Source organism: Cetorhinus maximus, chromosome 12, assembly GCF_964194155.1.
Source record: "Cetorhinus maximus chromosome 12, sCetMax3.hap1.1, whole genome shotgun sequence".
In the NCBI taxonomy this organism is placed as follows: domain Eukaryota; kingdom Metazoa; phylum Chordata; class Chondrichthyes; order Lamniformes; family Cetorhinidae; genus Cetorhinus; species Cetorhinus maximus.
This window is the reverse complement of record NC_135890.1, coordinates 83,788,112-83,912,379: the sequence shown is the minus strand read 5'-3', so window position 1 is coordinate 83,912,379 and position 124,268 is coordinate 83,788,112. Positions and strand designations below refer to the sequence as shown.

The 124,268-nt window shown below is 44.2% G+C and overlaps 1 protein-coding gene across 1 annotated transcript; it reads left to right on the top strand.

Moving 5' to 3' along the window:
• The first annotated feature begins 2,627 nt into the window (after window positions 1–2,627).
• On the top strand, window positions 2,628–82,760 carry suds3 (SDS3 homolog, SIN3A corepressor complex component). The gene is made up of 12 exons (XM_078554016.1): window positions 2,628–2,786; window positions 16,905–16,977; window positions 27,601–27,656; window positions 35,500–35,571; window positions 36,791–36,810; window positions 41,451–41,607; window positions 41,951–42,037; window positions 49,745–49,815; window positions 59,593–59,614; window positions 59,766–59,871; window positions 74,004–74,088; window positions 81,034–82,760. Exons 1-12 carry the CDS (start codon window positions 2,675–2,677, stop codon window positions 81,130–81,132), a joined length of 960 nt encoding a protein of 319 aa, XP_078410142.1. The 5' UTR covers window positions 2,628–2,674; the 3' UTR covers window positions 81,133–82,760.
• The last annotated feature ends 41,508 nt before the right edge of the window (window positions 82,761–124,268 follow it).

Here is a 124,268-nt window from a genome sequence, read left to right as displayed (position 1 = left end):
GCAGCCAAGTTGCACATAGTAAACTCCCACAAATACCAATATAATAATGACCAGATAATTTGTTTTTGTGATGTTGATTGAGAGATAAATCCCAAATGCTTCTTTGAAATAGTGCCATGGGATTTTTTACATTCGCTTGAGGGAAGACAGGGCCCCAGTTTGACATCTCATTTGAAAGACAGCATCTTGAACAATGCAACATATGCATGAAGCGTCAGCCATGACTGAGATTTGAACCCACAACCTTCTGACTCAGAGGCAAGTGCGCCACCAAGTCATGGATGACACACAGATCAGTGGGAGTAATTTTAACTTTGATCAATATGGAATCAGCTGCCCATTGTAAAATCACCCAATTATCATTGACTTTGGGAGAAATGTGTAAGGGGCAGCTGTTCCAATATTACTCATTTTATACTATAGCCAAAGTCAAAATTATCCTCTCACCATCTCTTCAGAGGAGGAAAATGAGCAGAAAAATTCTAGTGAAAATAAATATAAATAATAGAAGACTTGAATGTTGGTGTCAAACTAAATTTGCCTAGGTCAGTTCCAGTCGATAAATGTGATTGCAGATGTAGGAAAAAACCTCCCCTGCCACCCAAGCCCAATAAGAGAATCATGAGAAAAGAGAGGAAGACAGATTCACTTCAGGGGAATGAGATTGTGAAGGTAATTTATAACAGGAAGTTTGGCTGAGCAAATAGTTACCCCTCAGAATTTCTGGTCCACTTCAGAAACTGAACATTTAGAAGCACAAGTAACAAGGTATTTGGCACAAAAACAAAAACAGAATTACCTGGAAAAACTCAGCAGGTCTGGCAGCATCGGTGGAGAAGAAAAGAGTTGATGTTTCGAGTCCAATGACCCTTCAACAGAGCAGTTCCGTTGAAGGGTCATTGGACTCGAAACGTCAACTCTTTTCTTCTCCACCGATGCTGCCAGACCTGTTGAGTTTTTCCAGGTAATTCTGTTTTTGTTTTTGTTTTGGATTTCCAGCATCCGCAGTAGTTTTTTGTTTTTATAAGGTATTTGGCACACCGCTTGGAGACAAGAAAGCCGTTTTATATCAAACTGCATATACGTCATGGCTTTACTTGAATAAAGTATCATGACTAAAATCATATATTGCTTTTTTTTCCCCCCAAGCTAAAAGTTCCTATAATTTAAAATTGATTTATTTTTACATAAACATGCACCATAGGAATTGCAAGCATTGTAATTCCGTTAATTGATTTTAAAAGAATTTAACAGGTGTTGCATTATTCGTAAATATTTAAGAGCTAAATTGTTATTTGCACGTACATCCAGGATGCTTCATCACTCACTACTGCAGTAGAGTCAAATGATGAGCATAGCACATGGTGATATCTATGAAATACATTCGCAGAAAACTCCAGCATTTTGTGTTAAAAGCACGATTATTTTGAACTTCTGGGAACCACAATGGGTCAATCACTCATTCCATCGGGATGGGGTCATCATTATTATCATCTTCACTGTGGATGCATCAATCACAGGCCAAAGAACAGATGATCTTTTAAATTCATATGTTATATTATTTTCAAAGCATTTTAAATTAAGCAAACTAATTAATTAGTATTGCATTAGGATTTGTTTGCGAGGATACAATTTTATTTTAGCAAATAGAATTCAAGTTGGAACATGGCTAAGAGAGATTCTATCAATAAGCAGTCAATTATCCTTGAGCCTTCCAAAGGGGAAGATAACAAATTCCAATATACTGGGGACACGTTGCACTGAATTAATCCCCCAAAATAATCTGAAATATTATACTGTGGAAGCTAGGAACCTGAAAAAAATATTAAAACTCAGATCAGGCAAGATATGTGAAGAGAGGAACATAATTAATGTTTCAAATCTATGACTTTTTATGAGAAGAGCAATCTTATATTCCTTGTGTTATAAAATCTATTTATCTTTAAAAATGTTGGTTAGATGGCTGAAGTGTGCTGCACCATAATGGTGCTGGTTCAATCCACCACAGTGAAGGGCTTCCTACTTGTCTTGCCCCATGCGTGATGTGGAATGGAGCCCCCAATGGCCCTGTCTAATCATCTTATATAGCAAACAAGTCATGCAAACTGAGCTTCAAGGATCAAAATATTAATGTGCAGAATTTAGCTGTGGCAATTGGAGACGGTCGCAAAGATTGTAGAAAGAAGGAAAAAAGTTGGAAATGATCGACTGGTACTGGTCCGAACTGGAGTTCCATTTTAAGGTATAGAAGACCAGTTCGGACCAGCACTAGTCATTTCCAAGTTTTAGTGATAATTGAGATGATTGCAAACATGAATGATGGAGGTGCAGCACAGTACATGCAACACCAGCCAACAGCAACAATGATTGACAGCGGCTCGCGCTGCCCGGGCCCCGCTCCTTGCAGCCCCACATGGTTATGGCCCCCTTTGTTTAGGTGTCCATTTCACTGCCTGACAGCCAGAACCCAACTAAGGTGACGGGGACACTCTCTTATCAGCGGGGTGAGAGTCGCCGTGGTGTCGTTGCTGTTGCGAAGCCGCTGCCGGTGGCCGTCGCCGCCGCCGTGTTTGTTGTGCGAGGCCCCGGCAGGCAGGCGGTGGCGCGCCCGGGGCTGGGGCTGGGGCTGCGGTTGCTGTGGGGGAGGGGGCGGGCGGGCGGCTTGGCGGGGAAGATGTCCGCCACTCTCCTCTCGCCCATCGTGGATTATTACAACGATGAGGAGGAGCTGGACAGTGTGGACGACGAGGACGACCGCAGCATCCGGGGCCGCGACTCGGATGAAGGTGAGTTTCGGTGCAAACCGGATTGTGAAACGGGAGGCGGGCGGTTGTCGCCGCCTGATGGTGGGGCCTCATGGAGAGAGAGTGGGACCGGCGGAGGGAGAGAGGCTGTTAACTGGAAGCCGGTGTCAGTGAGAGAGACCCGTAAGAACTGCTTAGAAAATGGATGACTTGTTTACATCTTGTTTTGAGGATAAGAGGGTGAAGAGGGAGAGAGCCTGCACAAACTTTCAGAATGCCAGTCGGGAACAGACTGCCAGCCACACTCTTTGCTCTTTCATGAAATTTTGGATGTACTTTCAAACTCCTCATAATCATAAAATATTTCATAAACCCATGTTTTCCCCATAAATTAGGCGTGTGTTTTATATATTTTTTGCAAGCATCAGTCAAGTTGAGAGCTGGTTTAGCTCAGGATACATTACAAAACTGCTGTTGAGAGAATGAAGTGCCCTAGGTATTTTTTTTTCCCACTTCCCACTCCAACCAAAGTTTAGGGCAGAATTACATGAGCACTTTGTTATCCTCCAGGTCCTTGGCCAAGTAGCTGTGAGCCTAGATATTGATCATTGGTGGACAGTGAAGCAAATTGCAGTGCAGCTCAGCTTGGTGCCTGGGCGGACCACTGTGCAGCAAAGTTTCCTGGATCATAATCAGGATTCAACTGGGATTCTGGTTGAATTTCTCCCTTTCTGACACTGCCTTTTGTATTCATGTAGCATCTTTTGTCTTTTAGAAATATCCAAAATAATTTTATATACAGTGAATTACTTTGAAATTGCAGATGTAGGCAAATATAACCCAGTGTGCTGACAGCAAGATCCCACAAACTGTGATTGGATGGATGGTCAGTTAGTTTGTTTTAGTGCTATTTGTCAAGGGGGTAACGTTGGCTTGCATTTTTACTACTGACTTTCCTACTTTTAAAAAAATGCTGCGGCACTTTTAATGTCCAGCTGAACTGTGGGAGCAGGCAAATATGACTGCTGTTCAATACAGAGGGGTCAGCACTCTGATACTGTACCACTCCTTCAGTACCTAACTTGTATACCAGACGAGATGATGGTGGAAAGGTGGACATCGAGTAGAAAAAGGAGCAAAAGCTTAGAGACGATCAAAGGCACCTGTATTCATAGTAGAGGAAGTACTCCAAATACCAGCTGTACAAGGGGAACCTAAAACTCAGTCATGGGGAAGAGCCTGCTGGATTTGATAAGTGTTTTTTAAAAAACAGAAAGACAAATACCCAGGACATGAGATTGCCACCCTAAGGTATGCATTAGTAATAATCTTCCAAAGCTCTCTTAATTCTGAAATTGTGCCATTGGGTTGGAAAATTGCAAGTATCTCTTCATTATTTAAGAAGAGAGTGTGAAAGAAACTATGTAAATATGGACCTGTCAGTCTAATGTGATTTCTGAAGGAAGTACTAGAATCTGTCTTTAGTGACAGAGTGACTGAGCACTTGAATAAATTTCAGCTGATCTGAAAGGTCAGTGTGGATTTGTAAAGGGTGGGTCATGTCTAACCAATGTAGTTGAATTTTTTGATTAGGTTATTAAAGTTGTAAATAAGGGGAGTATCTATGGATGTTATTTATATGGACTGCTAGAAGGCATTTGATAAGATTCCACACAAGACTGGTAGCAAAATTGAAAGTGCAGAAAGTTGGATGCAGCCTATTGATATGGATAATAAATTGGTTTGAGACAGGAGACAGCAGAGACAATGGGTATGTACTGTACTCTGATTGGCAGAATGTGACAAATGGTGTACCACCAGGGTCTGTACTCGGGCCTCGACTTTTCATCATATTTATCAATGATTTGGATGAAAGAATGGAAAGCTGAATATCAAAGTTTGCAGATGCTACCAAGTTGGGAGGTACAGTAAGCATTGTAGATGGGAACAGGAAGTGACAACGGGACAGAGATTACTTGAATGGACAAAACTGGCAAATTTAGTTCAACATGGAAAAGTGGGAAATCATCCACTCTTGATCCAAGAAAGACAAATCGTAGCTTCTCACCATTCAGAAAATCCTGAGAACTGTGGTGAAGCAAAGAAATTTGGGTGTCCATAGATGCAAATCATTAAAAAATAGGCAGGTTCAAATAGCTATCAAAATGTCAAGTGGAATGTTGGCTTTTATCTCCTGTTGGGTGAAATACAAAAGAGAGGAAGTAAGCCGTCAGTTGTACAGAGCCTTGGCCTGGCACTGTCTGGAATAATGTTTTCACTTTTGAGTATTAAACTTCAGGAAGGATACATTGGCCTTCAAGGTGGGTAGAGCGCAGGTTCACCAGAATAATACCAGAGCCTAAAGGGCCAAATCATAAGGGTGGGGTGCATAAACTTTGCTTGTATTCCCTTGAGTATAAAAGATTGAGGAGTGATCTAATTGTGGTGTTTAAACTGTGAAAAGAATTCATAGATGCAGAGAAACTATTTCATCTGATTGGGGAATCCACAACAAGGGGGAAAAATCTTAAACTTAGAGCTAGGCCATTCAGTGAAATTAGGAAGCACTTCTTCATACAGAGGGTAGTAGAAGTGTAGAGCTCTCAACCGCAAAAAACTTTGGATGCAAGGTCAATTAAAGCATTCAAATGTGATAGACTTATGTTAGGTAAGGGTATCGAGGGATATATAGGGCAAAAAGGAGAAAGTGAGGTTCAGGAACAGATGATCCTGATATGGTTGTTGCTAATTGAGATTACTCAAGTACGAAGTGAGGAACAAAGTCAAACAGCTAACTTATGTGCATTGGGAACGTTCATGGAAGCAAGGAGGATTGAGAAATCAGAGGATGTAGGACATGTAACTCTTTACAATTTGTATAAATGATTTGGATGAAAGGGCCATAGGTATGGTTTCTAAATTTGCTGATGACACAAAGATAGGCAGGAAAGTAAATTGCGAAGAGGACATGTAGCTACAAAAGTATACAGATAAGTTAGGTGAATGGGCAAAGATCGCGCAAGTAGTGTATAATGTGGGAAAATGTGAAATTGTCCAATTTGGCAGGAAGAATAAAAAAGAAGCATACTATTTAAAAAATGAGAGATTGCAGAGCTCTCAGAGGCAGAGGGACCTGGGTGTCCTAGTGCAAGAATCACAAAAGGTTAGTATGCACGTACAGCAAGTAAGCAGGAAAGCAAATAGAATGTTATCATTTATTGTGAGGGGAATTGAATGCAAGAGTAGGGAGGTTATTCTTCAGTTATACAGGGCAATGGTGAGACTACATCTGGAGTACTGTGTACAGTATTGGTCTCTTTATTTAAGGAAGGATGTAAATGCTTTGGAAGCAGCTCAGAGAAGGTTTACTAGACTAATACCTGGAATGGGTGGGTTGTCTTATGAGGAAAGGCTGGACAGGCTGGCTTGGATCCACTGGAGTTTAGAAAAGAGGCGACTTGATCGAAGCATACAAGATCCTTAGGGGACTTGGCAGAGTGGATGTGGAAAGGATGTTTCCTCTTCTGGGGGGCACGAGAACTAGGGGTCACTGTTTAAAAATAAGGGGTTGCACATTTAAGATAAGAGATGAGGAGAATTTTTTTCTCTGAGGGTCATTAGCCTTTGGAACTCTCTTCCTCAAAAGGCAGTGGAGGCAGAATCTTTGAATATTTTTAAGGCAGAGATAGATAAATTCTTGATAAGCAAGGGGGTGAAAGATTACTGCCTACCCCCAATAATGTGGAGTTGAGGTTACAATCAGATCAGCCATGATCTTTTTGAATGGCGGAGCAGGCTTGAGGGGCTGCTATTGCTGCTCCTAATTCGGATGTATGTAAACTGAGTTTAGATGCAGATTAACGGCATCAAGCAGAGAAGAATTACTCAGTACTGAGATTTCAGTAAAAAAAACTTAATGGCCCTTGGGGACAGTAAGCAGTGGCATTTTAATCAGAGGTGGGAAGGATGTGCTGGGGGACAAAGGCCAAGATGAATGTTACAATGCCTCTAAATTGGTTTGGTGAGGGCGTGTGGTGATTGCACAACTGGAGGCGCAACTTAAATGGGAGGAAAGGGGAAGGAGTCATAAAAAATTGAGCTTTGGTCAGAACAGTGAAGTTATGTGATCTTGCAGGGTGTGGATGGGCACCTTATTCATAACAAATGGAATGGAGTGGAGGAGATGGGTAGTTCAGAACTTGCTGGGAGGCATCAGAGAAGGCATGAGAATATTCTTTATGGGAGGGGAATTGGGGACATCATGGGAATAAAGAAGTTGTTAGTGTGTCATCAATAAGTAAGAAGAACAGTGAGTACAAGGCAAATGAGGTGCTCTGACAGCTGCTGGGAGAGATTCAGATTTGTGTGGATGCTATGGAGGATGACCAGATTATACCTGCCCAGGAGCGATGAAAGCCTGGGACAGCAGCATAATCGGAGGTTAGCAGTGGAGTGGATAAGTTAGGAGATTGACAAGGGGATGGTGCTGTTGAGTTAGGGGAGTGAATTGGGGCGAAAGGCTAGAGAAGTTTTGATGTAGAGCAGCATCCGTGGAGCACATCTGAGTTTACTGCTGAATATTGGTCAAACAAGGAGGAAGGGAATGCTTTTAAGATTCTTTGCGGGGTTCTCTGCTTAAACCCACATATATCTCATCCTGTCTTAATGCCCTGTGCCCAAGTGACTGTTGAGTGAGCGAGGATACTGAATGTTGTCTATTTGGTTTCAGAGGCTATCATAAATGCTTCTGTTCTTTTCTCATCAGGCATCTACATAATTGGATTTTGTGACAGGGGTTACAGATTGGTGATCAGTATGGACTTTATCTGTTTGCTCTCCTTCCCACTAACCCTGCTTCCTAACCTGGGGGTTGCTAGAACCAATTATCCCCTTACTATTGCTGAAATTAATTCCTAAGTGTATTTTGTTTCAATTCACTTAATATCAAGTTTCTTAGTTAACTTCTAAAATGTTATTATATGTGATTGTGCTTTAAATACTTACTTTACTTCTGACTCTTTGTAAAATATGGTGCCAAAATTGACTGCACAGATTCCCAGATGGAATAACTTTCAGCACTGTGAAGATGTATTTTAATGTTATATTTGCACTAACAATTGCTACTGTAAAATACAAATTTCAGTTCAACAAACACACCGGGTCTTAGTGATCTGCTTGAGCGTCCAATATTTGCTATTCCAATAAACACTAACTGGTGTTTATTTTTCATCCCTGGTTAAGTAATTGGAAGCTTTTTGACCATTATCCTTTTTAATCAGAGTCCACCTCCCCAAAACAGCATTGCCACCTGTAGACTTGATCTCTTTGTACTGAAAATGCATGAAGTAACAGACTGTCAGTAGAAAGTAGATATGAGATTGAATGGAATTAAAATAATAATGTTCCTTGTGGTATTGTGAACTAAGATACAATTAATTTTGAAGCTTTGATGAGCATTTTATCTTAGTGAACATACAAATCAGGAGGAGGAGTGGGCCATTCGGCCCCTTGAACCTGCTCTGCCATTTGATAAGATGGTTGTTCTGATCGTGGCCTCAACTCTACTTTCCTGTTTACCCCCTATATCCTTAGATTCTTGATTGACAAGGGAATCAATCTAACTCAGCCTTAAAAATATTCAATTGCCCTGCCTCCACTGTTCTCTGGGGAAGAGAATTCCACAGACTAATGACCCTCTGAGAGAAAATAATTTCTCACCTCTGTGAGGAGACCCCTTATTTTTAAACCCTGTCCCCTAGTTCTGGTCTCTCCCATAAGGGGAATCATCCTATCAGCCTCCACCTTGTCAATTCCACTAAGGATCTTGTATGTTACAATAAGATCCTCTCTTATTCTCCTGAACTCCAGTGGATACAGGCTCAACCTGTCCAACCTTTCCTCATAAGATAACTCCCTCATCCCAGGAATTAGTTGAGTGAACTGTCTCTGCACTGCTCCTGGTTAACTATGTAAATTGTATTGTACCATTTAATATGCATACAAAATGAACATCATTGTTTATTCAGTGACCTAAAGGATGCATAATGGTAAGAGGACCTAGTGTTTTTGAAATTTAACTATTTTCTTGATATAAACTTTAGTTGCTTTTGATTGACGTTTTTACTTTATGCCTTCAGTCTCTCTTCAGAACTCGAACTAAACTTTATGTTTGTGTTTTGAACTATGCCACTGTTAGATAAAAAGGAGCTTGCGCAATATGAACATGAACACTGTATAGAATACATCAGAAGGAATTTTGTGAGTCCAATTGAAAGAATATTTATTTTCGGGCCACAGTAATATGTTAATTTGTTTGTTTTCCAAAACAACTGAGGCAACTGCCTTGTAAAAACAGAGTGTGCGAAATATTCAGCAACTCAGTTGGCATTTGTGAAGAAATACTCAGTAGAGTTCTGATGAAAGGTCATTGACCTGAAACGTTAACTCTGATTCTCTTTCCATAGATCCTGCCTGATCTGCTAAAAAGTTCCAGCGTTTTCTGTTTCTTTCAGATTTCCACAATCTGCAGTATTTTATTTTTGCCTTGTAAACTGTTGTTTGACAGTTAATGCAGGATAATTTTTCAGTAAAAACTTTTATTTTGAATATAGGAAATGTGGCAATTCCCATTAGCATATTTGCCTTTGCACAAGAGATAGTTAACCCTTGAGCTGATTGTAGTCCATACGGTGAATGTGCTTGCTGAATGGTGTTAGCTAGTGAGTTCCAGCATTTTGGCCCAGCGATGTTGGAAGAGTGGTAATATGTGTCCAAGCTAGGATGGCTATGACTTGGAGGTGATGGTATTCTCATGCCTCTGCCCACATCCTTCTAGGCGGTGGAGGTGGCATGTTTGGGAGGTACAGCTGAAATATGCTGTAATTGAGTCCTTGATGTTTTCAATTTTTGATCACAGCTTTCCCATCAAGAAGTGGTGTTTTTGCCTACAAAGGAAGAAAGTGGTAAAATTAAGTACCTGGATTGCACTTGTGCATATCCTTAGGGCCAGTATTCACAGAGACTTGGGGGCAGATAAACACTCTTACTGCTTCCTCAGCTGGGGCATGTTTTGTTTCTTATTCAAGAAAATAAACTTAGAGGGAGAAATATTTTCTTACAGACAAATTATGCTGTGAGAATGGATGTTATTTTAAAAATATTTTTGAGCAATATTGTGTTATTCTGTGAAGAAGGCTCTGTGTTTGTGTATTTGATTTGATTAAGCTAGAGAAAAGTTACTAGAGACAGATTGTTTCGGAGGTTTCAGACATGAAACGATAGAGGTGTTAGGTATGCATTTGCAGTGAGATATTATGGTGGGCTTGAGGTACAAGTAAATAGGTTGGTACTAACATTTGCATTTTTAGATAAGTTGAGAGTTCATTTGAATATCAAAAGGAAGTCAGAGGTGAAAAGAAACATTTTTGCATCTTACATGAGTTCCGTGGGTAAATTGCAGAAGGTATATTACATTTTATTGACTCGAAAGCAGAGACAAAATAGAAACATGAGAGATTTTATATTTGGAAGGATTTGAGTTTCAAAGAGGTGCAAGAACAATGTAACCTGAGATGAAAGGGGGAAAAAGGTATATTAGAGTTACTGTGGAGAGTTTCGTGGTTGATTGTTGGCTGTGGGCTGTTGGCTATGTGAGGAAGATCTCCTGGAAACAGCTCTAGGCTGGGAGAAGATGCAGTTTGAATGAGCCATCCAGTCAAGCCAGGAAGATCTTGGACTGCAAAAAGCAAACTTGTTCTGAAGACTTGGATCTCCACAGCAGAGTGGAAGAGAGTTTAAGAGGTCATGTGGCATGTCTTTATTAAAGCTGCAGCAGTTTGCCTTGGGTAATATTAGTGGAGTTTTATAGTTAAACATCTATAAGGGAGTGTGGCCTAGAGGGTGTTTATTTGTGGGTCTGACCAAGTAGGGAGTCTTTTGGGGAATGTTTTGTAAGACTAATTTTAACTGTGTAACTGTAATCTTGTGTGCCTAAGTTTTCTTTTCTTTTTGTTAATAAAACTTTTACTTTTAACTTCTAAAATCCCAAAAGTGTTACTGGATTTCTTGCTGCTGAGATCAATACACTTTCTTCTTGTTTTCAGAATACGAAAAAAGGGTATCCCTCTGGGATTTGGTTTGCTCAGCAGTTAACATCTGCTGGGGTCATAACAATGAATTAATTAAATTAATGAATTAAATTTTCAGTTCATGGAATGCAAGTGAATAGATTTTTTTAAAGCATCTCAAATTTAGATGTGTGTACAGCAAATTGTTTAATTTTTTAAAAGGGTTAAACATTGGATTATTTGAGCTCATTGGAGGCACTTGCATTTAGATTTGCTTTTCCTGGCTAAAAGTTTGGTGGGTGGGGGGGTGGGGGTTGGTGGTGGGGGTTTGTTCCTTGGGTACTGTTGGTGAAAAGGTATTTTCATTTGATGGCCTAGATTTTTGAGGTCAGCGGCGAAGTGACTGTGCTCACCACTTACTTTGAAGAAAGCTGCCTCGATAGATCTAGTAATCTATTTGGTGTGGGCTTCACCTTTCCTGCTGCTAGTTTGAATCTAGCATCAGGCCAAGGGGATCTCCAGGTATCCAGCAAAGTGATATTATCAAGGCGGGTAAGCAGCCAATCACTTTGAAGTATTCTCACAGAAAACAAACCAGGAAGTAAGATGCAATGATTATCCTTTACTTTTTATTAAATTGTGGAGAATGAAACAAATGTTTGGAACATATGTATTGGATGCTGAAATACCATAAACTTAAAAAAAAATACCAAACTTAAAAGTTTTTATCAGAATGGAAAAAGACTAATGTTGCACAAATATAAAATTAGTTTTCCAGGACGACAGAGGTTGTTCAGCATTAGTCTTGACATAGTACGTCATTAAAAACTCAGTTATACCTCTTGAACAAGATGAGAATTTTTTGGGGCTTTTTGACAGTGATATTAATGTACAAAAGGGCAAGCTCTTTTCAGTGTTTTCTAATTGATGCAGTCTGGGGGTACTTTGACAGTGTGTCTTATTAAGAAGCATAATATCACTGGCAGAAATTTCTGGATTTTCATATTTAATTACATGCAAAGTTGCTGTCAGTTTTGGAAGACTGATGACAGCCAACTCAGCCTGCTTCATTGTTATTATAACTGCAAAATCCAGGCCATAATTCTCAAATCAATAATCTTATTTCTATTCAGTCCATGCACCTATGTTACAACAGTGACTTAATTGGCTGTAAAATGCAGGGACGTCTGGTGGTTGTGAAAGGCGCAATATAAATGCAAGTCTTTTTTCTTTTCCCTTCCCCTTCTTTTAACATTGAATATCAGAAAATCCAGATTTATTAAGCTCACAATATGTATCATGCTACTTAAACACTTGAAAGACAGTACAGTGAAACCTGTAAGTTTATGGCCTCATTTGGGACTTTTTGGAGATATCCTTATATTCATAATGTTAACTGTATGTTGGAAATTGCGCCAAAAAGAAGACCAACATGCAATAGACCCTCAAGAAAGCTAGCTGTGCAGAAACTGGCATCCGCAAAGTGCTGTGAATCATTCATGCTCAGACTTCAGAAACAGCTGTCCTCCAAGTGATGTTGTTGAATTGTCATGATCAGCCTTCAGATCAACAGCTCTGGAAGCTGCCAGTGATGTCCGGGGAACACAAAAGAAAGCACCGAGATTGGCTCAATGAAAATGTTCAAATTAAGGAACTGCTATAGGAGAAAAATGCAGATATCCAGAATGGCTGGGAAATAAAGATACATGTGCTGCTAAGAAATCAGGAACCTACAACAGATGCTACTTGGGATGAAAGAAGCATGATGGGTCAAACAAGTCAGAGAGCTCCAAACTGTGATCACGACATGAGGAATTTCCATAAAGCCCTTAGGACTGTGTATAGTCCTCCCTTATGCGGCTACTCACCTGTTCTCAGCACTGACAGGGAATCTCTCTTTGCCGGACAGGACAGTTATCAAAGAGTGCCGGGCTGAGCACTTTAGGAATGTGCTTAACTGCCCGCCCAATGTAAATACGATAGCTTTTAGAGAAGCTTCTAGACTGCCAAAATGTGAAAACCAGGACAGCAGTCCCTCTGCTGTGGAGGTTGACAAAACCATCAGATCCCTACCCTGAAGGAAAGCTCCAGGCTCAGATGTGATCCCAGGAGAAATTTTCAAATCTAGGGGACACCATCTAGCCATCAGATTCTCTCAATTATATGACAAGTTATGGATCAACAAACCATTCCTCGGGAATTCAAGGATGCCATTCTTGTTCACTTGTTTAAAGGAAGAGGATGAAAATCCGTGTGTGACAACCACAGAGGATTCTTGCAACTTGTGATAGCTGGTAAAATTCTGGCGAAAGTTTTACTCAACAGACTGACAAGCCACAGAGCAGAACGTGTGCTACCAGAAAGTCAAAGTGGGTTCAGGAAAGGTGGAGGCACTTGTGACATGATTTTCACCCTTCGACAAATACACGGGAAATGTTGCAAACAATAGGTGGAACTCTAGTGTGCATTTGTTGACCTGACAAAAGCTTTTGACACAGCCAACAGAGAGGCCTTGTGAAAAGTCTTAGCCCAACTTGGTTGCCCTGAGCGAGTTGTAAATCTGTTACAGCAGTTTCACGATGAAATGAGGGCCAGAGTGTTTGAATGTGATAAAAACACTGACACCATAAGACGTAGGGGCATAAGTATGCCATTCGGCCCTTGATTCCCTTACTGTTTAAAAATCTGTCTGCCCCAGCCTTAAATATACTTAACGACCCAGCCTCTAAAGCCCTCTGAAGAATTCCACAGATTCAGTATTCCTCCTGATCTCTGTCTTAAATGGGCGACCCCTTACTTTGAGTTTATGCCCTTTGTCCTGGACTCTCCCACAAGAAAAACAACCTCTCTTGACATAACAAGTGGTGTGAAGCAGAGTGTGTCATGGCCCTTTTGCTCTTCAGTATATTCTTTGCTGCCATGCATTCTGGGGCATTTGATGGAATATACATCCAATTCAGAGCAGATAGCAATCTCTTCAACCTGACAAGACTGAAATCTTCAACTAATGTATCAGGGAAGATGACATGGGAATTGCTGTTTGATGATGACTGTGCCCTTGTGTCACACTCTGAGAATTGCCTTCAAAGGATCATGGACTGTTTTCAAAAGCGGCTGATGACTATGGGTTAAGTCAGTTTAAGGAAGTCAGAGATACTTCAACCACTGGTGAGTCTGCAAGGAGACTGACTCAAGCCTGCCCATCATTGAGAGCAGCAGGGACACCTGGGTAACCATACACCTTTACTCCCCAAAGCCCCTCAAAGAAGCAGATCTACTATTAGAAAACAGTTAAAAAGACAATGGCAGAGTGGGGAGAGAGCAGTTGCCTGAGGTAGTGCATGGTTGCAGGGCTGGGGCAGAAAATGGTTACAGTCGGCATGCAGTTTCCTTGATTTGGGATGCTGATGAAGTCATTGCATGCAGCTGTGGTGGCAGTGGATCATAAGAAACAGCTTTGTTAAATGGTGCACACTTTACCCAGCATACATAGTAGCAAAGAAACTGCTCTATCCTTGAGATGGAGCAGTGCAAGCATTCAACTCCATCCCACAAAAGCCATTTTTTTCATATCCATTGCCACCTCGTGTTGACCTGCCTGTCGTGTGCTTTAAGTTATTCAAGGCTGTCAATTGTTCATAATTTGTAAGTGCCCACTAATACAGTTTCACTGCATTTACAACAGAACCTTCCTGATTTAGTTGATGGATGTAAACACGGCACAGTTCCTAATACAGTATTGTCTTTTATATCTACAAAAACCCAAATTCAAAAGGTGATGCATACTCAAGAGATTTTCCTTTGCAGAACTGCTTTTCTTGTATTTGTTATTAACTCATTAAAGTTCCCTGAAATATATGAATTAAATTTCACTGGTATGTCTTTTAAATACGTTTACCAAACTGACTAAACTGCTCGTGCTATAAGGTCAGTCTTAGTTCAACAGTACAGTGGTCACTGTTTCTAAAGTGGCTTCTACTTTCCTACTTAACAGATGAAGTCAAAAGATTACTTTTACTACAGTATAAGGAGTAATCAATAGTAATATAACATTAGCAGACCTCAGGATAGCCTCATTAACCCTTTCCTTAAAGATGCAATCCAGAAGCTGTACCTGAAATTGCATCTGAAGCTGCACCTTCTTGCCAATCTCAAGTTGCACCCAAGTATCCCCCCACCCCCAATCTCAATAGAATGCATCCAAACTTAAAATGGGCATAAATCAGCATGAACAACCAGAACTGTGGGAAATTGCTGAACCTACATACCTGCAGTATGTTGACATTGAGTTAAAATTAAAGGTTTCAATTCATTTCATAACAGTTTAGGCACATCAGGCACAGGATTTGTATGTGAGGCTCACTAAGTCACAAGGTGGTTTCATATCCCATTCCAGGACTTGAGGACAAAACTCAAGGCTGACAGTCCAGTTTATTACTGAGGGAATGCTGAGCTTTTGGATGAGACTTTAAACTGAAGCCTCAACTGCCCTTTCAGATGGATATTAAAGACCCCATTTCGAAGAAGAGTTAGCCCCTGTGATGTAGCCAATATTTATCCTTCAATCAACATTACAAAAAAATTGTCTTGTTATCATGTTGCCATGAAAGTTTGCAGTGCAAAAGATAACTGTGTGTTTCCTACATTACAATAGTGACTACACTTCAAAAGTACTTTATTGGTTGTAAAGCAATTTGGGATGTCCAGTGGCCATGAAAGGCGCTATATAAATGCAAGTCTTTTCAATTTTTAGTGTGATATACTTTTCAATAAAAATGCGTTCAAGGAAATGAATAATACAGTTCAGACCTAAGCAAGGATAAGTTTAAAAAATCTCTTTTAAAAAAGGGCAGCTACAAGACTGGGAAAATAACTGTTCCCTGCTGCGTCTGAAAATCTAGATGGAGCTTGAGACCCCCAAAAAGCAATTGGAGAATACTTGCATTTAGGAGTTGGGAATGTAGGCGGTTTTCAGGGTAGAAATTAGTTTGAACAGAGGCTTTAATGGATGGATGTGAAAAAAACATCAAGGAGATTCAAACTTATTATAGTTAGTCATTAGGCCCAAAATTCTGTCATCTTTTAAACTTCGTAATTTCTTTGCATTCAGATTTTGTGTGTGTGTTTGTGTGTATCTGGGCACAGAAATAGAGGAAACTCCAGGCTCTTGAATTCTTGTTTCTAACTGCTACTCCCTACCAGAAACTGGAAATGGAGGGGAAGGCAGTCATTTGGGGAAAAAATAATTGCACTACTCTATTTTGTTATGGTTTTTGTCAACCAAGTTTGATAGGAAGAATGTGGAGAGACAATATAAAATAAATGGTACAATTCTAAAGGGGGTGCAGGACCAGTGGAACTTGGGTGTATGGTGCATAAATCATTGAAGGTGGCAGGACAGGTTGAGAGAGCAGTGAGTAAAGCATATGTCATCCTGAGCTTTATCAATAGGGGCATAGAGTACAAAAACAAGGAAGCTATGTTAACCTTGTATAAAACACTGCATGGCTTCAACTGGAGTATTGCATCCAGCAAACCATACTTTAGGAAGGATGGGAAGGCATTAGAGGGGGTGTAGAAAAGATTCACAATAATTGTTCCAAGGATGAGGAACTTCAGTTGGGTAGATTGGAGAAGTTGGGACTGTTTTACTTGGAGAAAAGAAGGTTGAAAGGAGATTTGATAGAGGCAATCAAAATCATGAGGGTATGGACAATGTAGATAGGGAGAAGCTATTCCCGTTGCTAGGAGGATCAAGAACCAGAAGGCACAGATTTAAGGTGGTTGGCAAAAGAAGCAATGGTGTCATGAGGAAATGCACTGTCTGAGAGTGTGATGGAGGCAGGTTCAATCGAGGCATTCAAGAGGGAATTGGATTATTACCTGAAAAGGAAGAATATGCAGGATGACGGGGAGAGGGCAAGGAGTGGCAGTAGGTGAATTGCCCCTTCAGAGAGCCAGCACAGACAGGACAGCCAAATGGCCTCCTGTGTTGTAACTATTCTATATGATTCTAAGTGTTAGTGCTGTGTAAGGTTCTTCTATTTTTTTCCAAAGTGATTTAATGGCATTCTGTTTCCTTTATATTTGACAGATACAGAGGATGCAAGTGAGACAGATATTGCTAATAAGCAAGATGATGAAGACTACCTGGAGGTGAAAGAGCAGTGAGTATTGTTGCCATGTGATGCAGTTGCCTTGTGCAATACAGTCCACAGAGTAAGAAATTGCTATATTAAAAATCCCTATTGTAGCAAATAATTACATTGCATGAGCCATTTTGAATAATTTGCATGCCTCAATGAAGCATTGCTGTCTTGACTGAACAATGCAGGGTATCAAGGGCTTTAAAACAGTGGAGATTTGAATTGTCTTTGTTGTCAAGTCATAGTTAAAGCTAATGATACTTTCTGGATTGTGCAATACAGACCACAGTGTAAAAAGTCCTTTTGTAGTAAATAGTTGTATATCTTAGGAGCTATTTTGAGCAATTTGCTCGACAGATTTTGAGATTTTTTTCTTTCTAACTTGCTGTAACCAGCATGATCAATATTGGTTTTACAAATGTCAATATTTGATACAATTTCATTCTTTTTAGGTTTAGATTGTAAAAAGCAAAATCCTTAATACAGTGCTGTTGATTATTGTAAATTGTCTTCAATTTGCACAGCTGTTTATCTGGCAGTCAGGCAATAAATAATTAACAGTCAGCTTTTTAAAAAAAATGTTCCCAGTAAAGCCATTTCCATCTTTGTCTCCAATAACCCTATTTCTTGTAACCAATTGCTGGCTTTAATCATTGACTTTTTCGCCTTAGCCTATTTAATTTGGAATTTTTGTTTGTGTTCCATTGAATTGGTGGGGTCTCGACAAAACACTCATGTGTAATGTGAAACAACTGAAGTGCATGTACAGAATAAAGCCTGTTTTGCAGATTCGGGAGATGTAAGTGTTTCGGGACTATGTGACCCATTAGCAGTTACTACATAAAACTCTTGCATGGAGTTTCTTATTTAGCCGACTGCTTATTCATTGGTATGTGGGGTTTGATCAGTATTTAGAGAATGAGGAAGACCGTATCTACACTCTGGAATGTAGTCTGCATTATACTGATCAGTAGATATTAATCAGGATTTTTGTCAATGGTTTGAAGTATATGTATTTTGAAAGATGTTTCTGTATTGATAAGGTCACTGTGTTAAAAGGCTGTTAGAACTAATTATCATAAGGATTGTAGAAAATTGCAGCACAGAAGGAGGCCATTCGGCCCTTTTTTTACGCTGGCCGACAAAGAGATGTCCAGCCTAATCTCATGTCCCAGCATTTGGTCCTTAGCCTTGTAGGTTACAGCACTTCAAGTACATAGCTAAGTACTTTTTAAATATTATGAGGGTTTCTGCTTCAAACGCCCTTTCAGGCAGTAACTTCCAGATTCTTAACCTTAATTGATACAATTAACACTAAGAACATACAGGTGGAGGGCACCGATTGGATGGTTATTTGAGCACATATAATGAGGCAATTACTGAGTAGAATGGAGTCAGGAGATATATGCCTGTAATGTTTCACCCTATGAATAAATATATTCCAGTAAAGGCTGGCTCTGGTTTCTTCCTTCGCCAACATGTTGGAAATATATAAAGCACTGGTTAGGTCACACCTGGGGTACTGCGTGCAGGTCAGTATAAGAAAGATGTGAATGCAGTCGAGAGATATGGAGGAGATTTATTAGGATGTTGCCAGGACTGGAGAATTTTAATTGAGGAAGGATTGTGTAGGTTAGGATTTTTTTTTATTTTGGACCAGAGGAGCTTGAGGGTAGACTTAATTGAAGTGTATAATATTCTGAAGGGTCTAGATAGAGTGCACAGGAAGTTTTTCCTTAGTTGAAAGGTCCATAACTAGGGGGCATAGATTTTAGGGCAAGAGGCAGGTGGTTTAGAGGGATTAGAGGGGAAATCATTTCCCCCAGAGAGTGGTAGAGATATGAAATGGTGGTAGAGGCAGAAAGCCTCATAACATTTAAAAGGTATTCGGATTTGCACCTGAGATACTGTAACCACAGGGCTACAGATCAAGAGCTAGAAAGTGGGATTATTCTGGATGATTCCCTGTCAAATGAATTAGACATGATGGGCCAGATGGCTACCTTACATGCTATAAGTCTCTCTGATAATTAGTTCTAACAGCCTTTCACCACAGTAATCTTTTCTATGCAGGAAAACGTCTTTCAAATTGCATGCATTTCTTCAAACCATCAACAAAAATGATCCTGATTAATATTTACAGATTAGAATAATGCAGGTTACATTCTATAGTGTAGGTCTGAGCTTCCTCATTCTCTAAATACTGTTCAATCACCACATACTGATGAAAAGATAGTCATCCAAGTAATACACTCCATTTCAGAGTTTTGCACAATAATTGCCCAATCATTCATGTAATCTCTAACTACTTACTCTCCTAAATCCCTAAAATTGAGCCTGTTGGTGACTTCTGCTTTTGTTTCCAATTACTCCTCCTGAGTTTTTTTTGACCTTGCCATTTCAATTCCAACAAAGCTGCTGCTGTGGTACTTTTTTATTTGTTCATGGGATGTGACCGCGGTAGGCAAGGCCAGTATTTATTGCCTATCTAAAATTGCCCTTGAGAAGGTGATTGTGAGCAGCTTTCTTGAATCATTGTCATCCAAGTGGTATAAGTATACCCACAGTGCTGTTAGGGAGGGAGTTCCAGGATTTTGACCCAGAAAATGGCAATATACTTCTACGTCAGGATGGTGTGGGGCTTGGAGGGTAACTTACAGGTGTTGGTGTTCCCATGTATTGGCTGCCCTTGTCTTTCTAGATGGTGGAGGTCGGAAGTTTGAAAGGTGCTGTTGAAGGAGGCTTGGTGAATTGATGCAGTGCATCTTGTTGATGGTACTGCCACTGTGCCAGAGGTTGAAGGAGTGAATGTTTAAGGTGGCGAATTGGGTGCCAATCAAGCAGGCTGCTATGCCCTGGATGTGTTGAGCTTCTTGAGCGTAATTGGTGCTGCACTCAAACCAGGAAAGCGAGGAGTATTCCGTCACACTCCTGAGGTTGTGCATTGTAGATGCTGGACAGACTTTGGGAGGCAGGAGGAGAATTTACAGCATATGACCTGCCCTTGAAGTCCCAATATTTAGTTGGCTGATCCAGTTGTATGCCTGGTCAATGGCAACTCCCAGGGTTTTGGTGGGGGATTCAACAATGGTTGTGCTGTTGAATGTCAAGGAGAGATGGTGAGATTCTCTCTTGTCAGAGATGGTTATTGCTTAGGACTTATGTGGTGCGAATGTTTCTTGCCACTTATCAGCCCAAGCCTGAATGTTGGTCATGTCTTGCTACCTGCAGGCACAGACTACTTTATCTGAGAAGTTACGAATGGTAGTGAACACTGTGCAATTATCAGTGACCATCCGCACTTCCGATCTTATGGAGTAAAGATCATTGATGGAATAGCTGGAGATGGCTGGGTCTAGGACACTGCCCTAAAGAACTCCTGCAGTGATGTGCTGGTTTGAGATGATTGGTGGAGAGTTTTCCCTGATTCCCATTGATTTCAGTTTTGCTAGGGCCCTTTGCCACACTCAGTCAAATGCTGCCTTGATATCAAAGGAAGTCATCTTACCTCACCTCTGGACTTTATCTCTGTTATACATATTTGGACCAAGGCTGTAATGAGGTCTAGAATCGAGTGGTCCTAGTGGAACCCAAACTGAGCAATGGTGATCAGGTTATTGTTGAGTAAATGCTTCTTGCATTGTCAATGACACCTTCCATTATTTTGCTGGTGATTGAGAGTAGACTGATGGAGGTGATATTTGGCTGGAGTGAATTTGTCCTGCTTTTTGTGGACAGGACATAATTGGGCAGCAGATACTTGGAAATGCCACCACCTGGAAATGAAGAACCCTCTAAGCCACTCACTATCCTGACTTGAAATATATCGGCATTCCTTCACTGTCACTGGGTCAAAGTCCTGGAATCCCCTCCCTAACCGCACTGTGGATGTACCAACACCACGTGGACTGCAGCGGTTCAAGAAGGCACCTCACCACCACCTTCTCAAGGGCAATTAGGGATGGGCAATAAATGCTGGCCTAGCCAGCAAAGTCCGCATCCCGTAAATTAATTAAAAAAAGAATTTTCAGTAGATGTTAGTGTGGTTCGGGTCTGGAATGCACTGCCTGGAAGTGTAGTGGAGGCAGACTCAATCGAGGCAGTCAAGAGGGCATTAGATGATCATTTGAAAAGAAACAATATGCAAGGGTACAGGAGAAATGGCAGGGCAATGGCACAAGGTCATTATGTTCATTTGGAGAGCCAGTGTAGACACAATGGGCGGAAGGCTTCCTTCTGTGCCATTAGAATTCTGTGATCGTGTTGTAGCTGTACTGGAACAGTTTGACTTGGGGCATGGCTGGTTCTGGAGCACATGCTTTCAGCACTACTGTTGGAGCCCATGATTTTTGCTGTGTCCAATGCACTCAGCCATTTCTTGATATCACATGGAGTGAGTCAAATTGACTGAAGAATGGCACCTGTGATGCTGAGGACCTCAGGAGGAGGCTGAATTGGATTGTCTACTTGGCACTTCTTGTTGAAGTTTATTGCATATGCTTCAGCCTTGTCTTTTGCACTCATATGCTGGACTCTGCCATCATTCAGGTTGAGAATGTTAATTGAGTCACCTCCTCCCATTAGTTTTTTTGTCAGCTGTCATTCACAACTGGATGTGGCATGATTGCAGAATTTTGATCTATTCGTAGGTTTTAGGATTGATTAGCTCTGTCTGTGGTGTACTGCTTCTATTTAGCTTGTTAGTAGTCCTGTGTAGCTTCACCAGGTGGTACCTCATTTTCAGGCTTAGCTGGTGCTGCTCTTGGCATTCTCTTCTATACTCCTCATCGAACCATGGTTGGTCTTTTGGCTGGATGTAATAGTGGAATGAAGGGTTTGTTGGTCCAAGAAGTTACAGATTCTGGTGGAGTACAATTCTGCTGCTTCTGATGGCTCAAAGCACCTCTGTTATGGATCTGACCTGAATCTATCCCATTTAACACTGTGGTAATGCCACACATCACAAAAGAGGGTGTCCTCATAATGATGATGGGACTTCATCTCCACAGGGGCTCTGTGGTGGTCACTCCTACTGATTTGTCATGGGTATGTGCATCAGTGGTGGATAGGTTGGTGAGGACAAGGTCAAGTAGGTTTTCCCTTCTGTTGCTTCTCTCATCATCTACTGCAGACTCATTCCGGCAGCTGTGTCCTTCAGTCTGCAAGCTCAGTCAGTAATGGTGTTACTGAACGACTCTTGGTTTTGGACATTGAAGCCCCCCCACCCACATTACATAATCATACTCATGGAATTATACCTTACAGGTAATGTCCCAGGTGTCACCATCACCATCCCTAGGTATTTCCTGTCCCACCAGCAGGACAGACCCAGCAGAGGTGGGGGCACAGAGGTATACAGTCAGGAGGGAGTTGCCCTGGGAGTCCTCAATATCGACTCTGGAGCCTATGAAATCTCATGGCACCAGGTCAAACACTGGAAAGGAAACCTGCTGATTACCATGTAGCCCCCCCACCCCTGTCAGCTGATTTATCAGCACTCCTCCATGTTGAATAGCACTTGAAGGAACTGTGGGTGCAAGGGTGCGGAATGTACTCTGGGTGGGGGACTTCAACGTCCAACACCAAGATTGGCTTGGTAGCAACACTACAGGCTGAGCTGGCGGAGTCCTAAAGATATAGCTGGTAAACTGGGTCTGTGGCACTTGGTGAGGGAACTGACAAGAGGGAAAAACATACTAGACCTCATCCTCACCAACCTGCCTACCGCAGATGCATCTGTCCATGACACTATCGGTAGGAGTGATCATCTCACAGTCCTTGTGTGGACAAAGTCCTGTCTTCACATTGAGTTGTGTGGAGTACCCTCCATTGTGTTGTGTGGCACTATCGCCGTGTTAAATGGGATAGATTTCGAACAGATCTGGCAAATCAAGACTGGGCAACCATGAGGCACTGTGGGCCATCAGCAGCAGAGTTGTACTCAACCGTAATTTGTGACTTCATGGCCTGGCATATCAGCCACTCTACGATTACCACCAAGCAAGTGGATCAACCCTGGTGCACTGAAGAGTGCAAGAAGGTATGCCAGGAGCAGCACCATGGGTACCTAAAAATGAGGTGTCAAAATGGTGAAGCTACAACACAGGGCTACTTGCATTGCCAAACAGTATAAGCAGCAAGTGATAGGGCTAAGTGATTCCACAACAAACGCATCCTATCTAAGCTCTGTGCTCCTGCCACATCCAGTCATGAATGGCGGTGGATAATTGAACAATCCACTGGAGGAGGAGAAGGCTCCACAAATGTCCCCATCCTCAATGATGGGGGAGCCCAGTACATCAGTGCAAAAGATAAGGCTGAAGCATTTGGAACGATCTGCAGCCAGAAGTGCTGAGTGGATGGCCCACCTTGGCCTCCTCCGGAGCTCCATAGCACCACAGATGCCAGTCTTCAGCCAATTTGATTAATTCCACTTGATAGCAAGAAATGGCTGAAGGCACTGGATAGTGCAAAGGCTATGGGCCTTGAGAATATTCCGACAATAGTACTGAAAACTTGTGCTCAGAACTTTCTGCGCCCCTAGCCAAGCTGTTCCAGTACAGCTAAAACACTGGCATTTGCGCGGCAATGTGCAAAATTGCCCAGGTGTGTCCTGTACACAAAAAGCAGGGCAAATCCAACCCGGCCAATTACCGCCCCCATCAGTCTACTCTCGATCATCAGTAAAGTTATGGAAGGGGGTCATCAACAGTGCTATCAAGTGGCATTTGCTTAACAGTAACCTGCTCACTAACACTCAGTTTGGGTTCCGCCAAGGTCACTCAGCTCCTGACTTCATTACAGCCTTGGTTCAAACAGGGATAAAAGAGCTAAACTCCAGAGGTGAGGCGAGAGTGACTGCTCTTGGCATCAAGGCAACATTTGATCGAGTGCAGCATCAAGGAATCCTAGCAAAACTGGAGTCCATGAGAATCAGGAGCAAAACTCTCTGCTGGTTGGAGTCATACCTAGAAGAAAGGAAGATGGTTGTTGCTGTTGGAGGTCAGTCATCCCAGTTCCAGGTCAGCAGTGCAGGAATTCCTCAGGGTAGTGTCCTCGGCCCAACCATCTTCAGCTGCTTCATCAATGACCTTTCTTCCATCATAAGGTCAGAAGTGGGAATGCTTGCTGATGATTGCACAATGTTCAGCACCATTTGCGACGACTCCACTACTGAAGCAGTCCATGTCCACATGCAGCAAGACCTGGACAATATCCAGGCTTGTGCTGAGAAGTGGCAATAAACATGTACACCATGGAAGTGCCAGGCAATGACCAACATAAGAGAATCTTACCAATGCCCCATGAATTTCAATGGCATTATCGTTGCTGAATCCCCCACTATCAACATCCTGGGAGTTATCATTGACGAGAAACTGAGCTGGACTAGTCATATAAATTCTGTGGCTACAAGATCAGGTCAGAGACTAGGAATCCTGTGGCGAGTAACTCGCCTCCTGACTCCACAGAGCTTCTCCACCATCTCTAGCATTTCCAAGGCACAAGTCAGGAATGTGATGGAATATTCTCCACTTGCCTGGATGAGTGCTGCTCCAACAACACTCAAGAAACTTGACGCCTTTCAGGACAAAGCAACCCACTTGATTGGCACCCCTTCCACAAACATTCACTCCCTCCTCCATCGATGCACAGTGGCAGTAGTGTGTACCATCCACAAGATGCACTTTAGCAACTCACCAAGGCTGCTTAGACAGCACCTTCTAAACCCATAACCGGGCAGCAGACACATGGGAACACTACCACTTGGAAGTTCCCCTGCAAGCCACACACCATCCTGACTTGGAAATATATCGCTGTTCCTTCACTGTTGCTGGGTCAAAATCTTGGAACTCCCTCCCTAACCACTGTGGGAGTACCTACACTACATGGACTGCAGTGGTTCAAGAAGGAAGCTTCTCAAGGTCAGTTAGAGATGGGCAATAAATGCTGGCCTATCCATGAATAAACATGAAAAAAAAACAAAACTGCACTCTTGCTGCCCTTAGTGCCTCTTCCAGTTGATGTTCAATATGGAGGAGTACTGATTCACCGGTCGAGGGAGGCATAATGTTATGACGTGGCAGATGATGTGTGCCAGATGGACCAAATCCACAAGGGAAATTTGGTTACGCTATCACAAAGGTTTTGCAATCTGTATTTATTACGAGATGTGCGCACTGAATTCAGAAGTAATAATTTTACCAAGACCTTTTGAGATTTAAAAAATTAAATTAAAATATTTATTAGCATACATGTAAGACTACAATTACTGCTATAATAACTCCTAAATTTCTTAATTAACCTGATCCCAGTTACACTACCTTTAAGGCAACATTCCAAAATAGATTTTAGATTTAAAAGAGAACCAGCAAGTTAACACAAAACCCACTTGACAATGGAATTCCAAATGGCTTTTCCCCAACTTCAGTTTTGTTACATAGCAGAGTTATGTACAAATGGCTGGAGGTTTCATTAAGGCTATTTTACACACTCCTGTTAGATCTTACATGGCATTCTGACAAATAGCCTTTCACTCTCGTTTATATATGTTTCTCTCTTTTTAACATGTAAATTCTATGGTTCCAAATGTCTTTGAAACTGTATCTTCCTCATAATATAGAAACTTTCATGTTGGCAATATATATTGTCAGGAAACATAACCACACTCCTTAGCCCTGCTTATCTGGCGAGTTATAAACAGACTAAGATCCTTTTGAAATCCAACTCCCTTTATTTATCTAAAAATGCAAATTCCCTTCACACTTTACATGCTAAGCCAACATCCATGTTTACTCATTAGCATGTCAAGCACCCAGCTTCTTCTGATGATTTCAAACTTGCAGTCTACTTGACTCCAGATGTAATTAAATCACACAAGTATAGTTACCCCCATAAACCTACTTCTTCATAAACCAGAAAAATATTATGAAAATTATTATACTTTTGTCATACTTCCATCCTTATGGGAAAATGAACTGTCATAATTTTAAAAGATGGCTTCACTTTCTTAACCCATCTTACACCACCTACTATACTTATCTATATACCCAAACTATTACATTACCAGATGCACATAACAATATATACACAAATCCTTGATATTAACAGAGGTAATTTCAGTCCAGTGTCCAGGTTTTGAATGTCCAATTTCCCTTTAAGCTTTAAACTCTCAACAGTGTATCTGCAATTAGATTTTCTCGTCCAGCCACGTGTATAATTTGTAATTTAAATGGTTGCAGTAATAAACTCCAACTGAACAGCTTTGCACTTCAGTCTCGGAATCTGTCCAGAAATTTTAAAGGCCTGTGGTCTGTATAAACAATCGTTTCTGACGAATTGTTTGCAACATAAACCTCAATATTGCAACGCTAACACCAGACCCAGAGACTCCTTTTCAGTTGTTGAATATTTTCTCTGTTGTACATTCAATTTTCATGAAAAATGCCCTATGGGTTTCTCAATTCCAGTTTCTTCATCTTGCAACAGTGCAGCACCAGTCATAGTACAGTTTTTAAACTGTCAAATGCCATCTGACACTCCTGTGTCCATTGAAACTTATTGTTTTTTTCAATAGTTCAGTCAATAGAGCAACCACATTGCTAAAATTTGGTACAAATTTCCGGTAAAACCCACTCATGCCTAGAAACCTCAAAACTTCTCATTTTGTTATAGGCTCGGGAAATCCACGATAGCTTTGATTTTCTCATATCTTGGAGCCACCTTACCATGTCCAATGGCATGGCCTAGATCTGTAACTTGCGTTTTTGCAAATTCACTTTTAGCCAAATCCATCGTTAAGTTAGCCTCTTGCAGTCGGTTAAATCATTCTTCCAGATGTTGTGAATGTTCCTCCCACGTTTGACTGAAAGCTATCAGGCCGTCAATATAAACAGCACAATTCCTCAGTCCTGCAATTATTTTGCTTGTCAGTCTTTGAAATGTTGCTGGTACATTTTTCATACCAAATGGCATGACTTTAAACTGATACAGTCCATCTGGCGTCACAAAAGCCGATATCTCCTTTGCTCTCTCTCATAATGTTATTTACCAATATCTTCACAGCAAGTCAATCTTTGTGATAAACTTTGATTGTCCTACTTTCTCAATGCTTTCTTCCAATCGTGGTGGGAATTAAGTTCACACCTTCAGAACAACAATCCAGGCCTCTGGATTACTCATCGAGCAACATTACAGTTATGCTTCTGTGAGTGTACAAAGCTACAGTAGTCTGATTGTTACTGTACGAGTAATCAAGTGTCTTGGAATAATCTAGAGAATGTGATTTCAAATTCCACAGTGGAATTTTAATTCAATTTTCAAAATCTGGAAGTAAAAGTGACCTTCTGAAGTGGCCTTGCCAGCCACTCCATTGTATCCATTCAACAGGATGGCCCATTAAATGCCAGCCTTGCCAGCATCACACTCACATCAAGAACGAATAGGTAAATTAATTATTTTGAAATACTTTTGAAGTTTGAACATTGGCCACGGGGATTTGTAAAGGAATGTGCTTACCAAATACCCTGTAATAAACTAGTAATATTAGGTGTTAAATTAGAAAAAGCTGAGGTACTGTATTTTTGTACAGTGTGTAAGTTTGGCTTTCATTCTATCTAAATTCCATCTTTTTTATCTTGTTCATAGGATGTACCAGGAAAAATTAACATCTCTTAAGAGGCAGCTACAGCAGTTGCAAGAAGGTGAGTACCTTTATCTTGTACTTTGGCAAATGGCGTGCATACACTGGATAGTTGTGGATTATGGAAAATAAGCCATTTGGTAACCAGGAAGTTTGAAAGCATATTATACTGGTAGCTTTAGTAGTGGTTTATTTTTAATAATATACCATTGATGACTAACCTGGCTCTGTGGTAGCCTGCACTGTTAGAAGGTTATGTGTTTAATCCCGCTCCAGAAACTTGAGGCATTTTAATGCTGTACTGAGCGAGTGCTGTTGAGATGAGACATCAAACCAAGCTGAAAGATAGTTGTAGCAATTACATGCAAGATTTTTAACCCATCTTTCCAATAAGATGCGAAACCAAGAACCTAACTGCATTCTCAGGTGGCTATGGAAGATCCCATTACACTATATGAAGAAAAGCTGGAGAACTCTCTCTCTGGGCCAGTATTTATCCCTTAACTAACATTAGATTCGATTATTTAGCCATTATCTCATTGTTGTTTGTGAGAATTTCTGTGCACAAGTACACCACAGCAGTGATTACACTTCAAAAGTACCTCTTTTGCTGTTAAGCCGTTTGGAATGCCCCGATGTTAGGAAAAGTGCTGTAAAAATGCGTGTTCTTTATTTTATCATTTGGTACCTATGCCCATCAAAAATCACTAAGATAAAATTGGAATGGATATTAGTAGGGTAAAAGGAAAATAGGAAGAATAGCAGGAGGCAATAATGAGAATGGACAGAATAGGAGAAAGCTAAATTCATAGATAAAAATAATTGAGCCTGGGGAAGGATGCAGAGTGTGATTGGGAAAGTAGCTATTCGCTGAAATACAGTTGCAGCAGGTCCATGGTAAGACTTTTAAACCTTGCGTGTGGTATAAATTGGGCTTTTCTCCCAGATGTAGTTATAAATTTTCATTCAAAGTGAATTATAATCCCTTTTCCCTCTTCTACATAGATGACTTATGTTAAATTAACACTAATCCTGTGAGGAAACTGCAGGTTCCTCCTATTAATCCTGCTGTTGATGAGGTACATACAATGTACAGTGACAAAATAATAATTGTAACCAAGATAGAGCCCATTCTGCTGCCTCTGCTGATTCCCCTTGCCCAGCAAACCAAACTTGTTAGCAACATGAGATCTGAACCACCTTTGCTCCAGTTATCTTCCCATGTTCCCTGTGCTCTCAGTTCATCTCATCAATGAAACCCACCTCCTGCTTTCTTGACCCCCATTCCCAACTTACCCATCTTTGTCCCATGCTTGCTGACATTGTAATAGTTTCCTCTTGGGTGCTAACCCCTCCATTTCAAATCTATCATCAACACCCACCCTCTTCAAAATTATCCACATCTCTGTCCTTGCAAATTGTTACTGTCATCTCCAAATCTATATGTTCTTCAGTCCTTGAATATGTTGCTTCCACAAACAATTTTCATCTCTCCTACAACTCAATGTTTGATTACCTTCAGCCTGTTAGAGAGGGAGTTCCAGGATTTTGACCCAGCGATAGTGAAGAAACAGTGATATATTTCCAAGTCAGGATGGTGAAGGGCTTGAACGGGAACTTCCAAGTGATGGTGGTCCCATGTTTCTCCTGCCCTTGTCCATCTAGATGGTCGTGGTTGTGGGTTTGGAAGGTGCTGCCTAAGGAGCCTTGGTGAGTTTCTGCAGTTCACCTTGTAGATGATGCACACTGCTGGCATTGTGTATCGGTGGTGGAGGGAGTGAAAATTTGTGGAACGGGTGTCAATCAAGTGGACTGCTTTGTCCTGGATGGCATTAAGCTTCTTGAGTGTTGTTGGAACGACACTCATTCAGGCAAGTGGAGAATATTCCATCACACTCCTGACTTGTGCCTTGTAGGTGGTGGAGAGGCTTTGTGGAGTTAGGAGGCGAGTTACTAACTTTTTGTAGCCACAGTATTTATGTGGCTAGTCCAGTTCAGTTTCTAGTCAATGGTAACCCCCAGAATGTTTGTGGGCGATTTAGCGATGGTAATGCCATTGAATGTCATGGGGCAATGGTTAGATTCTCCCTTGTTGGTGATGGCCATTGCCTGGCACTTGTGTGGTACGAATGTTACTTGCCACTTGTCAGCCCAAGTCTGGATATTGTCCAGACTTTGCTGCGTTTGGACATGGACTGCTTCAGTATCTGAGGAGCATTGCGAATGGTGTTGAACATTGTGCAATCATCAGCAAACACCCCCACTTCTGACCTTCTGATGGAAGGAAGGTCATTGATGAAGCAGCTGAAGATGGTTGGGCTGAAGACACTACCCTGAGGAACTCCTGCAGTGATGTCCTGGACCCTTCAGCAACCACAACCATCTTCCTTTGTGCTAGGTATGACTCCAACCAGCGGAGAGCTTTCCCCCTAATTTCCATTGACTCCAGTTTTACTGGGGCTCTTTGATGCCACACTCGGTCAAATGCGACCTTTATGTCAAGGGCACTCACTCTCACCTCTCCTCTGAAGTTCAGGTCTTTTATCCATGTTTGAATCAAGGCTGTGATGAGGTCAGAAGCTGAGTGGCCCTGGCGGAACCCAAACTGGGCTAAGCAAGTTCATTGATAACACTGTTGATGACCCCTTCCATCACTTTACTGATGATCGAAAGTGGACTGATGGGGTGGTAATTGGTCAGGTTGGATTTGTCCTGCTTTCTGTGTGCAGTACTATTGCTGGAATATTGTCAGGGCCCATAGCCTTCGCAGTATCCAGTGTCTTCAGCTGTTTCTTCATATCAGGTGGAGTGAATTGAATTGGTTGAAGAATGGCATTGGTGTTGCTGGGGATCTCCTAAGAAGGCCAAAATGGATCAACCACTCAGCACTTCTGGCTGAAGATAGTTGCGAGTTCTTCAGCCTTATCTTTTGCACTAATGTGCTGGACTCCTCCATCATTGAGGATGGAGATATTTGTGGAGCCTCCACCTCCAGTGAGTTGTTTAATTGTCCACCACTATTCACGACTGTATGTGGCAGGACTGCAGAGCTTAAATCTAATCCATTGGTTGTGAAATCGCTTTGCTCTGTCTCTCATTTGCTGCTTTTGCTGTTTGGCACGTAAGCAGTCCTGTGTTGTAGCTTCACCAAGCTGACATCTCATTTTTAGGTATGCTTTCTGCCGCTTCTGGCATGCCCTCCTGCACTTTTCATTGAACCAAGATTGATCCCTTGGCTTGGTGGTAATGGTAGAGTGGCGGATATGCCGGGCAATGAGGTTACAGATTGTGGCTGAGTACAGTTCTGCTGCTGCTGATTGCCCCTAGTGCCTCATGGGTGCCCAGTCTTGATTTGCTAGATCTATTTGAAATCTATCCCATTTAGCACTGTGGCAGTGCCACACAATACGGTGGAGGGTATCCTCAATGTGAAGATGGGACTTTGCCCCCACAATGACTGTGCGGTGGTCACTCCTACCGATATTGTCATGGACAGATGCATCTGCGGTGGCAGGTTGGTGAGGTGAGGTCAATTATGTTTTTCCCTCTTGTTGGTTCACCTGCCGCAGAACCAGCCTGGCAGCTATGTTCTTTAGGACTCAGCCAGCTCTATCTGTGGTGCTGCTATTGAGCCACTCAACAAGGGCAATTAGGGATGGGCAATAAATGCTGGCCTAGCCAGCGACGCCCACATCCCAAGAATGAATTTTTAAAAAGTCCCCTACCCATACATTCTGCATCCTTGCCACCCTCAGTGCTTCCTCCAAGTGGTGTTCAACATGGAGGGGCTCTTGCTTGCTTATATTTGGGCCTCTCTGCTCAGTCAATTTTTGGAATTCCCCAAGGATCCATCCTTGGCTCTTTTCCTCATTTCCATGCTGGCTTGGCAACATCTTCTGCAGACTTGGGATCAGCTTCCATTTGCCTGCTTCTGAATCCCAGCTCTGCTGTCTATCACCTCTCTTGACCATTCTAGTGCTTCTATGCTGTCGTACTGCCGATCCTACATCCACTCTTTGATAAATTGCAGTTTTTGCACCTAAACATTGGGATGACCAAAATTGTTGTTTTTGGGCATTGCCGCATACTCTGCCTTTACTAGCCACTGCTTCAAGTTTGCACTGAACCAAACTGCTTGCAACTTTAGTGACCTATTTAACTATGGATGGGCTTCTGACTCCATGCCCTTTCAATTACAAAAACTGCCACTACTTTTTCATCACCCAACTCCGTCTTTATGCTGGCCAATCTCCTGTTGAAAACTTCATTCATGCCTTTCTCACCTCCTCCAATTTTGACCATTCAAGTGTTCATCCAGCCAATCTCCTGTCCTGTGCCCTCTGTAAACATCAGCTCATGAAAATCTTTGCTGTGCATAACCTATGCCTTTCAATGTTCTTGCTGACCTGCGTGGTTTCCAGTTTCACAATGTCTCAAGTTTAAAATTTTAAACCTTTGTGATTAAATTCCCTGTGACTTCACTTTTCCCTAACCCTATTATATTCTCCAATGTTACATCCCTCAATTCACCCTCACCTTTAGCTTCACCACATCTTCCCGCCTAGGTCCACACTTAATTGTTACAATTTTTGCGTACTTGCAAAACAATACCTTCTTGGGTTCAGTAGTGTCAGTCAGTCCTGTGAACGGATCCTAAAGCCCTTGTATACAAATAGGATTCCTTGTAAGCTTTGTGTGTGGCTGTGTAGCAACCCAATAAGCATCGCGCAGGTTGCTCACAAATTGTTGCCAAGATACCACGTGTGCATGGCTGCATAAAAAGCAATAGGCTGTGCACAACAAAAAATATTAAGAGGGGCATTGCACACGAACACCGGGAAATGATGGACAGAAAAATACCATCTAGTCTACTGAGCATGTCCCACATTGTCATGGTACAACTGAGCATCATAATGGCCTATATAAAAGCCAAATACTGCAGGTGCTGGAAACTTGAAATAAAAACAGAAAACGCTGGCAAAACTCAGCAGGCCTCGCAGCAACTGTGGAGAGAGAAACAGAATTAACGTTTCAGCCTGTATGACTCTTCTTCAAAGCTGATGAGAGGTAAAAATACTGTTGAAGAGGGCGGGTGGAGCAAAATAGAAGGCCAGGGATAGGTGGGAGCTCCGGAGAGATTTTTTTTAAGGGTCAGTGCTCCCTGAAAGCAAAACATGAGAACAGGTTACAGACTGGCTCTTGTGGATGGGTGGGGGTGTGTGGTGTGTGTGTGTGTGGGGGGTGGGGGGGGTCAAGATGGAGGAGAGAGTTCATGGTCTAAAGTTGTTGAGCTCAATGTTGAGTCCCAAAGGCTAGAAAGTACCTAATCGGAACATGAGGTGGTGTACCGCCAGTTTGCGTTGGGCTTCACTGGAACATTGCAGCAGGCTGAGGACAGAAATATGGTCATGAGAGCAAGGTGATGAATTGAAATTGCAAGCGACAGGAAGGTCAGGCTCATGCTTGCGGACTGAGTGAAGGTGTTTTGCAAAGCTGTCACCCAATCTGCATTTAGTCTCCCCAATGTAGAGGAGACGGCATTTGGAGCAGCAAATGCAGCAGACCAAATTGAAAGAAGTGCAAGTGAATCGCTGCTTCATCTGAAAGGAGTGTTTGGAGCCTTGGACAGTGAGGAGGGAGGAGGTAAAGGGGAAGGTGTTACACCAATAATGGCCAATATCCTCCGCCACCAGCAATAGTAATCTCCTGGGAGAAACAAAAAGCCAAAGAAAAATTCAAGGACAAATCAGGAAAAAACTGGGAAATTCCACTGGCTCGTGAAGAGGGTTTCATTGCTGTTTTTGTGAATTTCCTGTGTACAAAATGGCTGGCATGTTGCTTACACAACAACAGTGACTGAACTTAAGTATTAATTCATTGTATGTGAAGTGTATTGACATGGTTTGAGAAATGTAAGGCATTATATGATTGCTAACTCATTCTTGCATGCAAGAAATGTGATTTGCATCATCCAGTGTCTGAAATGCATCACATCTGATAAGCACTAGTAAAGAATCCGAGCATAACCTTCCAGCATTCACAGTGCAGCACTGAGTATTTAAACAAACAGGAGTTGTAAAACCGGTTGCATTTCTATAGTTGGATATTTTATTCAAAGTTCTGTCCAAAATTCAGATAGTTTGGTTGTTTTCAATATACAGTGAAACCTACACCAACAGACACCCCAAACATGAACACCTACTCACTGTCCCAAATAACTTAAATTATAATAGATACAAATTGCCTCTTGAAACCACAGACACTTGGCAATTATGAGCTGGGAGCAGCTTTCAATGCACCAAGTCTGTTTGCAACTTAAAAGATGTGACATGCAAGTTAGTGAGAGGCAGCATCAGATGAAATGGAGACCTCTTTATTCAGCTTGCATAGTGACAGAGAAACCCCTCTATTTCTTGAATTCTACAGTTGAATGGCTCTATGCTAGGGATAGATGGCGTTTAAAAAGATCTCCATTACACACTGCAGGAAAGAACTGGTTAAGGAGGGAAAGAGTTAGGAATCTGGCACACTAAACTGGAGTTGAGGGGTAAAATTATGGGGTTTGGGGCTCAAATTGGGGGAGGGGGAAACTGGAATGGGGACTGGGAGACAGAGTTGGAGCTGGGGGGTAATGAAAGTGAGAATGAGTACCCAATCCTTAATTTCCCCTCTTCACCTGCTCACGAGTGACCTCTTGGTTTTTGGAATTTTTCACACCGCAGCTGTTATAAAGTGAGTCCGGTTACATTTGTATAAGTCACCTGATCAAATATCACATAGTTGTGGTATCACATGTTCAAATCTCCAGAAATGCCTCCAATCAGAGTTGCCAGCCCTCATACACCAGGTACTGATCAGCTACTAATAACCACCTACCCACACTCCAGCACTTTAGACATTAGTAGCTGCAGCATATGGAGGGATGGTTCTGGACATGGGTCTCCAGAACGTTAAATCCCCACCCGCATCTCCAACCTACCCAATTTGGCTAGACTCTGCCAGGACTCCACTCCTACAGCAGCCACCTTGCTTTGTGTCGGCTGTCGTTGAAGTAAATCCCAGGACCTGGACATACCTCCCTTAATGTAAAAGGACCACGTGATGCCAATGAACTAGGAAACCCAACAAGAAAAAATTGAACTGAATCATATTCCAGCTGTTGGAGTTCCATTTTTAAGCTGGATCCCAGATGAGGATGAAAACAGGAAATAATGCTGTAGCAAAGATCTGACATTCACAGTATATAAAATGGGTTGAATTGGGTTGCAAGGAATTGGTCCATTTAGGGTTATGCCAGAGTGATTTGTTAGTTAGATGAACTACTCAATTCTAATTCTACTTTACTCCCCCTGTATTTATATTGATTTTTTTTTCACCCGAAGTGACTGTTTTGTGTTGCAAACATTGGGTGATGCTAAGTAGCAGATGATATCACAGGGGGATATGGTGGCATAGTGGTAATGTCACTGGAGTAGTAATCCAGAGAGCCCAGGCTAATGCTCTGAGGGTGTGGGTTCAAATCCCACCAAGACAACTGGTGGAATTTAAATTCAATTAATAAATCTGGAATTAATGTAAAAGTACATCTGGTTCACTCATGTCCTTTAGGGAAGGAAATCTGCCATTCTTACTTGATCTGACCTACATGTGCCTTCAGAGCCACAACAATGTGGTTGACTTCTAACTTCTCTCTGAACTGACATAGCAAACTATTCAATTCAAGGACAATTAGGAATGGGCAACAAATGCTGGCCTCGCCAGCGATGCCCACATCCCCTGAAAGAATAAAGAAAAATAAGCAAAGAGTTTGTTTAGGTGATGAATTACAAAGGAATTCTCCACATACTGTATTAAAATATAAATTAATCCTTGATTGTAGCTATTTCTATCATGTGGTAATATAGGTACATTGCAGGAATATCAGAAACGGATGAAGAAACTAGATCAACAATACAAAGAAAGAATAAGAAATGCAGGTTAGTACTTGAATTGCCTTTATTTTAAGATGGCAATTTTTTCTACCTGTTTTAACAATTTCTCTCCTGAAGTCCCTGATTATTGCTTTGGCTATTGATCCACAATTACCAACCGCCTTTACCGAGCGGTCATCAGGATATCACAGCTGAGCATGATCTTGTCATAGCTCAATGTCCACTGTGACATGTGGGTTTTTGTCTGTCTTGGGATTTAAATTTGTATTTTATATTGACAGAAATCCCTTGCAAGAGGTTAACACTCATAATCTCTCAGTATTCCTCAAAGAAAAGCATTAGCTCAAAGACAAGACCTGATGTGCATACTTAACATGATTTTAATAAAATCTCATCAAAAGGGGAAAACTATAGGCAATAATTTTCTGTGGCAAGGCATCGAACAGTGCCTGCTGTTGGTTGGACTTCCCCTTGCACATTTAGGTTATAATTTTTGTGTGGGAAGTTGCTGCATGTGCAAGCTAATAATGGCACAGTGAGGGAAAGCGGGTGCCTGGGACATAAGTGAATAGGGCAAGTACTATGTATCCCCTTAACCACTCGGGTTTAAGGATTGTGAACTGAATGAGGACTGAGAAGAAAGTATAAGTGAGAGAGTGAATTCAATATCAAATCATATGCAGAAAGAGGGTGAAAGAAAAACTGGTTTAAGGTACATTAAAAAAAAGAGGCAGAAAAGATAAGTAAAATCATACATTTCTAAGAGCTCCAACTATAATTAAACTGAAGAAATGAGAGTCCACACTTGTAATAGTTATTTTTTTGTGCCAGAGATACCATTGCCAGGTAGTAGTTAACACTTATCACCAAATGAACAAGACTTAATTTCCTGTGGCTGATTTAGTTTCCATCATGTATGTAAATACAGCAACTCCAAGCCATTCAGTGCATTTCAACGATGAGGCAGACAGTGAGCTTCCTTTTTCAAGTCTTAACAGTAGAACAATGCAACTCTAGCAGAAATATTTGGATTTCTGCCTTTAATAGCGCATTTGCTTTTCACCTGGAGTTGCTGTAGCATTTGTGCAAGCACCATTAGCTTCCCTGTTATCTTGGCAGCACATTATGGCCCAGTTTACTTTGGATGTTCTCTGTGAAGTTAGAAAACATTAGAATTTCGCATTGCTGTATTTAGAGATACCAATTGACAGCTTAAATGCAGTGCATAATCATGAATACTGCTATTTATTTCCCTTTTTTCCAGAGCTTTTTCTTCAGTTGGAGGTGAGTGTTCTTCCTTTCTTTTATTTACCGAGCTGAATTCACTTATTACATAATTGGAATCGAACAAAATATGAGTACATTAAGATTGCCCTTTCCATTGGTGCTATATGTTCTGTTTGGAAGCACCTTATGTGTAGTACAACTTGATGGAATATAAGTTTGATTTTTGAAAGACTGCTCAGTTCCTGATAGGCAGCTCTGAATGAAGTTTTAGATACCTGCCTTGAGGATAAGAACATTTATTGAGCCTTTGTTTATTTCCTGGTGGTCAGCTAAAGAGCACTGGTGGAGGTCTGGCAACAGACTACTTTTAACTTTAGTGGCAATGGCAGTTGGCCTGGCAGAATTTAAAAATATTGGGTAAGTGTTAAAAATTGTGGGTAAATGCTGTTCAAAATATCATGAAGCTAAGACAATGCAACAGGTAAATATGGGACTCTCCTTACAGCTTTCGAAAGGGTAAGTTCCCAATTTTCTAAAATGCTAATCACATGACTGTGTGACAGATAGGACTTCCTCAGGAAAAATTTGGTGGATCCAGTATGGTATTAGGAGTTCGCTGGAAAATAGATCGTTGTCTCTGTTGATGGAAGAATAGCACACATCATTGAAGCAAGGAAAAGGATAAGAGATAAAAATACTTGCTATCAATTTGTTTAACTAAAGTATTTTGAATCTGTAGCATATATGTACTGTGGATGGATGCTAGTGAATCTGCTCCTATATCTCTGCTAGTGTTTGGAAGAAATTAGGTGTTATGTAGTTTGTTCAAGCCCTCCAGGTATTGAAATATAATCTAACAGGCCCGTTAGCTTAAGATTTGCTGAAACACTTGTATTATTTTACAGGATTCAGAGCCTTTTATTTCCTGCCACTTTTATAAATCATTTTTAAAGAAAGAAAATACACAATATAGCAATGCTGGACCACAGGCATGATTTGGAAAAGGCATAGTCTGGATGACGTATCTGTCTCAATGGTTTAAATCTATTTCAGAAAACCAGTTCTATAAGATGGTAATAAAGTGATTGACATTCATTTTGCAATGACTTGACCCTTACACCATAGTTCAAATTGGTTTCTGTTTTTGGATTTGAGAAAGGAAATGCAACAGTAGCAATTAATTATTAATACAGAATCTCAGAATTGTTACAGTACAGAAGGTGGCCATTCAGCCTGTTGTGTCTACACTGGCTCTCTGAATAAGCAGTCCATGTAGTGACAATCCCTGCCTTCTCCCATAACCCTGCATGTTCTTCCTTTTGAAATAACAATCTAATTCCCTTTTGAATGCTTTGATTGTCCCTGCCTCCACCATATTCAGGCAGTGCATTCTAGATCCTAACCATTCGCTGCGTGAAAAAGTTTTTCTTCATGACACCATTGCTTCTTTTGCCAATCACCTTAAATCTGTGCCCTCTTGTTCTGGATCCTTTCATGAGTGGGAACAGTTTCTCGTTATCTACTTTGTCCAGACCCTTCATTATCAAATCTCCTCTCAGCCTTCTCTACTCCAAGTAAAACAGTCCCAACTTCTCCAATTGACCTTTGTAACTGAAGTTCCTCATCCCTGAAACTATTCTCCTGAATCTTTTCTGCACTTTAATTCCTTCACATTTTTCTGAAAGTGAGGTGCCCAGAACTAGACACACTATTCCAGTTAAGTCCAAACCAGTGCCTATAAGTTCAGCATAGCTTCCTTGCTCTTGTACTCTGTGCCCCTTCTTCACATTGAACTTCATTTTCCATTTGTCCGCCCATTCCACCAACTTGCCTCTGTCCCTGTTATGACGTGCCAGGTGGATCAAATCCACAAGGGAAACTTGGTCACGCTATCACAACAGTTTTGCAATTTGTATTTATTATGAGATGTGTGCACTGATTCAGAAGTAATAAATCCATCAAGACCATTAGAGATTTAAAAAAATAAATCAAATATTTAACAAAATATAAAAGATTTCAAGCGCATACATAAGACTACAGTTACTTACTACTATAATAACTCCTATAATTCCTAATTAACCTGACTCCAGTCACACTTCCTTTAAGGCAATGGTCCAAAATAGATTTTAGATTTGAAACAAAATCGGCAAGTTAACACAATACTCTGGACAGTGAAATTCCAAATGGCTTTTTCCCCAACTTTGGTTTTGTTAGATAGCAGACTTATGCACAAATGCTGGAGGCTTCATTAGGACTATTTCACCCACTCCTGTTAGGCCTCACATGGCATTCTGACACACAGCCTTTCATTCTCCTTTATATATGTTTCTCTCTTTTTAATATGTAAATTCTGTTGTTCTATATGTCTTTGAAACTGTATCTTCCTCATAATATAAAACTTTCATGTTGCCAATATATATTGTCAGTAACCTTTGGGGAAAAAAAACACATTCCTTAGCCTTGTTTATCTGGCTAGATGTAAACAGACTAAGACCCCTTTGTAACCCAAATATCCCTTCATTTATCTAAAAATGCAAATTCCCTTCACACCTTGCAAGCTAAGCCAGCATCTATGTTTACTCATTAGCATGTCAAGCACCTAGATTCTTTTTGATGATTTCAAACTTGCAGTCTACTTTACTCCAAACGTAATTAAATCTCACACAGACCCAACTATACTTACCCCCATAAACCTACTCCACAATAAATCAGAAAAATATCATGAAAATTATTATACTCTCATCACTTTGAAGTTCCACACTATCCTCCTCACAGTTCACAATACTTCCGAGTTTCATATCATCTGCAAATTTTGAAAATATGTCCTGTACCCCAAGGTCTAAGTCATTAAAATATATCAGGAAGAGCAAGGGTCCCAGCATTGACCCCTGGACTACAAACCTTCGTCCAGTCTGAAAAATATCCATTAACCACAAATCTCTTTCCTGTTACTCAGCCAATGTTGCTACTGTCCCTTTTATTCCATGACCTATAATTTTGCTCACAAGTCTGTTGTGTGACTCTGTATCAATGCCTTTTGGAAGTCCATGTACATAACATCAATAACATTACTCCTATCAACCTCTCTGTTACCTCTCAAAAAACTCCAAGATAGTGGAACACAATTTTGCCATAACAAATCCATGCTGGCTTTCCATAAATTACCAGTATTTGCCAAAGTGACTATTAATTTTGTCCCAAATTATTGTTTCTAGAAGGTTCCCTATCACTGAAGTTAAACTAACTGGCCTGCAGTAGCCTTTTTTGAACAAGAGTGTGCATTTGTAATTCTCCAGTCCTTTGGCACTACTCCTTTTCCAGGAAGACTGGAAAATTATGGCCAGTGCTTCAGCGATTTCCTCTTTCACTTGCCTCAGTATCCTTGGATGTATCTCGTTCGGTCTGGGTGCCTTATTAACTTTAAGTACAGACAGCCTATCCAATACTTACTTGTCAATTTTAAATCCTTCTAGTGTGTTAATTACTTGCTCTTTCACTGTGATCTGTGGAGCATCTTCTTCCTCATTTAATACCTCAGCTCTGACCCTTGCCTACATGTGTAAATCCCCTGTTTTTGATCCCTATTCAGCCCCATTCCTCCTTGTACTGCCCTATTACTGTTTATGTGCCTATAGAAGATTTTGGGATTTCATCTTATGTTAGCTGCCAGTCTCTTTTCATACTCTATATTCAGCCTCGTTCCCATTTGTATTATGCACCTATTAACTGTCATAAGCACACTTTTTCTTCTTCCTAATCTCTACCTCTTTCTTCACCCAGGAAGCTCTAGAATTGTTTGCCTGACCTTTCCCCTTTGTGGGAATATACCTTGACTCTACTTGAACATTCCGTTTTTTAAAGGCAGCCCATTGTTCAGTTACAGTATCCTTTCTTGCCCCATTGAAGTTGGCTTTCCCCCAGTTAATTATTCTTATTCTGCATTGTTCTTTGCCATTTTCCATAGCCAACCTAAACCTTATGATTCAATGATCACTCTCCCCTAAATGTTCTCCTACTGAGACTTGATCCACTAAGCCCACCTCATTCCCAAGAACCAGACCTAGCAGTATCTCCTTGTTGGACTGGAAGCACACTGCTGTTGAGAATTTTCCTGATCACACACTACGAACTCTTGCCCCTCCTTGCCCATTACACTACTTCTAAATATGCTAATTGTACAGTAAATTGTGTTTTTTTTTTCATGTTTGAAGTATTGTGGCACACTTGAATAATACCTGTAGCTGAATTTCATTTTGCAATGCACTGCAATTCAAATTGCTCAGTTGCAAATTCTAACATGTTTGCGTTAATGTCAACTATTGTGATGCTCAAGATTATATGCTAGCCCTTTATAGCACCAGTGCACTTTTTGATACCAGACACAGGTATGAAACTATTCAAAAAATGATAATCTCAAGTTCATTCAGTTAAAAGCGCTCCACTTTTGCTTGGCTGTCCCCTCTTTTGTACTACCTTGACAATTTTACGATGAACTTCGTTTTTGTGATTTGTGCTTTTTATCAGCTATCAAATTTTGAGAACTTATAGCCCAAATATTTTGTTTCTCTTGATTTGCATGCACAAAGCTTGTAGAAAGACCTGGAAAGGTTTTGATTGACTGTGATTCTGTCCTTGCTGATTTTTTTTCTTTTAAAGCCATTGCAGTGAGTCATCAACATTGTTTTTCTTTGTTCCAGACAGAACAAGTGGAAAGAAATTATATTAAAGAGAAAAAGGCAGCAGTGAAGGAATTTGAAGATAAAAAGATTGAGTTGAAAGAGAATCTGATTGCTGAATTAGAAGAAAAGAAAAAGATGATTGAGAATGAGAGACTAACAATGGAACTCACTGGAGGTGTGAGCAGAAAAATGTAACATCTTTGCGATGTTCCAAGGAAAAATGAGTTGTTAGCAAGTTGTTTTGTATTTTGAACAGATTGAATTGTGTATGTCCAGTAACAATTAACTTTTAAAAATAAGGTGTGGGCTGGAAATTTACCTTTATTTTTCATAGAACTTACCTGTAATGTGCAGCATAGGATGGCGTTTTATGAAATACTTCACAAGGCATTAAGAATTTTGTTGCAATACTTGCAAATCATATAGTGTGCAGATTGGATTGTGTTGTGCTGTAGATTTATCCTCAGTTGGTAGTTAGCTCTCAACACCAACCACAATACTTCTGTTTACTGTTGCAGATTCTATGGAGGTTAAGCCAATTATGACCAGGAAGTTGAGGAGGAGACCTAATGATCCTGTTCCAATTCCGGACAAAAGACGAAAACCTGCACCTGATATCCTTTTATTAAATTAAATATCAATTTTTTGGAATGGTCCAATCACCATTAGCCTGTTGTGAAACTAAGGATTATTTGGTACGTTTGATTATTACAAATGTGTTTGTTGTGTTACTAAAATTCAAAACTTCAGTGTTTCAGTTTTTGAAACTTATTCATTTTAAAATAATATATTGTCTTTATCAAAGTAAACAAATCAAAATGGTAAAGAATGCCATAGATATTTTTATATTTTTCTACATCTTTTGAAAAACTATTTCTTGTACAGTATTGGGTACTTAATACCTTCATTGTTTGGCAAATATTTGCTATTATTGGATTTCCTCTAGGATGAAAAGCAAATAATAGAATTTAAACTATAGTTGCTCTGCTGTTGTGGAAGGGTCAATCCACTGCAACAGCTAGGTTTGAAAAGTTTAAGACTTTTTTAAATGCCCAATCATGCATTTTCTGTTGTATCATAGTAATCTATATTAATTTTTAAATTATGACTTATAAAGTGATAGAAAATAGAAATGACTTAGATTTAATCTATTAATTTTAAGATAAACTTCTGGATGCATTAATCCCAACCACAGTGGTCTCCTATTGTAATAAGGAAATTGGTCCTGGCTCTGTATAGGTTCAAGCTGTCCTGCTTGTGCAGGCCCCATCTCCCCCAGAACTGATCCCAACGGCTCAAGAATCTAAAGCCTTCCTTCCTGCATCATCGCTCCAGCCACACATTCATCTGTTCTATCCTCCTATTTCTATACTCACTTGCATGTGGTACCAGGAGTGATCTGGGGATGACTATTTTTGAGGTCCTGCTTGCTAATTTCCTACCCAGCTCCCTAAATTATGACTGCAGGATCACGTCTCTCTTTTTCCTTTTGTTGTTGGCTCTGATGTGGACCACGACCGCCTGCTGTTCACACTTTCCCCTGCAGGGTGTTCTGCAGTCATTCAGCGACATCCTTGATCCTGGCATCAGGAAGGCAACATACCATCCTGGATTCACAACTGTGGGTGCAGAAATTCCTGTCTGTTACCCTAACTATTGAATCTATGATCACTACTGCTTCTGCAGTCATCTTCATGCCCTTCGATACAGTTGAGCCAGCTGTGGTGCCATGGGCTTGGCTCTAGCTGTGCTCTTCAGATGAACCATCACTTCCATCTGTATTCAGAACTCAGCACAGGTTGGAGAGTGAGGTGCACTCAAGGGGATCCTTCACTGTCTATTTCTTCTTGACTGCTTGATGGTCACCCATTCCCCCTCTCCCTGCATACTCTTAGGGTGTGGGGTGGCCACATCTATAAATGTGCTATCCACAAAGCTGTCAGCTATGCAGGTGTGCTGCATTGAAGGCAGTTGCTGCTCAAGCTCTGAAACTCAGAGCTCAAACTGCTGCAGCTGACTACACAGGAAATGTCCTGGAGTTACCGCATGGAACAGGATATGCACTCCAGGGGTTGGAGTTGCTCTGCCATTCCTCTATCTATTAGATCGTAAAACTTATGACTTGAAAATATTTAGACTCATCAGCTACTTTTCTTCTGTTGTCACTTCAAAATAGGGAAGGTAACTTCTACTTCCTGAACTGACTTTCACAGTGAGAACCGAAATGGAGATCACTCACTCTAGCCAAAGCTAGGTGAATCTTCCAGCTTCATTTCAACCCTCATGAACTTGATCTCTTCAATCCAAGCAGAGATCACACCCATATCCTGCTTGGTTAACAAAAGAGATTTGATGCCTCCATCACACTCTCTTCCCTCTCTCTCTCTCTCTCTCTCTCTCTTCTGTCTCGCTCTCTCTTTCCGTCCCTTTCTCTCGCTTTCTCTCTCACGCTCTCTCTCGCTCTCTCTCCCCCGTCCGCCTGTCTCCGTATCCCCCCCACTCTCCCCGTCCCACCCTCTCTCTCTCTCTCTCTCTCTCCTCTCTCGCTCTCTCCATCTCCCTCTCTCTCTCCGTCTCCCCCTCCCTCTCTCCGTCAGCTCCTCACTCTCTCTCTCCGTCAGCTCCTCACTCTCTCTCTCCGTCAGCTCCTCACTCTCTCTCTCCGTCAGCTCCTCACTCTCTCTGTCAGCCCCTCACTCTCTCCGTCAGCCCCTCACCCTCTCCTTCAGCCCCTCACCCTCTCCGTCAGCCCCTCACTCTCTCCGTCAGCCCCTCACTCCGTCAGCCCCTCACTCTCTCCGTCAGCCCCTCACTCTCTCCGTCAGCCCCTCACTCTCTCCGTCAGCCCCTCACTCTCTCCGTCAGCCCCTCACTCTCTCCGTCAGCCCCTCACTCTCTCCGTCAGCCCTCACTCTCTCCGTCAGCCCCTCACTCTCTCCGTCAGCCCCTCACTCTCTCCGTCAGCCCCTCACTCTCTCCGTCAGCCCCTCACTCTCTCCGTCAGCCCCTCACTCTCTCCGTCAGCCCCTCACTCTCTCCGTCAGCCCCTCCTCTCCTCCCCTCCCTCCCCCCCCCTCTCCCCCTCTCTCCCCCTCCGTCCCCCTCACTCTCCCCCTCCGTCCCCCTCTCTCTCCCCTCCGTCCCCCTCTCTCTCCCCCTCCGTCCCCCACTCTCTCCCCCTCCGTCCCCCTCTCTCTCCCCCTCCGTCCCCCTCTCTCTCCCCCTCCGTCCCCCTCTCTCTCCCCCTCCGTCCCCTCTCTCTCCCCCTCCGTCCCCCTCTCTCTCCCCCTCCGTCCCCCTCTCTCTCCCCCTCCGTCCCCCTCTCTCTCCCCCTCCGTCCCCCTCTCTCTCCCCCTCCGTCCCCCTCTCTCTCCCCTCCGTCCCCTCTCTCTCCCCCTCCGTCCCCCTCTCTCTCCCCCTCCGTCCCCCTCTCTCTCCCCTCCGTCCCCCTCTCTCTCCCCCTCCGTCCCCCTCTCTCTCCGCCTCCGTCCCCCTCTCTCTCCGCCTCGTCCCCCTCTCTCTCCGCCTCCGTCCCCCTCTCTCTCCGCCTCCGTCCCCCTCTCTCTCCGCCTCCGTCCCCCTCTCTCTCCCCCTCCGTCCCCCTCTCTCTCCCCCTCCGTCCCCTCTCTCTCCCCCTCCGTCCCCCTCTCTCTCCCCCTCCGTCCCCCTCCGTCCCCCTCCCTCTCTCTCTCTCTCTCTCTCTCTCCGTCTCAACCTCTCTATTTCTCCGTCCCCCTCTCTCTCCATCCTCCTCTCTCTCTCTCTCTCTCTCTCTCTCCTCAGTCCTCCTCTCTCTCTCTCCGTCACCCCTCCGTCACCCCTCCCTCTCTCTGTCCCTCCCTCTGTGTCTCTCTCTCCGTCCCTCCCTCTATCTCTCACTCCGTCCCTCTCTCTCTCTCTCTCTCTCTCTCTCTCTCCCTTCCTCCCCCCCTCTCTCTCTCTCTCTCCGTCCCTCGCTATCTCTATCTCCATCCATCCCAAGTCTCGCTCTCGCTCTCTCTCTCTCCTCTCTCTCTCTCTCTCCGTCCCTGCTTCCCCCCCTCTCTCTCTCTCCCTCTCTCGCTCCGTCCCTCCCCCTCTCATGCTCTCTCCCTCTCTCTCTCTCACTCACTCTCTCTCCGTCCACCCCTCTCTCCGTCCACCCCTCTCTCCGTCCACCCCTCTCTCCGTCCACCCCTCTCTCCGTCCACCCCTCTCTCCGTCCACCCCTACGTCCAACCCTCTCTCTCTCCCGTCCAGCCTCTCTCTCTTTCTATCGTCCCCCTCTCCCTCCCCCTCCGTCCCCCTCTCCCTCCCCCTCCGTCCCCCTCTCCTCCCCCTCCGTCCCCCTCTCCCTCCCCCCTCCGTCCCCCTCTCCCTCCCCCTCCGTCCCCCTCTCCCTCCCCCTCCGTCCCCCTCTCCCTCCCCCTCCGTCCCCCTCTCCCTCCCCCTCCGTCCCCCTCTCCCTCCCCCTCCGTCCCCCTCTCCCTCCCCCTCCGTCCCCCTCTCCCTCCCCCTCCGTCCCCCTCTCCCTCCCCCTCCGTCCCCCTCTCCCTCCCCCTCCGTCCCCCTCTCCCTCCCCCTCCGTCCCCCTCTCCCTCCCCCTCCGTCCCCCTCTCCCTCCCCCTCCGTCCCCCTCTCCCTCCCCCTCCGTCCCCCTCTCCCTCCCCCTCCGTCCCCCTCTCCCTCCCCCTCCGTCCCCCTCTCCCTCCCCCTCCGTCCCCCTCTCCCTCCCCCTCCGTCCCCCTCTCCCTCCCCCTCCGTCCCCCTCTCCCTCCCCCTCCGTCCCCCTCTCTCTCTCTCTCTCCCTCTCTCCGTCTCTCTCTCTCTCTCTCTCCGTGTCCCCCCTCTCTATTTCTCACTCTCCCCCCTCTCTCTCTCTCTGTCCCTTCTCTCTCTCTCTCCCCTTCTCTCTCTCTCTCCGTCCCCCTCTCTATCTCCGTCCCCCTCTCTCTCTCTCTCTCTCTCTCTCTCTCTCCCTCAGTCCCCCTCTCTCTTTCCGTCCCCCCGCTCTCTTTATCTCTCTCCGTCCCTCGTTCTATCTCACACTCGGTCCCTCTCTCTCTCTCTCTCTCTCTCTGTCTCTCTCTCTGTCTCTCCGGTTCTCCCCCCCCCCCCCCCCTCTCTCTCTCTCTCTCTCTCTCTCTCTCTCTCTCTCTCCGGTTCCCCCTCTCTCTCTCCCTCTCTCCGTCTCTCTCTCTCTCTCTCTCTCCCCCTTTCTCTCCGTTTCCCTTCCACCCTCTCTCTCTCCGTCCCTCCCTCGCCCTCTCTCTCTCTCCCTCTCCGTCCCTCCCCCTCTCGTGCTCTCTCCATCCCACCCCCTCTCTCTCTCCGTCCACCCCCCTCTCTCTCACCGTCCACCCCTCTCTCTCTCTCCGTCCACCCCCTCTCTCTCTCTCCGTCCACCCCTCTCTCTCTCTCCGTCCACCCCTCTCTCTCTCTCCGTCCACCCCTCTCTCTCTCTCCGTCCACCCCTCTCTCTCTCTCCGTCCACCCCTCTCTCTCTCTCCGTCCACCCCTCTCTCTCCGTCCACCCCTCTTTCTCTCTCCGTCTACCCCTCTCTCTCTCTCTTCTCTTTCTACCCCTCTCCGCCCCCCTCTCCGCCCCCCCTCTCCGCCCCCCTCTCCTGTCCTCTCTCTCTCCCGTCCCCCTCTCTCTCTCCCGTCCCCCTCTCTCTCTCCCGTCCCCCTCTCTCTCTCCCGTCCCCCTCTCTCTCTCCCGTCCCCCTCTCTCTCTCCCGTCCCCTCTCTCTCGTTCCCCTCTCTCTCTCTCGTTCCCCTCCCTCTCTCTCGCTCCCCTCCCTCTCGCTCCCCTCCCTCTCTCTCGCTCCCCCCTCTCTCTCGCTCCCCCCTCTCTCTCGCTCCCCCTCTCTCTCTCTCGCTCCCCCTCTCTCTCGCTCCCCCTCTCTCTCTCGCTCCCCCTCTCTCTCTCTCGCTCCCCCTCTCTCTCTCTCGCTCCCCCTCTCTCTCTCTCGCTCCCCCTCTCTCTCTCTCTCTCGCTCCCCCTCTCTCTCTCTCTCGCTCCCCCCCTCTCTCTCTCTCGCTCCCCCTCTCTCTCTCTCTCGCTCCCCCTCTCTCTCTCTCGCTCCCCCTCTCTCTCTCTCGCTCCCCCTCTCTCTCTCTCGCTCCCCCTCTCTCTCTCGCTCCCCCTCTCTCTCTCTCGCTCCCCCTCTCTCTCTCTCGCTCCCCCTCTCTCTCTCTCGCTCCCCCCCTCTCTCTCTCGCTCCCCCCTCGCTCTCTCGCTCCCCCCTCGCTCTCTCGCTCCCCCCCTCTCTCTCTCGCTTCCCCCCTCTCTCTCTCGCTCCCCCCTCTCTCTCTCGCTCCCCCTCTCTCTCTCTCGCTCCCCCTCTCTCTCTCTCGCTCCCCTCTCTCTCTCTCGCTCCCCCTCTCTCTCTCTCGCTCCCCCTCTCTCTCTCTCTCGCTCCCCCTCTCTCTCTCTCGCTCCCCCTCTCTCTCTCTCGCTCCCCCTCTCTCTCTCTCGCTCCCCCTCTCTCTCTCTCGCTCCCCCTCTCTCTCTCTCGCTCCCCCTCTCTCTCTCTCGCTCCCCCTCTCTCTCTCTCGCTCCCCCTCTCTCTCTCTCGCTCCTCCTCTCTCTCTCGCTCCCCCTCTCTCTCTCTCTCGCTCCCCCTCTCTCTCTCTCTCGCTCCCCCCTCTCTCGCTCCCCCTCTCTCTCTCTCGCTCCCCCTCTCTCTCTCTCGCTCCCCCTCTCTCTCTCTCGCTCCCCCTCTCTCTCTCTCTTGCTCCCCCTCTCTCTCTCCGCTCCCCCTCTCTCTCTCTCGCTCCCCCTCTCTCTCGCTCCCCCTCTCTCTCTCTCGCTCCCCCTCTCTCTCTCTCTCGCTCCCCCTCTCTCTCGCTCTCTCTCTCTCTCTCGCCGTCCCCCTCTCTCTCTCGCCGTCCCCCCCCTCGCTCCCGCCGTCCCACCCTCGCTCCCGCCGTCCCACCCTCGCTCCCGCCGTCCCACCCTCGCTCCCGCCGTCCCACCCTCGCTCCCGCCGTCCCCCCCTCGCTCCCTCCCCCTCTCGCTCCCTCCCTCCCCCTCGCTCCCTCCCCCTCGCTCCCTCCCCCTCGCTCCCTCCCCCTCGCTCCCTCCCCCTCGCTCCCTCCCCCCTCGCTCCCTCCCCCTCGCTCCCTCCCCCTCGCTCCCTCCATCCCTCGCTCCCTCCATCCCTCGCTCCCTCCATCCCTCGCTCCCTCCATCCCTCGCTCCCTCCATCCCTCGCTCCCTCCATCCCTCGCTCCCTCCATCCCTCGCTCCCTCCATCCCTCGCTCCCTCCATCCCTCGCTCCCTCCATCCCTCGCTCCCTCCATCCCTCGCTCCCTCCATCCCTCGCTCCCTCCATCCCTCGCTCCCTCCATCCCTCGCTCCCTCCCCCTCGCTCCCTCCCCCCTCGCTCTCTCTCCCCCTCGCTCTCTCTCCCCCTCGCTCTCTCTCCCCCTGTCTCTGGCAGACTTGGATTTATATAGTGCCTTTCATGACCACTGGATGCCCCAAAGCATTTACTGTCATCAAAGTACTTTACTTGTTCCATCATCTGACCTTTCAAGGGGAGCGACCCTTGTTCTTCCATTAACATATTTTGCTTTCTCACCCTTGTGCCACTGCCAGCACCTTCTTTAGTCTTCACTACCATTAACGCTCCCTTTGTCGTGTATCCATAACATCTTTGTCAATCTCTCCTTAGCTCCTACCTATCGCTAACCTTCTATTCTGCTTTACATGCTCCACCCCCGTAAACAGTATAAATTTCATTTCTACTTCTCTTTAGTTCTGAGGAAGTCATATGGACTCGAAGCTTTAACTCTGTTTCTCTCTCCACGGATGCTGTCAGACCTGCTGAGTTTTTCCAGCATTTTCTGTTTTTACTACTTTTTTTAAAGTATAGTCATTGTTGAAATTTAGGGAGCTCGGCAGCCAATTTGCACAAAACAAACTCCCACATATAGCTAAATGGTACACCCCAGATAATCTGTTTTTGTGATGTTGACTGAGGGATAAATGTTGGCCAGGACAGTGGGGACGTCTCCCCTGTTCTTCAAAATCATGCCCTGGAATCTTTCAGGTTCACCTGAGAGAGCAGGCGGGGCCTCAATTTAATGCCTCACCTGCAAGACCGCACCTTTGACAGTGCAGCTCTTCTTCAATACTGCACTGGAGTGCCAACCTAGATTGTTGTTCTTAAGTCTTGTGTGGCTTGAACCCATGACTCGGAGGTGAGCATGCCCACGCATGAAATAAAACAAAACAAGTTGGATTACTTCAAAGGGTCACAGAGTGTCTTTTAAATTTGTTCTTTTCTAAGGCGTAGGAAGCATTTTTTGTGTTCTCCTTAACCAACAATACCGCAGTTAAATTATTTGTTAACAGATGAACAGATTATGGAGGATCTACGAACACTTAACAAGGTAATTTACTTGGGCATGTTGGAAGTAAAGAGACTAAGTTATTATGTTTCACTTTTTTCTATTACAAGATTGATAGGTGCATAGGACATCTTATGCACTGATGTGCTGCTTGGTGGAGTTAATGTAAACTCTGAAAGGAGAGAGTTAAGTCTATTACATTAACGTGTAAAACTGTACAAAATAGAAAATATATTGGAAAGAACTGCCTGTAGACTATAATAACTTGACAATATGCTTTGTTCCATTCTTACCGCTGTGAATACTTGCATACAAGCTGGCCCATGTATAAGATGATCCTTTTACTTTCCGTTGATAAACTTCTTCCATAGAAGACGGCCAGTGTTCTAGGCATCACTTAGTAGTCAATGTGCACACAATTCTCATTATACTGTTGGTTGAGCATGATTTTATTTTTAAACTACTTTTCAATGTATGAATCAGGACTTGCCCAGACCCTTTGTTTGGACAATGCCCCACTTGACAGTAAGCGGGCAGGATCCAAAGCCACTGGAAAATCAGTTGTTTTAGTGCCAGCTGAAAGTGCTGGCAGGAATTTGTCTCATTGAAAGCTGCAATCTTTCCTTTTATAGCAGGGTAAATTGCAGTTGGCGAACTGGGATGAGAAGGATAGCTTTTTTTTAGCATTTTAGCCTGTCAGTGGACTTTGGCAGCTACATAGGAATATAGGACTAAGGAGCAGGAGTAGGCCATTCGGTCCATCAAGCCTCCTCTGCCATTCAATAAGATCATGGCTGACCTGATTGTGGTCTCAATTCCACTTTTCTGTTTGCCCCCCCCCATAACCTTTGACCCTTGTTTATCAAAAATCTATTCATATCAGCGTTGAATAAATTCAATGACACAACCTCCAATGCTTTCTGGGGAAGAGAATTCCACGGACTAATGACCTTTGAGAGAAAACATTTCTCCTCATCTCTGTCTTAACAGGGAGACCTCTTATTTTTAAACTGTGTCCCTAGTTCTAGTTTCATCCACAAGAGGAAACATCTTCCCAGTGTCCACCCTATCAAGTCCCCTCTGGATCTTGTGTTTCACATCTCATTCTTCTAAACTCCAATAGCCCAACCTGTTCAACCTTTCTTTATAAGATAAGCCTTTCATCCCTGAAATGAGTCGAGTAAACTTTCTCTAGACTGCTTAAAAATACAATTATACCCTTTTTCAAATAAGGAGACCAAAGCTGTACACAGTACTCCAGGTGTGGTCTCACCAATGCCCTGTACAGCTGCAATAGAACTTCCCTACTTGTATATTCCATTCCGCTTGCAATAAACAACATTTCATTTGCCTTCCTTATCACTTGCAATATCTGTATACTAACATTTTGTGATTCATGTACCAAGACACCCAGATCCCTCTGTACCACCTGAGTCCTGATGTCTCTCTCCATCTCTTCAGTTCTTCCTGCTAAAGTGGACAAGTTCACATTTTCCCAAATTATACTCCATGTACCAAATTTTTGCTCACTCACTTAACCTATCTATACTCCTTTGTAGACTCTTTACTTCCTCTTGACAATTTATGTTCCTTCCTGCTTTGGTGTCATCGGCAAATCTAGCTGCCATACAATTCAGTCCTTTCATCCAAGTCATTGATATAAATTTTAAATGGTTGAGGCCCCAAAGCTGATCCCAGTGCTGGCATTCCAATGGTTACAGCTTGCCAACCTAAAAACAATCCATTTATCCCTGCTTTCTGCTTCTTGTTACTCAACCAATCCTCTATCCATGCTAATATGCTACCCTTTACACCATGAGCTGTTATTTTGTATAGCAACCTTTGATGTGCCACCTTATCAATGCCTTTTGGAAATCCAAGTACACCACATCTACAGGTTCCCCTTTACTAACATTGCTTGTTACTTCTACATAGAACTCCGATAAATTAGTTCAACACTATTTCCCTTTCACAGAACCATGTTGATTCTGCCTGATCCCATTATGATTTTCTAAGTGTCCTACCATAACCTTCTTACTAATGGATTATAGCAATTTTCCTGTGACAGATGTTTGGCTAACTGACCTCTAGTTTCCTGCTTTCTCCTTCCCTCTTTTCTTGAATAAAGGTGTTACATTTGCTATTTTCCAATTGGCTGGGACTCTACGAGAATCTAAGGAAATTTGGCAGATTATAACTACTGCCTCAACCATCTCTGCAGCCACTTCTTTTAAGACCCTAGGATGCATGCCACCAGGCCCTGGGGCTTGTCAGACTTTAGTTCTGATAGTTTTCCCAGTACTTTTTCCCTGGTGATGGTGATTTTTTTGTTTTAAGTTCCTCCCTCGCTTTCACCTGTTGATTTTCAAATATCTTTGGACAGTTTTGAAGTCTTCTACAGTGATGACAGGCACAAATACCTGATCAATGCTTCCTCCATTTCTTCCTTTTCCATGATTAAGTCCCCAGACACATTCTGTAGAGGACCAACACTCACTTAAGTTGCTCTTTTCCTTTTTAAATACTGGTAGAAACTGTTAATATCTAATGTTGTATTTCTAGCTGGCTTTCTCTCTCACTCTAATTTCTCCTTCTTTATTTTGTTTTAGTCTTTCTTTGGTTAAAATCTGTCCCATCTTCTGACCTACCACAAATTTCCGCAGAATCATAGTGTTTTTTTCAATTTGTTACTATCCTTAACTTCCTTATTTAGCCACGCATGATGCATCCTTCTCAAAAGGTCTTTCTTTCTCGCTGGGATAAATCTTTGTTGAGTGTTATTAAATATCTCTTTATAAGTCTGCCACTGCATCTCTAGTGCCCTACCTTTTGAGCTGGTTTCCCAGTTTACTTTATCCAACTCTGCCTTAATACCCTTTATTAGTCTTTGACCCACACTTTTCACCTCCCAAGTGAATGTGAACTTTTATCATGTTATGATCGCTGTCGCCTAGAGGCTCAGTTACTATGAGGTGACCTCTTACCGTTCCTATTTCTTATCTCTACCCAAACTGATTCTATATCTTGCTCTTTCGAGCTAAGTCATCCTTGATTAACAGAGCTACCCCACCACCTTTTCCTTGCTTCCTATCATTCCAAAATGTCAAATACCCTTCAATATTCAGGCCCTAGCCTTGCCTACATTTCAGCCATGTCTTTGTAATGGCTTTTTGGCCAAATATATTTATTTCTTTCAGGCTAACAATTCATCCATTTTGTTACAATGCAGTGCGTATTCAGATACAGAGCCTTTAACTCTGTCTTTACCATTTTTGCAATATCTGGCCTTATCTACTGGCACACTCTTCAGTTTGTATGCTCTGTGCCTCCCTGCCACACTCTGGCAGTCATTCCCCAAATTGCCCCCCTGCCCTATTATCTTGTTGTTTCCCTTTAATTTACCATATCTCCCTTCATATGATCCCTTCCCTCCGCTATTTGATTTAAAGCACTCTCTACCTCATTATGACTCAGTGCCATTCTCCTGCCTTTTCCCTGTAAGCCTGCACATTGTTTCTCCTTAAATAATCGTCTAATGCCCTCTTGAATGCCTTGATTGACCCTGTTTCCAGTACAATTCCAGGCAGTATATTCCAGACCCGAACATCTCGCTGTGTGAAAAGGCTTTTTTCTTACATCGCATTTGCTTCTTTTGCAAACCACTTTAAACCTGTGTTCTCTCGTTCTTGATGCTTTTACGAGCGGAAGGAGTTTCTCCCTATCTATTCTGTCCAGCCCCCTCATTATTTTGAACACCTCTATCAAATCTCCTATTAGCCTTTTCTCTAAGGGGATCAGTCCCAACTCCTCCAATCTATTGTCATAGCTAAAGTTTCTCATCCCTGGAACCATTTTTGTAAACCCCTTCTGCACTCCCTCCAATGCGTTCACCTCCTTCCTAAAGTGTGGTGCCCATAACTCTGCACAATATTCTAGCCGAGGTCTAACTTGTGTCCTGTGCAAGTTCAATCTTAACCTCCTTGCTCTTGGACTGTATGCAATTAATAAAGCTTAGAATACTGTTTGCTTTATTAGCTGCCCTTTCCACCTCTCCTGCTACCTATCATGACTTATGCACATATATACCCAGGTCCCTCTGCTCCTGCACATCCTTTAGAATTGAACCCTTTGTTTTATATTGTCTCTTCATGTTCTTGCTACCAAAATGAATCACCTCACACTTCTCCGCATTTAACTTAATCTGCCACCTATCTGCCCACTGCACCAAATTGTCTCCTATCTGCCCACTGCACCAAATTGTCTATGTCTTTTGAAGTTCTGCACTGCCCTTCTCACAGTTTACAATGCTTCCAAGTTTTGTATTATCCATGGTCAGTTCGCCATCCACTTTAGTATAAAAGCAAAATACTGCTTTTGCAGGGGATCTGAAATTCAAAACAAAGTGCTGGAAAAAACTTAACAGGTCTGGCAACATCTTTGGAACTCAGTTCCCAGTTTCAAAGAAGCCATATTGGACTCAAAACATTGGGTGGGATTTTGCCAGCTTTGTAGTACGTGCGGTAGCGGGCGGGTAAAACGGCATGCTACCCGCCGAAGGCGATGGCGGGTTTTCAAACTGTATTGTCCTGAGCCCGCCTCTATTTATGCACTCCCGGGAAACACGCCATTTCCTTATTCGCCCACCTGCCATCACCTCTCTTTAAACATGGCGCCCACCATGATGCAAAAGGCCAGCCACAAGCACAGCGCTCATTGCTTCCAGCTCACCACTGCTGCCTGGGAGACATGGCCCTCAAAGGCAAGAAGACTGCAGCCACCCCGCCCCCCACCCCAAACCTACGGTTTAACAACGGGCCCCTTGAGCGACTGCTGGATGCCATGGAGGCCTGCTGGGATGTCCTGTACCCCCGCTCTGGCCGCAGGATGGGCAGCAATGTGAACACTCTGGCTTGGGAGGCGGTGGTCAGCGCCAATGCCCTTCAGAAGAGGACAGCCACCCAGTGCCACAAGAGGATGAATGACCTCCTCCGTTCCACCAGGGTAAGTCACTCCTTTCATGACTCTCAACTCTCTCTCTCTCAAACCCAGCACACATCCACAGGGCCCTCACTCACTGCCAGTTCAAGGGACATCACCATTCACTCACACTCACAGTCATTGTCCTCATCACCCGCACAGGCCAGGCACGTTTATCATCTGGCTTGGCAGGCATCCTGCTTATACGTGCAGGACATGCTGGCATTCAATGAGAGAGAGAGAGAGAGAGGTCGCAGAACGGTGGCGGAATGCCCAAACCTGCTCCTCAAGGAGTCAGCCTGGGGCCCCTGGGCACCCACAGGTAGGAGGATCTGCAAGTGTACACTCTGGGCCCATCAATCCAGGTGACTCTGTGAGTGTCCGGTCCATCCGGCTCCCCTCTTCCTGTGACCTCAGCAGCTTTAGCTCCACAGGCCGAGGAGGATGCCACACAGCAAGACCCTGAAAGCAGGCCGGGGCCCTCCAAGTCTCAGCCCTCCAGAGGACGACCACCGAAGTCATCTCACACAGGGTGCCGCAGTCAGCATGCTGCTCCACCTTCGCTGTGAATGTCCAGGGAGCGCCAAGATGTAGCAGCAGGATTAGGACAGTTAAGGAGAATTAGTTGCACAGCATGGGCACGAGGTTTAAATTACTTGTACATACTGTTTACTATTGTCAGTAAACTCCCAAGAATGTCTCCCTGCCTACGGCTCCTTGTTCTGATGAGGAGTGCTCTTGTCACTCAGATGTGAAATCTTTCTGCACAAGATAAAGGCAGGTGTCTCAGTCCAGGGCCTCTTCCCTGTGCTCGGTGTAGCCTTCAGACCAAAGTGATGGTCTGGCCTCACACGCCCTGGAGACATTACTGATGCCTGCACCTCAGCGCTGCTGATCATTGCTGCCAGAATATAGTGGGTAGGCGCCACAGAGTCCTCCCATTCTCTCGATGTGCTCTCAACCTCGAAGGAGAGGCTGGCCCCCATCTGTTCAGTATCAGTGACCACTGATGCTGTGCTGCAGCTCCTGAAGGGCTCAGGTGCTTGAAACTCTTTCGAGTTATCAACAGTCACAGATTGCAACTCTTTCGAGTACAATCACAGTTCTTGGTTTTCCGGGAGTGGGACATGAACCCACAACCCTCTGATTCAAAGGCGAGGGTGCTATGAACTGAGCCACAGGTGACACAGGCGAACAAAGAATCAGATGCTTCTAAAGTTTCATGGTTGCGCCTCTATGATATGACCCTGATCATGGAACGCAAGCGAGCTGCCCTTGGCCAGACAGGAGTCAGACATTCTCAGAGGCTGTGTGAAGATTTATGGAGTGTGCTCAATGCATGATGTCATCATCCTCCTGCAATCAAGCAACTATTAGGTCTTCCACCGCGTTTCCATGACAGGAGCATTCTCACAGAGGGCATTTGTGCCTCCGTAAGCCAGGCTGGAATCAAACATTCACAGATGTGACTTGAGGAACTATGGTGTCACTTCACTGCATGTCGTCATTATCCTCCACAAATCTAGTAGCTATGAGGGCCTCCCGATTCCGCCTGCCTTGCCTAGCCGGTGTGAGGGCCTCATCCCGGCATCATTGCCTCCGAGGAGCTCCTCAGCCTCATCCCCGTTGTTGTCGTCCTCATCGGAGGGAACATGCAGCCCCTCGATCTCCTCAGCCAGCTCATCGCCCCATTGGAGCGCCAGGTTGTAAAGGGCGCAGCAGACCATGACAATGTGTGACACCCTCAGCGGACCTTGTACAGGGCTCCACCAGACTGCATCTTCAGCATTCCAATGGTCTGCTCCACTAAGTTGTGAGCTGCAGCATGAGCCTCATTATAGTGTCACTCTGCTGCAGTCTGTGGCCGCCACGTGGGTGTCATCAGCCACAGCCTCTGCATGTAGCCCTTGACCCCGAGGAGCCATCCCTGCAGTTTCTGTGGACCCCGGAAAACATGAGGGATCTGTGACCAACTGAGGATGTAGGTGTCATGCGCACACCCTGGAAACCCGTGCGCACACCTGCAGGGTACGTTGCTGCTGGTCGCACACCAGCTGCACATTCAGTGAATGGAAGCCCTTGCGGTTGATGTAATCCACTGTGTGTTGTGACGGAGATCTGGTACCACGTGCATGCAGTTGAACGCACCCTGCACCTGTGGGAAACCTGAGACCTGGGCGAATCCAATCACTCTTGCTTCCTGGCTGTCTTGGTCCTGGGTGAAATGCACAAAGTTGTGTGCCCTCATGAAGATGGCATCCGTAACCTCATGGATGCACTTGTGGGTGCAGGCTTGAGAGATCCTACAGAGGTCACCTGTGGAACCCTGAAAGGAGCCACTGACATAGAAATTGAGCACCATGATCACTCTCACAGCCACTGGCAGTGGATGTTCTCCATTTCCCCGTGGTGCCAAACCCTGCAGTAAGTGGCAGATGTGAGCGACCAGTTCTGTAGATATTTGACACTGGTTCTCGGTCATGTGCAAGAATGAAAGGCGGCGTCTGTAGACCCTGGGTGTCATTAGGCACCGGCCTGCGGCGGCTCACTGTGGCTTTTGGGCGGTGTGTGCGGGAGCTCCAGCTGCCCCTTCTTCCTGAGGTTGCTGCTCCTGCCTCTGTGCAGCCAGCAGCCTCAGTTGCTCTCTCTTCTGTCTTCTTTGTGCTCTGTAGGCCAACGGGCATACAGCTAGTTCACCAGGCTCCATGACCCTGATGTTGTACTCCTGCAAGATGAAAGAGAGAGATAAGCATGGGTGTACTAAAAACCTGTGCTGGTTAAGTGTGACGGCCCCATAACGCTTCCCGGAGAGTGCTGGCCACCACTTGGATGGCCAGAGATTAGTGTGCTGCATGGCTGCCCTGTTAGCTTGAACCATGGGGGAGACTGGTCCAAAACCGCACCCCCCCTCCACCTCACAACTTGCTTCAATTGCAAGGTTGCACCTGCCCCCCCCCCCCAGTTCACCTCATCTTCAGAAGTCACCTCAGAGGCAGGGTTTCACCTGCCTCCCCTCACCCTCAAAAGTCACCTCAGAGGGAGGGTGGCACTTAACCCCAACCCCCCCGGTTCCCCGAAGCCTGCAAAGTAACAGGCAACCCTGGCAAGCCCTGCAGAACGTTGCTGTTCACTCATCTCCAGTTCACCCAAAGTGCAGGCCGCCAAGTGCCCTCTGTGCTGTTGTGAAACATGTTAGCGTGCTTTCCTGCTGATGTGGACGGGTGATCCAGTGGGGGTGCAAGAGCCTGGTTGGATAGCCTGATAATGACATGCTGATGTATTATAATGAGGTTCCCGATGACCGATGGCGGGAAACGCAGCCCGCCATTGGACTGAGCGGACAATTGCGACCTGCTTTCCTGCCATCGTGAAACAGATTGTGCCATATTGTCCACTCATGTCATCTATCATGCTCGCCACCAGCGGGCACAGAAAATTCCGCCCATTAACTTTGTTTCTGTCTCTATAGATGCTGCCAGACATGCTGAGCTTTTCCAGCATTTTCTGTTTTTATTCCGCTCATCCATCTTGCAGCCTCCCCTCTCATCCATACAAGCTGCAAGAACCTCAAACCTGTTGGACAATTGCAAGAACTGATCTCTTCCGCCTTCTACATGCCTCACTCGCAGTCACACCCTCGTGCCCCTGAACACTGACAATATTAGAAGACCCTAACTTGAGGGGTGTGATTTCCTTCTGGAACAAAGTGTCCAGGTAACTTTCCCCTCCCTGATGCTCAGACTCCAGCTCATTAACTCTGAGCCAAAGATCCCCAAGCAGACAGTTACTGGAGATGTGTTTGCTGTGGATCATACTGGCGTCCACGAGCCCCACATAATGCAGACACAACACACCTCCTGCCCTGCTATCCTTATTATGTGTTAATGAATTTATTTTCCTTAATTAATTTATAAATAATAAACACTACTGTTAATAAACTTTATTATTGCTAGTAAACCTTACTTTTACTAATAAAACATTACAATTACTCATAAATTACCCGAGTTTCATACGAATTAGAAGCAGGAGTTAGCCACTTGACCTTGACCTGCTCCGCCATTCAATAAGATCATGGCTGATCTGATTGTAATCTCAACCCCACATTCCTGCCTACTCTGATAAGTTTTCACCCCCTTGTAAGTCAAGAATCGATCTAGCTCTACCTTAAAAATATTTAAATATTAAAAATTAAAATATTAAATAAGACTCTGCTTCCACCTCCTTTTGAGGAAGAGGTCCAAAAAATTTCTCATCTTTGTCTTAAATGAGCGACCCCCTATTTTTAAACAGTGAGCCCTAGTTCCAGATTCTCCCACAAGAGGAAACATCCTCCTCCACATCCACCCTGTCAAGACCCCTCAGGATCATAAACGTTTCAATCAAGTCGCCCCTTACTCTTCTAAATTCCAGTTGATACAAGCTTATAAATGATAATTGAGAAAAATACCCACCAACCAATCATTTATATGTTTCGCTGTGATGTCGCACTACATTTTCTCAGAACACAGTCAGCCCACAGACTGGCCTAGTTCTCTTAAGATGAAGGCTCCGCCGCACACGCTCAAGCTGAAGCCTCCACCATTCTCGTGCTCTTTTTGAAAGAAAAAAGGTTTGCCTGAATACAAGGTTCAATCAGCAAGATATTTTAAATATTTTAACTAGTTAACAATTTTGTTTGAGCCATGGCAAGCGATTACTGATGAATAAGAGAAACAGCCTGAAGCAATGACATAAGTTTTGTATGTATGTGCCCACTTGTTTATTAATTGTTGACAGTGACAGAGGTCTGAGAAAGTTTGATTCTCAGGGCGAGTAATTTTTTTTTCTTTTCATTCCCTGCAGCTCAAATCTCCAAAAAGACCAGGTAGTTATACTTTTTATAACCATTTCCCACGTGGTTCAGAAACCGTTCTTCCTAAAATAATTCTTCCAGGAGAAAACAAGGGATTGTGAAACAGAATTGTTTTTGTTGATGCAGTCTACACCTTAACCATTTGCATGTTTTATTTTGGCAGCGTCTCCATCTTCTCCTGAGCACCTTCCCAGCACCCCTGCTGAATCACCAGCACAGAGATATGAAGCACGAATAGAAGATGGAAAGTTGTATTATGATAAGAGATGGTGAGTTCACCACTTACTGCTGTGGCTATAATTCAGCATAAGAATTGGTCACTTGATTAACAGACACCATTCTTGACATTTTACAGCTTTAAACTTATCGTGATAAGGGTAAAGGGTAAATAGGGTGGTCAACAGGACTTTAAACTAGAAAGTGGGGGGGAAGGGAAGGGTAAAACTCCAAGAAGTATGACTAATGGGAAACAAAGCAGCAGATTAGTGTGTGGGGGGGTGGATTCAACTTCATGGAAAATTATGAAAAAACTGAAAAGAAAGGAGAGCCCAGGAGAGGCTATTAAATTCTCCAGAACACAAAATAGGACAGAGTGTTTGGAAAGGGCTAGGAATCTAACTTCAAGCACATCAGATAAATGAGAAAGGGGACGGGAAATACAGGACTGAAGGTGTTGTATCTGAATGCACGCAGTATACGAAATAAGGTCAATGAGCTTGTGGTGCAGATTGAAATTGGTTGGTATGATGTGGTGGGCATCACGGAGACATGTCTGCAAGGGGATCAGGACTGGGAGCTAAATATCCAAGGATATACATCCTATCGAAAAGATAGGCAGGTTGGCCGAGGGGGTGGGGTTGCTTTGTTAGTAAGAAATGAAATTAAATCGATAGCAAGAAACGACGTAGGGTCAGATGATGTAGAATCTGTGTGGGTAGAGTTGAGGAATCGCAAAGGTGAAAAAACCATAATGGGAGTTATGTACAGGCCTCCGAACAGTAGTCAGAATGTGGGGCACAAGATACACCAGGAGATAGAAAAGGCGTGTAAGAAAGGCAAGGTTACAGTAATCATGGGGGATTTCAATATGCAGGTACTAGCATGGATAGAAGATTGGCTGTCTGGCAAGAGGTAGAGAGTGGGGATAAGGGGGTCCTTCTCAGGATGGCAGCCGGTGACTAGTGGAGTTCTGCAGAGGTCAGTGTTGGGACCACAACTTTTCACTTTATACATTAATGATCTAGATGAAGGAACTGAGGGCATTCTGGCTAAGTTTGCAGATGATACAAAGATAGGTGGAGGGACAGGTAATATTGAGGAGGCGGGGAGGCTGCAGAAGGATTTGGATAGGTTAGGAGAATGGGCAAAGAAGTGGCAGATGGAATACAACGTCGGGAAGTGTGAGGTCATGCACTTTGGTAGGAAGAATAGAGGCATAGACTATTTTCTAAATGGGGATAGAATTCAGAAATCTGGAATGCAAAGGGACTTGGGAGTCCTAGTCCAGGATTCTCTTAAGGTTAACTTGCAGGTTGAGTAGGTAGTTAGGAAGGCAAATGCAATGTTGGCATTTATTTCGAGAGGACTCGAATATAAAAGCAGGGATGTGCTACTGAGGCTTTATAAGGCTCTGATCAGACCACATTTAGAATATTGTGAGCAATTTTGGGCCCCGTATCTCAGGAAGGATGGGCTGGCCCTGGAGAGGGTCCAGAGGAGGTTCACGAGAACGATCCCAGGAATGAAAGGCTTAACATATGAGGAACGTTTGAGGACTCTGGGTCTATACTCGATGGAGTTTAGAAGGACGAGGGGGGATTGAAATGAAACCTACAGAATATTGAAAGGCCTGGATAGGGTGGACGTGGGGAAGATGTTTCCTCCCGAGGGCACAGCCTCAGAGTAAAGGGAAGACCTTTTAGAACAGAGATGAGGAGAAACTTCTTTAGCCAGAGAATGGTGAATCTATGGAATTCATTGCCACAGAAGGCTGTGGAGGCCAGGTCATTGAGTGTATTTAAGACCGAGGTAGATAGGTTCTTGATTGGTAAGGGGAGAAGGCGGGAGAATGGGGTTGAGAAACTTATCAGCCATGATTGAATGGCGGAGCAGACTCGATGGGCCGAATGGCCTAATTTCTGCTCCTCTGTCTTATGGTCTTATGGTGATATAAACTTGGGGTACTTTGGTCATTGATTCTTGAATTTGCCAAAGAAATGACCAAACAGATATTCTGAATTCTCATTGTTTGTCCCACTACTGGATTGTAATAACCTATATTTTAAAAATTTTAAAAGATCATACCTATATACGAGTGTTGTGTGTTAATTCCTATAAAAACTTGCCTTGTTTCTTTAAATTATATGATGTTTTTGGATCATTTTATAAAACAAAATCTGCTGCTTTCTGCATGTAAACTAAAAGGCCACTAGATGGTGGTATAAATCTATTATTTCCAAATTTTCATCTTATCATCTTTAGCTGCTGTCCATAGTTAAAATTTATTGAAACAATCACCCTGGGGTAAAATTTTCCGATTGGCGGGCCCGGGAGCGGCCAGGGAACGGACCGCTGACTGCGATCGGCCCCCGACCGTGATTTATGCTGGCTGGCCAACGAACGGCCAGCCAGTGTGAACCGCGTGCTGAAAGGCTCAGTGCTGCTGGGGTGGGGACAGGAGGAGGGCAAGCGCCGATGTCAGCAATGAAAGCTCCCTGAAGGCAGAGAGCTGCCTCAGGAAGCTGAAGAAGTTAAAACCTATCAATAAAGACTGGAAACTGCAGAAAAAAAATCATCAGATTCACTTACATGAAAATATAGATGATGAAAATTCTGCCCAAAGATTTTTATTTTTAAAAAAATTAATAGCTGAAACTTCATCCTGCCCTTGGATGAGGCTTCATCAAAAAGGCAAAGTCTGCCTGGCAGATTCGCCTGCCTGCCAACCATAACGTTGGACCAGCAGCGAGAAATCGCCATCAGTTGCTAATTTAACGGCCTTAATAGGCTTCTTAATTGTCGCTGGGCAGGTGCGTGCGAGAGTCGATAGTGTGACCAAAATATCGCCATGATGTCGGGACGCTCGCCCGACATCATCACACACGTGCCCGCACACCGAGCGGAAAGTTGTACCCCTGATTACCCTTGTTGTTTTCTCTAGGAATGTTGATGACATGCGCAGTATTTATGCTTCAGTGATCAAATGTTTAAATTGTCTGGTCCAGTCTCTTGTGAAAGTTTAAAAAAAAACTCATGGGAAATTATAAAAACATCAACAACAAAATAACTGTTTTTAAGGGTGAGATTCTTGACATTCAAGCATTAAATGTGAAAACTAACATTTCAACACACGTACTCCTTTAATAGGGTTGAAATGGCTAAGGATAGTTGCAAGGGATTTAATAGCCTTAGACGAGACACTCAACATATCCAACCAATGGAAAGCTGTGTTCAAGAAAACTCATCAAACGTTGAACTATTTAATTGGTTCACTAAACAGGAAGTTGTCCTCGAGATTTGTAAATGGTGTGGAGAGAAGAGACAAACTATTTTACCACAACCCCTCTATAAATAAACAAAGTTTTCTGTTCCATCTGCCATAATTCTTTTTCCAGATAGAACATTAGTATACTGTGTGCCCTACTGCATTCTCTTCTTTCCCAAAAATAAATATATGCTTGGACCTATGGTACCTTTTTAAACAAGTGTTCAAGGTTTATTTACCCAAATTCATTATGAATGGATATCACTGTCTATTTTACATTCTCCTTAAGCATTTTAATTATTTGCTGCAAATTTAGCATCCTACTGCATTGTCCTTATGGGCTGTGACTGCCTAACTTCAGTGAAATAGTGATGGGAGGCTTAGTTTGAGGATTGAACAATACTGATCCTCTTCCTAAATGCTACTCTCAAAATTAACTTGTTCCAGCTGACTGATGCACTTCCATAAATGTCTGATTGCATAATTTTCAAATGGCAGTGCTGGGACTTGGGGACTATCAGAAGTTAGTTTGTTAGCATTGTAGATAATGGGCTATTTCAGAGTGCAACATTTCCCAAAAGTTCCCCTTACTGGTGAAGGGAACCATAATGCTTGTCAGGCAAATTCCTCAATTAATTTGGATGCTGACCAACCTATGAAGCCTTGACCTGCGCAAACATCCTCTTGATATAATACAAACTAAAAACTTTAAATGATCAAAATAATACTGTTGGGAATAGCTTAATTAATGAGTAGGTACAATAAACAGATATATTGTGTACACTGAGGCATCCTTCCACACATGCAGCTGTTTGGAAACCTTTTGTTCTGGATCTCACTTTATTTTGCTCATTCCTTCAAGTAGTAACTGTACTCCTTTACCAGTTGGGGACAGCAAATGACTTTTCCTTTCTTAATCTGTATTCCTCAATTTCCTGTTATTGAATCAAATGAGTTCTTTTAAGATTCAAGCTTGCTTTTCCATAAGATGGTAATTTTCATAAATCAACCTTTAATAATATGCAAAGAAGCTGATTTATTTTAACTTGGATCTCCATGTCAAAAACAACACATGAGGTAGCCCACTTATAGCAGATAGACCTTTTCCTGCCCATACATGTAAACCTTTCCCCTCAGAGTAACTATCACTATCTTTGTTCACCAAACTTGCTTTTGTCTGCAATTCTGCCCGTGGGATTCTGACTTTCTGTCTGTCTCTGGTTTGGAGCCCTTAACCAGCTTCCTTATATTGTGGTTGGATATCTAAATCATTCTTCTATGATGATGTGTTACTCCCCACCCTGTGCAGCATTGTGACATTCTTTATCGGGCCTCCTCATCTTTTCTTCAATACTCTTAAGCATTAAATGTGAAAACTAACCTTTCAACACACGTACTCCATTAATGGGGTTGAAATAGCTAAGGATAAAATTGCAAGGGATTTAATAGTCTTAGACGAGACGCTCAACATGTCCAACCAATGGAAAGCTGTATAAAAGAAAACTAATCGAATGTTGAACTATTTATCCAAAATAAAATTCAGAGAATAAAATGCAATGAAAATAATATTACAGGTATAAAATTGCTCCTGTGGAGTAACTTTAATACTTTGTTTCAGTACCAGACTGAGTGAACGGAATATTTGCTAAGATGGCCGACCGAGGGAGATAGTGATTTTCTTGGATATGCAAGCAGTCCAAAGGTTAATTACTAATGTTCTGTAAGGTGAGGTAAAGTCTCATCTGTTGAAGATTGGCAGTAAAACATGGGATCCGGAGTAGGCTATTCAACCCCTCGAGCCTGTCCTTCCATTGCATTAGATCATGACTGAATTGTACCTCAACTCTATTTACCTGCCTTTGATCTGTATCCCCATGTAACCTTAGCAAATAAAAATTTGTTGTTCTCAGTCTTGAAAATTTCCATTGACCCTGTACCCACAGCCTTTTGAGAGAGAGAGAATACACATCTCCATTACTTTGTGAATGGTACTTCCTTATTTCACTCCAGAATGGTCTTGTTCTCATTTTAAGATTGTTACCTCTGGTTCTGGATTTCCCCACCACAGGGAACAGCTTCTCAATATCTGCTCTATTGTATCTTTTTAAACAGCTCATTAGCTCGCCCCATAATTGTCTAAACTTGGAGGAATGCACTACAAATTTATGTAACAGTTTAACCCTTTAAATTCTGACGTAATTCTGGTATCTGTTTCTGAGGTGCAGCACCCAGAACTGAATGTAATACTCCAGATGAGGAGGTCTGACCAAGGCTTTGTACAACTGAAGCATCTCTTTCATATTAATTTCCTCCAAAACCCTTATCAGACTGCACGTCGACAGATTAAGTAACCGTGTTAATTCATTCCGGATTTGTAAATGAGAGTCTTCAAATTAAACATTTCAAAATATTTCTTCAGCAGTGGCAAGGCTGTATAGATTTGATTTGGGTTTGACTTCAAAAGTGTTCTGATTTTTAAATTACTGAAGTTCCACATGTATAAGCTTTAGGGAAGAAAATCTGCCGTCCTTACCTGGTCTGGCCTACATGCGACTCTAGACCCACAGCAATGTGGTTGACTCTTAAATGCCCTCTGAAATAGCCTAGCAAGCCACTCAGTTATATCAATCCGCTAATAAGCCTAAAAGGAATGGAACTGGACAGACCACCTGGCATCGACCTAGGCACCAGAAATGACAACGGTAAACTCAGCCCTGTCGACCCTGCAAAGCCCTCCTTACTAACACCTGGGGCTAGTGCCAAAATTGAGAGAACTGTCTCTAGCAACAGCTTGACATTGCCCGTAAAGTATGTTCCGTGAGTATGATTATGTCCCAGATAACACCATCACTATCCCTGGGTATGTCCTATCCCGGCAGGACAGGCCCGGCGGAGGTGGAGTCACAGTGGTATACAGTCTGGAGAGAGTTGCCCTGGGAGTCCTCAACATCGATTCCGGACCCCATGAAGCCTCATGGCATCAGATCAAACATGGGCAAGGAAACATCCTGCTGATTATCACATAACCCCCACCCCCCAAACCAATTGATGAATCAGTGCTCCTCCATTTTGAACATCACTTGGAGGAAGCACTGAGGGTGGCAAGGGCCCAGAATGTACTCTGGGTGGGGGGCTTCAATGTCTATCATCAAAAGTGGCTCGGTAGCGCCACTACAGACGAGCTGGCTGAGCCCTAAATGGCATAGCTGCTAGACTGGCTCTGTGGCAGGTGGTGAGGGAACCAAGAAGAGGGAAAAACATACTTGACCCCATCCTCACCAACCTGCCTGCGCAGATGCATCTATCCATGACAGTATCGGTAGGAGTGATCACTGCACTGTCCATGTGGAGATGAAGTCCCGCCTTCACATTTAGGATACTCTCCATCGTGTTGTGTGGCACTACCATCGTGCTAAATGGGATAGATTTCAAACAGATATAGCAACTCAAGACTGGGCATCCATGAGGCCTTGTGGGCCATTAGCAGCAGCAGAATCATACTCAACCATAATCTGTGACCTTGTGGCCCAGCATACCCCCCCACTCTAAAATTACCACCAAGCCAGAGGATCAACCCTGGTTCAATGAAGAGTGCAGGAGGGCATGCCAGCAGCAGCACCAGGCATACCTAAAAATGAGATGTCAACCTAGTGAAGCTACAACACAGGACTAACTGCTGCTTATGCTGTTTGGCATGCAAGTGATATACAGAGCTAAGTGATTCCACAACCAATGGATCAGATCTAAGCTCTGCAGTCCTGCCACATCCAGTTGTGAATAGTGGTGAACAATTAAACAACTCACTGGAGGAGGAGGCTTCACAAATATCCCCATCCTCAATGTTGGGGGAGTCCAGCACATCAGTGCAAAAGATAAAGCTGAAGCATTCCCAACAATCTTCAGTCAGAAGTGCTGAGTGGATGATACATCTCAGCCTCCTCCAGGGGTCCCCAGCATCACAGATGCCAGTCTTCATCCAATTTGATTCACTCCATGTGATATTAAGAAACAGTTGAAGGCACTGGATGCTGCAAAGGCTATGCGCCTTGACAATATTCATTATTCTAGCAATAGTACTGAAGACTTGTGCTCCAAAAATTGCCGCACCCCTACCTAAGCTGTTCCAGTACAACTACGACACTGGCATCTGCCTGGCAGTGTGCAAAATTGCCCAGATCTGTCCTGTACACAAAAAGCAAGACAAACCCAACTTGGCCAATTACTGCCCCATCAGTCTACTCTCGGTCATCAGTAAAGTGATGGAAGGGGTCATCAACAGTGCTATCAAGTGGCACTTGCTTAGCAATAACCTGCTCACTGACACTCAGTTTGGGTTCTGCCAGACCTCACTACAGCTTTGGTTTAAACATGGACACAAGAGCTGAACTCACGAGGTGAGGTGCGATTGACTGCCCTTGACATCAAAAGGCAGCATTTGACCGAGTGTGGCATCAAGATTGTAAGGAGCCCGAGCAAAACTGAAGTTCATGGGAATAGGGGGAAAACTCTGCTGGTTGAAGTCATACCTAGCTCAAATGAAGATGGTTGTAGTTGTTGGAGGTCAATCATCTCAGATCCAGGACATCACTGAAGGATAGTGCCCTCGGCATAACCATCTTCAGCTGCTTCATTAGTGATCTTATTTTTGTAAGGTCAGAAGTGGAGATGTTCATTGATGATTGCACAATGTTCATCATTCACGACTCCTCAGATACTGAAGCAGTCCCTTGTCCAAATGCAGCAGGATCTGGACATTATCCAAGCTTGGGCTGACATGTGGTAAGTAACATTTTTTTATTCATCCACAGGATGTAGGCTTCACAAACTGGTCCAGCATTTAATGCCCATCCCTAGTTTCCCTTGAGAAGGTGCTGGTGAGCTGCTTTCTTGAACTGCTGCAGTTCATGTGGTGTTGGTACACCCACAGTGCCGTTAGGAAGGGAGTTCCAGGATTTTGACCCAGCGACAGTGAAGGAACAGCGATATATTTCCAAGTCAGGATGGTGAGTGGCTTGGAGGGGAACTTCCAGGTGGTGGTGTTCCCATCTATCTGCTGCCCTTGTCCTTCTAGATAACAGTGGCCGTGGAAGGTACTGTCGAAGGAGGCTTGGTGAATTCCTGCAGTGCATCCTGTAGATGGCACTCACTGCTGCTACTGTGCGACTGTGATGGAGGGGATGAATGTTTGTAGATGTGGTGTCAATCAAGCGGGCTGCTTTGTCCTGGATGGTGTCAAGCCTCTTGAGTGTTGTGGGAGCTGCGCTGATCCAGGCAAGTGGAGAGTATTCCATCACACCTCCTGATTTGTGCCTTGTAGATGGTGGACAGGCTTTGGGGAGTCAGGAGGTGAGCTACTCGTCGCATGATTCCTAGCCTCTGACTTGCCCTTGTGGCCACAGTATTTATATGGCTAGTCCAGTTCAGTTTCTGTTCAATGGTAACGTCCAGAATGTTGTTAGTGGGGGATTCAGTGGTGGTAATGCCTTTGAGCATCAAGGGGCGATGGTTGGATCCTCTCTTGTTGGAGATGGTCATTGCCTGGCACTTGTGAGGCGCGAATGTTACTTGTAACTTTTCAGCCCAAGCCTGGATGTTGTCCAGGTCTTGCTGCATTTGGACATGGACTGCTTCAGTATCTGAGGAGTTGCAAATGGTGCTGGCCATTGTGCCATCATCAGCGAACATCCCCACTTCTGACCTTATGGAAGGAAGGTCATTGATGAAGCAGTTGAAGATGGTTCGGCCGAGGACACTACCCTGAGGAACTCCTGCAGTGATGTCCTGGAGCTGAGATGACTGACCTCCAACAACCACAACCATCTTCCTTTGTGCTAGGAATGACTCCAACCAGCGGAGAGTTTTCCCCTGATTCCCATTGACTCCAGTTTTGCCAGGGCTCCTTGATGCCACATTCTGTCAAATGCTGCCTTGATGTCAAGGGCAGTCACTCTCACCTCACCTCAGGAGTTCAGCTCTTTTGTCCATGTTTGAACCAAGGCTGTGATGAGGTCAGGAGCTGAGTGGCCCTGGCGGAACCCAAACTGGGCATCAGTGAGCAGGTTATTGCTAAGCAAGTGCTGCTTAATAGCTTAATGACCCCTTCCATTCCTTTACTGATGATGGAGAGTAGACTGATGGGGCGGTAATTGACCAGGTTGGATTTATCCTGCTTTTTCTGTACAGGAACATACCTGGGCAATTTTCCACATAGCCAGGTAGATGCCAGTGTTGTAGCTATATTGGAACAGCTTGGCTAAGGGTGCGGCAAGTTCTGGAGCACAAGTCTTCAGTACTATTACCGGAATGTTGCCAGGGCCCATATCCTTTGCAGTATTCAACGCCTTCAGCCATTTCTTGATATCACGTGGAGTGAATCGAATTGGCTGAAGACTGGCACCTGTGATGCTGGGCACCTCCGGAGGAGGCCGAGATGGATCATCCACTCGGCACTTCTGGATGAAGATTGTTGGGAATGCTTCAGCCTTATCTTTTGCACTGATGTGCTGGGCTCCTCCATCATTTAGGATGGGGATATTTGTGGAGCCTCCTCCTCCAGTGAGTTGTTTAATTGTTCACCATCATTCACGACTGGATGTGGCAGGACTACAGAGCTTAGATCTGATCTGTTGGTTGTGGAATCGCTTAGCCCTGTCTATCACTTGCTGCTTATGTTGTTTGGCATGCAAGTAGCCCTGTGTTATAGCTTCACCAGGTTGACATCTCATTTTTAGGTATGCCTGGTGCTGCTCCTGGCATGCCCTCCTGCACTCTTCATTGAACCAGGGTTGATCCCCTGGCTTGATGGTAATGGAGGAGTGGGGGATATGCTGGGCCATGATGTTACAGATTGTGTTCGAGTACAATTCTGCTGCTGCTGATGGCCCACAGCGTCTCATGCATGCCCAGCCTTGAGTTGCTAGATGTGTTCGAAACCTATCCCATTTAGCCGATGGAGGGTATTCTCAATGTGAAGGCGAGACTTTGTCTCCCCAACAACAATGTGGTGGTCACTCCTACTGATACTATCGTGGACAGTTGCATCTGCGGCCGGCAGGTTCGTGAGAATGAGGTCAAGTATGTTTTTCCCTCTTGTTGGTTCCCTCACCACCTGCCACAGAGTCAGTTTAGCAGCTATGTCATTTAGGACTTGGCCAGCTCAGTCAGTAGTGGTGCTACTGAGACCCTCTTGGTGATGGACATTGAAGTCCCCCACCCAGAGTACATTCTGTGCCCTTGCTAGCCCCAGTGCGTCCTGCAAATGGTGTTCAACATGGAGGAGCACTGATTCATCAGCTGAGGGAGGGCAGCGAGTGGTAATCAGCAGGAGGTTTCCTTGCCCTTGTTTGACCTAATGCCATGAGACTTCATGGGGTCCAGAGTCGATGTTGAGGACTCCAAGGGCAACTCTCTCCCGACTGTATACCGCTGTGCCTCTGCCTCAGCTGTGCCTGTCCTGCCGGTGGGACAGGACATAGCCAGGGATGGTGATAGTGGTGTTTGGGACATTATTTGTAAGGTATGATTCCGTGAGGATGACCATGTCAGGCTGTTGCTTGACTAGTCTGTGAGACAGCTCTCCCAATTTCAGCGCTAGCCCCCAGATGTTAGTAAGGAGGGCTTGGCAGGGTCGACAGGGCTGCAATTGTCGTTGTCGTTTCCGGTGCCTAGGCCGATGCTGGGAGCTCCGTCCATTTTCCTTCCTTTTTTGTGACTTTGTAGCGGTTTGTCACAACTCAGTGGCTTGCTAGGCCATTTCAGAGGGCATTTAAGAGTCAACCACATTGTTGTGGGTCTGGGGTCACATGTAGGCCAGACCAGGTAAGGACGACAGATTTCCTTTCCTAAAGGACATTAGTGAACCAGATGGGTTTTTACAACAAAAACAAAAATACCTGGAAAATCTCAGCAGGTCTAACAGCATCTGTGGAGAGGGATACAGTTGATGTTTCGAGTCTGTATGACCCATCATCAGAACTAAGACATATAGAAATGAGATGAAATAAAAGCTGCTAGGGGGGTGGTGGGACAGGTAGAGCTCGACAGGAGGCCAGTGATAGGTGGAGGCCAAGAAGAGACTGCCAAAGATGTCATAGACAAAAGGACAAAGGGGTGTTGACGGTGGTGATATTATCTAAAGGATGTGCTGATGGGGACATTAAGGATAGCAAGCAGGACAAACTAGTGGCAGATGTCCCTTCTTGGCCTCCAGCTATCACTGGCCCCCTATCGAGCTCTACCTGCCCCCACCCGCCCCGCAATCCCCCAGCTTATATTTCATCTCATTTCTATATGTCTTAGTTCTGATGAAGGGTCATATGGACTCAAAACATCAACTGTATCCCTGTCTGCAGATGTTGTCAGACCTGCTGAGTTTTTCCAGGTATTTTTGTTTTTGTTCTAGATTTCCAGCATCTGCAGTATTTTGCTTTTATCTTTGGGTTTTTACAACAATCGACAATGGTTCCATGGTCATCATTAGACTTTTAGTTCCAGATTTTTATTGAATTCAAATTCCACCATTCGTACCCGGGTCCCCAGAGTATTACCCTGGGCCTCTGGATTACTTGTCCATCGACAATACCACTACGCCATCGCCTCTGCCTGTGCTACTCAAGTGCCAGGCAATGACCGTCTGCAACAAGAGAGAATCCATCCATCACCCATTGACATTCAATGGCATTACCATCGCTGAATCCCTGACTATCAACAGCATTGGAGTTACCATTGACCAGAAACTGAACTGGACTAGCCATATAAATACCGTGGCTACAAGAGCAGGTCAGAGGCTAGGAATCCTGCGGCGAGTAAGTCACCACCTGACCCTCCAAAGCCTGTCCACAATCTACAAGGCACAAGTCAGGAGTGTGTTGTAATACTGTCCACTTGCCTGGATCAGTGCAGCTCCAACAACACTCAAGAAGCTTGACACCGTCCAGGTCAAAGCAGCCCGCTTGATTGGCACTCCATCCACAAACATTAATTCCCTCCACCACCAACGCACAGTAGCAGCAGTGTGTACCATCCATAGGATGCACTGCAGGAATTCACCAAGGCTTCTTAGTCCGCATTTTCCAAACCCGCGACCTCTACCATCTAGAAGGAAAAGAGCAGCAGACACATGGGAACACCACCACCTGGAAGTTCCTCTGCAAGCCAATCGCCATCCTGACTTGGAAATATATCGCCGGTCCTTTACTGTCGCTGGGTCAAAACCCTTGAACTTCGTCCCTAAGAGCACTGTGGGTGTACATACACCACATGGACTGCAGCGGTTCAAGAAAGCAGCTCACCACCACCTTCTCAAGGGCAACTAGGGATGGGCAATAAATGCTGGCCTAGCCAGTGACGCCCACATCCCGTAAATGAATTTTAAAAAGTATCAAGAGCACCAAAGTAACAGAATTTTTTTTGAATGTCTGCTGTGAGTCAGGCTTGTGTCATACCCTGTTTTTGTTATAGTGGTATTGTTACCAGTAAGTCATTGCACAGCATGAAAACAAAACCCAAAGTTTTGAAGCATTTGGTGAAGTGCAAGGCTACTGTTAATCATTTTACATTGCCCTTTGAATTTCCACTGATAAAATTTTAGAGTGGAATGTAAGACGTCTCAAAACCTTGGCATCCCTGTATCATTGTGTGGAATTGAATGATGTTTAAGCCTCGAGTAGAATTGTAGTTTCACGGAAATAACCTTCACTATGTGGGTGGGGGTGGAGAGAAAGATACACAAGCACATCCATGTTTCAGTGCTGCTTGTGTTCCAATGAACCATACATGTAGTGGGTAGAAGGTAGGTTTCTGTCCATATGTTCTTGATTTCACCAAATAGGAAAAGGATAAAGTTTGTAAGTCAGTCTGGTTTGCACTTAGCCGAAGGCTGGCAATGGTTTAATTCTAAAAGTTTTACTGACCTATCTCCTTTTGAGCATGTATGTTGGAGATGGAAATGCGGAAGGATCTGAAAGGTAGCCAATTCTCATTAGCTCAATTTAGTTAATTAAAAAGAGATGCACTGTTTCTAGATGAAGAGCCAAGTACTTCCGCTCCATCTCTGGTTTGGAGCCCTTGAGTAGCTTCCTTGTATTGTGGCTGGTTATCTAAGTCACTCTTCTATGACGTTGCGTTATTCCCCGCCCTGTGCTGCATCGTGGCATTCTTTATTGGGCCTTCTCATCTTTTCTTCATTATTCTTAAGCATTGAATGTGAAAGCTAACCCTTCAATGCATGCACTCCATTAATGGGGTTGAAATAGCTAAGGATGAAATTAGACTATTAATAGATTCCTGAATTTTAATATTCCCAGAAATGTAACATTACTTATTTAAAGCACTACTTATCTACACTTGTGATAGGGGCTGAGGCAGGTACTTCCTATTCTTGTGCTTACTTTTAAATATGTCTCCCCCACTGTGTGAAGCATGATTAATTTTGGTTATTACTTTTGTTAAACTACATAATGTAGGACAATAGACTGACATCTCTTTTTGTAACCAACCGTAAAAGAATGAGGCAGAAAGAGCTTTGTATTTAGATATCCTCTAACCATGTCTCAGGATTGCCTCGAATTGCTTCACAAGTGGTTGAATGTTTTGAAGTGCAGTTATTGTTTTCGTAAAGGCATACATACAGCAACTAGTTCATCTTTTTTTATGGTAGCTGAGGGGAAATATTGGCAGGAGAGGGTAAATCCTCACTGCTCTTCTTTGAATTAAGTTCTTCAGCCTTTAATATTGACCTGAGCAAACAGAATGGGCAAAGTCTTTGATTTAACATCTCAAGCAAAGAAGCGATACCTATGACAATGCAGCACTTTCTTAATAATGAGTTCAGGCCTGAGAGTGGATCTTGAAACAGAATGTTTCAGTTAAAAGCAATAATTTGAAGTGTGCTTATAACTGTTGCCATTCCTTCTATAGGTATCACAAAAGTCAGGCGATCTATCTGGAATCCAAGGATAATACGAAGATCAGCTGTGTAATTAGCTCAGTTGGAACAAATGAGGTACTATTTCTTTTTCTGATCTGGGTGCCTTGATGTTTTAACACTCTGACATATTTTAATTTAGGTATTTTCCCTTTAAAGCCTGTCCTGGTAACTTAAACATTCACTCCCTCCACCACCAACACACAGTGGAAGCAGTGTGTACTGTATAATAATTGCACTGCAGCAACTCACCAAGGCTCCTTCAACAGCATCTTCCAAACCCATGACCTCTACAACTTAGAGGACAAAGGCAGCAGATGCATGGCAACACCACCAACTGCAAGTTCCCCTCTAAGCCACACACCATCCTGACTTGGAACTATATTGCAGTTCCATCACTGTCACTGGATCAAAATCCTGGAACTCCCTTCCTAACAGCACTGTGGGTGTAACCGCAGCAGATGGTCTGCAGTGGTTTAAGAAGGCGGCTCATCACCACCTTCTCAAGGGCAATTAGGGATGGGTAATAAATGCTGGCCTAGCCAGCGACGCTCACGTCCTGTGAAAGAATAAAAAAAGAAACCGTGTTTTACAGCGGGAAAACAAATCTTTAATCTCGTTATGCATCTTTAATTCATTAAGAAGATAAATAATTCAATTTTACTGTCAAAATTCAATAACATTCGACTTTTTATGTAGCAAAATCCATGCAGCAATCTGGTGTCACGTTTTTAAAGTCCTCATTTTTATCAATAGATTTTATTTATTTATTGACCTCTCTTTATTGACCATTTCCATCTAGTATTACCTTAAATATTTATCTCCTTTCCCATCATTTCAGATTAGCAAGCTTGGAAATAGTTTCGAACGCCAACTTGACGAGATGTAAACTTGTTCCAGCATTCAGTTCTTATGTAATATATTCTAATTCAGATTAGCATGCCATTTGCTGTTCAGTTTCATTGCTGTTTAGTTATTCCGAAATGTATCTTGATACAATTGGCATGCAGCCTAGGCTTTCATAGTGAAGTCTTGTGTGCTGGAGCAAAACTCTGATGTAATCAACTGAAATGATTATTGTTGATAACATCTAAGAAAGCATCATATTCAGACATTGGTACAATACATTTCTCAGCTTGATTACTTTTGTATATTTGTGGTGAATTTTTAGACGTAATGATCAAAGTTTAATGCTTCTTCACTTACTAACCCATTAAAGTGAATGGGCTGAAAATCATGGACAAGTGAGCACAGATATGAAAATCCCTGCCTAGTATTTATTCCTATTTGCTGCACCAATCCCTGTTGAGAGCTTCTAGAAGGAATACTCTTGCCTCTGAGCCAGACAGTTGTGGGTTCAAATCTCCAGAGACTTGAGCACAAAATCTAGGCTGATACTTCAGTGCAGTATCCAGGCAGTTTATTTGAGGCATTAAACCATCGGTTATATGGGTACGTTAGCATAGTGGTTATGTTACTGGATTAGTAATCCAGATGCCTGGACTACTAACCCAGAGGCATGAGTTTAAAAGCCACAATGCCAGTTTGTGAATTGAAAAACAACTTATATAGCATAATGGAACGTCCCAAGATGCTTCTCAGGAGCATTATAAAACAAAGTATGACACAGTGCCACATAAAGAGATACTAGATCAGGTGGCCAAAAGCTTGGTCAAAGAGGTAGGTTTTAAGAAATGTCTTAAAGGAGGAAAGCGGGTTCGAGAGGAGGAGAGGTTAGGGAAGCAATTCCAGAGTTTAAGGCCTAGGCAACTGAAGGCATGGCCACCAATGGTGGAGCAATTAAAATTGGGGATGCACAAGAGACCAGAATTAGAGGAGGGCAGATACCTTGGAGGGTTGTGGAGCTGGAGGAGATTACAAAGAAAGGGAGGGGCAAGGCAATAGAGGAATTTGAAAATAAGGATAAAAATTTTAAAATCAAGACTTTGCTTAATTGGGAGCCAATGTAGGTCAGCAAGAACAGAGCTGATAGGGGAATGGAACTTGCTGCTAGTTAAGACAAGGTCAGCAGAGTTCTGGATGACTTGGAGTGTGCAGAAGGTAGAATGTGGTAGACCTGTCTGGAGTGTGTTGGAATAGTTGACTCCAGAGGTAACAAAAACATGATTGAGGGTTTCAGCAGCAGATGAGGAATGACTTAGACATAGTCGGGCAATGTTATGAAGGTGAAGAAAATAGGCTGATGACAAGAATATGTGGTCGGAAGCTCATCTTGGTATCAAATGTGACACCAAGGTTGCAAGCAGACTGGATTAATCTCAGGACTGGAGCTTGGAGCAGGGACCGAAAGTAATGGCTTCAGCCTTCCTAATATTTAATTTGAGGAAATATCTGCTCATTCAGCAGTGGTTGTTGGGTAAGCTGTCTGATAATTTAGCAACAGTGGAGGAGTCGAGAGGTAGCAGAGAGGTATATCTGGGTGCCGTCAGCGCACATAAGAAAACTAATGTTGTGCCATGAGATGATGTCGCCGAGCAGCAGCACGTAAATGAGAAATAGGAGGGGAGCAAGGATAGATTCTCTGGCTACGATTAGGTAGATGAGAATGGAGCCTCCCATCCAGCTGGAACAGAGTGGAGAAGTATGGAAGAGGATGGTGTACTCAACCATGTCAAAGGCTGCAGACAAGTTGAGAAGGACCAGGAGGGAAAGTTTACCTTTATCACAGCCATGTAGGAGTTCTGTCAATCAAACAAATCTGGACTAAAAAGCTAGTAACAATAATGGTGACTATGGAGCGATTGGATTATTGGAAAACCCCAAACAGTTCATAATGTTCTTCAGGTTAGGAAACCTGCTGTCCTTACTCAGCCTGGCCCATATGTGACTCTAGCCCTGTGAAATGGCCTAGCAAACCACTAATGCAGCTCTTTACCTTCTCGAAGACAATTAAAGGTGGGCAATAAATACTGGTCTTGCCAGTGACATGCACATCCCAGGAATTAAGAATATAAAAAAAAAACGAGGCCCCCATTTGCTCTCTCAAGGCACTATTTGAAGGAGAAAATTGGAGTTCTGCTTGCTGCCTTGACCAATATTTATCCATCAATCAATATCACTAAAAACAGATTAACTGGTCATTATCTCATCCCTGCTTTATGGAGCCTTGTTTTTTGAAAATTGGCTGCTGTGTTTTCCCACATCACAACAGTAACTCAATGATTTTGGTGGAAAAAAGACAGTTTTCATGAATAGACTATGAATGTTCTACAGATAATATTTAGGAGTTAACTATGAAAATCTGATGTCTGATAATTTAAATAGAACAGAACATACTTAAATTGTGCAGAACCACCAAAAAAATAAATAGCAATTAAATATTGAGGGCTGATACTTGCGTGTTGAATCGTTGGGAACAGTGTAAACCAGGTTGACAGCAACATTCATTTCTTGGTAGTTGAATGATAAAACTGAACTTTGGCTTTCAGTTCAATGTATGTTGAATGTATTAAGTTTTATTTATATGTTCTGGGGTTCTTGCATTCCTGGTTGTAGTATCTCTTCTGGATCCGTTTACCTGGATGTTCTAAAACTGTCTGGCAACGGACATAGTTTTCTACTGCCAGTGAAATACTTTGGAACTAAGCATATCTGTTTGGTAAAGACAGAAAATGCTGGAAGCATTCAGCAGCTTATGGCAGCATCTGTGGAGAGAAACAAAGTTAACGTTTCAGGCCTGTGACCTTTCATCAGAGAACTGGGAAAAATTAGAGATGTAATAGGTTTTGAGCAAGGGCTAGGTGGACAAGGACAAAGGGAAGGTTTGTGATAGGGTGAGGGACAGGAGAGTTAGTCTTCCAGCACCAAAGGGAATGACGACGTGGCAAGGAAAGAAACAAGGAAGCAAAAGATGTGCCAAGAGCAGGTATGCAGCTGACTGAAATAATAAAGTGAAAAAAGCAAAGGAAAGCAAACAAAATGGAGCACAGATAACGGTCTGAAATTGTTGAACTCAATGTTGAGTCCAGAACTCTGTAAAGTGCCTAATCAGAAGATGAGTTGTTGTTCCTCAAGCTTATGTTGAGGTTCACTGGAATAGTGCAGTTGGCCGAGGACATGAATGTCAGTGTGAGAGCAAGGTGGAGAATTAAAATGAATTGGAAAAAGTAATCGTTTGCTTCCAATTTCCACCTTTCTCTCAGTTACACATGGTCCATCCCTGAATCTTCACTTCCCTTCCTTGACTTCTCTGTCTCCATTCCTGGGGATATCAACTTGCATTCATTATAAGCTCACTGACTCCCACAGCTACCTTGACTACACTTCATCACACCCTTCACCCTGTATTGACTCCGTTCCAGTCTCCCAGTTCCTCCGTCTCCATTGCATCTGTTCTGATGATGCAAACTTCCACAACAATGCTTCTGAGATGCCTTCTTTTTCTCCTTAACTGAGGATTCCCCCCACCATGGTTGAAATGATCCTTGACCATGCCTGCCATATTTTGGCAGGCAGAATTAAAAAGAAGCATATTACTAAATGGTGAGAGATTGCAGCGCCCTGAGATTCAGAGGGATATTGGTGTCCTAGTGCATGAATCACAAAAGACTAGTATGCAAGTACAGTAAGTAATTAGGAAAGCTAATAGAATGTTATTGTTTATTGCAAGGGGAATTGAGTTCAAAAGTAGGGAGGTTATGGGCAGAATTTTGCCCTTGGTGGGCATGCGGGCCCCACCGGCTCGACGGTGGGCGGACAGCTGACCCCTGCCACCGAAACGGGGCCCACCGCCATTTTGAGTGGGCGGGCCAATTAAGGCCCGCCCAGCGGCCTGCCCGAAGCTATGCACTTCCTGTGTGGGGGGCAGAGGGAAGCCCCAGCCGAAAGAGTGCACTGCTCCCTTAGACAAAGTGCTGTCTCGGGGAGATTAGTGACAGTGTAAAAAACTTAAAAAATAGAAAAATATAAATATTATTAACATGTTCCCCTCATGTGACAATGTCATACGAGATGGGACATGTTAATAAAAATGACATAAACTTTGTTAAAGTTTTTAAAAACGGACATGAAACCTCATCCCGCCAGTGGATGAGGTTTCATGTATTATCAGAAGCCCGCTGGGACTCCTGGCCTGCCCGCCAGCCTTAAGGTTGGACGGGCAGGTCTTTAACAATCTTAATTATGCTAGTCAATGGCCTTAATTGGCTATTGACAGGTCAGCGGGCGGACAGCGGGCTGCCCTCCTAAAAATTTAAAGGGACCGGGATGACGTCGTGGGTTCCTCCTGCGTCATTTTCCCATCGGCGAGTGGGCCCTGCCCCCAAATCGCCGATGGGAAAATCCTGGCCTATGTTTCAGTTGCACAGGACACTGGTAAGACCAAATCTGGAGTACTGTGTACAGTATCGGTCTCCTTATTTAAGGAAAGATGTAAATGTGTTAGAAGCAGTTCAGAGAAGGTTTACTGGACTAATGTCAGGAATTTGCAGGCTGTCTTATGAGGAATGGTTGGACTGGTTAGGCATGCATCCGCTGGAGTTTAGAAGAATAAGAGGTTACTTGATTGAAACCTTTAAGATCCTGAGGGGTCCTGACAGAGTGGCTGTGTGAGAGGATGTTTCCTCTTGTGGGAGAATGTAGAACTAGGGTCACTGCTTAAAAATAAGGATGGCTCATTTCAGACCGAGATGTGGAGAATTTCTTTCTCTGAGGGTTGAGAGACTTTGGAATTTTCTTCCTCAAAAGGCAGTGGAAGCAGGGTATTTGAATATTTTTAAGGCAAAGCTAGATAGATCCTTGATTAGCAAGGGGGTGAAAGGCTATCGGGGTAGGCAGGAGGTTGCAATCAGATCAGCCATTAGTTATTGAATGGCGTAGCAGGCTTGAGGTGCTGAGCGGCCTACTCCTGCTCCATGTTGGTATGTTCCCGCACTTCTGCTCCCGCCCCTACCCCACCCTTCCAGAACCATAATACAGTTTCCCTTGTCCTCATCTTCCACCCCACCAACCTCTGTTTTCAACTGATCAAATTCTGCATTTCTGCCATCTCCAGCGTGAAGCCACCAACAACCAGATCTTAGCCTCCTGTTTCAGCATTCCAAAGGGACTGTTCCTTCTGTGATACCCTGGTCCACTCCTTAGTTACCCCAACAACCCGTCCCCTTCCCATGGCACCTTTCCATGCACCTGCCCTTTTACCTCTCTCCATATCGTCCAAGGCCCCAAACATTCCTTCCAAATGAAGCAGTGATTTACATGTATTACTTTCAATCTAATCTACTGTATTCGTTGCTCACAATGTGGCCTCCTCTACACTGGGGACATCAAACACAGATTGGGTGTCTGCTTTGAAGAACACCTCCGTTCAGTCCATGAGCATGACCCCGAGCTTCCAGTGGCCTGTCATTTTAACTCTTCACCTTGCTCTCACGCTGACTTTTCTGTCCTTGGCCTACTGTGATACTCCAGTGAAACTCATAAGCTTGAGAAAAAGCACCTCATCTTTTGATTAGGCATTTTACAGCCTTCAGGACTCAACATTGAGTTCAACAACTGCAGACCATAATCTTTGCTCCATTTTGTTTCCTTTCATTTACTTGTTTTATTTTTTTCAGTCAGCAGCACACCTGCTTTAGGCACATCTTCTGTTTCTTCCTTACGTTCATTTAATCGCTCCTGTCTGTTTTTCACCCTATCACAGACCTTTTGTCCTTGTCCCACTCTCCCCTTGCTCAAAACCTATTAAATTTGTAACTTTTCCCAGTTCTGATGAAAGGTCACAAACCTGAAATGTTAACCTTGTTTCTCCCCACAGATGCTGCCATAACCTGAGTGTTTCCAGCATTTCCTGTTTTTATTTCAGATTTCCAGCATCCAAAGTATTCTGCTTTTCCACATATGCTCCGTGTTATGTGGTAGCAACTGTTTAAAGAAAAACAACTCTTTTTAACCTTTAAAATGTTAGATATTGTATTTTGGATGAAGAAACGATATTAATGTTAAAGCTTTGCATTTTCAGTTCCTTCATAGTTATTGATCCGATTGCATTTTTGTTTCTCACAGATATGGGTGAGGAAGACGAGCGATAGCACAAAAATGCGTATATATCTGGGACAGCTACATAGAGGAGTATTTATTATACGTAGGCGATCTGCTGCCTAGCACTCTTGCCAAAACATTTGGAGACTGAGACCTTCCTGTTATCTCTCTGCTCAGAGAATGACTCCTCCCTGGTTTTTGTATGGAAATCTGTATTAATACAAGCAAACTTAGACTGAAGAACATGTAATTTGAAGACTCTTTTCAATGCCAGTTCTGATGATTGTGTATATTTTTAAGAATAAAATTCGCCTTTTCAAGGATTTTTCTTTATTTTCATCATCCTCCAAGATGAAGTTGACCATTCTTTATGGCTGGTAACTGCCAATTTGTGGATCGTTTCATTTATTCCAGGCAACAAGATGAAATGCAGTTTTGCTTCACTGCTGGACAATCTGGGACAACTGAATCTGAACAATTCAGTCACCTTTTTTTTTGGAGAGGAATATGTTTTGTACATGCTGTTTATTTTGTAATAGAATGCTTTACCATAGTCACTATTGGACACAAGCCAAAAACATGTATTTTTTGTTTTTCAAAAGTGTATTAAATAATCTTGTTTCTTTGAACAAAACAACTTGAGTTTGTTTTATAGTATTCTGTAACCTTTAAAAAAACTGAAAATGGTGGCGGCAGCCTGTGATTATTGTTAACACTGTTATGTTCTACATTACAAAGTTCTACTGTTTTCCCTTAAAAATTAGTGGTTTACAGCCTCTAATATTGGAGCAGAATCCAATCAAATGCTCTAATTTCATGCTACTAACCTGATTGCCAGTGTACAACTATATTTTGAAGTTGTCCCTAAAAATGCTCATTGTAAATCACAGATCATTCAATAAGCTTAGAGCCTCCTCCATTTGGTTTGGCTTTCAAGAAGCATTTGAAATATTTGAAGCATTTTGCTCCGACGGAAACAACATTTGAAAGATGTGATTAAATCAAAAAATATTCCCTTTGTCGTTTAGTCACTGGCGATACTAAAACTAGTAACTAAGGCATTATCGCTGTTTATATAACTGCTGTACCACAAAGGGTCCGTTGGAGCTTTTGCTGTTGCCTCTACCTTCCTCACTATCATTTAATTCTGCAATTGAGTGGGGGCATTGTTGAGTTGGGAAAATTGAATTGTGGGCTTTAGAAATTTTGAGATTTGATGTAAGGACCTTGTATTGGGGGGAAAAACAACTCAGGATAAACTTAATTTTTGTTTTGGATCAACCCTCTCTAGAAACTCAATGAACTTCAAAGCATATTAGCTCTCTTACTTGGATGGTACTGCTGCTAAATCTTGTTTATTAAAAGCAAAGTCATGTTAAGTCTGAAATTATTTGAATTCCCCATGCAGCAAGATATGGAAATTCGATTGATTACATGTCCACCAAAACTTGTTCTAGTTTGCTGGGTAGGTGTCCTAAAAGCCCACAATTTATTAGTAGCTGTGCTACTCAAATTGCATTTTTTGTCAATACGATGGTGTCATTTTCATAAATGTCCATTTAGACTTTTTTAATACAATGTTGGGGATTAGAATTGCTGTACATACATGGCCCATGGTGACCTTTGAGTTACAGATGCAATTACAGATATTTGAGGAATATCATGATACATCAGTATAATGAATAATACAATCAAGACAGCAACTTCATTTTATTCATCTTTATCAACTGAAATAAAAAGTTTTTGCACTGTTTGTGTCATTCCATACAGTCTATTTTTGATTAAAATAAAGGAAATTAGTCTTTATTTTTGAAGTGGTATCTTTAACAAGATGCCAGCTAGTTTTGGAGATGCTGTTGAAGTTTGAAGCCCTCATTGACATTTTGACTGACAAGAGAGAATCTAACCATCATCCCTTGACGTTCAATGGCATTACAATCGCTGAATCCCCATTATCAACATCTTGGGGGTTACCAGTGACCAGGAATGGTGGACCAGAAAAATTGAACTGGACTAGCCATATAAATACTGTGGCTACAAGGGCAGGTCAGAGGCTAGGAATCCTGCAGTGAGTAAGTCACCTGACTCCACAAAGCCTGTCCACCATCTACAAGGCACAAGTCAGGAATGTAATGGAATATTCTCCACTTGCCTGGATGAGTGCAGCTCCAGCAACACTCGAGAAGCTTGACACCATCCAGGACAAAGCAGTCCGCTTGGTTGGCACCCATCCAGAAATATCCACTCCCTCCACCACCGATGCACAGTGGCAGCAGTGTGTACCATTTGCAAGATGCAAGGCAGGAACTCACCAAGCCTCTTTAGACAGTACCTTCCAAACCCACAACCACTGCCACCTAGAAGGACAAGGGCAGCGGACAGAGGGAGCACCACCACCTGGACTTTCCCTTCCAAGCGACTCACCATCCTGATTTGGAAATATGTCACCGTTCCTCCACTGTCACTTGGTCAAATATGGAACTCCCTCCTTAACAGCACTGTGGGTGTACCTATACCTCATGGACTATACCGGTATAAGAAGGCAGCTCACCACTATCTTCTCAAGGGCACTTAGGGATGGGCAATAAATGCTGGCCTAGTCTGAGAGGCCCACATCCCATGAACGAATGAAAAAGATGGCCAGACAAGAAATTGGTATATTGCTTATGAATCCCAAACAATTCTACCATAATGTAATACAATAGTTAATACTCTCAGGATCCTCTTGTTTTGAAACAGTACAGTTCACCCGAATGGTGAAAGTTTAAAAATATGGCCGAAATGTAAGAAAAGTTGCCATTTAAATTTGTCCTTGCTCCTAATTTAAATAGCATTCAATCATGGGAGTATTGGATTATTGACATGTAGTGCTGTATTCTTTCACTGTGCAGATAATTTTTGAAATGATCATGACAAACTTAACAAAGACAAAGATTGCATTATATATCTCCTTTCATGTCCTCAAAGTGCTTAACAGCCAAAGAGAAACTCTTTCTCTTTCCCCAGATGCTTTCTGACCTGCTCAGTGATTTCTGACATTTTCTGTTTGTAATTGCTTTTGAAGTATGATCATTGTTATGTAGGCAAATATAACAAGATAAATGACCAGTTAATCTGTTTGATGGTGGTGTTGATTCAGGGATAATTGTAAGACAGGACGCAAACTTCCCAAACTAAAGCAAACTACTTCAGATTCTGAAAATCTGAAATAAAACCTGAAAATGTTGGAAACTCTCAGTACGTCAGGCGGCATCTGTGGCGAGGGAGAAGAGTTAATGCTTCAAACTTTTGATTTTTCACTGGAAGAGTCATCTTTGAATAGAATTACCTGAACAGATTGGGTAAACCTCAGTTTAACATCTCAACTGAAAACTGCATCTCTAACAAAGCAGCAATTCCTCTGCACAATATTTACTTGTCAGATTAGATTATGTGCTGAAATTCTGGAGCAGAGCTTGAATTTAACACAGGCAAGAGTGCTTTCACTGGGCCAAGTTCGTAACTGTAATGACAGTCAACTATAATGTTCTGCTACTTGTCCTGGCTTAGTGGTTGTGGGGATGTTTTTCTGATTTCTACAGTTGTGCTGGCATTAAATTAAACTTTCAGACCACTTGTACTGCTATGCATACTATTTAAAATTTTGGCTGTGATCCCCTGTTAGCACAGTTTGTTCAGATGTGGATCTTAGTAAGTACTGTACAGAAAAATAAACCCCATCAATCTCTTGAACAACATCAGTAAATGCCCAGAGATAAAAACAAAAAACTACTGCGGATGCTGGAAATCCAAAACAAAAACAGAATTACCTGGAAAAACTCAGCAGGTCTGGCAGCTTCTTCTCTGCTGATGCTGCCAGACCTGCTGAGTTTTTCCAGGTAATTCTGTTTTTGATCAGTAAATGCCCAATTGTTAACTTGTTGGGCTGCTAGTTTCTATTTGTGCTGGTGAAGAGCTGGTAACGCACTCAGAGGCGTGCAGGTGTTCCTGGTACTAGCAGTCAGTGCCAATGAAAATGGCTTTATGTTGCAATAATTAGGGTACTGAAACATAAGGAAACTGAAACCTGAAGTAGTCCTGTGGCAAGTCAAATACCACATGGACTGCAGCAGTTCAAGAAAGTGACTCACCATTCCTCAACAGGCAACAAATGCTGGCCTTGCCAGTGACACTGTCATCCCGTGAAGGAATTTTAAAAAGTCAGCAATTACTAGGTGAGAGGGGTGTATGTATTCAGAAATTTTAATTTTAATCACTGTCAATAGCATTTTGCTCAGTTTTAAAATTCATATCCACGTGTTCAAATCTCTATGGCATTGCCAACCACTTTGTCAGTAACCTTTTCCAGCCCTTCAACCCTCTAAGAAATCTGCATTTCTCCAATTTTGACCTCGTGCCACCTCTACCATTGGTGGCTATGGTTTCCTAAGCTTTGGATTTCCCTCCATAAAGCTCTTCTTCTTCCCTACTCCTTTAAGACCCTGATTACAATTGATCTCTTTGATCAAGCTTTTAGTCACCTGTTCTAAATATCTCCTTTGGATCAGTGTCAGTTTTTGCCTGATTACACTTATGTGAAGCTCCATTTCCATTGTTAAAGCTATTATATAAATGTCAATTGATGTTTCATTTACATGGTTGGAATTATAGTTTTGGAAAGGTGAATGCTGCCTACTATTACACAAATTCATAGATGGTATACAGGATCTTAGACTCTTTGGGCAGAATTTTGCTGTCGGCGAGTGACATGGGATGACGGGCGGAACCCCTGACATCACCGCGCCCCATTTAAATTTTCAGAAACGCGGGAGCGCAGCAAAATCAGCTGCAGGCCTGCCGACCTGTCAATGGCCACTTGAGGCCATTGACAGGATCAATTAACCAATTAAAGGACCTGCCCGTCCAACCTTAAGGTTGGCGGGTCGGCCAGGAGCCCCGGCGGCAAATAGAGAAAACATGAAACCTCATCCAGCAGCAGGATGAGTTTTCATGTAGAGTTTTAAAAATTGTAATAAAGTTGTTTTGTAAATTATGAACATGTCCCAACTCATGTGGCATTGTCACATGAGGGGACATGTAAGGGATTTTTCTTTTCTTTATTTTTAATAGTTTTAAAAGTCGAGGTGATCTCCCTGAGGCTGCACTTAGCCTCAGGGAGATGTGCGCTCTATCTTGCACATGCGTGAAAGAGCACACTCTTGATTTTAGGGATTCCCCCCGCCCGCACAGGGAGCGCATAGCGCTTTCTGGCGGACGTCATGCTGGGCGGTCCTTAATTGGCCTGCCCACGTAAAATGGCGATGCGGCCCCAATCGCTGGCTCCGCGCCCGCCCGCGCTTGGGTCAGGCCCACCCGCCCGACAGGCAGAAAATTCTGCCCTTTGAATTGCAGATCTTATTAACCCCTCCATTTGCATTGGACAAAATAAATGGGAGGGAAACTAGAGAAACTGGGGCTCTTTTGATGAGAGGTGAGAACATTAAGAGAAGATCTGATAGATACCAAAACTGTGCAGGGTTTTGATAAAGCAAATGAAAGAAAGAAAGACTTTCTTATATAGAGTGCCTTTCATGACCAAAGGATGTCCCAAAGCACTTTACAGCCAATGGAGAACTTTTGAAAGGTAGTTGCTATTACATTTGTAGGAAATGGGAAAAATCTATTTCCTTTTGGTCAGTGAAATCTTAATCAGAGGCCATAAATTTAAGATCACCTAAAGAATAAAGAGCTACTTATGCTAATGTTGTTGGGACATGTAACATCCTACCAGAAACAGTGATAGAGCAAAAAGCAAAGTGGCTAAATATTTGAGAAATAAACATTTAAAAATTGGTGACATGGGACTAAGTGAATAGTGCTTTTTGAAAATTAGCACAGGTGTGATCAACCAAAGGACCTCCCTGCTCCTGAATCCACATTCAGCAGGGTGCCATTCAGTATCTATCTCAATCTGCAATGATTTGATGAACATTATCCACTAATGAGGTTGACCCTAACACTTCTGCTTTGTAATTTTTCTAATTTGATGACAGCTTATTCATAATTTTGAAAGATCGCAGAAAATACAGGTGGACATTACTTTTAATCAGTTGGAATGTGACCAAAAATAATTTGCACAGGATTGTTACGGCGCAGAAAAGAGGCCATTTGGCCCATCATGTCTGCACTGGCTCTCTGAATAAGCAACTCACCTAGTACCATTCCCCTGCCTTTCTTCATAACCCTGCACATTCCTTCTTTTCAGATAACCATCTATTCCCTTTTGAATGCTTCAATTGAACCTGCTTCCATCACACTATCAGGCAATGCATTCCGAACCCTAACCACTCACTGCGTAAAAAAGTTTCTCCTCATATCACTTTTGCTTCTTCTACTCATTACTTTAAATCTGTGCCCTCTCGTTCTTGATCACTTCATAAGTGGGAACAACTTCTCCCTATCTACTCTGTCGAGACCCCTCATGATTTTGAATACCTCTATCAAATCTCCTCTCAGCCTTCTTTTCTCTAATGAAAAGAGTCCTAACTCCTCCAGTCTATCTTCATAGATGAAGTTCCTCATCCCTGGAACCATTCTCGTGAATCTTTTCTAACGCATTCACCTCCTTCCTAAAGTACGATGCCCGGAACTGGACGCAATACCCTAACTAAGGCTGAACTAGTGACTTATACAAATTCAATATAACCTCCTTGTTCTTGTACTCTATGCTCCTATTAATAAAGCCCAGGATACTGTACACTTTATTAACTGCTCTCTCAGCCTGTCATGCCATCTTCAGGTTTATGTATATAATACTCCGGTCCCTCTGTTCCTGCACCCCACTTTAGAGTTGTACCCTTAAGTTTACATTGTCTCTCCGTGCGCTTCCTAACAAATTGAATCACTTCACACTTCTCTGCTTTGAACTTCGTCTTTGATTGCCTACGATATTTTAACTTAATTGTGTCTTTTAGTTTCAAAATATAATACCTCTAGTAAAAATTGTTGAGTGAATACAAAATCATTGGCTGGAGGAAAAAGGTCAATAACAAACATTTGAAGGAACACAAGTATCCTTAATATGCAATTACTGTAAGTGACAGCGAAACTCACTAATCTAATCAAGGAGATTGCTTTAGTCTTAATTCAGAATAGGTCATTAGAACTAATGGAGCTTTGAACCAGACGTCACTGGGGTATGTTTAACAGCCCAAACAGACAAATCATAATTGTCTTTCCTTGAAGTTTATAGATTATCAATGTGCATGTTGCTTACCTGCCTCTCAGACAATTTTTCAACATGTCTTATGAGTATAAATATCCCATATGTTATATATGCTATATAGCTTGGTTTTGTTTAGCTGTGGCATGCAGCAGCAAAATGCAGCTCGAAGTACACACTTGTAAATCCTGCAAAGATGTTATTGGCCCATCTGGAAATGCAGACTAATGCCTCGGAAAAGCATTTATTTTACCTCAAGTTGTGCAAGGAAGCTTTTAAGTGACCTCGGATGTTGTTTTTTGTTCAAACTTCCAAATGTCTTTCCTGTATTTTTGGACTATTTCTTGTGAAATTTTAGAAAGAATAGGAAAGAACCTGCTACAACATTAATTGTACAGTCTTTTTCCACAACCACAATTTCAAAGTTTGGCTTTTTTTTTAGAAGAATTGAATTTTCTTCAATTGAATCATTTATGTAGGAAGAATTCTTGAACTCATGAAGCGCAGTTTATCGCGTGATGAAGTATAATTGGGATCGGTACTTGTAAATTGTGTAAAATGTCCTGCAAATGGGAGATTTACCAAGTGTTAGGGGAACTACCTCTATATTCTCTGCCCAGCCACCACCATCCCCATGACATACACCGCCTCCGCCCCCGAACACAAACATATAGTTTGTATGTTTTTGTAAGGGCTATTTGTTTTCCTATGACATTTCTCATGGTGAGTCCAAATAATGGAGATGGCATTCACAAAGTCTGCTAGGATAATGTACCAGGAAGTGCCAACTATACACTGGATTTTGAATGCTTTATTAGTCAATCTTTTGTGGTGTTGCATGAAGGATCAAAATGAAATGTTTATAATTCTATTGAAGCAGGTGTGACTAATTGGAATTGATGTTTTTCAGTCTGCATTTTAAAATCGTACATGCTGGCTTTATTTGTATATAATGCACAGATTTTGTATTATTAAATATCAAAACTTAAGGCAATTTGGTAAACAGAGTTGGTTGGACGTTTATGAGTCTCTGCAGTTCAGGCAGAGGAGCTGGGAGATGCAAAACCACCAGTGGCAGCTTGACAAGTTTGCATAGGCAGATGCAAATTTTTTATTATAGATATGTCTTTTGTTAAAATGCCTGTGAATCTGTCCACTTTAGGCAATGTGACGTCTTAATGATGTAAAATCTACTGCAACATAATGCGTGGTATGAAATTGCAAAGCTATTTTAAAAATAATTTTGGCTATTGCCTTAAGCTGACCTGTTCCTCCACCCCCACCCCCCGCCCCCTTGCCGGTAAGCTCAATTATTAATTTCACAAGGTTTATTATTTCCTCTACTTACCCAAAATATGTGCATCTATCTCCTCTGTCAGAAGGGTGCAAAGATAGACGACCTGTTTGTGGGCCTGTGTTGTCTCAGCTGGTTTGTAGAGGAGGAATGGCAAAGATGCAGTAGAGTGAAGGTGAACTGAATCATTCTGTATTTTCTCAGGGCATGGCCTCAACTAAAAATCTTCAAGTAACCTTACAGAGAACCTGCAACTATCACTGTTCTATAATACTGCCTGTGTTTGTAATCAAATTGGCTCTGATTATTACTGTATTCATTTTTTAAAGAGTGTATGAAAAGATTCCACTTTACTGATTGAGCCAATTATTATAAGAAAATAATCACATGTTGAAATTTCTTTGCATTACAGATTCTGGAAGAATTTAAATATGTGGTTATGAAAGTTGTTTTCATACTCAAATTTCTTCTGATCATTAAATTGTTCTGCATGGTTTCAGTTCTTATGATCCAAGGATTAATGTCCTATAAAATGTTATTTTTAATGATGAGAGCCAGTTTGATCACAAAATTATACTGCAGTCTGAGACCTAGAATGTGATTTCTCTAAAGAATTGTATTATCAACAATGTTGGAGCAGGGAAAGTGTTCAATTTCAGTATCATGTATATTTCTTTTTTTTAAATCATACCAGACAAGCCATTTTTTGGACTTAATATGCATTCATTAAAAAATAGAACTTGCTGTGTATACAAAGACAGTTACTACCTTTCCACTGGAGCTTTGCAATCCTAAATCTTTGTCATTTACTAGCTCTCATCTGATCCTAATTGCTGTTCATATTTTTAGAATTGCTAGTGTCAGGGAGCATTGCTTACAATGATGAAATGTTGAGCAAGAATAGATTGAGGTACACAAGTAAATGTTCCAGTAATCTCACTTTAGTTGCAGTCAAATCAGTATTTAAGCATCTCCAAAAAATGACCCAAACATGTTTTACGTAAAATAGTCTAATTGCCATTTAGAGTACAATATATAAAACTGTAAAATGTTTGAAATAGAATATTGTTCTCCATCTGCAACGTGATTTACCCTCTAGATGGTGAGTTAACTAGTCTTGCATAGGATTTAGTCAGTTCTTGTTAACCATTTCCATGCCAAAAAAATAATGGTTGAAGCATTTTTGACCCTATTGAATTACCCTGTAGAAAGAGAAAACATTCAGAGATTCATGGTGAAAGTAAAGATATTTTAGAAGCAGCTGTGTTCAAGAAGTCTTAAGGATCTAACTAAACCAGTTAGAGATGGTGTTTACCAGAGGACACAACAATTTTTAATAGCAATTTACCACAAAATTCATAACAAGATATTTCCCCTTGACAGGATTAAATGTTATCAACTTGTAATAGACTGCACAACAGTTTGGAATTTTCTTGGAATTTCTGCTGTATTTCAGACAAAAGTTATGTCATGAGTGGGAGCAGCTCCAAGACTTAACAGTGCACAGAGCTAGATTTGATATTTGAGGTTGGTGGTAAAGTTGTCAATTCATCAGCTATATAATTTTGCTTATGTACCTTACTCTCTAGTATTGAGGCCATGTAGCTCATATTGGCATAAGTGTTTTAAAAGAAGTTAGTGCAAGATTCCATTGTCTAGCTTCTTATTTAAATTAACATAAAATATTTAGTCCATTCACTCAATTGCGTACTTTTACATGTTCCACTAAGCCAACTATGGAGTAGTCATGAGAGCATGTTCCACACAGCTCATCAGAAAGGGAGTGGGGACAAAAAATGCAAAGGTTATCGGTAAAGGAGAAGGGTGAACATATCATCTAGATTTTCAAAAGGAAGCATTACAATGTCACATTGCATAGAAGTTCAAGAAGACAAATCTTTACACCTGTGGTGAGATATAGCTCTATCCAATGGATTTATTTAAGATTCATTTGACTACTGGAAGGACGAGATCTATATTATGAGAAATTTTGCCTCAATAAGACAAAGGTATACAAAAATGGGTTTGGTTAGCATAATTTTGATGGTTATGAATGATGGTTCAGATGATATTCCCTAGGCATGGATGGTAAACCTTTAGATAATTCTTTAATGAGAAGTTATGTGGTTTTTTTTAAATAAAAGCTCTTTTCTTTTTCTACTTAAGGATGCAATGTGAAATTGAGGCCTCACTTGCCCATACAAGTGGGCGCAACTGCTCCCACGGCTCTTTGTGAAGAACATTGAGCCATCCTTGTCTCCTGACCAACATTCCTCCCTTAGCCTACATCCCCAAAAATAATTGTCACTTTTCTTATTTCTTGTTTGCTGCATCTTCCAGTCTGTAAAATTTGCTGCTGCCTACAATGACAATTTAAAAATTAATTAATTGGATGTGAAGTAACTTGGGACACCCTGAGGATGTGATAAGCTGCTTGCTGTATAAATGCATGTATTTTCTCTATTTCTGCCTGCAATGATGTAGATAGACCTTTTTTCTTCAAAACTGTCAAAGCCTTCATGATTTTGCTCAATTCTTCTTAACTGCATGTTTCTAGTTAGCAGCTTGTGCTCCTTTTTTAAAGGCATCATAAATATTCATTAAATGGACGTTTATAAAGCCCTCAAGTTTTAAATGTTTTTGTACCTTGGTGACTAATGTAACATTAACACATATGCTGTGGACGTTTCCAACTAGAGTTATTGTCAAAGTCATCACAGACTGGGGGTCTCTTTATGACAAGAGCAAGCTACAGATATTCTTCTCTTGTATACAATAAAAACATCTGTTTAAACACAGAGACTTCATGTCTATGTGTGATAAGCTGGTTTTCATCACATTATGGACACTTCACAGTTACTCCCTATTCTTAACTATTCAACCTTTATAACCAAGGAAAAATGTTATATATCTGTATCTCCAAATTTTCCATGCTTCACATTATCAGCAGAGTATTTTATGTAATACACTGCTTCATGGAGCTGCTGCTTAAATACTTTTCAATCTTTCAATTACATGTTCCACTAAGCTAACTATGGAGTAGTCATGAGAGCATGTTCCACACAGCTCATCAGAAAGGGAGTGGGGACAAAAAATGCAAAGGTTATCGGTAAAGGAGAAGGGTGAACATATCATCTAGATTTTCAAAAGGAAGCATTACAATGTCACATTGCATAGAAGTTCAAGAAGACAAATCTTTACACCTGTGGTGAGATATAGCTCTATCCAATGGACTTATTTAAGATTCATTTGACTACTGGAAGGACGAGATCTATATTATGAGAAATTTTGCCTCAATAAGACAAAGGATAAATGATTTTCCGCAATGGAGCCAAAAACAAAAGGTTACTGGTCCCCAAATGCTTGTGACAAAATTGTGGGTCTCATCTGGGACTGTAACAAAATTTGGGGGTCTGGTCCTGGGAGAAGCTCACCCAGAATTGCTGCACCTGACACAGCCACAAATGAAGGCCTCCTTCAAAAGCAAGTGCATATCAGAGGCAGAGAGAAAATGAAAGGAGAGATAATCCTGAGCCAACAACTCACCCAAAACTCAATTGTCTATGGTATCCTGCCTATTTGCAGCAGAACATTCCGGGCACAGATTGGCCTAATCAGTACCCATTGGAATCCTACCAAAAGCCCCAGATGATCAACATGAAGGACAAGCAAGGACCTGTTCAAGGTACAAAAAATATCGCTACGACTTGCCAACATGGAAATGATTCCATTTCTCAGTATTGTCATTCTGATTTCACAAGATCAAAGATGTTACTATAAAGTTAAAAAGCTGCTTATTCGATTAAGTAATAGAGCTAACAGGATGTACATAAAGGGCAGAGTTTTCCATTCCAGGAGTCATGGCAGGCAGGGCGACTAAATTTGGCATGATGGAAAAAGTCAGTTTCCCGCTAGCGGGAGATTAGTTTGGAATTTTGTTCTTCTGACTTTGATGGCGGGTCAAAGGCCGGTCAAGTTTCCCACTGATCTATGTTGGGACCCGCACTTGCATCATTTGCATCTCTTGAATTCTCATTTTCAGGCCAACTCACCGGAATTATGGCCCCATCCAAATTAAATGTCCCGCCAGAGGATAATTAGTTCGGTCTATTTCACAACTGTTAAAAAATGGCATGCACCTGGCAAGATCCAGTTCATCCATGACTTAGAGATATGTAGATGCTGTTTTCGCTTTCCTTTAAGAGTGTAGATGCCTGTAGCACAAGATGCACCAAAGCTGGGCATAGGAGGCAAGGCCAGTATGGTGGGGTGAGATGGAGGCAGGATAAGTGGGGTGGTGTAGAACATGAGGGGAGAAGGGGGAGACAGAAGCAGGACTTGGGGGTAAACATGAGAGGGGAGGGGGGAGACAGAGGCAGGACTGGGGGTAAACATGAGAGGGGAGGAGGCAGACAGAGGCAGGACTTGCGGAAGGGAAACATGAGAGGGAAGGGCTAGATGGAGACAAGACTAGAGGGTGGTCAGGGAACAGAGTGGAGTAGTCCTGGGGCAAGAGTTATAAGACTGTCCAAGGAAGAGTCAGAGACTTTCCTGGGGCTGAGGCCATGCTGTTGGGGGCATATTGAAGAGACTGCCTTGGGGCTGTATGGGCAATGTTAGGGGGATCTGCATGGCAGGCATGTCTTGGGTGGGGTAAGACCTCTCTGGGCAGTGATGGTCATACACAGTATGGTGTGCAGGATAGACTCATGGAATCACAGAGGTTTACAGCACAGAAGGAGGCCATTCGGCCCATCGTGTCCGTGCTGGTCAACAAAGATCTGACTACACTAATCCAATTTTCCAGTGCTTGGCCCATAATCCTGGAGACTATGGCAACACAAGTGAATATTTAAATACTTCTTAAATGTTATGAGAGTTTCTGACTCAACCACCCTTTCAGGCAGTGAGTTCCAGACTCCACCACCCCCTGGATGAAAGAATTTCTCCTCAACTCCCCTCTTAGCCTTCTACTTCTTATCTTAAATCTATGCCCCATGGTTATTGACCCCTCTACTAATGGAAAAAGTGCCTTCCTATCCACCATACCTATGCCCCTCATAATCTTATACGCCTCTATCAGGTTCCCTCTCAACCTTCGCTGCTCCAAGGAAAACAACTCCAGCCTATCCAATCTTTCCTCATAGCTCAGGCCCTCCAGCCCAGGCAGCATCTCCCCTGCACCCTCTCCAGTGCAATCACATCCCTCCTATAATGTGGTGACCAGAACTGCACGCAGTACTCCAGTTGTGGCTTAACCAGCATTTTATACAGTCCCAGCATAACCTCCCTGCTCTTGTACTCTATGCCTTGGCTAATAAAGGCAAGTATCTCATCTGCCTTCTTAACCACCTTATCTACCTGCCCTTCTACCTTCAGGGATCTGTGGATATGCACACCAAGGTCCCTCTGATCTTCAGTACTTTCCAGGGTCCTACCATTCATAGTGTAATCTGTTGCCTTGTTAGCCCTCCCCAAGTGCATTACCTCACACTTTTCCAGGTTGAATTCCATTTGCCACTGTTCTGCCCACCTGACCAGTCCATTGATATCCTCCTGCAGTTTATGGCTATCCTCCTCACTATTTACCACCCGACCAATTTTTGTGTCATCCGTGAACTTCTTGATCATACCTCCTACATTTATGTCCAAATCATTTATGTACGCCACAGATAGCAAGGGCCCTAGTACCAAGCCCTGCAGATCCCCACTGGAAACAGACTTCCAGTCACAGAAACATCCCTCTGCCATCACCCTCTGCTTCCTGCATCTCAGCCAATTTTGGATCCAATGTGCCACTTTGCCTTGGATCCCATGGGCTCTTACTTTCCTGACCAGTCTGCCATGAGGGACCTTATCAAAAGCCCTGCTAAAGTCCATGTAGACCACATCAAATGCATTACCGTCATCAACACTCCTGGTTACCTCCTCAAAATATTCAATCAAATTTGTCAAACACGACCTTCCCTTAACAAATCCATGCTGACTATCCCTGATTAATCCCTGTTTCTCCAAGTGCAAATATATTCTGTCCCTCAGAATTCTTTCTAGTAACTTTCCTACCACTGAGCTTAGACTATTTGGCCTGTAATTTCCTGGTCTATCCCTTCCTCCCTTTTTTAATAATGGACAATATTAGCAGTCCTCCAGTCCTCTGGCACCTCACCTGTGGCCAGAGAGGATTTGAAAATTATTGCCAGGACCCCTGATATCTCTTCCCTTGCCTCCCTCAACAGCCTGGGATATATCTCAACCAGGCCTGCAGATTTATCTACTTTTAAGGCTGCTAAACTTGCTAGTACCTCCTCTCTCTCTATGTTAATTTCCTCTAATATTTCACAGTCCTCCACCCTGATGTCTATACCTGCATCATTCTTTTCCATTGTGACGGCTGACGCAAAGTATTCATTGAGGACTGTACCCACGTCTTCCAGATCCACACACAGATTACCTTTATGGTCCCTAATTGACCCTATTCTGCGTTCTGTTGAAGAGTCATACCGACTCGAAACGTTAACTGTGTTTCTCTCCGCAGATGCTGTCAGACCTGCTGAGTTTTTCCAGGTATTTTTATTTTTGTTCTGGATTTCCAGCATCCGCAGTTTTTTGCTTTTATTTTGACCTTATTCTTTCCCTAGCTATTCCCTTGTTCTTTATATATTAAAAAAAAACCCTTTAGGTTTTCCTTTATTCGACCCCCCAATGCTTTCTCATGCATTCTCTTAGCTTTCCTAATTTCCTTTTTAAACCCCCTCTGCACTTTTTATACTCCTCCAGGGACTCTACAGTATTGAGCCCTCGGTATCTGCCATAAGCTTCTCTTTTCTTCTTAATCCTAAACTTTATGTCCCTTGACATCCAGGAATCTCCAGACTTGGTCCACCCCTTTGTCTTTATGGGAACATATTTGCCCTGCACTCTTGCTATTCCCTCCTTGGATGCCTCCCACTGCTCTGACACAGTTTTATCTGCAAGTAGCTGCTCCCAGTCCACTTGGGCCAAATAATACCTCATCTTAGTAAAATTAGCCTTTCCCCAGTTTAGAACTTTTATTCCCAGCCTAACCTTATCCTTTTCCATAACTATCCTAAATCTAATTGAGTTATGGTCAATATCTCCAAAATGCTCCCCTACTGATATGTCTTCCACCTGCCCGGGCTCATTTCCAAATATTAGATCCAGAACTGTCTCCTCCCTTGTTGGACTTTCTGTATACTTGCTAAAAAAGTTCTCCTGGATGCAACTTACTAATTTTCCCTCCCTGCCTTCCACACTAAAACTGTCCCAGTTAATATTTGGGTTGTTAAAATCCCTGACTATTACTGCCTTATTATTCTTACACTTCTCTGAAATTTGATTACAGATCCTCTATCACTCTCTGACTGTTTACGGGCCCATAGTACACACCCAACAGCGTGTTTGTCCCTTTTGTGTTTTTAATTCTACCCATATGGCCTCATTTGATGATCCTTTCAAGACATCCCTCCTCACTGCTATAATTAATTCTTTGATCAATACTGCGACCCCTCTCCTCTTCTATCTCTCTCTATCTCATCTGAATACCCTATAACCTGGAATGTTGAGCTGCCAATCCTGCCCTTCTTTTAGCCAAGTCTCGGTCATAGCTATGCTATCACAATCCCACATGCCTATCTATGCCCTCAGCTCATCTGTCTTGTTCCCCAGGCTCCTTGCATTAAAATATATTCCATTTAGCATTGCTAAATTTACTTCTTTCTTATCTAGCCGATGTTTCCTCTGCCTTCCAGACTCACTTACTAGTGTTTTAACTTCTAAATCCATCTCAGCTTCTCTCCCCTCTGAACTACTTTTCAGGATCCCACCCCCCTGCCAATTTAGCTTAAATCCGCCCCAACAGCATTAGCAAACCTCCCCGCGAGGATGTTGGTCCCGTTCCTGTTCAGATGTAACCCGTCCAACTTGTACAGGTCCCACCTCCCCCAGAAATGGTCCCAATGCCCCAGGAATCTAAAGTCCACCCTCCTGCACCATCTCTCCAGCCATGCACTCATCTGCTCCATCCTCCTGTTCCTATACTCACTGCTGCATGGCACTGGGAGTAATCCGGAGATTTCCTACCTAACTCCCTAAAGCCTGCTTGCAGGACCTCGTTTGTCTTTCTTCCTATGTCATTGGGCCCAACATGGACCACGACCTCTGGCTGTTCCCCCTCCCCCTTTTGACTGCACTGCAGCCGTTCCTTGACATCCTTGACCCTGGCACCCGGGAGACAACATACCATCCTGGAGTCACGTTTACAGATGCCGAAGCGTCTGACTACCCCATACTAACAAATCCCCTACCACTATTGCCCTTCCACACTTCTTCATCCCACCCTGAGCAGCTGGACCACCCACAGTTACATGGCCTTGGCTCTGGTTGGCCTCCACAGATGAACCGTCACTCTCACCGTTTCCCAATGCCAAAAAACAGTTTGTGAGCGCGAAACATGCGGGGGATTCCCTCACTAACTGCCTGGTCCTCTTCTTCTGTTTGGCAGTCACCCATTCCCTCTCTGCTTGCACTTCCTTAAGCTGCGGGGTGACCATGTCCTGAAATGTGCTAACCACAAACCTCTCAGCCTCGTGAATGCACCGTAGTGCCCCCAGCTGCTGCTCAAGCTCCAAAACCCGGAGCTCGAGTTGGTCCAGTTGGAGGCACCTCCTGCAAACGCTGCCAGGGGCGTCTAGGATTTCCCACATAGCACAGGATGTGCAAGTCACGGGACGGAGCTCCCCAGACATACCTTAACTGAATAGAATATGGACCCTTGCTTTTGTTTTACCCTTACTCCTTCTTGAGTATAGACTAGATCTTAGATCCTCTAGATAGACTAGATCCCCTAGGTGCTGCTGACTGCCAGTCCCAGGGTCCTTCTCTCGCACTCTCCTCTAGATGCTGCTGACTGCCTAGCTTGGGGTCCTCCCCTCACACACTCCTCTAGGTCCTGCTGACTGCCTTTCCCAGGGTCCTCCTCTCGCACCCTCCTCTCCTCAGTCACCTAAGGTATTTTGTCCTGGGGGTTTGAGTCATGGTATTGTGAGGCAGACGCCACAGTAATGTTCAGGGGAGGCATCTGGACCCCATAAGTCCGTAGTTGAAATGTCATGGGGGGGTTTTGGATGGTCTCATGGTGGGGGACCCCAAAAGCTAAGGCTACATGTGGACTTGAGGAGACGAGGAGTCAGACCAACAAACGGCATGGGGGTATCAATATGGGTTCAGGGGAGAGAACAGATATATCCACATGAACAATGATAGGATCAAGGGTAATAGAGTGAGGCTGGATAGTGATTGGATGAATAGAAATGAGGAAGCAGTGAGTATGGAGGCAGATGGGAGGAACTTGGTGGATATTGGGGGAGGTTAGAAGCTGGTCTCACACATGAAGTCAGCAGCACCATTTTCACATTCACATAAGAATGACAAGTTTGAAGAACAAGATAGAAAAAATGGATTGAGAAGGGATCTCAGGGCGTGTGGGAAGAGTTCAGCACAGCAATTTTTGGCCAATTGAAGGGCCCTCTATAAATTTCCTGCTCAAACCATGGAGTGCATGGCTCAGTTGAGTGCTGGGATCGAGAGCCTAACGCACAACGAACGAGCTTAGCTCTTTCACTAGTGTTTCATATTCAGGCGGGAATCCATTAAGTTTAGGTGCTGTGGTGCATTTGGTCTTAGTTGGCATCTGATCCTTACAGAGGCATGGGAGATGTAGGGTCAAACAATCAGGGGCCATGGCTGCTGCACAGAGGAAGCATGGACCCTACAAGCCTTCATGTTCCCAGTGCTCTGGTCATGGCATTTGAGGCACTATGCTTGCTGTCATGATATAAATGCAAGGATTGGGTATCGATAGTTATTGTCAAGGCCACTGGAGGACAACGACCAGAAGCGTGACTGCGGGTTATAGGACATGGGACCCTAATTAAGACTTTTGTTCTAAATGCGCAGTCATGTCTGTGGGGAAAGCTCAGCCACCTGTTGTCCCCCAGGACGATATCATCCTGCAAGGGGTGGTCTTGGTACGCAATGTGCAAACTGAGAAAAAGTCAAAGGCTGGAGACTGCATTCCTGCCGTATGTATGGAGGGAGACCACTCAAGGGGAACTGCTACTACTGATTGCTCAATTCTATCTATTCACAGATGCAAGGATGAGTGGAGAATGCAGGATGCAGGTAACACTGCCTTGCTATGGCTATGGTTAGAATGAGGAGAAGAAGTGCCCATCACTGATTGGCAGAGCTCAGGGAAGACCATCGCCCTGAGGGTCAAGAGCCAGCGAGGCCCCAGGAAGTCCCAGATGCTGACGAGGAGGGGCCAAATCCATGAAGACTTTTGGTGCAACCAAGGACCTACAGAAGACACAGCTCATACAAGGAGTTGAGTGAAAGGCAGTGCTGCAGGCGCCTTCACTTGTCTAGGGATGTGGCAGCTCATATTTGACACATTCTCCATGAAGAACTCATGCTGCACGGACTCGAAGAATACCCAGTGACGGTTGATCTGAAGGTTACCACCGCACTGAAATCTTTTGCCTGCCGATCCTTCAAGGGCTCCACTGGGGACCTTTGCGGAATCACACAATTGACAACACACAAATGCATAAGGGAACTGACAGATGCCCTTTTCTGTAAAGCTCACCATTACGTGCAGTTCCACAAGGATGATGCAAGCCAGGCTGCCAGAGTTGCAGGATTCAGGCTTCCCACAAGTGTAGGGTGCCATTGACTGCATACATGTGGCTTTGAGAGCTCCCTGGCAGCAGCCTGTGAGATTCATTGTTAGAAAAGGATTTCACTCTCTGACCGTCCAGCTCATTTGTGATCACAGAAAGCAGATCCAGCATGTTTGTGCTCGGTACCCAGGGAGCTCACAGGACTCATACATATTAAGTCACTCCCAGATGCCAGAGATATTTGAGGGAGATTGGCACTTAAGAGTTGGCTCCTTGGAGATAAGGGGTACCTACAGAAGACATGGTTAATGATGCATGTTCTTCGGGCACAGAGTGCATCTGAGGAGAGCTACAATGCTGCACATTCCACCACAAGGTCCTTAATAGGTCAAATTATTGGCCTTCTAAAGATGCATTTCCGATGTTTGGACCAGTCAGGTGGAGCTCTGCAAAACTCACCACAGAGATTGTCATGCATCATTGTTGCTTGCTGCACCCTGCACAACCTAGCATTGCAAAGGGGGGATGTATTGCAGAGAGAGACATTGAGCAGTTAGACGTCTCATCGGATGAGGCGGACTTGGAAGAGGATGAATTTGAAGAGGGTGAGGGTTCAGATGAGCAACATGAGGAGGCCATTGCACAGGCATGACACGGCAGGCTTGCCCATGACTACCTCATAGCTACAAGATTTCAAGGGGAATAAGGTAAAGAGAAGTTTTCACAATTGAAGTTCTCTTCAGGCTTCTATACAGTGGACACAAGAAACCTTTATTCTCAGTGTCAACATATAAGGAAAGGTCACCAATCTCACAATGATCACAGAAGCAGCATAATTAACCTTCATCCTTAATGATGGGTCATCTTTGAAAGGCGCAATAGCCTTGGGAACATGTTGCCACTGTGGAATGTGCTTAGCACTCCATTCACGCACCTCCTTAAGCAACTACACATGGTGCAGTCCTTTCAGCCATAGCATCAATAAGTCAATGGGCATGGCAGCCTTCAAGTGGTTGAAACACCATTGCCCATATGGATGCACTCATGCCAGTATGACAGCAGCTTAGCAAGGAGGCACTAACAGGAAAAACATTTGTCAATGGTTAGCGCTTGACCATCTCAAGAGGGAGCAGCATCCAGACAGCGCCATCTCCCTCCAATCGCCAGCTCTCATGGATTAATAATGCAGAGGCCTCATCTTGCTACTGAACCCCAATGTGCCTTTCGACATTAGGACACAGTGACCTGTTACCCTACATCATGCACCCAAAGCTGTGAGTTGTATTGACATTGTCCTCTCAGAGAGTGGCTCAGCAGGACCTTGGTTTGATTTTTTTCAGACACTCATGACCGTTCATTTGTTGGAAGCACTACGTCCTGCATTACCTTGGCATTTGAGAGAGACGTCGCCCAGTCAGATGCGGCAGTCAATGACAACCTCTTCCCTTCATAGATTCTGCTGAGGACTCAGGAGGTGTGCCGTAGCATTACAGTCCTTGACATTGTCCATCTCACAAAGGCCAATCCTTTCTGGCTACCCTAAGTCAATGAGTGCACAGTCATGCAATGAATTCCATATTGAGTTGTGTAACATGTCTTAACAAAAGGATTTTGTAAAGTACCGCTAGGCAGCCGTTCAGGAGCAAAGTACGATCCTCACAGGTAAGTAGACGGCTTCATCAGGATGATCACACACCCCTGACATCACACACTCATTCCCCTCCGGCAGACATTTCTAATGTCACTGAGTAGAACCTACTTCCACAGCTCAGCATCACGCATGGGGAGAGTGGGGACTAAGAAATGAATAATGTTCAGTCTTAAACATGGAGACAATAACACTCTTCAGGGAAGCATGAAAGGGTATGGTGCTCGACGATAAATACCACTTTTCCCAAAAACTCACTGTCATAAAATATACATCTTTGCAAAGTGCACTTGGGTGACAAGATTCTAACGTTGGTTGTGACAAATATTTGTTGCATCCACAAATTACAGACTTCAGTGTGACAGCGTCAGGATAATCACTAACCTTGATGAGCAATTCTCCTGAGGCCAATAATGTCTGCCTGAGATCTAAGGGTCACAGGTGTATTGTCCAGCCATCAATGTCACATATGAAGTGCCTTTGTCCATGTTGCAGATGTGGAACTAAAGGCAATTCACTGTGATGAGATTGCGTGAGACTTAATTGAACTGAGGATCCAGATGGGAACTAACTTGGAGGAGGGAGGGTGACATTTTGCACCCTTGAGTGAATGCGGAACCTTGCATCATATTGATTAGCCATTGAATACCTGAGACTTGGAGAGGGAAAAATGCGAACTATATTTACAATAGTGAAGAGCATATCTAGTGAATGAACACCCATGTCACCATTGTGCTTTCAAAACTTCTTAATTTTTCTTATCCTACCGCTGTGCCTAGGTGCAGCCCTGACATCTGCAGCAGAGGTGGAGGCAGCCTGCTGACCATTGTCTGAGATGACTTTCGTGGGCATCCTCTGGTGCTCAAGGCATGGAGGGCCCTGGCCTGCTAATGGTCTGCTGCTCTGGGGCAGGTGCATCCTCCTCGGCCTGACCTGTTGGAGTTGATGGGGTCACTGGCAGAAGGGATTGGGAGCGGCAGGACACCCTTGGAGTGTCCTGGGTGGATGCCCATGAGGTTCCTGGAAGGCATTCCTCCTCCCTTTGAGTACCTGAGGGCCTCTCCGTGACTCCTTCAGGAGAAGGGACACCTGGAGGGAGGTCGAGGTGACCCATCCCCCTCTTGCCTTGCCACTTCTGGAACCCACCCATGGCTAGAGTGATAGATTGTAGCTCCGAGCACAAAACCGGCAGAAACCAAGATGGCCTCCATCCTTCGCATGAAGACTTTGATGTGCTCAAATGCCGGAGCCATGACATCACACAGAACATGGATAGACTCCTCCATTCTTTATTCCAGTCTGCTGATGCCCACTGACAAACTGTCTGATGTTCTTCTCTCAGCCTCTGCATCTCCAACATTTCTCCCCAGGCTGATTCCATAGGCTTGTCATTGGACTCAGGCTCAGTAGTGGCCTGGTCTCCAGTTGTCCTCTGAGTGTCACAGACCTCGGCTGTCACTGCTTCCATCTGCTGTGGACCCGTGTCAGTGAGGTAATCACCAGACTGCAAGCCTGAGCCTACTGTAGAATGAGGTCCCACTGAGGTGCATGTATAGTGCTGGTGGAGGGTGCAAGTGAACGCAGTGACAGGTCTTCATCAGATAGGTGTTCAGCATCCTCATCTGAGGTGGTTTGAGGGCTGGGGCTGAGGCTCAGGGATGCCCTTTGCCTTTTCTTGCTGGTATCTGGAATAGAGAGAAGAAATAATTAGTGATTGACTAGGCAGGCTCCAACATCATAGGTCACTCACAGTCATTGTCTGCATATGGCTGATGTATACTGGTTAGACCCTCACTGGCTTGTTGGGGGAGGTCAATCTTGCCTTCCACGCAGGAATGCTCTTTATCCTGTCCAGTGAGCTCTGCCATTTGTTCCTTGTAGGTGGGGAGTGTCCTGAACTCTGAGCTCCTCACTCCGGTCTTGGCTCTCTCCCTTTTGTTGTAGGCAATCTTGTCCTGCATGAAGACAGGTGGATTGACTGTGAGCACTATGGATGAATGAGCAGTTCAGAAGCCTGCGTGCCTGCTGGGTATGCTGAGCCCTCCCCAGTAAGGGATTAAGATGCTGTTTGTGCAAGAACTTACATGAGAAGGTGAGCTTAAAGTGGCTGGCAGACATTCAATTCTGATGAAGAGTCATACGGACTCGAAACGTTAACTCTGTCTTCCTCTCCACAGATGCTGTCAGACCTGCTGAGTTTTTCCAGCTATTTTTGTTTTTGTTTCAATTCTGATGTCCCATCTGCTGATAGTGTGTAACACCCCTGTGGACTCTAACCTTTAGGCTGCCTGATGCCCTTATGAGAGTGTGAGTTTGGAGTGAGGTTTCATTTACCCTGCAGAACGCAGCGCATTATTCATCCTTTTCCTGCATTGGGGGTGGTCCTTTTTTGTTGGCCACGGGCTCTGACCCCCCTGGCGATCTCCCCCCAGGTCCTTGTGGTCAGGTGGGAGAACCCAAGGAAAGAGGACCTACCGCCTTTCCCAGACAGCCCGGAGAAGAATCCCCAGGGATGCCTCACTGAACCTTGGAGTGGAGCGTTTGGTTCTTTTAGGTGCCAATGAGAACCTGAATGACACAACACACCTGGCCTAAAGTGAGCAAATGTCTACGCAGGTGTCGTTTAAAGATGGCAACAGGACCTTTGACGCTATGAGGTAACAGCGGGGCGGATGAACCCCTGCCAGCTCCACCATTAGAATTGACAAGCTCCTTGCCGATAGATAATTAATGACCTGAGAAGTGGAAGATTGTGCAGATTAATCCAGCCCACTGCCTGGCGGGAATCATGCCAACTTTCCTGCCCGCCACCATATTTTGACTCCAGGTTGGAAAATTGAGCCCAAAGACTGGGTGAAGTGAGAGAAATGCTAGTAGACATTAAGAACCAAACCAGAATGTTTATTACATTAGCACATATGATTTGGGTAAAAGGAATTAGCAAGTATACTTATTTTAAACCAATCATGACATTTTTTTTTTGTTTTAATCTCATATTCTCTCCATACTACCCCATTCATAAAGGTGTGCATGGAATGACACTCGTGAAATTTGATCACATCTACACTAGAATATTCCCCATTTTTTCAAGGGCTCCCTGACCCTTAACAACCTGCCATCAACCCACCCAACCCCCCACTCTGCCCCCATCCCATTACAATCAGGACCCCTCCATTACTAAACCCTGGGGGCTGTCCTGTGCTACAAAACTCCGGCACTTCATCCCAGTTCTACCAACCCTCAAGGCTCTCACTGTTGCCAAACATATAAGCCAGGATTTTCCATTTGGCTGGGGGCGGGGGCTTGCGCGGGTGAGCGTGGACCCGATCGCTGCCTGCGATCAGGTCCGCATCGCCATTTTGCCTGGGCGGGCCAATTAAGGCCCGCGCAGCGTATTTGCCGACTCCCATGGATAGGAAGGGTGTGGGCTGCGGCGGGTGTGCACAATGGCGTCCCAGCAGTCTGTTTAAAAGAAGGCCTGGCAGCCTTTTGTAGGCTGCACACAATGGCCAGTTCCAGGCCGCAGCAGTGGGGCTCGGGTGAGCAGGCCAGGCTGGAGGGTAGGCCAGAGGATCAGGCCAGGCTGGAGGGTAGGCCAGAGGAGCAGGCCAGGCTGGAGGGTAGGCCAGAGGATCAGGCCAGGCTGGAGGGTAGGCCAGTGGGGGGCCAATACGCCCCTTGTTTTCCTGATGACTGCCTTGCTGCTCCCCTCGAGGAGGTGGCAGCACGACGGGAGGTGTTGGGTCCCCCAGGATGGGAGGGGGAGGCCCCCCAGCATGACGAAACGTGCCTGGGAGGAGGTTGCGGAGGTGGTGAGCTCCCACAATGTGGTGCCGTGCACCTGGATCCAGTGCTGCAAGCGCTTCAATTATTTGTTGCGGTCTGGCAGGGTGAGTGCCATTTTGGCATTGGGCATTTCACCCAGCAGGTAGCCTTACCCTCTGCGGCCCGCTCCGCCAAGTCTTAGTGTCGTGACTGCATTGAATCATTGAGGGCATTTTTCCTTTGCTGGGTGGGCAAGCAGATAGTGCCCATGCTGAGGTCAGCCTGAGTGGGTCATGAGGAGATAAGTTTTCCCCTGCAGCATGTGTTGATCTTAGTCTCACATGACTGGTTTGGGGGCAAACTGGAGGAGCTGCAGCTAGGTGCATACTCAGATCTCCAGGATGTCCTAGTCAGGGTGATGAGATGGTGGAAGGGGAGCCTCAAGGTGCCATGGCAACGAACCATCTGCTGCCCTCTACGCTGCACGTGCTTGCGCCTCCTTGCTATGGGAGGAAATACCGTGTGGTTGGGGAGTTGGGGAGCAGGCCTAGCATCTTGGTCTGAGTGATCAGCAGCTGTGGGGAGAGGAGGCACTGGAGGCCTGATATGCCCCACTCAGGTTAGGGTGTGCCATGTGCGAGCAGAGCCCTTGTGCAATTTGCCCTAATCAATGCTCTTCTCTTTTTCAGGAGAAGAATGCACAGACTGCGGCCGAGCGTGTGAGGACTAGAGGCGGCCAGGCCCAGCTCTCCATATTAAGCCGCTTCGAGCAGGAGGCCCTTGATCTGAAGAGGCACCATGCACCCAAGTCTACTGGTGTCTGTGAGGCTGGGATGGCACGGCCAGGTATTTAAGGCCAACAGTGAGGTCCGCATTGTCTTCCCAACAGCCATAGCACTGATGTTGTTACATTAGTTATTGTAGCACCATTGCTGGGCCATTGGTTCTGGAAGGTTGAGCCGGGGGGACAGGGATGAAGTTAGTCATTGTCTGCACGCTAACTGATCCACTGTCCTTGTTCTTCCTTTCAGCATCATCACAGCAGGGCCAGGAGGAGGAGCAGCAGATGCTCCCTCTCACGCCTGAGGGCCCTGAAGTCTCATCAGCGTCACACCATCTCTGCCATGCAGGCAGCAGCGGAGATACTAGCACCTCAGTGGGAATTAGAACAACGGCTAGTGTCCCGGGGCACAGCGGTGAGGGCACTTCACACTTTCTGGACGCACTGGTAGAGACAGAGAGTGCCCATGGTGCCAGCAGTCGGAGGACTGCAGGGGACCAGGCACATGCTCAGTCGGTGCCTGATGATGTGCCTCTGGAGTTGTCCGCAATGCAGCAGGGGTAGGAAATGCAGCCGGGTGTGTGGGAGCATCTGGGGGAGATACATGAGGCTATGCTTGGCATGGTTTCCGTGGTGGAGGAATCCATGTAGACGCTTGCCAAAGCAATGAGCCACATGTCCGAGTGCCAAGCGTCCTCCATTGAGACAGTGGCGACTCTCGTGGAGAGCCTACTCCAGGAGACCTGCCAGGGCTTTCTGGGGAAGCGCTCTGACCAGCAAACCTTCACATCGGCAATGACCTCAGCTGGTCAGTGCCAGTGTGGAAGATGGTCTGGGCATCAAGCTTCCCAGCTCGTTGCACATCCATCCATGGTGAGCAGGGAGGTCCGAAGCGAATTCACGTTAGCGCAGCTACTGCCTGTCGTCTCTGTGGGCACCTCTCAGGGAGCTCCGGATGAGGGCGGCAGCTCCTCTGCCCCTCTCCCAGTGACCGTATCATCTGGTGAGGCTGCGACGACTGGGGAGATGCCAGCTGTGGAACTGGCAGCTCCCTCCCAGGCAGGGCCAGCACTGGCTCCATGGGCCAGAGGACGACTGCCAAGGTCATCAAGGCCAACAGGACAGCAGAGTCAGCAGGCTGTCTCAGATGCCACTCCCAGTGATGGGGCAGCACCAAGATGTAGCACCCGGAAGCGAAAGCATAAGGCATCTTAGGCACACCACGGGTTTCTGACTGGTGCTTTTGTGTTGGCCCGAGATTAGGTCCATATGATTTCTTTTTGATTGTTGACACTGTTGTTTTTCATTTGTGATAACATCTACTTCACACATTAAATGCCAGATATGTGACCATGGCTGAGGGTGCCTCACTTCTTCTGCATGTGTATGTTTAAGAAAAGTGAAATGAGAGATTTGTTGGACATTCAGCTTTATGTACAAGGTTAGTGCTTAGTTAGTGCTGCTGACCAAGCAGATTTTGCACTTAGGCGTCGATTAACGAGGCGCCAGCCCAGGCTTGTCCTGGTGATCCATCTGTGTTATGCTAGCTGAAGGTTCGTTGGGTTAAAGCATCCTGGGTGCCCCTGCCTCCCTGGAGTAGTCATGTGTCAGCTTCTAGCCCCTCAGCATTTCCCTGTGCATTCTCATCCTCGGAATCACTGCTGGACTCATCATGTGCAGCCGCAGACACTGCGTCGAAGTCTTCATCGTCCACTGCGTCCCCCCTTTCCAGCGCAAGATTGTGGAGAGTGCAGCATGCAACCACTATCACTGAGACATGATCTGGGGGGTATTGGAGTGTGGCCCCTGAACGGTCCAGGCATCGGAAGCGCATCTTGAGAAGACCGATGGTTCTCTCCACCACAGCCCTTGTGGAGGCGTGGCTCCTATTGTACCACTGCTCAGCTTCTGTTCTGGGATGGCGGAGAGGCGTCATGAGCCACCTTCTGAGGGGATAGCCCTTGTCACCCAGCAGCCATCCATCAAGCCGGGCCAGAGCACTGAAGAGACCCGGCACCTGGGAGTGTCTGAGGATGTAGGCGTCGTGGGAGCTGCCTGGGTACCTTGTACAGACTTGTAGAATCAGCATCCTGTGATCACACACTATCTGCACGTTCATGGAGTGGAAGCCCTTCCTGTTGACAAAGGCACTGGGCTCACCTGCTGGCGCCTTGATGGCCACATGTGTGCAGTCTATTGCACCCTGGACGTGGGGGAAGCCAGCAATTGCCGCAAAGTCTCTGGCTCGCTGTGTCTGGCTTGCCTGGTCCCAATGGAAATGGATGAAGGTCAATGCATGCCTGAACAGAGCGTCTGTAACCTGCTTGACACAAGTGTGGACAGCTGATTGGGAGACACCTGAATATGAACCTCTGCATGTACTGATTGCCTGCTGAAGCAAGGTATGTGCACCTCTGTTTACAGGTACATGTGTGAGGATACTGACAGGTAGCCATAGCACTCTGTTCTTCGTCCCCATATTCTTTCTTTGAACATCTCAGATATCTGGGAAGTCACATGCAGAAAACCCATTGGTTGCCCCCAGTGGAGCTATATGAAGGATAAAATAAGAATTAGAACAATTCTCACCGAGGCCTAGAAGGAGCCAGAGGCACAGAAGTTGAGGGTAGCTGCGACCTTCAGAGCCACTGGCATGGGGTGTCTATCCACACAGTTAGGGGAGATCTCAGGCCCAATCATCTGACAGATATAGTTGACTGTCTCCCTTGAGTGTCGAAGCCTACTTTGGCACTGCACCTCAGACATATTGAGGTAACTGCTTCGCTGCCTGTCTACCCTGGCAGCAGGATAGTGCTTCTGCAGGCCCTTCCACCTTAGATTACCTCTTGGTCCTGCGCCCCTTGTGTCTGCGCCTGTCCTCCCAAAGGTGGCTCCTCTGGAAGCTGAATGTGCACTTCTGGCCTCCTCCACCTTCTAGCCCTCCCTTCCTCCTCAGAGGAGCTGGCTCCAGTGGACAGATCAGATCCCATACCCAGGCTAAGGGAAGGCTTCCTGAAGCCTGCAGGCCTGGAAAATATTTCTCACTACAAAGTGTTGACCTGAAGGTTAAGAGTCCAGAAAAAGCTGCTGGGATGTATTCTGAAGCACTGCAGTTCACACAGGCAAGTTTAAAATACTTTAACCAATAAATACTTTACAGAGCAGATTCACGACCTCACTGAGCCCTCTTATCCCGCCCGTGGATGAGGTTAATACAAATGTCTCCTACCTGCCTTTCCGTTGTGCCCGTGCGCCAACCCAAAGATCGCACGGGCGCTGAAAAATTGGAGTCAATTGAAGATTAAAGGGCCTTATGTGGCCCGTTAATTAATAGCGGGTGCGTGTCGGACTTCACTGCGCGCCCTGCCCAGTGAAATATCACGATGGCACGCGGTGACGTTGGGACGCTCGCCTGACCACACTGCGCGTCATTTTACACATGGACGTGTGGGGCCTGCCCCCCGCCCCCCCATCAACTGAAAATTCTGCCCACAAATTCTCTCCAAACCCCACCACTCCCCAACAGCAAATATAGCAGTGCAGCACTAATTGACAAAGCAGCTCTTTGGGGAACAATTTCCAAACTCTTGTCGTCAATTTGCACCCATTATTTTTTGATGCGCTGTTATTTTGTGTTTTAAATGTGTACAGTGTTTATATATCACTTTGAAGGTTAAACTGGAATTTTCTGACAGGAGCTTAAGTGCTGTACATACAAACTAAAATATTGCATTAAGAATTGCTAGAGAGTGCCTATAAGCCCCTATAAATCTAATATTTTAGTTGTTTAATGATTATCATGCTTTCACAATTAGAGGGTAGCCCCCATTGTCTCTCCTCCAATTATTCACCTTCCTGATTAATTATCACAATTCTTGAGGGATATACTCTCGTGGGAGTTAATACTTTGTTGACTAGGCTGTTAACATCAATCAAGTTCTGTCTACTATATGGAGTCTCTCAGCCCAAAAAAATCATATAATTCAAAGCACGCTATTTGGATTGTATTTATCTACATGAATAGGGTACCAAGATCAAAATATGGAGACTTTCAAATATCCACGAATTACCACTGAATACACAAACATGATATAATTGGGACACTTCTGAAGAAGCATTCAGCATTACAGTTAGTCTTTCATTCATATTTAATATCTATGTCATCCAATCTGCTGTCCTAGCCTTTCTTGGGAACAGGAACCTCTGCATGTACTGATTGCCTGCTGAAGCAAGGTATGTGTACCTCTGTTTACAGGTACATGTGTGAGGATACTGACAGGTAGCCACCTTTTGTGGTCCACATATTCTTTCTTTGAACACCTCAGGTATCTGGGAATTCACATGCAGAAAACCCATTGGTTTCCCCCAGTGGAGCTGTATGAAGGATGAAATAAAAATTAGAACAATTGTCCAAAGGCTCCTGAAAACTTAAGTGGAGCAGAACAAAAAGAAAACTAGTGCAATAAATTGCTCACTGAATCTCCTTGTATGCCCTTTAAACACATTTCCATAAAGAACTTAGTGCCTGGTAACCCCGGATGACCATTATATACAGGCATAAAGAATACCATGTCAGGAATTTGTGTATATAGCACACATTCATTTTAATATTTCAGTGAGGCTCTGGCCTGTTCCTTTGCCAGTGGAAATGTGCACTGACTGCAATCTTCCTTACAGGCAGTAGGATGCAAGTCTGCCAAATTTCCTGCTTCGGTGCAGATGGTTTATATCAGTGAAAGCTGGTCTCTTACACTGTTTCTAGCCATTCTGGACTAAAGTTTGTTAGGATCAGAAAATCTAGGCTGTCATAAACTAAACAAACAACTCAAATCGATCTTTATGCTCAAGGCTAATGTGGTCTGATGGAACCTCTATTGGGGTTTAGGCATTGACTTTTTGAAGGTCATTGTAGTGGGACTTGCAGGCCCAGTCAAAGGTCACTGTCATGTTATCTGTGGAAAATGATGCATTAAGTTAAATGATGCACAGGTTAAAGACATCTCCCGATACTTCTGTAATTTGCTTCTTCCCCATGTGAAATATAATATTTGCAATTATGGAATGTAATATATTTGGAAAGCTGAAAAGTCTTTTAACCCAATTTTCAATATTTGCTTCCTATGTATGGAAATAATGCTTTTGAGAAAGAGAATCCCATTTTATTCAGGCTGTTTCTGGCTGTCTCTATGTGCACTGTTTACATCCAAGCAATGGAACTATTAAGAAAAAGCAGATAGTTTGTTTAAAGTAGCATTATTTAATTGCTACTTGTACTGTTATAAATTGAAAAGAATTCTATATAATCTGAAATCTGTATAAATGGACACGCCCAAAAAAAACCAACAGCTGCAAAAAAATGGACACTTACTGAGACACAAAATGTGTCTTACATTGTGAAATACATAAGAGGCACTCTGAAACCATGGACGCTCACAGATTGCAAACTACTGACAACCTTCAATGCACCAAGCCCTCTTGCAACTTGGGATACAGCCTGATGTCAGCGAATATTCTACCATTATTTAAAAGGAGTGTGAGAGATAGGCCAAATAATTATAGGCTGGTTAGCCTGACTTCGGTGGTGGGCAAATTATTAGAATCAATTCTGAGAGACAGGATAAACTGTCACTTATAAAGGAACAGATTAACCAGGGATAGTCAGCATGGTTTTGTTAAGAGAAGATTGTGTCTTACTAACGTAATTGAATTTTTTTGAGGAAGTAACAAGGAGGATTGATGAGGGTAGTGTAGTGGATGTTGTCTACATGGATTTTAGTAAGGCATTTGACAAGGTTGCACATAGCAGACTGGTCAGAAAAGTAAAAGCCCATGGGACACAGGGGGATGTGGTGAGTGGGATCCAAAATTGGCTCAGTGCCAGGAAACAAAGGTTAAATGTTGATGGGTGTTTTTGCGAATGGAAAATGGTTTCCAGTGGCTTTCCGCAGAGCTCGGTGTTGGGTCCCTTGTTGTATGTTGTATATGTTAATGATTTGGACTTAAATTTGGGTGACATGATTGGGAAATTTGCAGATGACACCAAAATTGGCTGTGCAGTTGAAAGTGAAGAGGATAGCTGTTGTCTCCAGAGTTACATCAATGATTTGGTTGGGTGGGTGAAAAGTGACAAATGGAATTCAGTCCAGAGAAGTGTAAGATAGTGCATTTGGGGAGGCAAACAAAGCTAGAGAATTCACAATGAATGGGAGGATATTGAGAGGGCTAGAGGAAGTGAGACACCTCGAAGTACATGTCTACAGGTCTTTGAAGGTGGCAAAACAGGCAGATAAGATGGTAAAGAAAGCATATGGAATGCTTTCTTTTATTGGACAAGGTATAGAATACAAAAGCAGGGATGTAATGATGGAACTGTATAAAGTGCTGGTTAGGCCACAGCTGGAATTTTGTCCAGAGTTCTGGTCGCCACATTGCAGGAAGGATATAATTGCTCTGGAGAAATTACAGAGGAGATTTACAAGAATGTTGCCAAAGCTTGAAAATTGCAGCTATGAGGAAAGGTTGATAGGCTAGGGTTGTTTTCCTTGGTACTGAGGAGGCTGAGTTATGATCTGATTGAGGTGTACAAGATTATGAGGGGCCTAGATAGAGTAGACAGGGATGTCCTGTTTCCCCTAGCAGAGAGATCAGTTACCTGGGGGCACAGATTTAAGGTGATTGGTAGAAGGATTAGAGGGGACATGAGGAAAAACATCTTCACCTAGAATGTGGGTGTTTGGAATTCGCTGCCTGGATTGGTGGTGGAGGCAGAAACCCTCAGCTCATTTAAAAGGTACCCAGATCTGTACTTGAAGTGCTGTAACCTGCAAGGCTACAGACCAGGTACTGGAAAGTGGAATTAAATGGACCACTAGTTTTTTATTTTTTATTTTTCGGCCAGTGTAGACACAATGGGCTGAATGGTCTCTTTCTGTGCTGTAACTTTTCTATGGTTCTATGGTCACACTTAAAAATGTGCAAAATGCACATTTGAAACTGAATATGGAGATTGTGATGACCGACTGATGTTACTGGAGCCCTTTACCTCCATGCTGATATCAGAGTTTGAATCACCCCTGCAGTAGCTGTTGCCAAAAGCAACCTTGTTGTCAAAGCATTTCAGAGGATGTGAGTGCATTCCAACTCAGAGGGTGTGCAGGCACCTAACCCCATGTGGACCCAAAAGAGTACACACAAGCCCCACAACGGAACCAGAAATACACAAACACCTGATCCCACATGGATCTGGAAGTTTCTCTTTTTTTTCTCAAAAAGTATACTTTATTCATGAAATTTGTAAAAGTACATTAACATGACAGTTCAATTTTGATGTTACATAAAGTGCAATACAGTTCAATTTCTTTCAATACAGCATGTGGCTCTCTGAGGTGCCTCACTACACTTACAATCATAGGTTATATTTACAATATACATTTCATGTCAAACATATAGGACCATGGGTTTTACACGGTTTTTAGCCCTTCAGTATACTATGGCGGGAGGGCCTCAGACTGTGGCCTTTCCCCATATTGAAGCTCTGTGGTGGCTGCCCCCTCAGTACCTCATCCTGGATCTTGGAATGTTCCATTCGGCAACACTTGGCTGCGAACAGCTCTTCTTCTGCAAGACCAATAAGTTTCAGGCAGACCAGAGAGCATCTTTCACTGAGTTGATGGTCATCCAACAGCAGCTGATGTTTGTTTCAGTGTGCATCTCTGCGAACAGCCCATAGCGTACAGCGTACTGTATTACATTGCTGCTTGGGATGAGCCTTGGCAAAAGCCACTGCGTTTATTTCTAGACCACCCCATCTCCTTCTGAAGGAGATGGGGTGGTTCTTTTCCCCACCACAGCTGCCTCGAGGACAGCACAGTGGTGCTAAGACTCCAGATGTGCATGAAGAATTCGACAGGGCGGGCCCTTCTCACCACCAGCCAAGCTATGTTTTGATGCTTGTTTGAAAGTTCTCTCAATGAAACATTCTGCCAAATGATTTTGACTGTCTGCTCAGGAAACCATCTTACAGGATCCACAACTTCCTTTTCCCACAGGTCCTTGAGGACATTACATGCGGCCCACTGCCTGATAGACTTGTGGTCAAAGGTGTTTTCTGCACAAACTTTTCTATGAGGTACAGGTGAAATGGCAAGGTGTGCGCATGCACCTGGCCCCAGATGATAATAAATAGGAACAGGAGTAGACCATTTGGCCCCTTGAGCCTGCTCCGCCATTCAATAAGATCATGGCTGATCTTCTTGTGTTTCGATTTCCACATTCCCATCTAACCCCGATAACCTTTGATTCACTTGCCTAACAAGAATCTATCTACCTTTGCCTTAAAAATATTCAATGACCCCACCTCCACTACTTTATGAGGCAGATAATTCCAAAGCTGCACAACCGTCTGAGAGAAAAAATTTTTCCTCATCTCTGCCCTAAAAATGCGACCCCTAATTTTAAAACAGTGCCCCCTAGATCTGGGCTCATCCACAAGAGGAAACATCCTTTCCACATCCACCTTGTCAAGGCCATTCAGGATCTTGTATACTTCAATCAAATCACCCCTCACTCTTCTAAACTCAGGGGAAACAAGCCCAGTCTGTCCAACAGTTCCTCATAAGACAACCCACTCATTCCAGGTATCAATCTAGTAAACCTCCTTTGAACCGCCTCCTATGCATTTACATCCTTCCTTAAATAAGGAGGCCAAAATTGCACACAGTATTCGAGGTGCAGTCTCACCAATGCCCTGTATAACTGAAGCATAACATCCTTACTTTTATGTTCAATCCCTCTCGTATTAAAGGATAGCATTCCATTAGCCATCTTAATTACTTGCTGTACCTGCATACAAACTTTTTTTGACTCATATACTAGAATACCTAGATCCCTCTGCACCTCAGGATTATGTAGCTGTTCTCCATTTAAGTAATACTCTGCTTTTTTGTTCTTCCTGCCAAAGTGAACAACTTCACATTTTCCCACATTAAACTCCATTTGCCAGATCTTTGCCAACTCACTCAACATATCTATACACATCTGCAACCTCCTCATGTCCTCTTCACAATGTACTTTCCTACCTACCTTTGTGTCATCTACAAATTTAGCAACCATGTCTTCACTCCCCTCATCTAAGTCATTGACGTAAATCGTAAAAAGTTGAGGCCCCAGCACAGACCCCTATGGGAATCCACTCGTTACATCCTGCCAATCAGAAAAAGACCCATTTATGCATAATGCCTGCTTTCTTCCAGCCAACCAATCTTCAATCCATGCTAATATGTTACCCCCTACACCTTGTGCTTTTATTTTCTGTAATAATCTTTGATGTGGCACCTTATTAAATGCCTTCTGAAAATCCAAGTACAGTACATCTACAGGCTCCCCTTTATCCACTGCACATGTTACTCCTTCAAAAAACACCAATAAATTGGTTAAACATGATTTTCCTTTCACAAAACCATGCTGACTCTTCCCAATTGCCTTGAGCTCTCCTAAGTGCCCAGCTATAACCTCCTTAATGATTGATTCTAATAACTTTCCTGCGACAGACATCAAGCTAACTGGCCTATAGTTTCCTGTTTTCTGCCTCCCTCTCTCCTTGAATAGACGGGTTATATTTGCCACTTTCCAATCTGATGGAACCTTCCCAGAACCTAGTGAATTTTAGAAAAATATCACCATCGCAAGTATTACCTCATTAGCCACCTCTTTTAAGACCCTAGGATGTAGTCCATCGGGACCCGGAGACTTGCAAGCCTGCAGCTCCACTTATTTGCTCAGTACTGTTTACTAGTGATTTCAATTTAGCAAGTTCCCTTCTCCCATTCACCTCCTTGCAGCTATTACTGGAATGTTTTTTGTATCCTCTATATTGAAAACAGAAGCAAAATATTTGTTCATTTCTTCTGCCATTTCCTTATTATCTACTATTAACTCCCCAATGTCACTCTCTAGAGGACCAACACTCACTTTACTTTTCCTTTTTAAACACCTGTAGAAACTCTTGCTATCCGTTTTTATGTTTCTAGCTAGCTTCCACTCATACTCTAATTTCTTTCTCCTGATTAACCTTTTAGTCATTCACTGCCATTCTTTATATTCTATCCAATCATCTGTCCTGCCACTCATCTTTACGGAGTTGTATGCTTTTTCCTTAAGCTTGATGCTTTCCTTAACATCTTTAGTTAACCACTGATGGTGGGTCCTCCCTTTAGAATTTTCCTTTATAGTAGGAAAGTACTTATTCTGAATAATCTGAAATATCCCCTTAAATGTCTGCCACTGCTTCTCTATTGAACTATGCTCTAGCCTAGTTTCCCACTTCACTTCAGCTAGCTCAGCTTTCATCTCCACATAGTTGCCCTTATTTAAATTTAAGATACTAGTCTTAGACCCGCTCTCCTCCCTTTCAAACTGGATGTAAAATTCAATCATATTGTGGTTGCTGCTACCTAGGGGTGCCTTTACTCTGAGGTCATTAATTAATTCTGTCACGTTACCCAATACCAAGTCTAATATAACCTGCTCCCTGGTTGGTTCCAGAACATGCTGCTCTAAGAAACTATCTCGAAAGCATTCTAAGAACTCCTCATCCAGGCTACTACTGCCAATCTGATCTTTCCAGTTTATGTGTAGATTAAAATTGCCCATGATTATCACAAGCACACAATATTTTCTCTTGAATACTTTGTCCTATACTGTGGCTACTGTTAGAGGGCCTGTAGACCACTCCCACTAATGACTTATTTCCCTTACTATTCCTCATCTCCATCCAAACCAATCCTACATCCTGATCTCCCAAACCAAGGTCATCTCTAACTATTGCACCAATGCCCTCTTTGATTAACAGTGCTACCCCTCCATCTTTGCCTAGCTTCCTATTTTTCTTGAATATCATGTACCCTTCAATAATAAGGACCTAACTTTGTTGCCCTACAGCCACGTCTCTGTAAATGCTGTCAGATCGTATTTATTTACTTCAACGTGGGCCATCAATTCATTTACTTTGTTATGAATGCTACGTGCATTCAGATAGAGAGCCTTCATTTTGTCTTTTTGTTAACTTTGTAACATCTAGTCTTGACTGTTGGTGTATTCTTAGGTTTTTTCTCTCTGTCCCTTCCTGCCATTCTTTGACCCGCATTTCTCATACTAGTATTTTGCTCTCCTGTCTTGACTCTACACCTTGAATTGCTACCTCTACCCAAGCTTGATCCCTCGCCCCTCTTGTTTAGTTTAAAGCCCTCTCTACTTCCCTAGTTATGCAATTTGCGAGGACACTCATTCCAGGATGGCTCAGGTATAAACTGTCCTAACAGTACAGCCCCCACTTTCCCCAGTACCGATGCCAATGCCCCACAAACCAGAACCCACTTCTCCCCACCAGTCTTTGAGCCACACATTCGTCTCTCTAATCTTATTTGCCCTATTATAATTTGTGCGTGGCTCAGGTAATAATCCAGAGATATAATAATCCAGAACCTTTGAGGTAACAACTCCTCATACTGACTTTGCAGAACCTCTTTCCTAGTTCTACCTATGTCATTGGTACCTACATGGACCACGACAACTGGATCCCCCCCCTCCCATTGCAAGTTCCTCTCCAGCGCTGAACAGATGTTCCAAACCCTGGCACTGGGCAGGCAACATTGCCGTCTGGACACTCGCTCTTTGCTGCAGAGAGCTGTGTCAATCCCGTCACTGTATTACCCCCTACTAGCAGTACATTCCTTTTTGCTCCCCCTGCTTGAATGGCTTCCTGTACCCCAGTGCCATGGCCAGTCAGCTCATCCACCTTGCAGACTTCGCTTTCATCCACACAGGTTGTGAGCACCTCAAACCTGTTTGACAATTGCAAAGCCTGAGGCTCCTCCCCTACTGTTTGCTCGGTCCCATTACCTGCCTGGCCGACAGTCACATCCTCCTGTCCCTCAGTTCTGACCAAAACAGATGACCCTCTTCTAAGAGGTGTGGCTGTCTTCTGGAACAACGTATCCAGGTATTTCTCCCCCTTCATTATGTTGCGCAGTGTCTGCATTTCGGCTTCCAGATCAATAATCCTGATCCGGAAGTCCTCAAGCTGCTTACACTTCCTGCAGACGTGTTTGTCATGGGTCACCTTGGTGTTCAAATGCTCCCACATCCCACAGCTGCAACATAGCACCTGTCCCGCCATTCTAACTAATGGGCAGAATTTTTCCCTCGTCGGGCGGGCTTGGCAGGAGCGGGCAGGTTGGTCGGGAAGCCGGTTTCGTGCGAACGGGCCAATCAAAGGCTGCCCTGCATGGACCGTGAGTGGCAGCCCTGAGTGCTGCCTGTGCAGGCAGAGGGGAGGAGGGTGAGCGGGCCTGGCATGCAGTTCACACAGGCATGTGAGAGAGTACACAGAGCTGCCTCAGGGAGATTGAAGCGTTTTTTAAAATAATTACTATCGATAGTAAAAAATAAAAAAAAAACATGTCCCCTCATGTGTCTCTGTCACATGAGCTGGGACATGTTTTTACTTCAAAAATAAAGTTTTTAGTTAATGTTTATGTGCTTTAGAAAACCTCATCCCGCTCGTGGATGAGGTTTCCTCAAAACTGTAAAGGCCGCTAGGCCGGGAAGCGTTAATTTGATTTTAATGAGCTTGTTAATGGCCTTAATAGGCCTTTCAATTATTGGTGGGCGCGCAGCCGACTCTGGCGCACGCCTGCCAAACGAAATATTGCGCGAGTGTGCGATGACGTCGGGACGCACGCCCGATGTCATCGCGCGTCATATCATGCTTGGTGTACTGGGTGCGTGCACACATGCCGAACGTAAAGTGCTGCCCCGTGCTATTTAGTTAATTGACTTTAATTACTTTTTTCCTATGTGTGCTACAATTTACTGTATTTGTTGAATGCTAGCACAACTGACAACTAAAGGTTATTTGCTTCTTAACTACAAGGTGTGTGTTTTAGACAAAAACAAAAACAGAAATACCTGGAAAAGCTCAGCAGGTCTGGCAGCATTGGTAGAGAAGAGTACAGTTGACGTTTCGAGTCCTCATGACCCTTCAACAGAACTAAGTAAAAATAGGAAAGGGGTGAAATATAAGCTGGTTTAAGGCGGGGGGTTGGGACAAGAAGAGCTAGGTAAAGGGCCAGTGATAGGTGGAGATAACCAAAAGATATCAAACATCAGGAGAGAAATAGAAAGCAATGAAGGTGAACAAGGCAAAAGAGAGATACGAAAATCCTGACGGAGAGAAGTGCAAGACTTCTTCAAGGTAGGCATTCCAGTGTTTTAGATGTTTGTTTAAATTACTTTATTTTTATTGTTTTTTTTGTATCTTTGTTGTTTGATTTTAATTTTAAAGTTTTCAAATTTTGGTTTATTATTTTAAAGTTTTAGTTCTTTTTATTTATAGATCTACCTTAACTCACCTGTCCTAAGCTGGTTTCTCACACACTGTCCCTTAGACTGAGCACTTACCGGCCAATCAACTTACTAGCTTCCTGTGACATCACAGTTGCTTTTTTTCTTTTTCCCCGGCTGCAGCCTCACAGCAGCTGAAACAGCGAAACAGTGCACTCCTCAGCTCCCGACTATCTTCTGCAGGTCCACTCCGCTCTGCAATCCCCGGTCTGTATTTATAGGCGCTCCTCAGCTCCCGACTGTCTCCCGCAGGTCCACTCCGCTCTGCAATCCCCGGTCTGTATTTATAGGCGCTCCTCAGCTCCCGACTGTCTCCCGCAGGTCCACTCCGCTCTGCAATCCCCGGTCTGTATTTATAGGCGCTCCTCAGCTCCCGACTGTCTCCCGCAGGTCCACTCCGCTCTGCAATCCCCGGTCTGTATTTATAGGCGCTCCTCAGCTCCCGACTGTCTCCCGCAGGTCCACTCCGCTCTGCAATCCTCGGACTGTATTTATAGGCGCTCCTCAGCTCCCGACTGTCTCCTGCAGGTCCACTCTGCTCTGCAATACCCGGTCTATATTTATAGGTGCTCCTCAGCTCTTGACTGTCCCCCACAGGCCCACTCCGCTCTGACTCCCAGCAAGGTAGGAGGATATAGGGCCTGGCAGAAGAGGGTGCAGAAGATGCTAAACACCAGGGCCTGTGCTTTAGGAGGGCCCAGGCTCATTGGCCGAGTTGCCTGCCAAACTGATGGTCGGTGTCCTAAGCAGCCAATCTAGCACGTAGACTGCTGTTGTTTTGAACAACAGCAATTATTGGCTGAGTAGGATGTGCCAGATTCCCCAGTTCCTCCTTTCTTGCTTACCCCATGTTGGGATTCATATGAGAACTGTCTTGTTTCTGTTGGAACTTAGGCATTGATGCGTTCTTCACTTCAGACCTGGGTGGAGGGTGCTGGAGTGCAAGGTAAGGTAAAGGGCCTAGTGCTTCACCTCTACCCCCAGAAGACCCTTTCTGACCCCCTCCCTCTTGATGTGGGCCCTTCCTGACTGACCTCCTGCTCGATGATGCAGTCCCTGGGCCGGTTTCTTCCTGACCCGACCTTGCCCTCTTGCCAACTTTGTAGCTGTCCCAAACTCCTCCTCAGTGATATTACTCTCCATTAATTAATAGATAAAACCACCTGGTTTTTGTACCACAAGAGTAATCGTGTTGTCTTCAAAACCTACCTGCTAAAATGTAGGAACAAAAAATACATGTGGCATCCACTTTAAATCTCATCTGTTTAACTACACTACTGGTCTGCTCAATAAAGTTGACAAGGAGGTACCCTATCTGGAACTGGTAAGACACTGGAAGAAATAGTGGGTGTTAAATGTGACTCAGTACATTTAGTTACAAGATGTACTGTAGCACTGAGCCACCAACACACATTTGAATGTTTATATTACAGGGCGACAGCAGTCGGAGCAACAGTAGCACTAGCACCAATTGCCTTTTCAGCCACATGCCCCTCCACAGGGTAGAGGGGGTTGACACCGAGATCCAGTTGGAAGGTGGTGACATCCTAACACAGGGTCTACAGGCAGAGGATCAGCTGTCTCCACATGTCTGAGCACCAGTGTCTCAGGAGGATCAGACTCTCATGGCAAGTCACTGCTGATATCTGACATCAGTCATTGGTGATGGTATGGCCTCCCCTCTTGACCTTCAGCAGAGGTGGAAGGTGGAGCTGCCCAAGCTGCTCTCATGCCATGGCAAAGGCTGACAGCAGGGAAATGTAGTGGAAGGTGAGTGAAGTGCTAGACAGGTGAAGTGCTTTCTAAGCTGTTGGCAAAGACTCGTCAAACAGTGATAACACTCTCTGAGAGAAGAAATGCTTTGAACAGCAGTCTCTCAATGGCCATGACTGGAGCTCTTCGGTGTAACTGATCAAAGCCTTCCTGGCTGGTCAGTTTCACTGAAGAAGTTCTTCCTCCTGTCCATTCACCTTGGTGACCTTGGCAATTGGCTGGCAGGCCAGGAAACTGGCTCTGTGGCTGGTAAATCCTGGATCGAGGGTTGAAACAGCTCATAATTGGCTTCTTAACAATCTCAAATACTTTGCAATTCCTTACAACATATTCAAGGACGTTTCCCAATTTCCTTCACTCCCGGCCAGGGAAAGTCAGAATGGGGTGGCCATTTCGGGATCCCAATTTGGCGTCAATTTCTGGGACTTTCCTATTACTTGCTCTCCTGAACTTGCCTCCACCAGGCTGAGAAAATTCTGTCTCAGGGTGTCTGTATGCAGTATACTCTTCAACCCTGGATGTTTCAGATCACCTTGGCAATAGCGAGCTTAGGCAGCAGCTGGGAACTAGGTCTCAGTAACTCTGAGGCCCAGATGTTTGAACCCCTGCTGAGTTCACTGAGTCAGAAGATTTCCCGGCTTGGCGAACCCGACCTATAAAAATGTCCACCGGCGGGTCAGATTTTCGGTTGAGGGGGTGGTGATAAAGGAGTCGGGGCAGGTGACCCCAGAACAAATGCATAGGCTGCCAGGTGTGGAGGTGGGCTGGGTGCAAGGCCTGCCTCTGTGTCCTGGCACAGTATTTAAATAAATAAAAATAATAATGAAACAAAAAACAGTCCTCTAGCTCTTACCCCCAAACACTCCCTATGCTCCGTCCATGCCAACCCTGCCAACATAGGACCCCCCACCCAATCCCCATGGCTCTCATACTCCCTACGCCAACCCATGTACCTCCACCCATGCCCCATGGCCTCCATACCACTTGGCCAAATCAGTGCCTTTCTACCTATCCCATGGCCCCATACCACTCAATGCATCCCACCTACCACCCTTTGCCCTTACCCCCTCCATGCCAACTCATCTACTAGCATTGGACAGTTCCTTGACAGCTTTGACAATTCCTGGATAACTTTGACAGCTTTGGCAGGTTTGACAGCTGGACAGCTCTTTAACATTTCCTTGACAGCTGATAGTTCCTTGACATTTCCTGAAGAGCTGGACAGCTCCATGACATCTTTATAGCTCTTTAACAGTTCCTTGACAGCTGGATAGTTCCTTGACAGTTTCTTGACAACTGAACAGTTCCTTGACAGCCAGACAGCTCTTTAACAGTTCCTTAACAGCTGGGAAACTCTTTGACAGCTTGACAGTTCAAAGGTTTTTGTGTGTAAAAAGTGCATAATCATGTTCACTTTTAACAATCCCAGAGGCTTCCCTACTTCTCCCTAGGGTGCCTTATGTCTCCCAAAAGAGTGCCTAACCTTTCCTAAAGGTGTCCCAGGACTCTATCCAAAGGGGCACCTTACCTCTGCAAAGGGTTATCCAAACACATCCAACAAATTCAGACCTCTTCATACCTGTTCTATTCCGCACACTCCAGATTCCACACTCCTGTTCTTCCAAAATCCCACTTCAGAGGAGGGAGCTGGCGATTTAAATGACCAGCTGCTTCCGCAAATCATGCATGCGTGAACTCCAGCCTGACTCCAGTCCCGCCCTGCAAAGATGGGAAATGCTGGATTCAGGGCAGAACTTTGAATTTTCGGCCATTTTCAGGATTTTCATCATGATGGAGAGCCTCTCTGTTGTGGAAAAAAACCCGGGCCTGAAGGTGAGATGTTCCACTGAGGCTTCTATAACTCTCCAGTCAGATAAAGGACATTTTGGGCTTTTATTAATGTGCCAGAAAGGTTTTTAATTTTTACATTTATAATATTAGGGAAAGTTGTATGATTTTAACCTTCCAACAGTTTCTTAAAAGAAGTGAATCTTTGAGTTAAAATTCTGCAGAAAATGTGAAGAAAAGACTGTAGAAAGTCATTTGGATTTTGAACATGACTCCTTACGAACTGAATAATGGAGACCCAGTGATTTTTATTTCAAACATAATTATTGGAAGCTGGACATCTCCACATTAATATCGGTTCATTAGTCCAAATGCCTGGCGGGGGTTAATGCCTGAAAATAAAGTAACAAATACCAAAATTAAAAAAACCACAGGGGGCTGAATTCTCCCCGCGTCGGGGGGGGTTGTGCGGGGTCAGGCTGGAATTAAGGCCCGCCCAGCTGGTGCGTACCCGGAAGCGCTGTGCGCTCCCTGTGTGGGTCCGGGGTGGGGTGGGGGGTTGGCTTCCCTGAGTCGGGGCTTGCGCTCTTATTCTCATGTGCGTGAAAGAGCGCAGAAATCTCCCTGAGGCACGAAGGTGCCTCAGGGAGATTAGTTTAAGTTCTGAAAAATTTAATAAAGGAAAAAAAAATTTTAAAGACATGTCCCTTCATGTGAAACTGTCACACGAGCTGGGACATGTCCATTAATTTTTTCAAAATGTTTTATTTAATTAATAAACCCTTCATGAAACCTCATCCCGCCCGTGGATGAGGTTTCATGAAAAATGCGAAGGCCGCCTGGGCTCTTCGCCTGCTGCCAACCTTAAGGTTGGACGGGCAGCATTCTAAACAACTTTAATTACTTTC

What these genes read in the sequence shown, in the direction of transcription:
- suds3 (XM_078554016.1), top strand. Translation starts at nt 2,675, where the DNA reads ATGTCCGCCACTCTCCTCTCGCCCATCGTGGATTATTACAACGATGAG. An exon ending in TACCTGGAGGTGAAAGAGCA is followed by an intron (nt 16,978 to 27,600) that starts GTGAGTATTGTT and finishes TCTTGTTCATAG; the next exon opens with GATGTACCAGGAAAAATTAA. An exon ending in GCTCAGTTGGAACAAATGAG is followed by an intron (nt 74,089 to 81,033) that starts GTACTATTTCTT and finishes TGTTTCTCACAG; the next exon opens with ATATGGGTGAGGAAGACGAG.